Source organism: Rhineura floridana, chromosome 8 (genome assembly GCF_030035675.1).
Source record: "Rhineura floridana isolate rRhiFlo1 chromosome 8, rRhiFlo1.hap2, whole genome shotgun sequence".
Classification (NCBI taxonomy): Eukaryota; Metazoa; Chordata; class Lepidosauria; order Squamata; family Rhineuridae; genus Rhineura; species Rhineura floridana.
Genome location: NC_084487.1, coordinates 55,541,934 through 55,676,401, shown reverse-complemented (window position 1 = coordinate 55,676,401; position 134,468 = coordinate 55,541,934). Strand labels below are relative to the sequence as shown.

The window sequence follows — 134,468 nt, the reverse complement described above, 5'->3', positions numbered from 1 at the left end:
TCCAACAGAGGGAAGGGGAGTTTCCCCTATAGGTAAGGCATGTCTCTTAAAAACACAGGGTATACATATACTCTACATATATATTTGTTACATATGCTTGCCCATTTGGCTATAAAATGGGAGTGGGCTTATCTGATTTATTTAAAGAAGTGTGTTGGGGACGGAAGCAAAACATACTTCCGCCTTAACTCACATGGCCTTACAGAGCAATCCAAAAGCCAGGGAGCCAGTAGAGGGGAAGCGCAGAGGCGGAGGAGTCGGCAGAAAGCTCTGTGGGATCCTCCTCCCACTTGGGAACCACTGTCCAGGCTGAACACCAGCTGTGTCAGGAGCTGTGTTCATGAGCAGGCCAAGAAGTACCGGCTGTGACAAACAGGCCTCCCAAGGAGTAAGCACTCCCAATAGGCTGCAGTGAGGAATAAATAAAATCATTTTACTGACCAGCCTTTTGGCTGGTGGAGTTTGTGGGGGATAAGAACTTGGGAGGGCTCTGAATGTGAGGAGGATCTCGCATAAATCCCCCCTGCAGATCCTCCCACAACATGCCTCCAGAATACCCCATATTCAGGGCTTCTACCAGCCCTGTCTGCCAGGCTAGCCATCCCAGGCAGCCACGGTGGAGGGCTACTGCCAGCGGAGGCTGGCACAGCCTGGGCTCCACAGCATCCAACTCAACCCAGCCCAGCGGAAAGGTGAGTTGGATTGCGTCCTTAAGCTATTTTAGTTCTTCCAGCTCCCTTCTGTTATTGGAGCTAGGTAGGGACAAAATGGCTCCCCCCTGCTTTAGTATTAAACATTTAACACCCCCCCCTGCTTTAGAGTTAAATGAGCAATTACATATTTTGTAAATAGATGCATGTTTCATTTGGCTTTTGGTTAGACTGTTACTGTGTTTTGATATACATTTTTATTTATTTTAACTTGCTATTTATATTTTATATTGGAAGTCTCACTGGGAATCTGTATTGAACAGTGGGATATCAAACAAATAAATAAAATCTCAAGTTGACAGCATTAAAACACAGATACAAAAGAAATGCATATTTGTTGAGATGCAGTTTAGAAATTAATATAATTAGGTTTTCATTTATGAGAAAAATATTTTGTAGACTAACTTCTTTTAATTTTGCCCCACTCCCCATTGGAGTGTGTGTGTCCCAATTGGCAGTGTGTGGTGGAGACTTCCTCCCAGAACTTTGTATCATTATGCCTATCATTTTTATATAGAATGATGTCTAACATGGTTCGCTGTCGTGCAAAGATGGCTAACTTAAGGCTTATTCCAGCCAAGGAGAAAACGGCTGAGTTTTGTAATGCAGGTGTTGTCAGAGCATCATTGTTTTACTGGGTGATCAAAAGGTGAGAGTTTGTAATTGCTGCCTCTAGATTGGTATCTAGAGCTCTATACATTATTTTATCTATCAAGTTCCTAGATCCGTGAGTATCAAGTTAAATTGCTTTGAGATCTGTTTGATAGTAAACAGTGTATGGAAATGGAAATGGACTGCCTTTAAGTAGATCCCGGCTTATGGCTACCCTATGAATAGGGTTTTCATGGTAAGCGGTATTCAGAGGTGCTTTACCATTGCCTCCTTCTGAGGCTGAGAGGCAGTGACTGGCCCAAGGTCACCCAGTAAACTTCATGGCTGTGTGGGGATTCAAACCCTGGTCTCCCAGGTCGTAGTCCAACACCTTAACCCCTAAACCACACTGGCTCTCAAGCAGTGTATAAATGATATAAATAAATAATAAAACAATAACATTTTGACACTTATGGGTATGAGCAGAATTATTACTATGTTGATGATGGAGTTTTATTGCTTTTTCTAGGTTTTAATGCAATTGTATACTTTTAATTTGTTACTTTTTGTTTTTTATTATTATTTATATTTTGTTTTTTAATATAAACCATTTTGGAAAAATTAATTTGAAACAAGGTATGAACAATGGAAGTAAATAAATAATGAGATACAGGCATTTTGATATTCCTGATTTGTATTAGGCCAAGAGTTAGATGTTATGGTAAGATTTTGAACTTTTTAGCTGGTAAACTTGTGTACTGTTATACCCCTCTCCCAAATATATTGACCTAATTCAAGGGATATGCATGAGAATGTTTAGCAGGTGCAGCCAGGCCTTCATTTTTTTCCTTGAAGCAAGAGAATACCCCACTTCTTTTCTATACGCCCCTTTTCCTGCTGTCTTAAAAATGTGCTTCTGAAAACCAGTTGCCGGAAGCCTCAGGAGGGGAGAGTGTTCTTGCACTCGGGTCCTGCTTGCGGGCTTCCCCCAGGCACCTGGTTGGCCACTGTGAGAACAGGATGCTGGACTAGATGGGCCACTGGCCTGATCCAGCAGGCTCTTCTTATGTTTTTATGTTCTTATGCTTTCTAAACTTGTGAGAAATACGCTATAACAAGAACAATACAAGTAGTTGATATGATCAGAGCTATGTAGCAATTTCTTAAGGAATGCAAGATACTTGCCTAGATGAATTGTATTGGCTTCAGTAAGTTTTTTCATAAGCAGTAATAACAAAATACAAACATATAGATTTCTTAAGCTGTCTTTTGAGTATACTGGATTCTTAAGAATAAATTCCCCTACAAGGAAAGGTTGCAATGTTTGGGGCTTTTTTATTTAGGAAAAAAAAAGTGAGGGGGTCATGAAAGAGGTTTATAGAATTATGCATGGTATGGAAAATGTGGATAGGAAGAATTTTTTCTCCCTCATAATACTAGCATGGTAATCCAATGAAACTGAATGGTGGAAGATTCAGGACAAGCAAAAGGAAGTCCTTCACACTAAGCATAGTTAAACTCAGGAATTCACTGTCACAAGCTGTGATGATTGTCAATAATGCCTGATTTTTAAAATGGCTCAGAGGCAAAGAATTGTGGGGAAAACATCTTGTCTGAGATGGGGCCTCAGGGGCAGGGCTGGTGCCATGCATGGCAGAGCTGGTGCCAGGCATGCCAGGGCCCTTGGGCACCAGCCAGCACCCTACACACACATGCATGAACTCCCCACCTACCTACCTACCTTGCCTTGCACTCCCCTTCTGTGGATCGCAGGGAGGTAGCTTCTGAGCTGCCCGCCTGTTCCCTCACTCCCCCTACCTCTCTTTCCTGTCTTTTGCCGTTGCACACGCTGGGCTAGCATTAACGAAGGTTTCCCTAAGCACCATCTTGGTTGATGGCACACATGAGTGCTACATGCGTGCATCTGTGTCATCATCCAAGATGGCAGCAGAGGCATCATCCCTTTAGCGAAACCTCGGCCACCATCTTGGTTAATGGCAGCCCAGCAGGTGCAGCTGCAAAAGACAAGAGACAGAAAAGCAGATGGAGTGAGGGAATGGGTGGGTGGCTCAGAAGCTCCCTCCCTGTGATCCATGGCAGTGATGCTGCCGCGGATCGCAGAAGGGGAGTGCTACTCTCCTACCCTATCGAGGGGCCCCTCAGGGGCCTTGGCCAGTGCCTGACCTGGCTGCCCTTTGGCGCCGGCCCTGTTGAGAGGCATGACTTTGCAGTTTCCACAGCTGAAGCTAGTTAATTAGGAACAAGCAAGAACATCTTATCAGTGGAGGCTGGTATATCAAGGCCACAGGTCTGGAAAGGTTTGGGGAGTACATGACAGGCACAAAAACTCCAGAAAGGTCTCATCATCTGAAAGCCCCCTGATTGGCTAATTAATTCCTGGCTGTGGCTGGGGATTTTCCCATAAGAATAGGATTCAGACCTTAGCCTTTATTCCCCAATGTCCCTCAGGGGATGCTGATGCTACCTGAGTTGGGGTTCTGTCTTACCATCTGCTCTCCAGGCTATACATCTCTGGGGAGATGTGGAACCATGAAGCTTTTTTGCTGTTTACCTCTTTGAAAGTATAGACTAGGTTAGATAGTTTTGTTGTTTTTGTCTGTGACTGTAACTCTCCGTATTTTACCTGGCCCTCAGGGGTGTGGGTTTTAAGGAACCTAATTTGCTACTATATTTGTGCACTTACATTTTATTTAATAAAGCTACTTCTTATTTACCAGTGTGTGTTCATTGAAGGAGTAGTGTGGCCCTGAATCTAGTACCTTGGCTAATTGACCATGGACTACCGTGTAATTGGATATTTTGCCTAAGGCTCCAAGACAAATAGTGCACCTTTGGCTCTTGTCTGTTGAAATCCTTGGCAGGTCTATTTCTGGCACTTTGGGTTTCCCCTTGGCCGAGAGTGTGTGACCAGATTAAGGGGTGGTGACAGTCTACCTACCTTACAGGGTTGTTGTTGGTTTAGTCAGCTCTGGTAAGGGAAGCATGGGTTTGTGCCCTGCCAGGATCAATTGCCCTGGGTTTGGGAATTGAGTCCTGGGGGTGGTTCATGACAGTGATAACTCTCAATTTAGATGGGTTTAAAAGGGAATTAGATCTTGAGCATGGAGAACAAGATGAAACCTGTGGCATCCTCTAAAGGTAATGGCCAGGGCAGATGTATAGCCCTGAGCACTCATTGCACTACCCTCCTGGAGTAGCCAAAACCACTTCAGAATCAGAGGTGTTACAGTTTTATTTGTGGGTACCCTTGATGAGATTTCCATCATAACTTACAATGTCCTTATCATTTTTGGTTATATGTACTGATTGTTTAAGCTGAAATGCCTCAGGATAGACTGTTAAGTTTAGTAAGCCAAAGCCATCTTTTTTGCTGCTCCTATAAGATAGCCCTATTTATTCTAACCTTTTTACCATCATCAGTAAATTTCTGTAACATATATTGCAGTTGTTTAAATACACCCTCCGGAATCATAATTGGAAAGGATTGAAGAAGAAGAAAAATAGGAAGGAGAATTTAAGAAGGATCATCATTGTTATCCAGCTGTGAAAGATTATATTTCTTCCAATGGGCACATGTCTTGAAAGGGAACCAGAATTCCACCTTTGTTACTGAGGTACGTAAAGCTAATAAAATTCATTTAAAATAATGAAAAAATAAAGCCACTCAAATTTTGCAATCACTTTTGCTCTGTTGCTAGGGATGTTAATATATAGGAAGAGTTCTATCTCAAGTCCTATGGAAATTGTTGAGCTTTTTTTAAGCACTGGAATGTCACCAACAGATTATTAAACATCAGCAAGATGTCATTGGTCAACATATTATGTGCTGCCTATTATTAAGTGTAATTCTCTTGATCTCACACCTTGTTTGCTGGCATTTCACTGCAAAAAGAACTGAGGAGTGGGGGCATCTGGATAAGTTTGCCAAGTGTGAGTCATACATGTTGGTTGTGTTGACATCTTGGCATAAAGCCAGTCTGGTCTATCCCAATATATTCTCTAATAAAAAGATTAAACAGGGTTCCTAAGATGGAAGCGAGGAGTTTAGCATCTTGATTTAAGAGGGCAATAGAGTGGTACATTCTCAGGGGAAAGGGATCATTACCTGGTTTTAAGATGACTATTAGATACCAAAAGATAACTTTTCATTTTTTTAAATGTGGTATCAAACCCCACTAAAAGACTTGTAAAATTCTCTTCCAAGCCCATCAATGCTTGGGATCTTGGTATTCTTTAACTTTTTAATAGATGCCAATATTTCCTCAAAGGAAATAGGCTGGGTTTCAGTGGCTTCTGTGCTCCTGAATTAAGGGCTTGATTATTCATAGGGTAGCCATAAGTCATAATCGACTTGAAGGCAGTCCATTTTTGGTCCTTTTTAAAAATTTGCCTATCCTATCAGAGTCTTGTACATCAGAAGTGTACAGTTTTTCATAGTACCATACCAAGGCTTTACTGATTTCTTTAGTCAGCTGGCTAGGTTACCTGCACTATCATTTATGTTTGAGACACAATTTCTTGTGCACTTATTTTTTTAATGGTCTTGCCAATAGTCTTGAATTTTTGTTTCCAGATTGGATTCTGTTCAGATAAGTAATAGAGGTTCAGATTTTGTCAATATCATAAACTTTCAGATAACTGCATTTTTCAGTTAAGGTTTTCATAGAATCATAAAATGATAGAATTGTAGAGTTGGAAGGGGCGTATAAGGCCATCGAGTCAAAAACCACCTGCTCAATGCAGAAATCCAAATCAAAGCATACTCAACAGGTGGCTGTCCAGCTGCCTCTTGAATGCCACCAGCATTGGAGAGCCCACCACCTCCCTAGGTAATTGGTTCCATTGTCATATCGCTCTAACAGTTAGGACGTTTTTCCTGATGTTCATTTGAAATCTGGCTTCCTGCTGCTGGAGCCTATTATTCTGTGTCCTGCACTCTGGGACAATCGAAAAGAGATCCTGGCCCTCCTCTGTGTGGCAACCTTTGAAATAATTGAAGTACTTTCAAGTACTGTTTTATATTACCTGTTTATTTATGTTGCGCTTCTAAACAGGTAATGTCACAGAACAATTACGTGCTGCTCTCTGCTTTTTCAGTGGAGGTTTCTTTAATGTGAAACCTCTAAACATAACCTTCATAGTATCCCACAGCAAGGCAGAGATTATTTACAAGGTAGAGTTTTCTTTTAAAAATTAATTGAGCTCCCTGTGAGCTTGTTTGTCTCTAATTAACCTTTTAGTCAAGGTGCCATGCAGTAGTATAACACTGTGCATTCAGTAGGCTCATTGAAAGCAATACAGGTGCATAATATGACACTGTCACATTCCTAATATTTGTGTCTTGCACCTTTTGTTGCCAGCTCTGTGAGCCCAGTGGATAATCTATTCATTAGCAGAGCTTGGAAAAGTTACTTTTTTGAAATACAACTCCCATCAGCCCAATCCAGTGGCCATGCTGGCTGGGGCTGATGGGAGTTGTAGTTCAAAAAAGTAACTTTTCCAAGCTCTGTTCAGTAGTAGGTTTTCTGTATTGTGGAATAGAACATATAGTTTCTTGCAATGGAGACAGGTTGATTATGGTAAATGGAGCCTTACCGCACAAACCTCAGTCAAGCTCCGCTTGCCTCCCATCTTACTTACAACTGACTGTCATTGACTGTCCACTTCCTTCTCCTTAGTCTCAGTGTTGCCCTTAAAGAACTGCAACAGGGAGGACGATGGGGACAAAACTAGAATTAATGCCCTGCCTATCATTAACTCTGGCACCACTTACTGTTGCTCTTCCTGCCTTCTGCTCTACCAGTCCCAAGGGGCACCAGTCACCACTGGTTCCTTGCATTTAGATATGGTTATCTCCAGATATCAAGGAAAACATGAGAATCTAGAAGATCAGTCACAGGTAAAACTGCTTTCATGGCGTTTGTGGGAAAAGCACTTACGTCTTTTTTCACATGAAGTACCCTGCTTAGATCTCCACCCATTATTATATCATCTAGTTTAAATTGATCTAACTTGTCTAAACCCTCAGTCAGAAAGGTGTATCTCACATGGGGGCTATAAACAGAGCTCACTACGACTGGTACTTCTACACAGCTCCAAGAAAATAGGTAGCGGCCATTTTAATCCGTAGGATATTTGAAACCTGAAAGGGGCAATGCTTTGCAGATATGATCACCATCCCTCAAGACTTGGAGTTACCCGGAGCAGAGATATCCTCCCAGTTGAGTTTGTAGGCTGAGATATTTGGTGTGTCTTCCTTAGAAACATTATTTTTTTCAGTTACCAGCTCTTAATTTTGAGCCTTAACCCCATCATATTAAACTAGTGTTTCTCTAACAGTAGACCAGGACTCAACAGTGGACCTCAGTGTCACAGTCTATCCATCATCTCCTCACTTGCCTGTCTTGTCTTCTAGCCTTTTGATTGGAACAGTGCCAGTATCATCAACCCCTTGCGTGCTGAGTAAAGGTGGCTGGGAGATGGAGGAGGAGGGAAGGAAGCTTCTTCTCCTCTGTTGGAAAAGGGCCAGAAGAGGTTTGATTTTTTCCCCTCTCTTGTTGTTATTAAATAATAAATAAACAAACAAATTGGGAAAAGGAAAATAGAAAGGAAGGGGATAAGAGAGGAAAGCTGATGTAGAAGGAAGACGTGAAATTAAAAGGGTGGCAAAAGAAACTGGTCATTTTGGAGGGGAATAAGGTACAAACTGAGTCTGAAAGAAGAATAGGAGAAGATTTACAGGAGATGGATAAAAATATTTTGAGAGACATGTAAAAGAAAAAATCTTTTCCACTTAGAGTCTCTACATCATAAATTCTGCCTAAAATGGGGAAGTTGAGTTGTAATCAGGTCTCTAGGGGTCCTAGTCCCCTTATTTTGCGTGGAGCCAGGTCCCAGTAGGGTCCCTATGTCTCCAGTGACCTATGAGTCTTCTGAAGTACTATTCAAGCCTGGCCAGATTATTCTGTAATCATAGAAGGTTATATAATTTTAAAAGGAGCCGTGGCTATGACTGTTATGAAGGGACCCTGCATTTCTGAATTTGCATTACACTACTGGTCATAATACCTCCAGAGCAAATGTTTGTACATAGCTTAAGAAAAACTGAGTAATTAAATAAGCAAAACACTGTGGCAAAGAGTTTCAAAAGATGAATTAGATAACAGTAGAAAATGTCAGCAATTGCCAGATGATTCATCCAGACTCTGCCTCCATCTGCCACATTTTTGTGCCTGCCTCTGCCTCTGTACCATCATTTTGTTACTGTGGACCTCACTAATTCTGCTTGTCCCAATGAGCTGTGAGTCCTTTGAGTTAAATTCCAAGAGTGGGATTCCAATGTTCAAATTGTTAAGCTATTTAATCAAATACTCAAGCACGTCTTCCCTTTCCTAGAAATGCCTCTGAGTCTATTCTACTGTTGGTTGCGATCTTGCTGATTCTCCAATTTAATCTGGAGGTTTCTAATAGTGATGGAGACCTTTCTGAATTGGGACTGGTGCTTCAGCCCTAATTCCATGATCTCATTGGCCATATCAGTGGTATCCGGGAGAATTCATTCATCAAATTTTGCAGGCTGCAGTTAAATCTTGCTGTCGTTTAATCTGGTTGGATAATTCCTCCATAACTGACAGCTCTGGAGGCTCCTTCCAGCTCCTTCCCATCTTAGTGACAGGCTGGTCAAGCTGCCAGAGGCATCTGCTTGCTCATAAGTGTGAAAATATGATTTTAGTGTTTTTTTTCTGAGCTGAAATTGTGCTGCATCCTCACACTGTTAAAGCTCAATTAAAGAACCTATTTATTGCTGTCCTAAGGCATAACAGTTAGTGGATTAGCAAGGTGTGGAATAAAACAATCTAATTTTTGGCCAAATTACCCCCTTCCCCCAAGGCTTCACTTTAGAAAGTGCACTGAAGGCTGATTTACCTGCTCTTTTCTCCTTTTTTTTACTGTTGAACTGGGTTATCCCCTCCCACCGTAATCTACTTTTGTTTTGCTTTTATTATGTAGTTACATTTTTTATTTTTGCTGTTCTGTGCTGTTATTTTCATTTTTTATTATTTGTACTTACAATTTTATTGCTTGTAATTTGATTTTATTTCATATTGTTAGTTGCTCTTTTTATTGAAGAGGGGATAGACATTGTTTACAATAAAAAAAGCACAAATTACAAATTTCAAACCATTAAAGAAGGCACTCTGGTTTTCTCCGTTGGAGTAATGGCAGATTTTTCCAGATACTTTCCTTTTTTCCATGAGGATTATGCACCCTTCATCATTTGCCCACATTATGTTGCCTGTTGACGGTAAATCATTGTGTTACCCATTTGGAAATGACTATAGTTCTGTCTTCTGAATTCACATGTATTTGGAACTCTGTTTTATTTATTTATAAAAATATTTATAAGCTACCTCATATAAAATATCAAGGCAGCATACAGCAAATATACAGATACAATAGAACATAAAATGCTGTTAAAATAACACAAAATAGTCATGAAAATGATTGGCTGATATTAAGAAAATATAAGCAACTGAATAGCAAAAAAAAGAACACTGTATTTTACTGTTGGTGTGCTGCTAAAGCTTCCTCTCGCTATTTTTTTTGAGGGGGGAGTGTTTTGTATATTTTTATGAATTGCATGTGTTTTTGTATGAATGTGTCAATTTTCTAGTCGTCCGTTAAACACAGAATACCTTTTTCCCACTCCTGCTGTAAAATATGCAGATTACGGTACATTAAATGTTTCCACAAGAAGACTTTATTCCCTTTTATTCAGCCAGGAGATGGCACTCCAGGATAACAACTCCAGTGTTTTCCTTCCTACAGATAGATCAAGCTGATTAAATATTTGCAGATAGAGCAAGTATTAAACATTACTTCTTTTTAAAATATCTCTTGTTTTAATGCATTGGGACTTTGTTAAAATGATTAAATAGGTCCAGCATGGTAGCTTCAGTTAGAAACAATAAGTATCTTTCTTTCATATACTGGGAGAAAGGATGGATTTCCATAGCTCCTCGACAAATACTTATTTTATTTATTTAAACATTTTCTATCCTGCCTTCAAACAAGAACACCTCCAAGGAGGTCAAAACAATTAAGAAAACAATATACAATAAAATCACAACAATAAAATACAATTAATCATGTAACATAGACTGCACTTCAAAGCTATGTGCATGCTCTGACTTGCACACAATGGTTATTAAATATTGTTTCAGTACTAGTGATTTTCTGAAAATATTAAATTGTATTTTGCATTGTTCTTACCACATTTTTATTCCACACTTATTTTGGGTAATCTCATTACAGCAACTGTGTGAGGTAGGTTAGATTTAGAGGCAATGATTTGCTCCAGCAAAGAGCTTCATGGCTGAACAGGAATTTGAACCCTGATCTTCCCAGTTCTATCCAAACATTCACTCTAGTACCTCACTTTGGCTTTATCATGGCTTCCAAAGGCAATTGTTTTGGCAACAAAATGAATTAGGATTGCTTATACCAAATGAGATGCCTTGTAGAGATGTTTTTATCTTTCTTTTCATTATTGTACTATTTTTCTGGAAATGCATTAAATAATATAAGTTTCGCAGTTTAATTTTATATTTGCACTATATGCTAATTCCACACCATTTACTGTCAGGAAAGGGCTATCTAACCCATAGAGACAATCAGAGGCAAACTACCTAGACTGCCAAAATTCCAAGGGGCACATGATTGAAGGAACTATGTCAGTGTCTGTGAGAGAAAGCTACTAACAGCAAAAAAGAGTTTGTTTGATGAACACAAGGGAATTTAATTATGATCCTATCACCATTCAGCTGGCATAACTCAAGGTCAGGACTGTGCTGCTAAACTGATTTAAGGAATTTCTTCTTCCTGAGAAATGCTGGCAGTTATAGTTTTATTTATTTATTTAATTCGTATCCCGCCCTTCATCCCAGCAGGAGCCCAGGGTGGCAAACAAAGCACTAAAACACTTTAAAACATCATAAAAACAGATCTTAAAATACATTAAAACAAAACAGCATTAAAAACATTTTTAAAAAACAACTTTAAAAAAGGTTTTTTAATAATGTTTTTAATCATCTTAAATAATTCTGACACAGATGCAGACTGGGATAGGTCTCAACTTAAAAGGCTTGTTGAAAAAGGAAAGTCTTCAAAAGGCGCCGAAAAGATAGCAGAGATGGCGCCTGCCTAATATTCAGAGGGAGGGAATTCCACAGGGTAGGTGCCGCCACACTAAAGGTCCGTTTCCTATATTGTGCAGAATGAACCTCCTGATACGATGGTATTTGCAGGAGGTCCTCACCTGCAGAGTGCAGTGATCGACTGGGTATATAAGGAGTAAGACAGTATCCTGGTCCTGAGCTGTATAGGACTTTGTACACCAAAACTAGAACATTGAACTTGGCCCGGTAGCAAATGGGCAGCCAGTGCAATTCTTTCAGCAGCAGGGTGACATGTTGGCGATACCCTGCTCCAGTGAGCAGTCTCGCCGCCGCATTTTGCACCAGCTCCAGCTTCTGGACCAACCTCAAGGGCAGCCCCACATAGAGCGCATTACAGTAATCCAGCCTAGAGGCTACCAGTGTGTGGACAACAGTGGTCAGACTATCCCGGTCCAGAAACGGCCACAGCTGTCTCACCAGCCACAGCTGGTAAAAGGCACTCCTAGCCACTGAGGTCACCTGGGCCTCTAGCAACAAAGATGGATCCAGGAGCACCCACAGGCTACGGACCTGCTCTTTCAGAGGGAGTACGACCCTGTCCAAAGCAGGCAACTGACTAATTATCCGAACTCGGGAACCACCAACCCACAGCACCTCCGTCTTGCTAGGATTCAGACTCAGTTTATTGGCCCTCATCCAGCCCACCACCGAGTCCAGGCAGTGGTCCAGGGCTTGCACGGCTTCTCCCAATTCAGATGTTATGGAGAAATAGAGCTGGGTATCATCAGCATACTGCTGACACCTCGCCCCAAAGCTCCTGATGACTGCTCCCAAGGGCTTCATATAGATGTTAAACAGCATGGGGGACAAGATGGTACCCTGTGGCACCCCACAGCACAACTGCCAGGGGGCTGAAAGACAGTCACCCAATGCTATTCTCTGAGAATGACCCTGGAGATAGGATGGGAACCACTGTAAAACAGTGCCTCCGATACCCATCTCACCAAGTTGGCCCAGAAGGATACCATAGTCAATGGTATCAAAAGCCACTGAGAGATCAAGTAAGAGTAACAGGGTCGCACTCCCCCTGTCCTTCTCCCGATAAAGGTCATCCATCAGGGCGACCAAGGCCGATTCAGTCCCATAACCAGGCCTGAACCCAGACTGGGATGGGTCAAGATAATCTGTTTCATCCAAGAGTACTTGCAGTTGCTGTGCCACAACCCTCTCAATCACCTTCCCTAAGAAAAGGGGGTATTTGCAACCGGTCGGTAGTTGTCACAAACCAATGGGTCCAGGGTGGGCTTTTTCAGGAGCGGTCGAATCACGGTAGGAGTGGTCGAATCTTTCAAGGTGGCTGGAACCACTCCCTCTCGCAATGATGTGTTGACCACACCCTGGATCCACTCAGTCAGACCCCCTCAGCAAGCTTTAATAAGCCAAGAAGGGCAAGGGTCGAGAGGACATGTTGCTGGCTGCATCATCGCAAGCACCATCATCAGGTCGCATCAACTGAAACTGTTCCCAAGAAGTTGCAGCAGATATTGCACTGGACACCTCATTGGGGACTACAGTAGATGTGGATGGGGCATCAAGACTGCTATGGAGGCGAGCAACTTTACCCTCAAAGTGCCTTGTAAACAATTTGCAGTGGGCCTCCAAAGGGTCTAAGACTCCATTTCCTGGAGTTGATGTCAACAGACCCCTGACAATACAGAAAAGCTCCACTGGATGGCTACTTGAGGATGCGATGGAGGCAGAGACATTGGCCTTCTTCACCCTCACCGCCACACAGTAGGCACGGTTATGATGTTTTACTCGTGCCCGATCAGCCTCACAGCACATCTTTCATCACTTGCGCTCTAGCCATCATCCAGACTGTTTCATTGCCCTTAGCTTACTGATGTACCAAGGTGCAAGCTGGGCTCCACAGTGCTGGAGAGCGCGCTCGGGAGCAACCGTGTCGAGAGCCTGACACGCCTCGCTGTTCCACAGCGTGACATGGGCTTCAACAGGGTCACCTGCTCTATCTACTGGGAACTCCCCCAGGGCATTCAGGAATCCAGTGGATTCCATTAGGCTCCAGTGGCGGACCATCTTAATCTGTTCACCACCCCTGCAGGGAAGGATCAGAGCCATAAGTCTAAACTTCACCAGAAAGTGATCTGACCATGACAATGGGGTGACATCCACCCCCGCTATCTCCAGACCACCCCTTCCTCCATCTGGAGCAAAAACCAAGTCGAGGGTGTGCCCTGCCCTATGCATCGGGCCAGTAACAAGTTGAAACAGCCCCATGGTCATCATGGAGGCCATGAAGTCCCGAGCCGGAACACTAGAGGCAGCCTCAGCATGGACATTGAAATCACCCAGCACTATCGTTCTGGGCTCCTCCAACGCCACAGCCGAGATGACCTCCACCAGCTCAGTCAGAGAAGCTGCCGGGCAGCAGGGTGGATGGTACACCAGCAGCAACCCTAGTTTACTGTCTCCTCGGCCCAACATCAGGTGCAGGCCCTCACAACCAGCTCCAAGACAGAGTGGTTTCCTGGTGACAGAGATGGAAGTTCTGTAGACCACAGCAACTCCTCCTCCCCCCCATCCCTGCAGCCTGTGCTGGTGCTGCAGCAAGTATCCAGGTGGGCAAAGTTGGGTCAGATCAACGCCTCCAAGCTCACCCACCCAGGTCTTGGTAATACACACCAAATCGGCACCTTCATCCACAATCAAGTCATGGATGAGAATGGTCTTATTATGTACCGATCTAGTGTTAAACAACAACACACACAGGCCAGTGGGCACAGCAGATGAGCAACGAGGAACCAATCCATGAGAGAAGTGGCAGCAAGGAACAAGGCGCAGATAGCCTTGCCTTCGCCTTTCGGGTAATTCACCACCTCCCCATGGCTATATTTCCCTCTGCCTGTAATCACTGAAATTGGGGTGGCATCACCCATGTCCCTCTGTACTAAGACTCCTCCTAAACACCTAATATGGGCCCAACACAAGCCCACCAACAAAGCCTACCAGAGCGAATTATCCCAGTAGGCCTCTGCGAGGATTGGGAACAGTCACACCCATTCATACTTTTTCACACAGGGCCCATCTGTAGTTTTGTGGCAACAGCTGGGGAAATTTCTAATAGAATGTTCAGAATCTTACCAAACTGAAATTTTCAGGATTCTCTGAGGAAAGCAATGGCAGAAATAAAGTCAGTATATGTTTGCAGTGTAAATAAGGCCTTATTCTTTCCTGCAGGAGCTGAAGTCAATTTGGAACTGATTATCTCTCATAATCTCAGCATATAACAGATCCCATTCACACACACACACTCACACACTTATAACAGGTCCCACTCAGTGGTATGAGAGCCACCTGCATGTGGTATGAATGGAGCCTGAGGTTTTTCAGTCTTAAGTTTCCTGAAAAGAACAGCAGCAAAATGAGACTATCTGCATACACTTTTGACTATTTTTGACTGTTGAACTGAGGTTCTCTCCAGAGTGTGAAGCCAAGGTGTGCCCTGTTCTCAGGATATGAGTCACTCCTTCTACAGGCAGCTGTTGTTGGTAATAGTCTCTTCTGCACTGAAAAAAGTGTGTCGTACTTAACAATGCTGCTATTGTTACCAAAGCCTGATGGCAAATAAGTTGCATTAGTTTTAAGCTCTGTGTGCTTTTGGTATATGACATTTAGGGATTGGTTTAAAGAGCTGGGTCTGGCACCAAATATTGCTAAATGTCTGTGGGGACTTTGGGTTTGGGCCCAGCTCTGATTTCTGCACACCAGGTGCTTTATTTTATTTATTTATTTATTTAATTTGTATCCCACCCTTCCTCACAGCAGGAGCCCAGGGCAGCAAACAAAGAGCTAAAAACACTTTAAAACATCATAAAACAGATCTTAAAATACATTAAAACAAAACAGCATTAAAAACATTTTTTAAAAACAACTTTAAAAAAGGATTAAAAACATTAAAAACATATTAAGCTTATCTTTTGAACATATTAAGCTTTATCTTTTAGGATTACTTAATGATGGGACTGTGGTGATTTAGCAATTTAAAAGTCTAAGACATAATTTTTTTTGACAATTTTCTTCACACAATTAGACAGATTTGTTTAAGTTGTAACATCAGATCAGGTAGTATTTTTCAAAGATGTCAGAAGGTAGATGGGATAACGCATTCAATATGCATCCCATTGAAAGCATGCAAACAAAGTGATGCACTTTCCAGTGTGCTTTTGGATGCATATTTAATTTATATCTGCAGTTCAGGGGTGATTGGGTCATAAGGGCAAAAGGGACAGTAAACTACTAAGAGCAGCCCCTAATCCCCTTGTAATCCTAGACTTTTTGCTTATCCTCACTTACTTCCATGTTATAATAACTCACTCGCTGCTTGTCTTCCTGCTTAGAGTCTACATGCTAGGCAATTTTTCAAGCAATGTCCCATGGAAAAATAGCTTTCAGGCAGAGTGTCAAGACTCACTCATCCTCCAAATAGCTTTCTTGTTTTGAGATTAGAAACACTTACCCAATCAGGACAGTCGTTTGCTGCAATTTGCATAAAATGGTGCATTCCAGACTTATGCCCACAAACAATCCACTGCAAGCGCTTTAAAATATTCCCCCCAATTTTACTCTGATTGGTGTCCCTGGACCAATCAGAATTTATTCAGAATGCTTTCAGTCATTGCTGTGGCTACATTTCTGTAAATTTGGCCAACGCACAATCTTGGAGACTGGGCCAGAAGCAGCAGCAGGCAGTTTGTGTTGCATTGGTTTAAAATGGGCAGGATACCATTTGTTTTCTATGCTGCTAGAAATTAATTTCCTTTCTTGCAGCACAGTACAAAAAAGCTCTCCCCATTTCCCTTATTTTCACTATTCTGCCCCTCCCACCCCTTAGCCTTGCCCTTTCTTTCCCCCTCCACTCCATAATCTTTCTATTTCTCCCTTTCTTAGCCTTACTCTTTCATTCCACTCAACCTCTCTATTTTAGCTCCTTACCAGCCTCTAGTCTTGTCCTTTCCACTCCTCAGGATTGGTCGCTCTCCTTCCCATAACCTCTCACTTAAACTCTGTGTTATGTCTTCCTGTGTCAAGTGTGTCAGCTGTGCTCTTCCTATTGTGACCTCTAGCTCAGCCTATACCTGCTGTTAGCTGCCCTAGTCTACACTGTCCTTCACCCCACCAGCCATAGTGGGCAACAGCCACCACTGCTGCAATTCCTCTTGCAGGAAGTGAGACTCAGAAGCCCACTTAAAACATGGATGTCTTTATTTGGATCATATACCTTATCTTTAAACAATAAAGTGGGGTTTCTTGAAGTTTTTAATATATTTAGCAATATATCCTTATCTGCCCAAACATTCAAGATTAATTTACATAAAACTAGTACACAAATTAAACAAAGCAATAAGAAAAAACAATAATAATTTAATTATTAGGAGGTGGATAAAATCTTTAGTCTCCCAGCCTTGTCTGCTGCACCTGAGAACAGCAGCCTGCTGGAGGAGTCGGAAGGTTTAGCCAGCAATCCCTGCTCATGACGAGAATGAGCTCTCCCACAGCTACAGCTGGTTCCAGGGAGAAGCCTATTTGGAGGCTGGCAGCGGCGGTGGTGGGTTGGCACCTGCAAGTCAACCCCAGTGAAGCAGCCCTAAAGGGAGCAACACCAAAAAGGGGGGAGCCACTTCAGGGGTGGCACAAGAGTAAGGGTCAACAAAGTAACATCTTTTTCAGAGCTTTTCTTCATTTTGTAGTGATTTTTTGTTAAGTTGGAGGTGATTAGTTTTGCTTGGAGTGTATTTTTGGTGGCTGGGAAGGGAAACAGTTTTGTGCTTGGAAGAGAGGATATGAGGCCAGGTTGGAGGAGCCGGATGGCCCAAATTGGGGTGGTCATAGGTACAAGAAGCTGTGGCATTGCAAGGAGGGTGAGCCAGATGAGGGGAATGTAGCTCAGACAGTTGAAATCTGTGCTGTACTGCAGCCCTCCTTCCACCAAAAGGTTTGGTGAGTGCCTTATCAGCCAGTCCTCAGGTCTCTGGATGCTGCTTTTGAATGCCAGGTCAGTTCAAAAAAGATTACCTCATCCATAATTGAATGAATAGTGAGCAACCAGGGAAGAGTCAGTCTCTCTCAAACTTGTCCATCTGGGTCACTGTGGTCTTTAGGAAATGCATCACTTTTTCCATAGAGTGGTTGCATCTTGTGATGGGTCAGCAGGATAGGTTGGGGGTTTGCTGGTGTACCGTCCACTGTGCTGCCCTGTCTATCTGACAGGTGTTCTTAGATGCGGTGTTCAGGACTCCCTGCTGTTGGTAATGGGGGATGTCAACATTCCCTCCAAGGCTGCCTTTCCCAGGGCATCTTAGGACTTCATGGTTGCCATGATAACCATGGGGCTGTCTCAAGATGTCATTGGACCAACATATGTTGCAGGGCACACCCTGGATTTTGTTTCCTTGGCTGAGTAGGGAGATGGTCCTCTGAAGGAATTTGAACTGGTTCCTTTGTCATGATCGGATCATCTCTTGTTGTAATTTCGACTTCCAGTGGCCAAGGGTGGGGACCCCATTAAAATAGTGTGCCCCCAGAGGCTGTTAGATTCCAGTGAGCTTTAGGGTGAGGGTTCCAGCTGATATGGCTGGTGCTTCAAAACCCTGGTTGATCTGCGGAATGGAAAAATGATCCGGGCTGTTGATATAATTGCTCCTAAGATCCCTCTGCCATTTAGTAGAGCTCAAAAACCTTTGGTATACCTTGGAGATGTGAGCAATGAAGCAATAGCTTGAGCACATCAATGGCTTGAGCACAGGTGGAGAAAACTCCAGATGAATGCAGCTAAACACCAGTGTGTTATGTGTCCAGAGTTCTCACGTGCAGGAGGTGGGAAGAGATGGGATTGCTCTTTTCTTGAAGGATGGATAGGGTTGCTCTGGATGGGATTGCTCTTTCCTTGAAAGAGCCGGTTCGCAGCCTGGGCATACTACATTCTACAGAATCTACATTCTGGTAACATCCAGGTTAGATTACTGCAATGTGGTATATGTGGGGCTGCCTTTAAAGATGGTTCAGAAACTGCTGCTAATTCAGAATGCAGTGGCCAGATTAATAATTGTGATCAGATGACTGGATGATGTGATACCTGTTCTGGCCCAGCTGCCTGGCTGTCTATACATTCCAGCCCCACTTTAAAGTGATGGGTTAAAGTTTAACCTATAAAACTTTATACAGCTTGGGACTACAATATCTGACTGTACATTCCCCATAATACAAACCTATCCATGTATTGAGATCTACATCGAAGGCTCTCCACATGCTACCTCTGAGAGAAGTTCAGAAAGTGGCAACAAGGGAGGGAGCCTTTTCACTTGTTGTCTCCTGTCTATAGAATACTCTTCCCAGCAAGCCCTGCCTGATGCCAACATTACATATTTTCAGCATCAGGTTAAAACTTCACTCTGCTATCAGCTGTCTGATGTCATGTGATGAGCTATTTTTCTGATTATTTGTTTTTTATTTTTATTTTGGTTAATTGTATATTCTGCTGGTTTTGATTTTGTTAATTTTTATGGGGTGCCTGTTTTTAGTTTATATAGATTCACTGTTTATTTCTCTTAAATTTTGTATATTTTATGTATTTTATATTTGCTTTATATTCTATTTTTATATAAGTTGCCTTCTGTCATTTTTGACAAAGGTAACTTTAATTCAGAGCTTGGAAAAGTTACTTTTTTGAACTATAACTCCCATCAGCCCCAGCCAGCAATGCCACTGGATTGGACTCATGGGAGTTGTAGTTCAAAAAAGTAACTTTTCCAAGCTCTGCTTTAATTATTATCATTTATTAAATTCTTAAACTTTATCAGAAAAGTAGGTGCTTTGCTGTTGCTTTTTTATATAATTGTAAAAGTATTTGCAATTTTTCTGCTTATCCAGTTATATAGTGCTTCTTATGTGATGTGTGAATCACTGGGGTTTCTGAAATTGTTTTAAATTACCCATGTTTGAAATAATTTATTCTTTGTGAAAGGTCACAATAAAAATATGAATAAAATATGCATAAATAAAAAATGAGAATCCATTTGTTTGATAGGTTAATTGACTAACATCCTTTCTTAACAGAATGTATAACGTATGATTCCAGTGTGTTAGAATTCAAATAATTCACAGCTGCAGAAATAATTCGTTACAATCTTGTCTTAATTTTTGGTGAAACTACTTTTGAGCTTATTTACTATTGTGCAGCCACAAGTAACTTTTCATTAAATAGATGTTCTGCCGCTAAAACAAGCTACTACTTGCAAGTGTATGTGAAATGTAAATAACCTTAAGGCATCATACTTGAAGGAGAAATTCCAGGCAAATGGCATAATACATTAACATTTCTTACATACAATGAAAATATTTGATGCAGTATATGCAGTATGTCTACCCAAGTGGGTTCATCAATTATCAGGTAAAGAGGCACAAGGGAATTCAACAATTGCATTGTTTAAGTATATATTAAATAATGTTAGAATGAGGAATTGTTTTAAAGAAAAAATGTTTATTGATTTAACACTTAAAGATTCTGTACATACGTGACCAATATTTTCTTAAGTTATAGCATTTTTAAGTTTTGAGGGCCAGGCTAGATGACAGTGATCTGTGCATAGATCTCCTCTCTCTTTAAATGTAGGTGATAATACCTGTGGGAGGGATCAATCCATTTATCCCATACCATTCTCCCAGTGAGAATCACCCTCCTGAAGCTGCCTCTTTATGGAAGAGTTGTGTTTACAGATCCTGTACCTATAAATTTCCCCTAGTAGGCAAAATAGAAGCACCAGGAAGGGGGATTTTCATTGTCAAAAAGGCATTGGGAAAGGGATTAACACATGTATACTCTAGCACTATGATTCCTGATTGATATCATGTTGCGTGTGCGTGTGTAGATCATACAAGGATGGAATCCAAGAGTTGCATAGAACAGGAATAAGCCAGGCTAGGCAAGTTTCTTGTAAGAGTCTTTACTAGGCAAAGACATTAGACACAGTTCTCTTCACAGACAGCTTTTCCCCCACACTGAGCTTTTCCAAGCATCCCACCTTATCAGGCTTCCCAGCCAGCTACTGACCTTGGCAAACCTGGCGCTCTGTTCTCACAGATTAACCCTTCTGCTTCAGGTTTCACTCTCTTTGCTAAAAAACCCTGTCTGTGAGTCTCACAGCATGCTTCACTGACCAACAGCCCCCACCTGAGACTCACAGATTACAAAACTTCATTGTTCATTATTACATTTCTACAATATTAACTTTTCATTACAATACATATCAGTACATGGTTTGTTTTCTTACAGTTTCTATTTACATTTTCAGTTCAGTTCTTGTTTCTTTATTTCTTTATTCACACAGGTTTTACAGTCATTTATTTCACTCACGTTAAGCATCTGTACAAGAGATTGATACTTATCTTCACTGAGTGGCTTCGTCAGTATGTCTGCCAACATATGCTTTGTGTCACAGTATTGTAGCCTAATGACTCCCTGTTGTATACAATCGCGAATGTGGAAATATCGCACACTGATATGTTTTGTTCTTTTTGTGTTAGCTTCTGATGTTGCCAATGCGATGCAAGTCTGATTATCCTCAAATACTGTTATGGGATACTTCGTATTCACATGCACTTCTTGAGCAAGTTGCGTAAACCATTGGATTTCATTACAAGCTGCAGACAGACCCACATATTCAGCCTCAGCACTGGATGTTGCTACAATATTCTGCTTTCTGCTGCACCAATCCAGTACTGAGCCATGCAATCTAAGAATAATGCCTGTTGTAGATTTTCGACTGGCTATGTCTCCAGCATGATCTGCATCTACATAACAGTCTATGCCTCCGTGTTTCTGTGCTGACAGCATTAATCCCTTTGTTCTCGTGCCTTTCAGTATCTTAGCACTCTTTTGACCCCAAGCCAATCATGCTCTGATGGTTTTTCGACTTTTCTACATAAAATGCCCACTGCATTGCATATATCTGGTCTAGATACCTTTACAAGGAATTGCAGTTTCCCTATAACATGTCTGTAAAAGTCTGGCTTTTCATATGCTTTGTTGCATTCTTCTTGCTGGAATGAAACTGTCATTGGTGTACTCACAGGGTTGCATTCACTCATGCCACAAGTCTCTAGCAGACTATCTTCCCTGTCTGCAATAGGGCAAAACCACCATCTGTAGTGCGTATTATTTCTGTTCCTAGATATTGTGCAACCGGCCCTAGGCGCTTTGTGTCCACTTGCTGTTGTAAGCTATCAAAGAACTGTCTTTCTTCTGCATCTCCCGGGCAAAAAAAACAGAATATCATCAACATAAATAGCACAATACGTTTTCTTGCCATTCATGCTTTTTACATACACACACATATCAGCAACACATCTGGAAAAACCCATATCCTTTAACACTTCATCCAACCGTGTGTTCCAGCACCTTGCACTTTGACGCAAGCCATATAACGATTTATGTAATTTACATACTAAGCCTGGTGTTTCGGTGAACCCTGCTGGCTGTTCCATGTAAATGTCTTCTGTTAACACTCCATGAAGAAAGGCAGTGCTAATATCATAGTGGAACACTTGCATTTGATTTATGGCAGCAATCTTTAGTAACAGCCTGATTGATTCGAATTTTACTACAGGCGCAAACACATTATCATAGTCAGTGCCATAAATCTGCGTGTAGCCCTTCACTACTAAGCGGGCTCTATATCTTGTGACTATACCTGCACTATTCCTTTTTCTTTTAAATATCCATCTACATCCCACAGCCTTTTTCCCTTCTGGCAATGTACATAGTGACCATGTTTGGTTTTTCTTTATGGCATTTAGTTCTTCTTGCATTGCAGCCTTCCATTTTTCTTGCTCAGCACGAGGTAATTGAGCAATCTCAGCCAAATTAGAGGGATCTTCTGATGTATTGATTGAGGCTGAAATGACCTCCTGGGATGGCTGTTCTACAACACATTTCTTCACAGCAGTTTGTTTAATATCATGTACCTGTTTTCTGAATGCACCATTTTTAACATATTTTGATTCATCAATCTTGCACTCAACCATAAACATTTGGTTCTGTAATTTCCCTTGCATGCATATTTCACCATCCTTTCTCACAAAACATCTATCCCCTTCAAATGTAACTTTACAACCTATTTGAGCCAATTTTCTTACTGATAGAATGTTATATTTTAAACCAGAAACCAATAACACATCTGTTAATATAGTTCCCAAATTACTCAACCTGAGCGTGCCTTTTGCAATTGCGTCCTGAGTCGATCCGTCAGCCAGATAAATCTTCTCCTGCGCCGGCTTTGAAGTGTAAAATAAACTAGAGTCTGTGATTAGGCAATTAGACGCTCCACTGTCGAGAAGCCACTTAGAGTTAATTAGTTTAGTAACAATTAGTAACAAAGTTCACGCTTGTTCTCTGACTTCCAAAGCCCCTGTTATTTCTCTTCTTTAAACAATGTCTCTGTATATGTCCACGGGACCCACAAAAGTAACATATTTTATTCTCTTGCCTGCTTCTTTGATTTTGTTGTTGTTGTACAGCCACAGTCTCTTTTAACTCTGTTTTCTTATTCTCTTGTCTTCTATTCCACTCTTGTTGAAGTTTCTGTTCTACAAAGTCCAAATTCAGATGTCCGTCGGGTAAAGTTTCCAGACTAGAGACCAGGACATCCCATTTTTGATCAAATGAAGATAACAGTATATAGACCATCTGAATGTCACTATGATGCACTCCTCTATCTTGCAGCTCAGCATTTAATCTACGAAATGCAGCCAGATGCTCTGTCATAGTCACTTCATCTGTAAAACGCATCTGATAAAGTTTCCGTGCTAAACACAGCCTGCTCCCAGCAGTTTGCTGCACATGAGCGGCTCTTAGCTTCTCCCACATCTGATTAGCTGTCGGCTCATTACTCACCAGCAACAGTTGAGAATCAGACAGCCCCAGAGTAATAAAAGCCTTCGCTTTCTCGTCTTTCTTCAACCACGCTGCTGAAGGAGCTGCCGGAGGGGGTTTTTCTACAACATCATTCAAATCTTCTTTAATCAGAACTGCTCTCATTCTCCATTTCCAGCTGGAGTAGTTTACAGCATTCAGTCTCTCCATCAGCATCCCGGATAATAGGTTTACAGCCATGTTGCCCACTCTTACTTGCCTCTTTCTTGCACTTTGTTTCTCTCTGCAACAACGTCACGTCAACGCTCTCTCGAACCCGTTACCTTGTATGATAAGCTGGGCCCATAACCCCTGTTGCGTGTGCGTGTATAGATCATACAAGGATGGAATCCAAGAGTTGCATAGAACAGGAATAAGCCAGGCCAGGCAAGTTTCTTGTAAGAGTCTTTACTAGGCAAAGACATTAGACACAGTTCTCTTCACAGACAGCTTTTCCCCCACACTGAGCTTTTCCAAGCATCCCACCTTATCAGGCTTCCCAGCCAGCTACTGACCTTGGCAAACCTGGCGCTCTGTTCTCACAGATTAACCCTTCTGCTTCAGGTTTCACTCTCTTTGCTAAAAAACCCTGTCTGTGAGTCTCACAGCATGCTTCACTGACCAACATATCAGGCCCCCTGTAGCTAGTATTTCCCCAAATTTAAAGACACAGAGTTTGGATAAGAAGAATGAGCAGGAGTGCCAAATGCAGTAGGGCTGGCTTACTCCCTTTTGAAGTCAGTGAAATAATACACATCTAATATCTAATATCATCTAAAGAGCCTCCCTCTCCACAAGATAATTTGAAGTAAGTGAAGTAATGCACCTTACCAAATAAGGAAAGTAAGACCATTTGAAGAAATACATATTACCATCTAAAGGAGGGGCAATAAAACCACTAAGTTCATTCCGAGTTTAAAATTGCCCAAATACACCACGATAATAAGTCCTGTGTCTTGGCTGTATCACAGTAAGTCTTATGTTGCCCCAGGCTGCAGGTCGGGATGCAAAGGACTGGAATGCTGCCTCATGGGGAAAAAAAGCTTCTTAGACTTCTGTTGGTTTTCTCATCTAGGACTTTTCTCCCGTATATCTTGTTTTCTACCTTGGGGGATTTTTTTTGGATGGAGAAGCATTTGATCGTACAAGCCCCACATTCTGTCTAAAACAGAACAGTCCAGACCTGGGGTTTTCACCTCAGTGAGAACTAGGTTGGTCAAAAAGTGTTCACCCCAGCAAATCTGTTCTTAATCAAATATATATATAATAAACTACTAGAGGCATGCACCATTTTTTCCAGAGTAGCATGCCTTTCTACTTCCAAAACTACTGTGCAAAATCTTTGATGGAGCCAGGCACATGAGAATTGGTCTAGAAAAGGTTTCCCCTTAGTATTCCCTTCTGCTGCCTATATATGCCTGTAATCCTTCATCTGTAAAGCTTCCATATTGCTGATGAGAGAATAGAAAGTGCACTGTTTCTTTCTCAATCAATTCCCAAGTTCTTTCTGGAATCAGTTATTTTTGCTGGGAGAAGCACATGGCTTCTCCCAAAGAATCCTGGGAACTAGATTGTTGAGGGTTCTGGGAATTGTAGGTCTGTGAGGGATAAACTATAGTTCCCAGGATTCTTTGGAGGACGCCATGTGCTTTCAATATGTGGTGTGGATGTGGCCATGGTCTGTAAGATCTTTCACTTCAGAAACCACATTTACTTTCAGTCTCTGCTGACCGAGTGAAATAGTTTATGGCTGCAGTAAAGTAATTAGCAGATAACGTCCAGCAGCCAGGACATTAATCTGTCAGGCTTTTGTGGAGGCAAAGAGGCCCACAACTACAGAAAGCATAAATACTGGGTGGGAAGAGCTGAGAGAGTGTAAAACAGATGAGTCCTGGGGGAGTCCAAAGTCAAGATACCGGAGATCTGATTAGGAAGGGCAGGGTCTAAGATACAGGATCACAAGCCAGGATGGCTACAAGAAGACATAAAAGGTTGACGTATCCAGCAAGAGCCCCAAGACACTTGCAGCCTTTTAAGATCAGCTTCTGAGGCCAGGTATTTGTAATCAGCTTTCCTTCTTTTGAGAGCTTGTGGTTCTTAAATGGGCCAACTGCCTCCGTTGTTCTAACACCCATTGGCGTCTCCTGTTTGCTGGTTTCAGCGTATCTTCCTGGTTGCTCTCTGAATCTGACAGGATGGCTCCAGCAGAGTTCTGCTCCTTGTCTGAGGGTGAAGTGGCTTGAGCTGCCTCTCTGCTGGTCCCTTCTCCTGGGTCTGAAGTCTCCCATTCCTTTTCATCTGTTGAGTCTTCTGAGGGAGGCATGACATTTACTACAGAACATTGATGGACGATTTTTTTATATATAAAAAAGAAAGTGACATAAATTTAATATATTCTGTGAATCATATTCAAAATAAAATTCCAATGATATACGTTTGGGGAATTTTAAATACCTCTGTTTCTCACATGTAGGACAGGGTATATTCATAAGGGAGAACAGCAGGAGCTGCATGCTCGCCTTGCCCCTGGTATTGTACCCCACACCAGTGCATCCCCAGCACAGTCTACAAATTGAGGGCATGTCTGCAGCAGGGACAGCTGCCAAAATGTGAAAGCTGTCCCTGTGTACTGATTCCCTCAGGATTCCAGCTCACAGGGACAGCCTATATGCGTTAGGCACACTGTCCCACTGAGGCAGTGTGGACAGCAATGGGACGGGTTGGTAGAAAGAGCAATGTCAGGAACACAAGCAAGCACAAGCTTTCCTTCTCTCATGCAAGTATCACTTGTTTTTGAATGCCTGAATTGCAGTGATGCCAATGTGTAGTACTGGGGAAATAAATTTAAATAACCAACAAGCAAGCGTGTTGAAGCTCTAAAAGCGCAATAAAATGTACATTTCATGAACAATGGGGAAAAACTTTTTAGGATTTTTTTGTACATGTAAATGACTTCTTAGACGTGAACTGTTTTCATATTATCTGGGAGGTCTTTGTCACATATATATAAATGGCAAACAGTGCTATTGGTAACAAGGATTTTTTAGAGATAGTATGCTTACTTGTGACACTAGATGCTGGGGACTGAAAACAGCAGATGTGGAGCCCATACAGACAGCCAAACTATCTGAGGGTGCGCTTTCTCATCCTATAGGTGCTTGGGGCCAACCACATTGCTTGTATTATGCTAGTTTAAAATAAATTACTAAAGGTGGGGGGGTCATTTTTTCTTGAGACCATATCATCCCATGCTCCTGATGAAGATCTTCCGCAACGCTCATATTAACCCTGGGATGGCAGCTTCCACTGCACCAACAGAAGCTTCTCTCCCAGTGATAATAGTAGCTTGGGTAGAAGAGGGAGGATTTTCATCAGGACCATGGCAGGGAAAGAAAAGGTTAAACCTCTCATCCATGCATGCTGCAGCCCTGACCTAAATCAGGGTGAGGGGCCATTCCTGTGTTTGTTTGTTTTTAACTTACATGATTGCATTACATGCAGCATCTCATCTAATTAAGCCCCAAGTAATCTGAATCAACCTGCCAAATAGTAAGGAGGATTTTCCAAACATCAGATGCAAATATGTGGTAAAATGATGGTATGGATTCAGGTATGATCTTTTTTTTCTGCTTGTGAATTTCTTTGTGATATATGGATGGCACTGTTGAAATTAAAAAATCTGATAGAAATCAAGCATTGTCTTCACCCAGCAAATAAATTATATTTGCATATTTTCAATTAAAGTAACATTACTTTTCCAATGTGCTGTAAAAGACAAAGATTGTGTTGTGTGACAGTAAAGATGTTAAGCATATTATTTGTATTTTGGAAAAGCCCTTTAACACTTTTAGCTGGATGGGTATTTCTGTCCAAAAAGGTGAACATTAAGATCATTTTCATTCCTTTTGTTTTTTTAAAAAGATTTTCTATATAGATAGAGATGCTTCATTTGCATAAATTTTACTTCATGAATGTTGTGTTAATGTGAATGAAATACATTTACAATGTGTAAATAGTTGACTCAAAGCACCACCTCAGTGCACATGAATAGGCCTTTCAAGCTTCTTTGCCCTTTCTGCTCTGTGGCTGAACAGATAAATAAAGAAAAGACCCTTGTTATTTGTGGAGTCTTAATTTAAAGATCTGTGCTAAACCAACTAAATTCAGCCTTCACACATTTATCCTATCATTTATTGCTGCTTAAGTTGCTTGACACAAACTCTATAAATAAATTGTTGAAAGAACACTATTTTGTGGGTGCGTTAAAACTAGACTCTCTGTTATGTCCCAACAACAGCAGGGTCTTTCCCAGACATACAACATGAAGTTCTTGCAGCTGAGTGATAAAGCCTCCTGACTGGTATAATTAGATGGATGGAGCTTTTATCCTTTGACTTTTTTCCTTCAGTAGTGTTAAATCCCATAGAAAGAGAGGGTAATCTGTGAAGCATTCCCACAGGAATAAAATGATTTTTCAGAACTTACCAATTTAATATTTTATCTCAATAAATTGTGCTAATTATTCAAAACTAGTCCCTTTTCTGTACAGCGGGATTTATTGGCAAAAACTCAATTGTGTAATTCTGTTTAATGAAAGGCAGAAATGTTCATTAAAACACTAAGTTCTCATCATAAGTGAATGCCTATAGGATAAAATTATACCCTTAGCAACAACCATGTCCTACAAGATCCACATACGACAATCCATAGGTCTGTTGACATAAACAGTTCAGTTTGGGCATCCCCTTGTTTATTTGATGGGAAGAAGTTTCAGAATTTTAAACTGTTGTTTTTGACATTCTTACCTAGAAGATTTGAATTCATGTGGAAATCTGAGACAGTTCTTTCACTTTCTGTAATATTGTTGTAGATGATATCAGCTTGATGAGCACCTTAGTGCTATCGTCCTATAGGAAGTTTCCTTACATTATAGACAGCTGACAATAGACTGCTATTCATTATGAAGGGCATTTTTAAATCTGTTGCTCTTTCATTTAATTTGCACAAAATATCTTGAGTATAACGTTAGGACAGGCTTAAAAGTTTGGATTTGGAAAGAGGGGTGTGGACCATGTGCAATAAAATAACATGACTGGAGGAATAGGAATCAAATTATTTGGTTTTTTTAAAAAACAAAACACCCTTCTAATGTATTTATAATCCAGGGATGAACAACTTCCTTCAGTTAATTCTTCCTTTTCCTCAACTTCTATGGATTTAACTTTGAGGAACAGGATATGAGTATTTGGAACTCTGGCCACTTGCCAGTAGCATGTTCCAGATGCTTCTCAAGTGTGTCGTATTATTAGGGGAACAAAAGAAAATTCCAATGGTGGTTGTGCAAATATTTTAAATAAAATCTCTCTTTAAATGCCCAACACATTTGGAGCCCTTTCAGCCTCCTTCTCAGGAAATTTAAAACTGCTACAAGGGGAAGCCATGTCCCTTCTTTCTGAATGCAAGAGCGCTAAGAGGTTCAGAGAAGAGAAGGAATTATATCTCAATGTAGCACTCTTTAAATAAGTCTAACAGCAGATACATACTGCATCTAACATTACAGAAGGACAAATCCAGTTATGGAAGTAAATTCTTGCCTGCTTATTAACAACTGTTAATTATGATATTGTTTATGAGATCCACTTGCAAAATTCTTTACATAATTTGTTTACCTTGCTGTCTTCTTTCAGCTAATTTTCCCTTATTTATGCTAATATCAGGAATGCTTACTCAATGTTATGCTAATATTTTCTATAAATGCTACATAGATAAAATATAGGGACCCTATAGATTAGGGTGTGGTGAAATTCTTAGCCAAAGGGCTACATACATTGCCTTGTGGGAAACCCTCTGTTTTCTGCATACCAAAAGTGTGCATAGTCAAAGCAAGAGAGCCCCCCACATTCACTCGCACCACACACCATGGCACACACATGCATACATACATACATATACCACACACATACATCATATACACGTAGCCATTCATTCATTCACAATGAGTGAACGATTTTTTTAAAAATAAAGCCTAGATTAGGATCCTTGTGTGTGTGGAGGAGATTTGTAGGGAATTAACCCTTTGCCTCACGATGTTTTCCAAATCTGAATATAGCTCCTTGCACCTGCTATTTGCATTGGAAAGAATGCATTGGAAAGAAAGCTACCATTGGGACAACAACAAGATACCAAGGGTTACATTCCTCCAGCCTCTACTAGGGCCCTAATTTGGATTTGACCTATGCCTGATATTTACGCATTCATGCAATGTGTGAATGGTGTTGCATCTATTTTGGCCCTGAGATGTATGTGAAGTAGTGTTGCTTAAATTAAAAGCTCTGTGCCTTTTTATAAAAGAGCAAAAAGGGACAAAGTAGAGATTGTATAGTTTCTTTTTATACAGCCATGAGAGTGGCTGTATACTATAGCCAGCATGGTTTTTTCGCATTCCGGAATGTTACATTGAAAATAGCCCCATTCCATTTTGATGCTTCTCATAAGGTCATTTCAAAACAAAACCTTACAAAACATATAGTCCTGAACTCAGAAACTCTTGCTTAACAACCCTCTAAATTTTCATGGCGATACACAAAACAGTCAGAGAGAATGGAGAGTTCAAAGTAAAAAGAGAGAGAGAAGACAGACCCCTTCTGGATTTTCTCTCTCTCAAGAATTCTCATAATTTGTTGAAATTAATTAAAAATCAGCCATGTTCACAGAGTACCTGTAATGCTATTACTGACCTTACCCCATACTCTAACCTTCATCTTCTGCAGTTTAAAAGGTAAAAAAAATGCCTGGCTTTTTAATTAATATAAGAAATTTAACATTGGAGTCAATGGCAAGTGAGGGCATGCTCAGTAAGAACCAACTGTCAGTGTTCTAAAAGCCAGACTCACAGCTGTTTGGCTTGGCTAATCAGAGGGCCACACCCACACCAGACCTTTATTTCAATTTAGACAGTCATGGCTTCCCCCAAAGAATCCTGGGAAGTGTAGTTTTTGAAGGGTGCTGCAAGTTATTAGGAGACTTCTAGTCCCCTGACAGAGCTCCAATGGCCAGAGCGGTTTAACAGTCAGCCCTCTTCTGGGGATTGTAGCTTTAGACAGTCATGGCTTCCCCCAAAGAATCCTGGGAAGTGTAGTTTGTGAAGGGTGCTGAGAGGATACTCCTATTCCTCTGGCAGAGCTCCAGTGGCCAGAGGGGTTTAACAATCAGCTGCACTGATTGAAGCTCTGTAAGGGGAACAGGGCATCTCCTAGCAACTCTCAGCACCCTTCACTAACTACACTTCCCAGGATTCTTTGGGAGAAGCCATGACTATCTAAAGGGAAATAAAGGTCTGGTGTTTATGTGGTCAGGGACAGCTTTGGATTAAATTTGGGTGGGAGGCTACATGTGCCTGCTATAGAATAAAGAGGTAGGGAAAACGCTGACAAAGAATGATACTGTTCACAAAGTTTTCCTTTTGAAAAAGAAAGGGGCTTCCCCTCTGCTCACCCACCCAATCTCTTCCCCTGCCCTTCCTGTCCTCCTCCTCCCCTCCTTGCCCCTCCCCTAAGTCAGTTTCACCTATCTTAAGCATGATTGCACAGGGGTAAATCCCATAGAACTCAAAAAGCATGCAAATGATCAAGACTGTCCTCCCCTCCTCCTCCCTCCTATCCTTCCCTCTTGTCCCTCCCTTCCCCCTTCCATTGCCCCTCCCTCCCATCTGCCATTCCCTTCCAATCCCCTTCTTCCTCCTCCTTCCCCTCCCTTCCCCCTCCTCCTCCCTCATGGTCAATTTTACCTATCTGAAGCATGATTGCTGGGAGTAAATCCCATTGAACTCAATAAGCATACAAATGATCAAACCTGCCCTCCCCTCCTTCTCCCTCCCATTACCTACCTTTTGCCCCTTCCTTCCTTTGCTCCCTCCCCTTCCAATCCCCTCCTTCTGCTCCCCTCTCCCCCTTCTTTCCTCTACTCTCCCCTCCCCCTCCTCCCCCATGGTCAGTTTTACCTATCCTAGCCATGATTGCATGGGAATAATCCCATTGAACTCAATAAGCATGCAAATGATCAGACCTGCCTTTCCCCTCTCCCTTCCTCCTCCCTTCTTCCTCCCCTCCCCTCTTCCTTCTTCCTCCTCCCCTGCCCATTCCAGGTTCCCTCCCCATGGTCAGTTTTACCTATCCTAAGCATGATTGCATGGGAGTAAATCCCACTGAACTCAGTAAACATGCAAATGACCAAACCTACCCTCCTCCTCCCCCTTCTGCCTGCTCCCATCCTCCTCCTCCCCTCCCCATCCCCTGTGGTCAGTTTCACCTATCCTAGGCATGATTACAGGGGAGTAAATCCCACTGAACTCAATAAGCATGCAAATGATCAATCCATTCTCAGCAAACTTGCACAGGATCCCATTTCTTACCTCCCAGACTAAAAAGCAGGGAAATTCACTAATAGACAAAAAAAACCTTGCGGTTTAAGAACGTACCTATAGCCCACAGATATTTCTGTCAAACCTGACCTGGTCTCTGAGATATTGTACTGCCCTACAAATTTGTAAAAATGCAAACATAATTTGGGTTCGTCTTTCACAGTCCAATCCACCTGCTGTGTAGCTTGGAAGAATTTGGTAACATGTGCCTCTGAGCATATGGTGAGTGGTGGCAACACCTGCAGTCAGCCCAAATAACAGAAACAAGTCATGTGCAGTGCTGATCTTGTTTTAGCAGGGAGGAAGCAAAAATATTAAAATAGCTGATGTAGATCAGATAGTCACTTTAAATATGTTTAACTTACTTTGCAATTTTAAAGTTTTAAACTTTGAAGTTTCCTATAGTAAATCATTTTCTTTTGCTTCTGTTTCTGTGAATGTGTGAAGTACAGCAACACTTTGCAACACTAAAAAAAGCTCCAAAAACAATTGTGGAATAATGACACTGATTATTCTGCAGAATAGTTTCCAATGGACATGAGGAGTGTCTCAGTTTGCACAAGATAAAACAGTGGGAGGTGAAATATATTCTAGCAAAATTCTAGGTGTGCTCTATGTTTTTAATTCACCATGCCCAACTTTCTTTAAGTGGAGTGATTTAAGCATAGCAGGCTGAAAACATGCATCTTGGGTAGCCCAAGTTTGTTTTTTCCAACAGTCATTGCTTAAGTAGCAACTTGTCTGATTTTACATCAAACTGTAGTTTCAGATTCAACTGTTAATGTGCCCAAAATAGAAATAGAGCATAACCTCCAGTATGAAACACAAAAGACTGTCTTCACCATCATATGACATTGACCAATAAAAAGGCTTTGAAATTGATAAAAATAAATTTGACATCAATTTCTAGGCTGAATAATGAGAGATATATAATTTTCTAGTTTAGATTCTCTGTAGAAACAGTAGTAACACAGAAAAGAAGCAAAGTAAGAAGAACATCAACAAACATACAGAAAATGTAATTCTCCATCTTTGGAGATGGCAGGTGTTGCCACTACTCACCATATGCTCAGAGGCACGTTACCAAATTCTTCCAAGGTACACAGGAAGTGGATTGAACTTTGAAAGACCAACCCAAATTATGTTTGAATTTTCACAAATTTATAGGGCAGTACAATATCTCAGAGACCAGGTCAAGTTTCCTGCTCTCCTGGTGCATTCACTATAGCTGCCCAATTTCCCTGCTTTTTAAAGTTTGATAGAAATATCTGTTGTTGGCTATAGGTACGTTCTTAAACTGCAAGGTTTTTTGCTCATTAGTGATTTATTTATTTTATTTAACATAATTTATTTACTGCTTAATCATCAAAACCTCTAAGCGGTTTGCATAAAATATAAAATATACATTAAATTTACCAATAAGATCAGATGCTAGCTGAAAATTATATTAAATCATGTCATAAGTCCATAGAAGGAAACAGCACCACTATGGTTAATTATACCTCACAACCGCAGTACTATATAAGTATGCGTTTTAAACAGCTTCCAATTAAAACTACACTAAATCTTTTCTGACCTCATTCTTTTCATGCCTCCAAAAATGGAATGTTTCAGAAGCAGTAATGGCTGTAGACAATGTTGAATACATTTTACTTTCTCAGGACATGCTTTTTAAAATGTATGAAGTATTTTACCAATTGTAGGAGACATCTCCACACACTTAAAGAATCTCTAAAATCTTTTATGTTACAGCAGGATAGGTAGTTGGTGGTGCCTTTTTTGTTTTAGATCTAAGGGATGTATAAAAATGTGTAAAATTAGCTGGTTAAACAGTCACATTTGTATTTTGTTTGATATTATCTTGAGGAGTACAAATTAAATTCAATATATTTACTGTGGGCTTAACATAGTCCAGAATTCTGAGTATGCCCTTACAGATGTCATAACAGTCCAGAAAAATAATGAATATGAGATTTGTTTTACATGTCCTTTTTCTGCTTGCTCATTCTCAGCACTCTTGCACAGCTCCACAACCCTAAAGGCTAGAATTTTTTTAAAGCAAATAGAATAGTCCAGATTCCACAAAGAAGATTCAGGTATAGTACAGAAAAGTGCACTGGGATAACATATATGTTTCCTGGACTGTATGATTTCTTTTCTGGTACTACAGTATTGTTTTTTGTTCTCCATTTGTGAGCAGTATGAAATCTCTGCCAGGGCTGGGCCTACCATTGGACAGAGTAGGAACATTGGAGGCTGTCTTATACCAAGCTCAGGATTGTCTGCAACACTGACTGGCAATGTTTCTCACAAGTTTCAGACAGGGTATACACCCAGTCCTACCTGGAGCTGCCAAGACTGAATCAAGGACCTTTTGCATGCAAAGCAGATGGCTTACCACTGACCTACATGAGTCGGGTGCTTCATGTGGTGAATGCTGGGGCTGGTGAAAAACAGGAGGGCAGAGCTGTGCGTGCTTTTCAGAGTTGTATGTACCTTGTGCCCTAGGCTAGTCTCCAACTCTCAGGTATGGTAGGAGACACTGTCCCATTACCAGTGATGAAGCAAGATTCATTTGCCAGTTCAGTTGTCTTCTGTAGTTAGCATTGGGGCAGGAGGACAGCTTGTCCTTTTGCTTAGTCAGTATTTGGGCCAGCCCTGTTCCTGGTAGCTTTGACAGGATCAGTTTCATCAGAAGAGAAAGAACTGGAAACATTCAGTATCCTTATAATGATCTGTTCATTAGGGTAGGGAATACAAAGACCTGTATACAGTGGTAGTAATCACATGGAGGGAGAGGGAGATTGTGCCCTCTGCCTCTGCTATTGCACCCTCCACTACTTTCAGGTGTGAGGAAGGGAATGTCTGTAAATGAGAGTCCACTGTATGCATGTAGGAATTGGGAATCCAGGTCTTTCAAACGTATTCATCCTATGACATGCATGACAGCAGGGCAGAGTTAGTGAGGGTATGTGATAGCATTCACATTCCAATCATGTGGCAGCAAATGCTAAAATGGAGACTCAGTCAAAGTGTAATCTTATAGGAAAAGACAAAGTAGTATGTCCCCTCCATAGCTGTCAAGTACCTTGCCAGGAAATTTTGGGGTGTCGTCGTGGAAAATAACCCTGTATATCGGGTTGCCTTTGATGACAGGTTCACTTGGTGCAGAGCATGGTGGGCTACTTCCTCGGGATGAGCTGCAGAGAGTACATTACACAGTATTCCAGCAGCTGCACTGGCCCTTTTCTACTGTCTTCCAGGGTATGATTTTTTTTGGTCTAAAAACACTTAACAGCTTGGACCCTAAATGCCCCAGAGGCTACCTTTTCTCATCCATTCACAACCAATTAATATTTACTGAGACCACCTTCTTGACTTCCATCCATTCAAATACAAGAGCACCCAGAGAGGCAGTGGTTTCCCAACAGCTGAATCTTTCTACTGAAGAACTTTCTTCCTTGAGCCAGCTTTAAGACAACATTAATTCAACCAGGTATTTTGTTTTTATTAAGTATGTGGTTTTGTTTTATTTTTGTTTTTAAACTGTAGTTATCTACCCCAACATTATGGAAAGGACTGGGAGGGCAATTAAACTAAACAAATAATACACAGTAGTGTTCAGTGTATTGACCTTTTTTAAAAAAGTCATCACTATGTTGACTACTTTTTATCAACTGTTTGCTTAGCATGAAAGGTTCTGCTTTAAATAGCAGTCATTCGCTTGGATGTCCAAGCATTGTTGGGTGTGTGTGTGAATTCTTGACTTGGTTTATTTTGTTTTGTTTTGTTTCACCCTTCTGAAGCTCTGTGGCGGGAATTGCATAATTCTAGGAAACAACGGATACTTGCAAAACAGATTTGTGTTTGGTCAACGGAAGAGAAAACAAACTAGGAGGTGATAAAAATGTCAAGGTCATAATGTTCATGGAAGCTTTTTGACCAGCCAGGAATTTTTATTAATTCTTTAAATGCAAATACCTAGGTACTGTGGACACGTTCCATACCTCCTGCAGCTCACTAAGTGGAAAATTACAGTTAGCCTTCCAGAATGAAAATATAGTCCTTAGCACAAGAAGCCAAATTTTCCTGTACACAATTGCACATTTATCCCTCAGACGTCCCTCAGAACATTCAATGTTAGGATCATTTCAGGCTACAACAGTGTTTTGACCCCAAAGCACAAGTTGTTAGGCTTCAGGGATGCTGTGGAAATGTTTCCAGTTCTTGCATGGCAAATGTGCAGCATAATAGATATGGGCTGCTTGTATCCTGTGGTGGCTTTGTGTTAGTGGCACACTTCTGCTAATTCAAGGCAAGGCACCTATTTTCACCAAACCTCCCTACCAACTGCTGTCCTGTGTGGTCCATGCCATACATCATACTGTTTCAGAGGTTCACCATCCCTTAGGAGAAGCTTTTGTGAGACATAGGAGAGTTGCATTGTGTAGGCATGGGTGAAATCAGGTGCCTTGCCCTGCCCAAGGAGATGCTCTTTGACAAGTGCAAAGCGACCATTGGATACAACCCAATGTGTCTGATTCAATTGTGTCTGATTCAACTGTGTTCCTGTAAGTACCACATCCGTGAGATGCTTTACCACTAGGGTTGCCAGGTCTTCAGTTTTCACCTGGAGACTCTGGCTTTTTGGAGTCCTCTCCAGGTTTTCAGGTGAGTCACCCCAATCTCCGGACTCTCAGCTTTAATTTTTGTAAATACAAATTTCTAGGTGGTCTGGTTCAAAAGATATACACCAAAACGACAGCCACCGCCCCTCATCTTCTTTTAAATGAGCTTGTAGCTGGCTGCTCTAATGCTGCCCTTTCATGTTTGTAGTCAATAAGTGAAGTCAGGGTTGTTATTGACAAGGGATTTGTTGACCTCCAGGCAGTAGCTAGAACCCAGAAAATGGTTTCCTTTTCCTGCTTGTATGAAAATCTCATAAATTGTGTGTAGGTCAGGAAACGTAGAACAAAAAATCACAGCAGGATTTTGGTAGGCAATTGTTTAATGTAAACAATTTCAATTATGATTATAATAAAAGTGTACATGCAGGGTTTTTCAAATTACTTGTAAAAATAGCATATATTTTATCTTTCAGATAATTTTTGAATAGAAATTTAAAAGAAGTGTACATGCAGCTTATGATTACTTGTGATACTTTTCTAATTATGAGGAATCAAACAAGTTTAATTTTTTCTGGGCTGTTAAAGAGGGCACTTTATTTGTCTAATTCATAGCCTGTTTTGAAAACCTTCCCAATATGAAACTTTAATCCTATACTTGCTTTTCTGGGAGCAAACCTGCAATGCTGAATCCCACATACTGGAAGTAAACCCCATTGAATTCAATAGGACTTATTTTTGAGTAGACATGGTTAGGATTGTGCTGTAAATCAATGGGACATTTGAGTGAACATAGCAAAGAATTGACTTTGTGTTGTAAATCTGTCTCTCCCCCTCCAGTCCTATTTTTAAAGCAATTAGGCAGGGCTGACCTAGGTGTCACTGCTTTTATTTGGTAGGAAACTAATACTGATTTTAAAAAAATGTTCTGCAATGACCAACTGGTTTTGACAATAAACTATTATATAGGGTGTATGTATTTTTACATCTCCAATGTGTGTGTGTGTATATAGAATCTTTCCAACAACTCTATGCGGTAGGGTTGGAAACCGTGGCAGCTCACAACAAGAAATAACTCCATTTAAAATCCAGTAACATAAAACAAATATAAAACAGTTGCAGAACAGTTTAAAGTGTCATGATTCTGAATTTTGCATTGGGTAAGTGAAGTTCCTTATCATCTGAGGTTGCAGTCTGGTGTACTCTTCCCTGTTTGAGTATGGCCTGTTGAATACATTGGGACTTGCTTCTGAGTAAACATACATAGGATTGCACTATAAATATCTTTACAGGTTGTGTAAATAATAAACATCTTTGACATTCATGCTTATATAAATGTTTCTTCATACGATGTCCCAATAAGTATCTGATTTTACACTATGGTTGTACATTATTATTTCCTCTACATTTTAAGTATGCCCTTCTTCCTTGAGGTGGTCATGGTCCCCGTCCCCCTCTGTTGTTTTTATTCTGAGAGGCAGATTAGGCTGAGAGATGGTGAGTAGCCCATGGTCACATAGTAAACTTTGTAGCTAATTTCAATTTTAAAAATAAATTAAAATGATTTATATGCAGGCAAAGTTTATGAAGTAATTCAGATGCACATAATACATTTAAAGCACATCCAACTCTCATTTAAAGTGCATGAATTCTCTCAAAGAATCCTGGGAAGTGTAGTTTCCCCCTCACAGTTATTGCTTCCACCACCTTTAACAAACTGCAGCTCCCATGATTCTCTGGTGGGATTGATGTGCTTCAAATGTGTGTTGAAAGTGCTCTAAATGAATGATGTGGATCTGCCCTAGGTATGATGTGCATTCATTAGTGAATTGAAAAGAACTATTTTAAAAGATACTTTTTTTAAACAGAGAAAATGCTGTAGCTCAGTGGTAGAGTATATGCTTTGCATACAAGGTCCAAAATTCAATTCCTGGAAAAGTCTATTGCCTGGAATCCTGGAGAGCCAATGCTACTCTATGTCAACAGTACTGAGCTAGATGGTACCAAATGGCCTGTGTCTGTATAAGGCAGATCCCTTTGTTCCTAAAAGAAGAAAGACACCCAAGGGCAACAGTGACTCCAACATTTATTTACAGAAGGAATTAAAACAATGAAATTATTAGAAAAAACAGTTAAAGACAGGTATTTAAAAACACTCAAAATAATAAAACAAATAATGAGTTAAAAACAGATAAAAACATAATCCCTTCTACATACCTGGATAGGCTTGCCTAAACAAAAATGTTTTCAGCAGGTGCCAAAAAGAGTACAACGAAAGCATCTGCCTATATGTTAATAGGCAGGGAGTTCCAAAGCATAGGTGCTGCCACACTAAAGGATTGATTTCTTACAAGATCAGAACAAGTACTATGTGGTAAACTTAACATGGAAAGCACACCTTGAACTTGGCCTGGCAGCAAATGGACAACCAGTAAAAATTTCAGAGCAGACATATGCTAATACGGTCTCATTCATGTCAGCAATCGTGCCACAGCATCCTGCACTAACTGCAGCCCCCAGGTCAGGTTGTGCTGCATGAGGATTTCTGTGACATTGGCTGACTGGCTGCCAGAAATTTGTTGTTCCCAAGCTACTGCCTGTGAAGACTAAACCATGTGTGTTTTCTCTCTGTCAATTATTACTCATTGGAGTTGGGTTGGCTCAAAGTGAGTTTATAGCAGCCCACAGGGTAGGCAGGAAAGGGTAGAGAATCTTCTTAACTCTTACTCATTTCTCAAACCTCTCTTTGTAGTGAAGGATCAAGTCTGTAAAGAAGTTTGGAGCATCCACATTAAAAGGTAGGCAGGGCATTCCAGGCAGGGGTTTGCCAACCCTCTTTGATATTGATATCTTTGCAGAGCATCCCTTGTCAATCCTTACCATCAGCACAATCCCAACCTTATCTTTTCAGAAGTAAGTCCTGTTGAGTTCTATGGGGCTTAGTCCCTTAGTAAGTGTAACCCTCAGGGGATCCATCTTTACTCCTGAGTGCTCCTATCTAACATCTCCACGACAGTAGGCTCTCTTCCTACAGTGGCCTTCTGGTGACTGGCCTGGCTTGAGGGCACTTAAACTCTTCTTGCCAGAAGCAAGTAGGCTAGATTAAATGTTTCCTACCCAGGCTCCCTAAGCAGGTGAGAGGGAATGATCCTGTCACTTCAGTTAGCTAAGATTTCTATCTTAATTTCCAATCAGAGAAATGTTTTTGTTTGAATTATATGCTCCAAGCAACTGTGCTTAATGACATCACTATGGCTCGGCCCTGAAATCTCAGGGTTTGGGATGCTTCTGACCTGGCAATCCTATTTACCACTGAGATGTCAATCAACAGTGCCAGCAACTTACTTAGACTGCAATCCTGTTACAAAGAAGTTAGTTCCATTGAACTCAGTGGGACGTAGTAGTGTAGTGGCAAATTCAGAAGTGCAGGGTTCCTTCATGATAGTTACAGCCACACACCCTCCCATCCCCCCTTTTTGCTGCTGGGTTGGGAATTAGATTCTTTTTAATACCTTCTCCCACAACAACAAACTTCCCTAGGAGCCAATCAGCATGAAAGGGAAGTGTTAGCTGTGATGTTCCTGCTTATATTGTAAATATGGTAAGTGCTGGTTATATAGAAGACATATGGTAAGTGGAGTGAAAGAGGAGGGGGAGTACATGAGCAGTAGAATGCTGGATGATTGGCTGAGCGTTTGAATGGCTGGGAGTATAAATGGAAGAATGACAGTTGAATCAGGGAGGTGGATGTTGGAGGTTTAAAGAGGTGAAAGAGGTTTTGGTGGTGTTTGGAGGTTGGTGTTGTTGTTGAGAGTGAGTCGGAGTTCTGAGGCAATTAATGAGAAGTAAAGTACATGTCAGAACATATATGAAACCATAAGCTTGTCAACAAAGTAATTAAGTAATCTTGTTATTTTTAGTGTTCAATAAATATTTCTTGGTTAAACAAAAGCCTGATTCCTTCAGCTGGGAAACACATACCAGGGGTAATAGCAAAGTAACCAAGGCTGAACAGTTTGTATCGAATGGTGGCAGCGGCGGATCGGAGGAAAGTGTATCCAGTCCCACAGAGAAACCCAGGGCTGTATGCTTCAGAGTCAAGGGGCTGCAGGGGGGGTTACAAATTACCTATACCCATTGACACAAGGTATCAGAATAGCCAGGCAGAGACTAGGCACAGTCTATTGGCTAAAAGGGTTACAGAGTGTCGGGTGGTGCTGCCTAGCAGTGGGATCTTTTGAGATCGGTGGTAGTACTGTAAAGGATAAGAATAAACCTGACGTTCCTGTCTGCTGGTAGCCACAAAGTGAGAGCTTCACAGGTGGTGCTGGGGGAGGACGTCACATTAGCCACTGAGAAGAGTCTGCTCAGTGGCTAATTCACTTCCTTTCACTCTAATTGGCTCCAATCAGCAGGAAAGGATAACGAAGTATGTTAGAAAACTCTTAGTGGCTAACACACTCCCCTTTCATGATGATTGGCTCATAGGATGCTGGAAACATTGGGACCCTGCTCCCAAGAAAGTAAGGGATCTAAGACACCCCTCCCCCAAGTCCCTGGACAACTACACCTCTGGACTTACTTCTGAGTAGAAATGCCAAGGATTCTGCTATTAAAAAGAGTTTCTAAAGCCTAAATTATGCAACATTTTCTAGCCCCCTTTCTTTCTTTCTTTCTTTCTTTCTTTCTTTCTTTCTTTCTTTCTTTCTTTCTTTCTTTCTTTCTTTCTTTCTTTCTTTCTTTCTTTCTTTCTTTCTTTCTTTCTTTCTTTCTTTCTTTCTTTCCTGATTGGGCTCTAAATGGATATAGTTTCCCAAATGTGTTCACCAGGGAAATTTGGTGTGGCCCCAAAGAACAAAAGCAGATGTGGAGGCAGGAAGAAAAGAGGTAGATAAGGCAGCAGAATACTGAGACTAACAGCATCTGGGGGAGAGTCATAAAAATTAGGCCACCCATTCATTAGTTCTCATAATTGCAGACCCCTTTCCCATGCAACATGAACCTTGCTATTAGGTATGGTAAGACACATACTTCAGATAACTTGAACGTGCTCTCAGCTGAATGTGTAAATCAGCTGAGCTTTTTGCCTGACCTTAGGTACAATTTCTGTTTTGAACACATCACTTTTAAATATCCCACCAAATGTAAATAATACAAAATATTGTTCTTTATTGCTGATGTGCTTCCAGAAACAGTCAGAAATTCAAGAAGTCTCTAATTTTTAAGGCAAAAATTAGGAAAACCACCATTCCATTTGATATATGTATTTAATTGTAAGGCTTAATTTGATCAGTAATTTTTAGTACAAGTGGCTCTGTATTTTTTGTATGCCTCTTCCACTCTGAAGAAGTAAAGTTTACTTCCCAGTCTTAGAAAACAATAGGCTGTTGGTCTACGTTTGAAAATTGATTATTTTACCAAGCTAACATAATGGAAAATGGGTGTTAATTAATACCAGGTCTGTCATTATGTGTATTTTTTCCTCATCAATGAAGAAAATCCACAATTATGATCAGCAGAAAGAATCTCTCACATGTAGTTCTAACGAAAAAACATAACTGCAGGAATGCCCGCCGACAAAAGGCATACACAAATGTGTTTTTTCTAGATATTCATTTTTGACAATTGTTTCTTAGTTTACAGGAGGAAAAATTATTTCCCTGGTGTTAATGTTCTTCTAATTATCTAGTTCATTTCCCAAACTAGAAAAAAAGTGAATTATCCTCAGCATACCTTCATTGGTAGTTATTACATGTTTACACAAGAGACATTCTTGTGACAAGTCAGCTTCAGGTCAGTGTTTAGCAGTGAGGTGGTTACTGGAGTTAAAACAAATCACAGCTAGTGCTGAAATCTGTTGTCTGTAAGTGGGTGGCAAACTGTACAAGCAAAATGTATTCACATATTTGTTGACTTGATCACCATGAAAAACATCAAGTAGAACATGGGAAATAGGTAAACAAGTCCAATAAATTGAGACCCACTGTGTTGCTGTGGATGATGAGTCATTTTTTCATTCATTGGCGATCACTCATGGCCGAGTAAGATCCAGGGTAAGGTCTTTAACAGTGGGTCCGTAAGTGACTGTGGAGGCCAATTCTGGATCCACACAGCCTCCCACAGTGAGGACATAGGTTTCCAGATGGAAGATGGTCACAATGAGGATTTGCTTGACGTGTCTTCCGCTTAGCTCGTTTGTCCCTTTCGCCCTGTACTCGTGCTTCTTCAAAGTCCATAGTACCTTTGATAATGGCCGACCTCCAATTGGGACGTGCATGGGCCAAGGCTTCCTGGGTCTCAATGCTCATGTTACCTTTTTTAAGATTAGCTTTGAGAACATCTTTAAACCTCTATTGCTGTCCACTGATATTCCGTTTTCCATCCTTAAGTTGGGAGTAAAGTAGCTGCTTTGGAAGACAGTGATCAGGCATTTGAACAACATGGCCGGTCCAGCGAAGTTGATGTTGAAGGATCATTGTTTCAACACTAGTGGTTTTTGCTTCTTCCAATACACTAACATCAGTCCGCCTATCTTCCCAATTAATTTGCAGAATTTTCCAGAAGCAGCATTGGTGGAATCTTTCAAGAAGTTGGGAATTGTGTTTATAGATGGTCCATGTTTCACAGGCGTACAGTAAGGTTGGTAGTACAATGGCTTTGCAAATAAGCATTTTGGTCTCCCTGTGAATATCCCCTTCCTCGAACACTCTACGCTTCATTCAGGAGAATGCGGCACTTGCAGAGCTTAGACGATGTTGAATTTCAGCATCCATGTCAGCTTTTACAGAGAGATGGCTGCCATGATAAGAAAAGTGATCAACATTCTCCAGTGTCTCACCATTAAGCTGGATTGATGGTGCTACAGAGGAATTGCTTTGCACTTGCTGATGAAGCACTTTGGTTTTTTTGATGTTAAGCGAAAGCCCAAGCTTTTCACATGCTTCTGCAAAGACATTTAGGATAGTTTAAAGATCTTCCTCTGAATGTGCGGAGACTACATTATCATCGGCATATTGAAGTTCTATGACAGAGGTTGTAATTACCTTACTTTTTGCTTTCAGCCTACAGAGATTGAAAAGCTTTCCATCTGTTCGATATGTGATTTCCACGCCAGTGGGAAGTTTCCCCTCAACAAGGTGTAGAATCATGGCAGTGAAAATAGCAAATAAGGTCAGAGCAATGATGCATCCCTGTTTGACGTCTGATCCCACTTTGAATGGATCACTTTGAGAGCCATTGTTATCCAAAATTGTTGCCGTCATGGAGGAGTCGCAAAATATTCACAAATTTATCAGGGCATCCAATTTTCAGAAGGATGGTCCAGAGAGCAGTTCGATTTACAGTATCAAAGGCCTTAGTCAGATCAATAAACACCATATATAGAGGTTGGTTTTGCTCCTTGCATTTTTCTTGAAGCTGTCGTGCAGTGAAGATCATGTCCACTGTCCCCCTGGAAGGGTGGAAACCACTTTGGGATTCAGGGAGGATGTCTTCTGAGATAGGTAGAAGGCGATTTGCGAGGATCCTTGCAAGGATTTTACCTGTGGTAGCTAGAAGAAAGATGCCTCAGTAGTTCCCACAATCTGTTCTATCACCCTTCTTGAAAAGAGTGATAATTATGGCATCCCTAAAGTCTCCTGGGATCTCCTCCTCATCCAGATTTTTTTGATGAGCTTATGAAGTTGTTGTGTAAGTTCAGGCCTACCTTCTTTAAAGACTTCAGCAGAAATCCCATCAGGTCCACTAGCTTTGTTATTCTTCATTTGATTAATGGCTTTACTGACTTCATCCAAATAAGGGGATACTGCAAGCTCATCTCTAATTTGTTGTTGTGGGATTTGTGAGAAGACCTCACCAGCCACATAAGAGTTACGATTAAGGAGGTCGTGGTAATGCTTTTTCCAACGCAGTTCAATAGACTCTTTGTCCTTTGGAAGCTTGGTACCATCTATTGAACGTAAGGGATTTGTACCATAATTTGTTGGTCCGTAGATGGCCTTTGTGGCATTAAAAAAGCCCCATGCATCATGAGCATCTGCAAAATGCTGGATTTCTTGAGCTTAATTTATCCACCAGGCATTCTTAAGTTCTCTAGTTCTTCTTTGGACCTCAGCCTTTGCCCTGGCATAGATTTTTTTTTTGCAGCACAATTAATGTCTTTTTGCTTTCCTTTTCTTGTCAATGATATGTTCAATCTCACTATCATTCTCATCAAACCAGTCCTGATGTTTCTTAGTTTGGTATCCAATAGTTTGTTCACATGCTGCAATAATGGAAGTCTTCAGTTTAGTCCAGTGTTCCTCAACATTTTCAGGGAGTTCCATAGGTAGATGTTTCTTGAGAGTTGTTTGAAAGCAAGCTCTCTTAATAGGATCTTGAAGGGTGTGGATGTTCATTTTATGCTTTGGTTTTCTTCCTTGGAGCCTGCGTTGAGGAACAATATTAATGGCCATAGTGGATTGAATTAATCAGTGATCTGTCCAGCAGTCATCGGCACTCATCATGGCCCTAGTGAGGAGTACATCACGACGATCTCTGGCACAGACAATTACGTAATCCAGGAGATGCTAGTGCTTCGACTGAAGGTGCTTCCATGATGTTTTAAATTTATTTTTCTGATAAAAGAGTGTGCTTGTAATAACAAGATTATGCTCTGCACATTTACTCAGAAGTAGAATTCCATTCAGGTTGCTATTGCTAACTCCTTCTTTCCCAATGGTTTCTGGCCATAAATCAAAATCACGCCCAACTCTTGCATTGAAATCACCCAGGAGGATAATTTTATCTTCCTTAGGTATCTCTGATAAGATGGTATCCAGCTGGGTGTAAAAATTTTCCTTGATGTCTTCATCAGCATCTAATGTTGGTGCATAAGCACTTACAATAGTTGCCTGCTGGTTTTTGGCGAATTTTAATTGGAGAGTTGAGAATCGGTTCATTAATGCCAGTAGGAACTTCTGACAAGAGCTTCACAAGATCATTTTTAATAGCAAAGCCTACTCCATGTATTCGTCGTTCTTGATCAGGCAGTCCTTTCCAGAAGAAGGTGTAACCTCCTTTTTCTTCCTTCAGTTGTCCCTCTCCTGCTCTTTGAGTTTCTTGGAGTGCTGCTATGTCAATATTAAAACGTCTCAACTCCCTCGCGATCATGGCAGTCCTGCGTTCAGGACACTCACTATCTGTATTGTCCAGCAATGTCCGTATATTCCATGTTCCAAAGTTCATTTGTCTTTTGCGACCATTAAGTGGTGACCCCACTGGACGTGGTGATCCAGTCAGGGAGAGAGATGAGGCAGACTATGTTTAGGGCACCTTTTCTAGCCCCCTCCACATATGGGGTGAGCAAAGAGGGTCCTGAATAGGACTGCTCAGTCGTGGATATAGCTGCCAAACTACTCAACTGCCTCGGTCCTTGAGCCGGGATGACTGAGTCTGTATCCACCGTCCATGTACTGGTTCATGACTAGGGGCTTCCGGATTTCACAGTCCTGCCCCCATTGCCATTCGCCGATCACCATGGAGCTTTTGTTTTGTTTTGGTTGGAAGACACCTGTGTGTGAATTTGTTTTATGTGGGGAGATTGGTGCACGATGATCAACACACAATCTTGACAGAAAAAAGCTTTGATCCAATGGCATGGATACCACGACAATTGGAAGTCTTTTATCTGCTGCAGCCTTCATCCGCCTTCACAGCCGTTGTAACATACACATTGTTATCTTCCGCCTGTTCTGCCGTTGAGGACATTCTTGGATCGTTCTTTGTCTGGTTCCTCTCCCTTGACCTTACCGCCATGGGTGATCCTGCTGGGAGTACAGTCTGTCTCTGTGTCAGATTTGTTTAATATGTTTTTAATAATGTTTTTAACCTTTTAAAAAAGTTTTTTAAATGTTTTTAACGCTGTTTTGTCTTAATGTATTTTAAGATTTGTTTTTATGATGTTTTAAAGTGTTTTTACTGCCTTGTTTGCCGCCCTGGGCTCCTGCTGGGAGGAAGGGCGGGATACAAATTAATTAAATAAATAAATAATGACTCCTGATGGCATCGTTCATAGGGTTCATTGAAACACACAAGCCCACTCACCACTACAAGGTGATGATCCAGCGAGGAGTGGATGATGAGTAAAAGACCCTCAACCATAATCTTACTTATTCAGGGTAGTCTATAATATAAAGAGCACATGTAAGTAATACTAATATGATGCCATTTAATACCTTTTTGATTAAAGGATTAAAAGTTTAATAAAATGCTTGCCCCTCTTAGGTCCATTCTTGCTTCCCTACCTCTCACAAAGGACCCCATTCAATGTAGCCCCCTCTGTCTCTCACAGGGATAGTAGCTAAATTCACATCCATCCTTTTCACTCCCATCCCCTTTACCCTCATGTTTATGGTTCCATTTGAAAACCCAAATCTCATTGCCCCATCACCCTCTATTTCCTTTCACGGTAATAAAGATTTGCTTCCACACTTGGTTCTTACTAGCCACAATGAGCTGAAAGTGGAATTTAATTGGGGAATCCATATGACACTTAACTCAAAACTATATTGTATGGCATGCTCATTCCCATGGCTAAGATCCTTCTGTAACATTTTTTGGAAGTCCGTATAGTCAAGGTTGTAAGTCAGATAAATTGTGGAAAATGTCCCATTCTGAATTCTGAATTATTACCAGTGTAACATCATTCTAACTGTTCTGTAAATCAGTCCTCAATCTGGTAACCACTGGAAACTGGTAAGCTTACTGGTGAAAGTGCTGAACAGATTTCATTTTATGGCAAGGCACCAGAGGTCAAAGAAGGAGTAAGTCATGCATAGAAAAATATTCAGGAAATGGTCTTAAAGTGAAGAGATAAAGTACTGGATTCTGGGCTTAGACATTAAAGTAGACCCATTGAAATTAATCAGACTTAAATTAGTCATTGCTCTCTGAAGTCCCACTGATTTCAATGGGTCTACGTGAAGCATGACTAAGTCTGGATCCTACCCTATGATTTTTTTCTGGTTGATTAGAAAGTGTATCTCTTCCCCTCCCCCAGTAAACAGGTTAAGGTAAAATCAGACACTCAAACATTGGAGCCAACTTGACATTAGTTGTCTTCTTGTTTACAATATGTCTGCATATTTAGCATGTGTTTTTAAATTGTTTTTAAATTTTTTAAAATTGTGTTTTTAAATTGTTTTGTGTGTTTTAAAATTTGTATATTTGTTTTTAATGTTTTTAATTGCTGTAATCTGCCCAAAGAGCTTTGGCTATGGGACAGTTTATAAATGTAACAATAAATAAATAAATAAATATGTAATACCCATTAGCAAATGGAATGGTGGGGCTGCGCCCCTCATTTGACCTCCCTGGAACTCAGTTGCTGCTGTGTACCAAGAGGGGGAGGGACAAGTCGGTGATGAGGGCAGTATAGTGCAAATGTTTTGGCCGAGTCAATCTGGTATTCCTGCTGGTGCATTTGCACTGCGCTGACCTTGCCACTGCCTTGTCCCTCTCTGTCTCTTTATGCAGCACTGACTCAGATGGAGGAAAGTCAGGTGAGTTGTGCAGTCCCACCACACCATCTGCTACTGCTAAGCCCAACACAGTATGTCTGATTGTTTTTGTGTGTACATGTCTGTGTGCAGACAGATACAGATATATCCTAAGTTCTTACAAATCCTGTACTTCAAAAATGCATTCCTGATTGTTTTTCTTGAATACCAGTGGGTATACTGAGATGAGAAATTTGCTTCCATAAAAGAGGATGATGGGATTCCCATTACTTTTATTACATGTCTGTAATAAAATATGAAAAAGTATGATGTTGGCCACTTTTATTTAAAAGAGGATGATGGGATTCCCATAACTTTTATTGCATAGCTTTTATTACATGTCTGCATAAAATATGCACTTCTTACAAGATTTCTTTCTCACATTACCTGGAAGCAGGATACTAAAAGGGCCTTCCCCCGAATATCTTAAAGTTTGGTCAGGATGACATAGGCAGAGATACTCCTTCAAGTATCTAGGTCCAAAGTCATTTAGGAGTTTGTTAAGTCATTACTAACTCCATGAATTTGGCCTGGAAATATATCAGCAACCAGTGGAAATTCTTCAGCAAATGAAACAATAAGAAAAATTATCCACCAATAAAAATTCAATTAACTAGTAAGGGAGAAATAACAATGTATCTAATAAACATAATAAAAATTTATAAGCAGTATTTTCCTACCAAGGGTAGGAAATCAGGGGTAGCAAACCTGCTGACCACCAGATGTTGTTGGACTAGAACTTCTATCATCCTTGATCATTGGCCATGCTGACTGGGACTGATGGGAGTTGGAGTCCAACAACATCTGGAGGATAACACATTGGCTGCTCCTGGTTTGTATAAATCACAAGAGGATAATAAAACACATGATACGTACCTTAGTCAAAAATGCATGCTATGATGCTTCCACTCCATTACCAAATATACCAAAATATTGAAATAGACCATCACACATCACATATTATGGTTTTCATATGTAGATCTTAAAGCATTGTAACAGCAGCTAATGGTGTAGTGGAGAAGGAACATTGGAGCACAGCTCTTGTACTTGTTTCACAGGAAGAGTGATTATTGCTGGAACAGTTTTTGTCAATATTGTAACCTTATGGGGTTGGAGGTAGAAATGGCTAAATCTGTAAATTTTGGTTTCTGTTAGTTTCTCATTTTAAGATCATAAGAGCTGGCTGCTGTATCAGTCCAATGGGCCAACTGCTCCAGTATGCTGTTCTCACAGTGGCCAACCAGATGCCTATGGGAAGCCCAAAAGCAGGACCTCAGCATACGAGCACTCTCCTCTCTTGTGATTCCCAGCAGCTAGCATTCAGAGGCATACAGCCTCTGACAGAGAGGTAGAATGTAGCCATTTTGGCTAGTAGAATCAGAATACTAGACTAGTAGAATCCTTGGTCTGATCCAGCAGGGTTGTTTTTGTGTTCTTAATAAGCTAGGAATTAGAAGTAGCATGTCCTGGAGTCCCAAGAAATAGCATATTTGCATATGGGAGAGTCGCTTGCTTTTCTGAAGTTGGCAGTGGAGAAGGGCAAAAGGTGCCACAGAGGCCTTGGAGCATTACGTTATTTAGGCTGAATGTGGAAAGTTTTTGCCTGATCTGCAGGAAGACCTACATTTAAGGCCTCAACCACTTGGTGAACATAACACGTTGCATCAGAGTGAGAGGTGGGACCCCTCCATTGACCCAACTTGGACCAACTGCTATTTAGCATTTCCTCTCTCAGATCTGTCTCCATTGGTAACTGTTTCACCCTGCTGTATCAGAGTGAGAGATGAGCGTGAGTCGCCACCATCAGCTCTGCTGGTACCAGCTGTCATTTGGCTCATGCCCTTCTGACTTACGCAGTGGCCCTGGTACCTGAATTTATTTATGTTCTTACTTCCTTGTCCCTTTTTTATTTTGTTTCAGATCTATTAAATTGTAAGGTATTAATTTAAGCAATGAACTGCCTTTAGTTTGTGGGCAGAACAGCACTATATAAATAAATTAAATAAGACAGTGAGTTAATGGTTGCTGTCAATACTCAGAATTCTCCTTGTCTACCCTTGCCAGCTCAGCTGTGCAGAAGCTGAAATTCTTTGTCACAGGAAACAAGTCCTGCAGCGCAGCTCACAGAAGGGAAACAACAAAAGATAATATTCACTAATAGGCAAAAAAAACCTTGCAGTATAGTCAACAGATATTTCTGTCAAACTTTAAACTTTCTCTCACAGAGCTACAATCCCCAGAAGAGGGGCTGACTATTAAACCATTCTGGCCATTGGAGCTCTGTCAGGGGACTAGAAGTCTCCTAACAACTTGCAGCACCCTTCAAAAACTACACTTCCCAGGATTCTTTGGGGGAAGCCATGACTGTCTAAATTGAAATAAAGGTCTGGTGTGGGTGTGGCCCTCTGATTAGCCAAGCCAAACAGCTGTGAGTCTGGCTTTTAGAACACTGACAGTTGGTTCTTACTGAGCATGCCCACACTTATCATTGACTCCAATGTTAAATTTCTTAAATTAATTAAAAATCAGCCAGGCATTTTTTAAAACTTTTAAACTGCAGAAGATGAAGGTCAGAGTATGGGGCAAGGTCAGTAACAGGAGTACAGGTACTCTGTGAACATGGCTGATTTTAATTAATTACAACAAATTAAGAAACCAGTGACAGGAAAAAATCCAACAGGTCTGGGTTTTTCCTCGTTTTACATTTTGAACTCTCAATTCTCTGAGTTTTTTGTGTATCACCATGAAAACTTAAAGAGTTGTTCAGCAAGCATTTCTGAGTTCAGGGCTATAAGTTTTGTAAGGTTTTCTTTTGAAACAAGCTTATGGGAAGCAGCAGAATCACATGGGGAGGTATTTTCAATTTAACATTGCGGAATGTGAAAAATCCATAGTGGCTATAGTATACAGCCACTCTTGTGGCTATATAATTTCAGGAAAAGCATTAGGTAAGGAGGGATGGGTGAGCATCCAAATCTCCTGTAAGGGCCTGAGGCTGTTACAACTGGTGGCTCATTAGGAAGCAGAAACATGGCTGGAAAAAATGCCAACAGGATACAGTGCACTTGAATTACAGAAGTCCCTTGAAGAACTGACCCCATGTTTTAGGATCAACTTGGGATAGAGAAGATAAAATTGCCAGGTTCACGATGGTACTAGGTGGAGAGTTAATACCAGCATACTTAACTCCAAAATTAGGGCCTGCTAAGAGGTATTTTTATGCCTAAGCGTTTGGTCTAAGCACTTGATAATGCTAATAATTCAACATGCCTTGAAGTTTTTCCATATATAGAATATTTCCAGAAATACTTTTCCCTGCTTGTTTTTCTCCCTGTGATCCTGCTGTCCCTCAGATTAGTGAGGGACATGTGTAAATATTTTTCTTACTGAACTGTGGGAAAGGAGCTGTGAGCTGCTTTGACCTCTGTGCAAGGTTAGATTTCGGAACTCACTGTCACTGAAAAAAAATCAACAAGAAAGTACAGAAACCTTGGGGACCAGCAACTCTGGTGACTTATCAGTAAGCTATCTCTTCAGTGTGTTAGGAACTAACTAAAGAAAGGTGAGGGTTGCTGTTTTTTTTGTTTTTGAACACTTCACTATTGATGTGGAACCAAGTAATCATATCTAAAAATATAGAGTGCATATTTGTTCCAAAATTGCTGTTTATTTATGCCAAGGCTAGCTCCCTATTTAGATACTTTTGTAGTACCAGATGTTCTTAGAATTTTCTGCAACATAGACATATCCCTGAAGATTTAGCCCGTGGAAGTAATTGTATTAAAATACAACCTTCTTTGTGTAATTTTCCATTGCACACAGGCAACTGCTCTTCTACACTGTCCATAAATGACATACTTTAATGTGGAAACAGTTCCCTACTGGAGATATTTAATTCCACCCCAGTCCTATTCCAGTGACAAAAAGAGTTCACAGCCAGCTAAAAGATTCATTTGCTGGATTTTTAAGTGTAGAAAAGCTTCTTGGGTGTTGGAGTATTTTCCCCCCCTTTCTTCCTGGTCCCTGTAATTGCACTCATGTTGTATCATAGTACATAATTTTACATGCTCTGGAAATCTCCAGCTAACGTGATGTCTAGAGATTGTTGAAGCAATCCTAGAACTTTTTGTGCAGCTGTTCCCTGAAGAACATGCTTAAGTGCTGGGAAAATCAATATATTTCCATATTGTTTTATCTTTTGGTATTGAACAGGATTTTGTAAAATAAGAATCTACAGTACAAATTCTTTGAAATCATTGTATATTTATTATATACATAAAATATAAATATTCAGAACAGTATCATTTTTGTGAATCCATGGGACCAATACAAAATACACATATCAGAGTAGTGTTGTTATTTAAATGGTATTGTAGATCTTTCTTTGTTTTTAAGGTATACAAACAGGGTATATTTTATGCTGGTTTTAAAATATGTTTACCAGAGAAGTATAGAATCTAGTGATGAAAGTAGCATAGATTATGCAGGGCTGGCGCCATGCATGACTGGGCCCTTGGGCACCATCCTGCCTCAGGCCCAGGGCATCTGCCCACATGCCCCACCTACCTCTCCTGTCACATTCATTGCCATGAATGAAGGAACACTGTTCTATTTGTCCTAATAGTCTTGGAGTGCTTCTGTTCCAATATACATTTTCATGTGCCATTTCTGTTCCCCAACAATATTAGTGTTTTCATGCTGAATGGGGGCAGGCAATAAAGTGCTTTATACAGTCAAATACTTACATGTGACATGTGAGAATGCCATGTGAGCTGAGTGCTCATGTCTACTATCAACCAAGATGGTGGCAGGGGCTTCCCTAAGGGGCTGATGTCTCTGCTGCCATGTTGGTTGATGGCATGCATGCCCCTTAGGGAAGCCTTGGCTGCCATCTTAGTTGATGGCAGGTGCACAGCATTCACCGCAATGGGAGAGGTAGGTGGGGCATGTGGGCGGGCATAGTGGTTCTGCGTGGTTTGTATGGGGGGTACCTGGGAGCTCTCTCTCTCTGTGATCCGTGGCAGGGTCGGGAGCTGACACTGCTGCTAATCATGGAATGGGAGCACTACCTCCCACCCTCTGGGCTGCAGGGGTCCTCAGCCAGGGCCTGACCTGGCTGCTGTCTGCCGCCAACCCTGAGATCACGATATATTCCACAAATGTACTGTACACTATTTTGGAAATGTATGCATTGCATGTAGAAACAGAAGGAAACAAACTGTTCAAGTTTAAATATTATAAAACAAAGGCCAATGTCAGCATGAATTATGAACAAGTCCATCACATTTCAACAAGGATAACTTTTATCATTCTTGTTTTAATATTTCTTTTGGTAGTTTATACAATCTCATCATAACTGATATTTATAGGTTTAAACTATTAATCTGAAATTGGAACTTCAGTGCAAGTATATTAGTTGTTCAAAATTTATCCTTAACTTTACTGAATAGTCATTGCCATGAATGAAGGAACACTGTTCTATTTGTCCTAATAGTCTTGGAGTGCTTCTGTTCCAATATACATTTTCATGTGCCATTTCTGTTCCCCAACAATATTAGTGTTTTCATGCTGAATGGGGGCAGGCAATAAAGTGCTTTATACAGTCAAATACTTACATGTGTTTAATACTTCACAAATGGGAAACGTTCCCATTTATACTTTATGAAATCAGTTTTTTCTTAAAACCAAATTTCTTATAAAAGGATAGATTCTATTTTTAGTTGTGAGGCTCAAACAAACAAACCAGAGCCTAACTCTTGTGTTGCAACAAATGCCCATTAGTTTAACGGACTAGAAAACTGAACCAGTATCTTTAAGGGCCCCAAATGAAAATCCTATTAATTGCTTTTTAAGGATGTCCCACTTATCTCTGTTGATTAAAGGTATGCCTTAATTAGGTATTAGATATTTCAGACTTTGTGTGTTTTCTCGTGGAGTTTTTCCACTGATATATATGTTGTTTCCATACATGTATACCTCTGAAGACTCATGGTGGATATTTCATCAAAATTTTCCACTTAGTTTTAATATACCAATGTAAAACAAAAGTATTCCACTGACTTCAATCATTCTCTCTTAAGATTTACACTGAATTAGCTGATGGTAGTCCTTTAGTTCATTACCAGTATATATGCATCATCCCAAAGAATAACATAATGAGATTCCAATTTTCAAATTACTCGGCACTTAACATACTTAAGTGGGGGCAGACAAAGCACTTGTAGAGTGGGACCCTAAATCAGTATCATCTATGAGATTTAATTTAAATTATTAATAACCCATGTTCTGGTGAATCAATGAATCTTATTCCCAAGCAGGTTGGTCCAATCCAGAAAGGATCTGTGAATGCAGTTCTGCCCAAAGAGACCCCTTTCTTCCACCAAATAGATGACTGGTGGAAAGGTGGAATGGATAGAGGAACTCTAGCTGTGAATGAACAGTCTCTTGTTGGACTCGCTGATTATTATATCTGTACTCCCATTGTACACTCAACTGAAGCTGCTGGGGAGGAGGCTCCACTTCTGGTGTCGGAGTTTTACTCACAAACACTGTTAATGCATAAGTGTTGGAACTGGGATCAAAGGGTTGAGAATTAGGATGAAATATTCCATTTCTGCACACACTTGGCACTATTCCTTTACATTCCAGTTTTCATTATAGAAGTCTTGACATAAAGTTTGTATGCCCTATTTGGCACTTTCAGCTACAATCTTTTAAAATCTCCAAGACCTTTTTCCCCAGAGCTGGTTTCCATTGCTGGATAAAACTTTTCATATTGACTATCAGTCTGCCTGTGTGAACATCTTCATATCCAGCCACAAAATATTTCAAACCTGTTAAAAAAAGGCAGATATTTATTGAACTGGTACTTAAGAATATAAGAAGAGCTTGTTAGATCAGGCCAGTGACTCATCTAGTTCAGCATCCTGTTCTCACAGTGGTCAACCAGATGCCTATGGGACAGCCATAAGCAGGACCTGGGCGCAAATATCTGTCCAGATATGTAATCCTAATCAGAAACTAATTTGTGTGTGTTCTTGTGTTCGCGTGTAAGTATTAAAGATATAATATATATACTTTTAATCCAGCAAAGGTAATCTCTTAATGTAAGAATGGGAAACAATTTTGTCCAGATTATCCCTTCCCAATGCAACCCCCTGAAAATCTGTCCCAGACAGTTGGAGGATCCTCCATAATAGGGTAGAAGTTGGCACAGGGGAAGGGATTGCAGGGAGAATAGGGAAAAATCACATCTTTTTCTCTCATGCTATCATATTATTTATTTATTAGATTTATATCCCACCCTTCCTCCCTGTAGGAGCTCATGTGCCTCCATTCCATCTAAAGCCTTTCTATAAGTGGAACAACATTGGATTTCTCTCTCTCTCTCTCTCTCTCTCTCTCTCTCACACACACACACACACACACACACACACGAATGGGAGAGAGAGGAAGAGAGAAAATTGTTAAGGACAATAAGGATAAAAATATAACACATTTCGAGATACAGTTTTACATCATTTTCATTGGTACAAATGAAATCCTTGTTCTTGTGATGGTGAATATATTTTTACAGTAATGCTGTTTGCAGAATATTCCCATGAATGTGTCAACATTCTCATTGTAAAAGTAACTTTCAAGGGATTATATTTGTAACATCTCCCTAGAAACAAAATGTTCCACAAAAATTGCCACATGGGAACATTTTTTTATTACCTCTTTCATTTCTCTCTCTAAATAGGCATGGCTGTTATAGCTGAAGGTATAAAAATAGACGTTGTTTTATCCTATTCTCCAAGGTTGAAATGTTTTCCAGAATTCCTGAAAACAGTGTTTTTATATTTGTGAGTCAATTTCCTTGTCAGATGTACTTCAATTATTTATTTATTGTATTTGTATCTTGCCCTTTCTCCAAGAAACTCTGGGATGTGGTGGCTAGTTCCCACTGAGGCTGATGAGGCACTTAAAGGTTGGTGGGATTAGAGGTACCTAAGTATGGGTGGAGCACTGGAAGGCTACAGGCTTGCGCACACTCACATGACAGTAAGTCCCATTGAACACAGTGGGATTTATTTCTGAATAAAATTGATAGGATTCTGTTAGCAATCACAGTGTAATTACTCATTGCATATAGTGACAATACATCATTTTTATAGAGAAGCCAGCAAATGTTACCTTCAGTAGCAGAGTTATTTTATCAGATGCATGTTAATCCTGTGCAGGTGCTTGGAACTGAGTCCTGCTGAATGAGAAGAACCTGTTCCCTAGAAAATGTATATTGGATTCCATTCTTAGGAACTTTCACTTTTACTGCTGATCATGCTTATGTGTTTTTAACAGCAGTCTGACATGGAGCATTGAACTAAAAGGTGGAGCTCTTCATGGCCTGTCTATATCATTGGTGGGGTAAGCAGCTTCCAGTCTGAGCTTCTGCAGGTATTTGAAAGTGGACTTCTAAATGCATGTAAGTGTAGTCTTCATTGACTTCTTTTTTTACATATCATGCTACTGATAATTGAAATCAGGAGCAGAGTCAGAAAAAAACCCCAAAACAAATCCGGCAATCCTTCTGCCACTATTTTGTCTAGTAAGATGTCTGAAGTTGTAAATTTCAACAGTCACAAAGCAATTGCCTGCCCCACTTCATGGCAGGAGAAAGTTTTTAGACAAGAAACTAGCAATGTAGGACCACAGAGTGTGCAAGCCATCCAAGTCAAAACAAAAAACAAACAAAGAGACCAATAACAAAGACTTCCCCTCACTCCCAAATTGGGGCTGCTGAGAGGAAGGAGAAGGAAGTCAAAACTACCTTGCTGTTGTTGGACTGGTTCTGAGAGCAATCCACAGTGGTAAGGTCATTGCTGCTTTCGGTGGACTGCATTCTGATAGTGACTCATGGGAGTCCTCAGTCCCAGTGCTTGAAGTTTGTTGGTTGTGGTCACCAGTCACAAATGTCTCTCGTTATGCAAATAACTTTCTTTTTATCCCCACACCAGCTCTCTGAAGAGTTATACCAAGGGACAGTGACTAGCTACAAGTTACCTAATGCATTTATGGTTAAGCAGGAACTTGAATACAGATTTCCCCCAGTTTTAAGAGCGACACTCTATATAGTACACCAGTCTGGCCCTGTTTTGTGCTTAATATCATCTAATTGCATTTGATTTGTGGAACTTTACAACTTTTTGGGAGATGACACAGTTGCAGTGTCACAAGCTCTGAAATTATCTCATCTGAGAAAAAAATGCAAACAAGTTTTGTCTTGTCTGGTAATTTTGAGATTTTTCATGGAGGGACCAATTCATAGAGACACTTCACTATCCAAATATTACATGGTAAATCTACCATATGATTTTACCACCAAAAGGAAGATAAGTGCTTAGGACTCCACAGTCTCTATTTTCAAAACTATTGCCCAGAGAAGGGAATCTGATCCCAGAGGCAGGTATAACTGAACACAATTTACTGAATCAGAAACTGGGTCTAAATCAGGTGTACATCCAAAGGCCCATTCAAACGCAGAATGTCTATTTTCAATGGGATGTGCATTTAGATATACATCGAGATGTGCCAGAATGTGGATAGGGAAGCAAAACTAGTCATATATAAAACACATTTTTATGCATGACTAGAGCTGGATCAAGAAATAGAAGTTTAACTTTTCCAGATTTCTTACGGTGATTGCATACATTGCTTTACTAGCACAGTCAAAGCAGATGTGATGGGAACTTCTTACATTCCTCAGGGGTGGGAGAGGGAATTGCCTGCTTTATTTTGCAAACTGTTGGTGAAGGAATTCTGCATGTATGCAGCTTTGAGAGACAATTAAAATTGACAAACTGTGGCAGGGCTTTGATGATGATTAGTGCATGATATAACAGGTCCAAAGTGAAGCTACAATTGAATGGATTGTCTAGCATCACATTAAATTGCGTTAATCAGTAAGAACAGTGATTGGCATTTTAGTTTTCTAAAGTACCTTTGCAATTTTTTTCTACTCCCAGAATGTGGAACAAATTTGTACGTAAAAGGGATGTTTTTCAGCTGGAGTGATATGATGAGATGAAATATTGTATGAACTACAAGAGTAGTTCTGATGGAGATGGAGACAGTAAAAGGTAAAGGTAAAGGTGTCCCCGAGCTTATAGTGCGAGTTGTTTCCGACTCTTAGGGTGACGTTTTGCGACATTTACTAGGCAGACCATATATATGGGGTGGGATTGCCAGTTCCTTCCCCGGCCTTTCTTTACCCCGTACTCATTTTACCGACCACGGATGGATGGAAGGCTGAGTGGACCTCGACTCCTTTTACTGGAGATTCGACGTCCTCCTTCCGTTGGAATCGAACTCCGGCCATGAGCAGAGCTTCGGCTGCATTACCGCCGCTTACCACTCTGCGCCACGGAGGGTCTTTGGAGACAGTAGTGAAGAATAAAAAAAACAACAGTAGTGAAGTAGTGACAGTAGTGAAGAATAAAAAGTAACTAATAGATTTTTTAATAATAGAGATTTGCTTTTCATAATAAATAGCCAATAGGGATGTGCTTTTCATAATAAATACCTACCAGGATTAAGTACTGGGCAAGTGCAGCCTCTATTAGTCCATGATTCTGGGTAGAGAATCCGCTTCCCTCGGAAAATCTTGAGCTTTGTAGCTTTCAGTACTTTTTGGATCTTCACGTTGACCTCTGCATGGGAGCCTTTATCATGAGCAGATAAAATCTTTGCCTTCAGCACTACAGAAATAACATAACTTCTGTTTTCATTCCAGTGCAGTGGTCCACAGATTAATGTTAAGTAATGTGTGCACTACAAACTGAGCCTCTCTGTATTTATAGAGCATGTATAAATGTCTTTACTGCTAGTGCATAATAGAGATGTTTCCATGTATTTAATTTGATGCAAAGAAAACAGAGCTTGATTTAGTTGAAAAGGAACTGTGCTAGATCCTCTTCTTGATGAGCCTGTTCAGCCTTTGCCAAATACAGATGCTCAGTAACCTGATTTTTAGAAAATACTGAACATATACACAGCTGCTTCTCCCCACTGAAGTTATTTGGAACTGCTGCCTAGTCCTCATTTTAGATGTTTGCACAAAACTACAAAATACAGCAGTGGTTTCCTGTAGCCTGGCTACCCCTTCCCATTATAGGTTTAAAATACATATATTTTGACAAAGAGAAGTAATTGATTTAAAATTCAATAAAATTCAATAAAATGCTGCCCTGGGCTCCTGCTGGGAGGAAGGGTGGGATATAAATCTAATAAATAAAAAATAATCTCTCCATTCAGAGCTAGCTTGGTTCTTAGAAATGTACAGATTTAAAAAGTGTCTGGGGGTTTCTCCCTCCCCCCAATAAGCCATGCATGGATGGATTTCAACTGATACAGTCTTCCTTTGAGAACTAGTGATAGACCTCTAACTGCCATCACAATGCAAACAGTACAATAAGTACTTTATATTGGTGGCATATAGAAAAAAGGTTTGTCAACATATCAAATGCTCCTTATTTCTCAGAACGCAAAACAGACAAAATGTGCATGCAGCTGTGTAGGACCGTTAGAAATAAATTTGTAAGGCAAAGCGAGTTATACTACTAAGCAGTTGGAATACATGTTTTTCCCATAGGCAAAGTTCCCACTTTATTTCTTTATTCTTTATTTCTTTATTAAATTTATATCCCACCCTTCCTCCCAGTAGGAGTCTAGGGCTGCAAACAAAAACACTAAACACTAAAACATCATAAAAAGCGACTTTAAAATATATTAACACAAAACATCTTTAAAAATATCTTTTTAAAAACACTTTTAAAACATTGTAAAAAGTAGTTCCAATACAGATGCAGACTGGGACAAGGTCTATACTTAAAAGGCTTGTTGAAGGAGGAAGGTCTTCAGTAGGCGCTGAAAATAGAGATGGCTCCTGTCTAATATTTAAGGGGAGGGAAGGGACCTTTGGTCTGACCATGAAACAGACTTCTAGGTGCATGTAAAGATGATCTTAGGTGGATATTGGACTTCACCTAGTGATTGAAGGCAGAATGATGCTGATCGATTTTTCCTTTAGGAGTCTTCTAGTCTCCCCTTGACTCTATTGCTCAGTTATCCAAAGACAAGCCAAAAATCCTCCTATACTAAATCAAGGTCCTTTAAAAGAAATTCTGCACATGTACTCTCTGCTATGAACATAAATACACATAAAGAGACAAATACCCTCATCAGACAGCATTAGGGAGAGGCCCTGAGATCATGTTTACATGCACGTAGAAGGGCATTTCATGGTAAGACCAAAGGTCCCATCTGTTGTACACGTAAAGCTGATCTCAGGTGGAACATACCAAAAGCTGATCTATGTAGGGTGGGAATGAAAAGCTGGAGTGCCTATCATTACGGAAGAACATGTTGTAACACTCTTCTTCCAAATGCTGCCTCAGCTGAGACATACAAATCAATCTTGTAATGTTTAATGAAAGTGCTCGGATTAGCCCACGTAGCCACTCTGCATACCTCAGTTAGAGAAGCGTTACGTGTAAAAGCAGCTATGGTTGCAGCAGCCCTAGTGGAGTAGGTCACAATCTGTGCTGGTGGAGATAGGTTCAAAGAAGTGTATGCCAACGCTATGCATGCTTTAAGCCATCATGCTAGCGTGGAAGAAGAAACTCTTTTTCCCAGAGAAGCTGGATGGAAAGATTCAAATACAGTAGGGCCCCACTCATACAGCAGGTTCTGTTTCAGGCCCCCGCCAAAAAGCAAAACTGCCAGAAAGTGGGGCCCTACTCAGCTGTAGCGTGTGAGCTCCCTGCGCTACAGCTGATTGTGCACTACAGCTGATCAGCTGTACCATGGGGAGCTCGCGTGCTCTGGCTGATCCCTGTCAACTGTAGTGCGTGATCAGCTGGAGCGCGGGCAGCTCTTGCGCTATAGCTGATAGCTGTCAGCTGGAGCATGGTGGCTGGAGCTCCCTGCTCTACAGCTGATCGCCCCACTGGTGCTGCTGTATTAGCGGAATGCCGACAAGCGGGGCGCCGACAAGCAGGTCCCTACTGTAGTGAGTCCATTTTACAGAAGGCCTGGAAATATATACTTTTGGAGCCCTCCACACATCCAGGGGGTGCCATGCTTTTTTAGTACGATGAACTGGGGACAGACAAAAGGAGGGTAAAACAATTTCTGCTGACAGTGAAAGGAAGATAGCACTTGAGGTCAAAAGGAAGGAACAGTACGCAGGGTCACTCTGTCCTTATGAAAGGTACAGCAGTGTCTATCAACAGAAAGAGCACTGAGCTCCGATACCCTGCGAGTTGAAGTAATAGCCACCAGAAACAAAACTTTGAAAGATAGTAAATGAAAGGAAACAGATTTCAGGGGCTTGAAGGGGGGCTTCTGAAGAGCCTTTAGAACTTGTAAGTCCCAGGTAGGAAATCAGTGTTGAACCAGAGGTGCTGTAATTGTGGCACCTCTTAAAAAGCACTTCAAAAATGAATGTGAACCTAGTGGTCTTTCCAGAAAAGAAGAAAGCACTGATGCCAAAGCCGAGGCCTGTTGTCGAAGTGCATTAGGCCTCAGACCCATGGATAAGATATCTTGTAAAAATGCTAAATGTCCTGTATGTCTACCCTCTTGGGCTGAATGCCCTTTGTACACCAGGTCACAAAAATCTTCCAGGTACCCTCATACAGCCGGATAGTAGATGCACGTCTAGATGCCACCATGGTATCCACTACTGCCTCAGACAGACCTGACTTAATTAAACATGTGCATTCAATATCCACATGTGAAGGTTTAGCCACTCTGGATCTGAATAGTACAGAAGGCCCTGGGACAAGAAGTCCTTTCTGGGCAGGAGATGCCAAGGTGGAGACATTGCTAGAGTGCAGATCTCAGAGAACCATGGTCTATGAGGCCAGAAAGGTGCTACCAACAGCAGTCTTATTCTTTCCTCTTGGACCTTTCAGAGCACTCTGGGTAGAAGCAAAAATGGCTGGAAGGCATATAGTGGACCTCATGGCCATTGAGAAACAAGTGCATCTGTGGCCTTTGCTGTGGACACTACGTATCTGGAGAAGAGTCTTTCTACTTGATGATTGCAGTGAGTCACGAACAGATCTACAGCGACCTTTCCGAAGTGAGAGACCAGGTACTTGAATATCTTTGTATGCAACTTCCATTCTCTGTTGAGCACTGGCTCCCGACTTGGCCAATCTCCCTGTATGTTTTCCACCCCTCATAACTGTTCTGCCACCAGGGGCTCCAGATGATCTTCTGCCCATATGAATAGACATGCACCCCCTGAAGTCTGAGGTAAGCCACCAGAGATGCCAGTATTTTGGTGAAAGTTCTGGGGGCTGATGACAGACCGAAGGGCATGGCTCTTTACTGAAAGCAATGTTCTTGATTGCAAATCTCAGGAAGCACCTTTGGGGCTTGAATATAGGAATATGAAAATAAGCCTCCCTGAGATCTATCAAGGTGAGATAATCCTCTTGGTGGACTGCCTCCTTGATGGACATGAAAGTCTCCATCCAAATCTTAAGGTATGCAATGAACTCATTCAAGAATTTCAAATCCAGATCCCCCCAGGCCAACCCATCTTTCTTGGGCACTGTTAAGAAAATTGAATAGATGCCCTGAAACCTCTCCTCGGGAGAAACAGGCTTTATTGCTGAAATGAGCAGAAGATGTACAGCCTCCTGAACTCTGAGCCTTTTGTCTGGAAGAGACGACAGGGGAGAAGGTATAAAGTGTGGAGGAGGGGGAGAAAAGAACTCCAGCCAGAGTTCTATCAGCACATTGTCCAGTGCTGTGTCTCCAAAGAATTTGCCTCCACGTATGGCTCTATCTGTCCTGCCTGAACTCGAAGAAGTCAGATTCAGAGACAGTTGTAGTTTTTTCTTTTATTGAAGTAAGAGAAAGTTTCAGTCCAGTGCGCGTCATGAATCTACATACGACTTACTCAGAACTCAGCATCTCTCTCTAGCTAACTAAGCACAACTTGGCAGCAATAAGATGTTGACTCAACAACTAACCCTTCTCCCGCATTCAGCTTAAATAGGGCTGGGCGGGCTCCCTGCTTGCATATACCCTGAGTCACTGCTGGATGTGCGCGCGTAAGCACATACTCCTCCTGAGATGGGATTGTTGACTCTCCTGCTGCATTTGCCTCCTGGACTGGGGCAAAGGTGGGGCCTCAGTCTCTGTCCCATCCTCTCCCTCTACAGGGGGAGGCCTGTCCAGCAGTAGTGTGGGTGCCGGGAGAGGTGCCTCATCAGGTGGAAGAGTGACAGGTGGGTCTGGTCATCTCTCCAGGGGGTGTCTGGGACTGCTGGAGGTGACCCATCAACATCTGGAGTGGGGGCTGCTTTGTCATCCCTCCCTTCGCTGGGTCCTTCCCTGACTGGAGTGTCCAAGTCCTCCTCGCCCACCTCCTGCTCGCTGGTCCACCCCCTGCTAGCATGGCACAATACTGAAGACAGGTTATTCCAGGCTGTTCCCACCCCAGTGCCTAAGCCATAGAGAATGTCTAGTAAAGACTCCTGTTGTCAGTGCTCTGGTGATGAACTGCATGGCATCCATGGATGCATCTGCCATAAAGGCTACCACCCATGATACCTTTAGAAGAGACTTTCTGCTTGAAGTTTGATCCTGTTGAGGAGTGTCTAGCGATTCCTCCAACCACAATAAGGAGGCTCTAGCGAAAATGGATGTAGTCACTGCCACCCTGACTGAGAAGGCACTGGCCTCATGGACTAAGCCCAATGTCCATCTTCTGCTCTAGGAGGTCTTTCAAGTGGGCATCCACATCTTTTGGATTCAGAGACGAGTTCAGGAAACCTCCTATGGGGGCACCCACCAGGGGGAGCCGAAGGTGATCTATCTTTTGTTGTTCGAGAACATAGTGCTTGTTAACTATAGTCACAGACTTTTTATTTTGCAAAGGAGTGTCGAATTCAGATTTGAGAATATTAGTTAACAGGTAGTTTCACTGCTCGTGGCTTAGGCTGATGATCTGGGCACACAGTGGCAACCCTTGATAATAGAGCAGGTTGGGAAGCCTTATCCCTCAGGTCCAGAGTCTCCAGAGTCTTACAAAGAAGAGTAAGGAAGTGGGAGTCTTAAAACAGGCGGTTGGAAGCTACCTCTTCTGATTCAAAAGTGCCACTCCATTCTTCTTTGTCCAAGACCAGTAAGTCTTTTACTTGGTTGGCATGCCCATCCTGCTCCATCTCCCTAGGTTGGACATTGAGTAACATTGTTGCCAATGCCCGCTGAGCATCATGAGGGTCCAGGGAGGGAGGCATATTTTCAGAAGCTTCCCTTCCTACTGTTCCATGAGGCTAAGCCAATAAAAGTCCATGCTGATGTAGCCTCTGTGAGGTTAGTAAAACTCCTTGCTGACATGGAGACTGGGATTGTACAATTAAGGGCGGGAACTGGTGAGGTGTTGATGGAAACTGCTGTGGTACTGCTAGCTACGGATGTAGTTGCTGAGGTACTGCTAGGTTTGTTCTAGAAGCCAGTTCTCTAGAAAAATCTGCCAATAGCACCTCCCTTTGTTGTTGGAGCAGCTGTGTAGACATTGGAAGGAGGGGCATAGGCTGAAAGGAAGTAGAAGGAATAGCCTAAGCCCCTGTGGTCATCACTTTTAAGTGCTGAGACCTCATGCCACTAAGCTGATCAGTGACCTGCACTGCTGACAGGTGTTATCCATGAAACCCATAAATTTCTCAGGGGAGGACTGAGAAGAAAATACTGCTTGAAGTGCAGTGGTCTGTGGATGCTCCCCCTCATCTCCTGACAGTTGTTCTTGTGCATGCAAAGACCTGCGCAGCGCTCTCTGGGAAGTGCCATTGGCACTATAAGTAGCACCTGCTGGGCTCCCTCTCCCCCACCTCCTTCACACTGCTCCCATGTACTGGTGAGGGAAAAGTTTAAAGGTCCGTGTGAACCCGCTCCCCTATCCCACAGGGCAGATGTGGAGAATGACCTTAGCTGTGGTTCCATGGTCACTCTGCCCGCGTTACTGTGATGGAGAGTGATTGTGCCAACACAAAATTTTGCCCAACTGAAGGCATAACTGATCCCTGCTGTGCTGGGTTTTGCTGTATTAAATGTATAACTGACCTCTGCTGTGCGCTGAGCTCTGCTGTGGCAAAAGCTCAAGGGGTTCTGAAGTGGGTCCTGGAACTGGTGGTAATGGCTTGTGATGTTTAGTAGGGTCCGCTGATTTAACCTTAGCCTTCCCTGTGGCCCAGAGCCCAACAAGTGTTGCCTGAGAAGAGCACTGTTGTTGGGATTTATAGGGACAGCAGGAAAACAGAACTTATGCATGGTGGGGTTCTGACAAGTGACAGACTCTTAAAGGAAAAGCCGATCACCATCTTTCTGCCTTCAACCACTAGGTGGAGTCCAATACCCACCTGAGATCAGTTTTACATGCATGAGAGAATTCCAAAGGGTCGGTGCCACTACACTAAAGGGCCATGTTGTGCGGAATGGACCTCATGATAAGATGGTATCTGCAGGAGGCCCTCACCTGCAGAGTGTAGTGATCAACCGGGTAAATGAGGATAAGACAATTTTTCAGGTATCCTGGTCCCAAGCTGTACAGGGCTTTGTACATCAAAACCAGAGCTTGAACTTAGCCTGGTACTAATGGGCAGTCAGCACAATTTTTTTAGCAGCAGGGTGACATGTTGACAATACCCTACCCCAGGGAGCAGCTGTGCCGCTGCATTTTGCACCACCTACAGCTTCTGGACCAAACTCTAGAACCTTCTTTTGAGTCTGTACCTTAGGGATCAGAACCTGTGGCACTCTAGATACTGTTGGTTTACAGTGTCCATTGGCCATGCTAGCTGGGGCTGATGGAAGTTGGAATCCATCAAAATCTGATAGGTAACAGATTTCCGATCACTGCAATAACTAGATCACTGCATTATTTGAATGAATCTCCGGTTTTGCTACTATAAAGACCCTATCATAACCCTGTGCACATATTATATGATCATATGGAAGCCTATGCACAAGTATTCCACTACTGCCCCTCAAGCCTTCTCTGTCCTGCCCTATAAATTTTTGCTAGAGCAAATATATAACCGGTCGTGTGTATTGGCCCACTACCAATGGCTTTTATAATCCTCTGTCTGGGACTATAAGCAGCCTTATCTAACTCTCCATGCTTCTAGTCAGAGCAGAAAATTATCATTTTCAATTGAAAGTTTTGACAGTACTAGGTCAATTGAATAATATCTTTAAATTTTAGCTCACCATATGTATACTTCATGCCACAGAAGATCTTGGAATTTCTTAAAACTTGGTCTTTACATTCACATTTTCCTATGGAAATACAAAAAATACCTCTCTCTTTAAATAACCATTTGATGAAATCTTTCAGTTACAATTATCTCTTATTGGACTCATGAGACAAATTACATGGTTGTCTAGATCCACCTACTAAACAGGGAGGGAATAGAATGACCTGTAATCAGATTTGGAGGATAAAATCTTTCATAGAAAACAATTTCCCCTTTTTCATGATATAGTGTGAATGGATGGTGGGAATAGCATGTTGCTAAACATTATGAGTACTGAATGGATCAGAATATTTGAAGTTGCTCACTGAAGCCTGGACATATATAAAGTCTGGTTTATTTTTGGAATGCTGACAAATATCAGCTGCTATTGAAACAATGAACTGGACCAATTAAAAGAAATAATTTCACTTATGCTATAGTCCCTTTCAGATATTATATTCACTAATAGTCACTCTCGTGGCTGTATAATGAACACATTGTGTCATGAGTCCTGTGGTATGGTCTTGGAGTGATGAGAACGAAGAGGAGGAGATGGAATGAGAATTGGGGGAGGATCCCAGTGACTGGCATTCAGAGGGTTGGAGACTGATGACTTCAGTGCCGCTGACAGTGACAGCTCTGCCCCTGTAGCTCCCATTACAACTGATGAGGCACTGCCCAATCAGGAGGCTGTCTCTTCACCTTCCCTACTCCCACCTTGCTCGCTCACCCCACCATTGCCACTGTGCACCCCTCCTTCTGAGGTGGAGGACCTTGCCAAAATGTGTCCTCTGCCCTCACCTCAGACACATAGGCTACTGTTTTGGCAGGCTCAATGGGTTCCCACAGGCCCCCTGAGGAGGAGCACTTGAGTGTGTGCACGCTTCCGACCATGACACTTTTCTCATGCAAGTAAAAGGAGCCTGCCCACAGTTATTTAGAGGTTGTAAGGAGGCGTGTCTAATTGCTGGGACGATGTCTTAGTGCTATGTAGTCGTGTCTAGTTATGTCTGGTAGAGATGCTGAATCCTGTGTAACCTGTAAGCTGATTCATAAATCGCTCTGAACTGAAATTTCCAATTAAACCTATTAAAGAAAAGCACTCTTCCGCGTCTGCATCTGACTTCAACTGGTTTGGGCAGAACAGATGGGGGAATGAGATCATATATCTGACTTCCACATGTTCATTATAAAATCTGAAATAGCCCCCCCCCAAAAAAAACTGTATGTACAAAGGGTTACCTCCATTTAATCTGGAACTCAGGGGTTCTAACAGCATGGACAAAGTCATCTCTACAGTAATTATATATGCAGGGACTCTTTCAGACCCATTTATATAACATCTGAAAAAGGCTTCTATCAATTAAAAATCCAAAAATATTTTTAATTTCCAATAATCTTATATTTGTAGATTGATCACAGTTCCTTTCATTATTTTTTAGCTTTCTTTTGTTGTCTTTTAAACCCAAAGCAATTTTTCACTACTTACTCATAATTTACTATAAATAAGAGTATCTTACTAGGGAAGGTGGCAATCAGGCCAGAGTTTATCTTGTTACCTGAATATCGAAGGGCAGAGTATCCTTGTTCATCCTCCCACCCCCATGCTGGTTCACTTTCATTATATGTGGAATAAAAGGCAGGGATGTCATGGTACCAGTCTATGTTTGTACTGCTGAAATTAAAAGAACACTTTGAGATTTTCTTGTTAAATCATTTCAGGTTTATTTATTAACAACAATGCCGCTCTTGGAAAATTGACAAAGCTTAAGAAATCAGAAGCAAATATTTAAAAATCATGCATTATGTTAATTATCCATATGTCAAACATTTGTTTCTGTTTTCAGAAAAGAGACCCAGCAATTCTTTCAAAGGTCTCACACAATTTCAGAGCTTGGAAGAAAGCAGTGGCTAATAGAGTCTTAAGGATTACAATATAGTCATCCAGAGCTAATTTCTTGCGGGCAGGGAAGTTCTCTTTTACCTTCTGGACTAGACATGTTGAGGGGAACATGAAAGCCTTTCCAAACTTTTCATGTTCAAGTTGTTTTGTGGAAAGTGCTGCGAGTGCACTCTCCTTCACTCACACTTAGCTTTTAATGTACATCCAGGTTTTTGGTTGTATTCCATTCCTGCCCCTCACTCTGATGAGCAACATCTTTCAGTCTCAGCTAGGCTCTTCAGCAGGACTAGTTCTCTTAAATAATGCTTTATTTGTTCTGCCTGTGTGTGTGTGTGTGCTGTGCTGTGCATATATGTGATGTGTGTATACATGATGTGCATGAATGTGTTGTGTGTGTATGTACATGACAACGTGCAGTGGCCATGCACATCACTAGAATGTGGCCCCTGATGGGTTGGCAAAGAGGCAATGCAGCCCTTGGGCCAGAAAAGATTAGCCACCCTTTCCCTAAGGGATGGCCTTCCATGGGTTTCATGGAGCTACTACCCCCAGATCTTAGTTCAGAGTTTTTTGTTGGAAGAATAACCACCCATATATTTTAAAATATTTCAAAGTGAGAAAATGGTTCATGAAGAACCATAGTTTAATACTTCATGATGGATATTTGTGGACAACACTTGATGAAGAATGTTTATTACTCCTAGGAGATTATTATATTCAGAAACAGTACCAAGAAATAATCTATGATACATAAATGTCTGTAGTTTATGGTTCGAGGAATAAATTGTACTGTGGAAACATTTTAACATACATAAGTCTATGAGGTATGGAATGCACATGATCTCTAAAAGAGTCTCTGTATAGTTTCAGCTAGGCACTTTGGCTTTCTAGATCTTCCCTTTTATGGCCTGTTCTTTGGCATCTCAGAGATTACAGCTTGACCTAACTTCCAAATTAGTCAGTGGGAGTTTTGCCATTGAGCCTTTAGATCTTTCATCTTCATTGTCTTTGGAGTTAGACCATGTTTTTGGATCACCTGTAACTGACTAAACACTTCAGTTTGGAATTGTGAGAACCTCCCTTCAGACTATATTGTCTAAGTGACAATGTCTGAACAGAAATGTCCTAGATCAGTGGTTCCCAACCTTTATGAGCACAGGACCCCCTTTATAAGCTGAAAAAAAATTGTGACCCCCTCCCCCCAGGGAGGCAGACTGGCTGCCAGGAAGGAAGGGGGAAAGCAGCCTTTCTTTGCAGCCTTGCTTCTTTTTGCTTCACAAAAAGCCCTCTCCTCTCATTCTAAGTAAGGGTGTTGCCAGTAGCAGCAGTGCAAAGAGACGGGAATCAGTGATAGTAATCCCCTCTTCTTCCTGGTAGCTCCACCCTCAGCCTCCTTTGGCATCTGCCATGTATTTTATAGGCAGATGCCTGCCCTTAGTGTGCCTGAAAGACGCCCTGGCGCTTCAGCAAAAGGCCTCCCCTCTTGTTTGGAGCAAGGGGGAGGTGTCATCTGCAGCGGCAGTGGAAAGCAGACAGTGTAGAGGGAGTGAAGACTTTTTTTAAAAAAATTAATAAATAATTCATTTCTTTACTGTTCGCGGCCCCCTCTGGATTACTTCACGGCCCCCCTGGGGGTTCCGGCCCCCAGGTTGGGAACCACTGTCCTAGAGAGTTCTTTACTGCAAAATATTTCTATTCATACATGAAACTGATGAGATCTCTCAAATCAATATTTAGTAGATTTGGAAAAAGTTGTTAGAATATCACTGTAGATCTGAAGAAAGTGCAAAAAGAGAACTGAAATGATCAAAGGGCTGGTGCAACTTCCCTATGAGAAAAGTTTACAATATTTGGGGCTTTTTTGTTTAGAACAGGCAAGTAAGGAAGGGCATGATAGAAGTGTATAAAATTCTGCATGGAGAAAGTGGATAGATATTGTTTTCCTCCCTTTCTCATAACACTAGAAGTGTGTGTGGGGGTGTCATACAATGAAGCTGAATGTTGGAAGATTCAGGATAGACAAAAAAAAGTACTTCACACAAGGCATAGTTAAACTGTGGAATTTAGTGTTTGGAAGTGATGGCTACCAACTTACATAGCTTTAAAATGGAACTGGTTACTAGTCATGATGGCTGTGTACTGTCTCCACTGTCAGTGGCAGTATGCCCCAGAATACCAGTTGCTGGGGAGCACATGGAGTTGTTTTCATGTCCTACTTGCGGGCTTTCCATCAATATCTGGTTGGCCACTATGAGAACAGGATGCTGGACCGATGGGTCTTTTCTCTGATTCAGCAGGGCTCTTGCTATGTTTTTATACACATGTGACTTGCACATCTTTTCCCCATGGTTCTGATTATGTTCGAAGTAGCAGCTCTTGCATCTCCCATGCTAAAAGAATATAGATAAAAGAACACCAAACTCATATACCTCCCTCATGGGAGATACTTTGGAAAATAACCCTCATCCGACTAATTTTCATGTCTTAGCATTTTCAAGGTGAAAGGCAGGTAAAAAAGTTATTGTTCCCTATTTTTGATGTGTATTTTTCCCTAGTCAGATTAGTTCAGCACTTAATCCTTCCACTGACAATAAATGTGTAGGGCATGTGAGTTGTTAAAACAGCAGCAGCTGATTCCAGAGCAGGGATGGGGAACCTATGATCCTCCAGATGTTGTTGGACTTACTGCCATCAGCTCCAGCTAGCAGGGTCAATAGTGAGGAATGATAGGAGCTGTAGTTTAACAACATTTGGACAGCCACAGGTTCTCCATCCCTGCTCTTACAAGTTTTACTACATCTAGTAAAACCTCTTTTTATTACCTCTATTTCAAACGTGTTTATTGTAGATAAATTTCCTTTCCTTATGATACCTGGCCATCTATAGTAACATGTTTGTTCACTCACCTACTGATGCAGTCACCATTGAGTTGGTCACAGCTCCCTGCACAATCACATGGTCGGCAGCCATAATCACCAAAGCCCCAGTACCCTACCATGCACCTATCACACTGAGGCCCAGCCACTCCAGGCTTGCAGGGACAATCACCGTTGTTAGGATCACAGAAGGTGCTATTGCTAAAGGGAAGCACTGCTGATCCAACAGGGTGGCAGGAACACACTGCAATATCAAAGCATACATATGAGATTAATGTATTTGGGAAGACAGTATATACTAATGGCAGTTATACAGCTTTGTCATTACTGAATTTAGTATTCTTGTTTTACATTTCTGGACTCAGGGGTCTAAGAAAAGATAGGAATGGGGAATAAAATTAATTAAATAAATAAGACTGTCTGTTTGTTTGATTTATATCCCACCCTTCTTCCCTGTAGGAGCCCAGGGCATCAATCACATGCAAAAAACTTCCTTGACTACAGGATGAATTGTTCAACACTTCATCACTTGTAATACTCCCAGAACACAGGAAGCTACATCATTAGAAAGGTTTCCTCAGCAAGTGCATGATTTTAGTGCCATGTCCGTGCACAACACTAAAAGTGGCTTTGAGCCTCCCTTGTGCAATTTGTTCACAGGTGATTCTTGTCACTGTGGGATAAAAAGTGGAAGCCAGCCATTTTTCAAGCAAATACACATTTTTGCCACTAGATTTTACAGAGAAATTACAGACTTATTTAAGCCTGACATATGAAAACACCTTATGACATTTTTCATGCTAATCACCATGCCATTCCTTAAAAGCATTGAGTAGAAAAAATCACATTTTAGCTATTTTGACAGTGTGATTCCTAGGTGCCTTTGCTCACCTCCTTATTTAAATGTGTATGAATGCTTTTTTGCTTATTGAATAAAATGGGGTTGTCATTTTGGCACCCCAACTAAATGTTGCTAAAAGGGAAGGAGCAAATACAACAAATAAATAACAAAGAGATAAAAGGAAAATTGCTGTTTGGTTATTTAATCCACTAAGATGACAAGAAAACCAAGAAAATATCTGAAATTCAATATAACTGTGTCCCTAGAGTGTTAAAAACCATTCTGAATATTAGTAGTGCGATAAGAATACCTCTCATTTGGTCCTCTTTGCATGGGGAGAGAGATAAATTGATAGTTTTCATAGCTGGCAAGGCTGCCACTGACCTGTACTAATCTTTTCTGTCTGTCTGCCTTCCGTGTAAACTGATATGACTCAGGGAACTATACACACCTCTGACTCACCTTCCTGTTTCTCTGTCCTCTGCTGACCACTGGAGAAGAAAGAGCCATGTTCACTTTGTCTCCTCTTCTCTCCCATGAGGGGCAATGCCCAGGCATGGTCATTACAATCCAACTTAGTTAGCTAGATAAAGTAGCACCTTTCCTATCCAGAATGTATTGCTATTAATGAAGTAGTCTTTTCTTATTTTGAAACCAAGTCTAAGTCTGAGTGATTTAAAGCAAGGTAAAAGCTCACTTTCTCTCAGGTAAAATCACACCCATGCAGCACATCACTGAGCAAGCTACACTAAGCTCAACTCTGCCAATTTATTAAAACCCTAATTAATCTACCAGCCATTGGAGAACCCGACACTGAACTCCTAGTCAATTTTAGCTGTTTTGGTACCAGAGCCTCAGAACTTAGAATGCTGATAACTGATTATAGTAGGGCCCCGCTTACCGGTGCTTCGCATTCCGGCATTCCGCTAATGCAGCGATGGGAAATTCCCCCTTTTAAAGCCGATTTTGCATCATTTTGCATCATTTTTGCATCATTTTCGCGGGACGGCCCCATTATAGTCTATGGGTTCTGCTTTACAGCGATTTCCGCTTTACGGCGGGGGCCTGGTCCCTAACCCGCCGTACAAGCGGGGCCCTACTGTACTAGAACTCTCAGTTCAGTTTTGGATACCAGGACTCAAATGTTACAAACGTGCATTCATGCAACGTACGTGTTTTACATGTCACCCCCAGTGACATTGTAACAAAGTCTTTAAAACTCATAAAGATTGTTAAAAATAGGAGAGGTGGAAGAATCTATGTAACCTTCAAGCAGATTGCAACAGTTTACCATATTAAGAGTAGGCCCTGTTTTATCTAGTACATACTCACTCCTGAGCAAATATTACACATTGTTCACTTTAGAGTATGCTTCGTGTAACCTAAGAATTGTGGCTTAACAGCTCCTTCATTTGCTTTGACCTTGGAGCTTTTCTATTTTCATTGCTCCTCAGGGGTTGAACGGTAATGTTGACTTGAGCTGGTACTATATACAGAATTCCATTGTCTACTATATATGAATAAGAGGTTATCAGACATGTTGTTATCAACACAAACTAAGCAAGACATAAGGGCTTTTTTCTGCTGAGATTGTAATCTCTGCTTGATCCCCTCAAAACACAAACTTTCTGTTCAGCTAGAGCGATCTAAAATGCTCCTCAAACTTACACAGCAAGTGAAAATCTGTGACTGAACAATTTCACATAGGAAATATCTGTCTCCTCTGTTGGCTCTATCATATGTTACTCTTACTCCATTGTTGCGGACTTTGCAAAAATGATAGCAGCTGAAGATGAAACTGGGATTGCTGCCCAGGAATGAAACTCATTATGGCTTGGAGGCAACAGCTGACAGGAATTTGCTTTGTATCAATAGATCTTGCAGAAAAAGTAAGCTGATCAGGAAAAAGAAGTCAGATAAGAAACTTTGAAGAATTGTTGTGGGGAATGCTTTTACCATTTCTATAAATTATATGTAAAGTGTTTTACAATACTTAGTCAGCCTCCCAAAAACTCTGTGTGGCACAATATTATTTCCTATATGTTTAGAGATGAAGCTGAGACTGAAAGGCAGTTCACCAGTACGTTGTTTAAAGAAACACAAGTAGTCCCAACATTCCTTGGCAACTTCCATTATCACATTCATAGCAACATTTGTCACAGCTGCTGCAATCAAAGAAAATTGCTGCCATCTGGTATACTCAATGTATTCTCCCAGAAAGTTCTTGCCTAGACATGATTGGGAAGATTTGTCTTCTTGAAAAAGTATCAGGTGAACTAGCCCTGAAACAGACATTTTTTCAAGGTGATTCAGTGAGTCTAGCTAACCTGGGATTTGAATGTAATCAGTCCAAATAAAACATTCTTCTGTGGGCAACACTGAGATTGGGATGTTGGTAGATCTAGTGGGTGAAGATTTCCACTCATGTTTTCAAATTCAGGTGTCCAAATTCTGTTTGTTCTAAATTTACATCTAAAGCCATTGTTTAAAGAAACCACAATTCCACAAGCTAGGACATCATGGAGAACAGTGGTTAATTGGAATCTGGAAGTGGATGCTTCTAATCTTCTCACCTGGCACACAGCATAGGAGAGGTAGTACATGAGCCCGAGGCTCACCACAGGTTGCTCACATAGCAGAAAACCATAGTTTTCCATAACATCTAAACTAGTCCACGGTCTTCGGTAGGATGAACATTTATCTAATCAAGTAGGAGTGTTTTTATATAATAAACTTGCAGGAACCGCTGTATAATATAAAATTTTACATGTTTTACGGAGCACTTTATTTACTAGATTATATTTCTCTGCTGAACATGTGTTAGAGGCTGAGCAGGAACTGTAGTATTCTATTTTGAAATAATTTTTATGGCATAGACTTTTTCTTGTGATTGCGGGTTGTTTTAAATGGTTTTTAAGGATATACTTTAAATTGTCGTAACAATACACTGAAGAACTCTATAAAAGAGATGCAAAGATAACATATTCATTTGTGGAGGAGCCGTATGATGAAGAACCAGAAATTTTAGAATGTGAGGTGACAGCTGCTCTTAAAATACTTGGAAGAAACAAATCACCAGGAACAGTTGGCATACCAATAGAGTTGCTACAAGCTACTGAGACTGAATCTGTCCAAATTTTGACAAAAATTTGTCAAGAAATATGGAAAACTAAACAATGGCCCACAGACTGGAAGCGTTCAATATACATCCCAATTCCAAAGAAAGGGATCCCAGGGAATGCAGTAATTATCCAACTATTGCCTTAATATCCCATGCAAGTAAAGTAATGCTCAAGATTCTACAACAAAGGCTCTTGCCATATATGAAGCGAGAAATGCCAGACGTCCAAGCTGGATTTAGAAAGGGAAGAGGCACTAGAGATCATATTGCCAACATACGTTGGATGATGGAATGGACCAAGGAATTTCAGAAGGAAATCACCCTGTGCTTTATAGATTACAGCAAAGCCTTTGACTGTGTAGATCATGAAAAATGATGGAATGCTTTAAAATAAATGGGGGTGCCACAGCATCTGTTTGTCCTGATGCACAACCTATACAAGGTTACAAGCCTATTATAAGAGGATACTGTAAGGACAGAATATGGAGAAACCAATTGGTTCCCCATCGGAAAGGGTGTGAGACGGAGTGTATTTTATCACCCTTCTTGTTTAATCTATACGCTGAACATACACAGAAAGCGATGTTGGACCAAGATGAAGGAGGTGTGAAAACTGGAGGGAGAAATATCAATAATTTAAGATATGCAGACGATACCATACTCTTAGCAGAAACCAGTAATGATTTGAAATGAATGCTGATGAAAGTTAAAGAGGAAAGCACAAAAGCAGGACTACAGCTGAACATCAAGAAGACCAACGTAATGACAACAGAAGATTTATGTAACTTTGAAGTTGACAACAAGGACATTGAACTTGTCAAAGATTATCAATACCTTGGCACAGTTGTTAACCAAAATGGAGATAATAGTAAAAAAATCAGAAGAAGGCTAGGACTGGGGAGGGCAGCTGTGAGAGAACTAGAAAAGGTCCTCAAATGCAAAGATGTATCACTGAACACTAAAGTCAGGATCATTCAGACCATGGTATTCCCGATCTCTATGTATGGATGTGAAAGTTGGACAGTTAAAAAAGCAGGTAAGAGAAAAATCAACTCATTTGAAATGTGGTGTTGGAGGAGAGCTTTGCGCATACCATGGACTGTGAAAAAGACAAATTGGGTGTTAGAACAAATTAAACCAGAACTATTATTAGAAGGTAAAATGATGAAACTGAGGTTATCATACTTGGGACACATTATGAGAAGACATGATTCACTAGAAAAGACAATGCTGGGAAAAACAGAAGGAAGTAGAAAAAGAGGAAGGCCAAACAAGAGATGGATTGATTCCATAAAGGAAACCACAGACCTGAACTTACAAGATCTGAACAGGGTGGTTCATGATAGATGCTATTGGAGGTCGCTGATTCATATAGTCGCCATAAGTCGTAATCGAATTGAAGGCACATAACAACAACAACCTGTCCTGGGACCTCAGGGTGAAGGGCAGGTAATAAATAAAATAATCATTAAAAAATATAAATATATGTACATTGTAAGAACCGGAAACTTTCTTAGCCTGCTGTCCTTTACCATTTACATAATAAGCCCCATTAAATTCAACAGAACTTACTTTTGTGTAGTAGTAGTATTGTGCTATAAACGTAGGAATCTCCAGGAGCTACTTGGCTATTAAAGAAGACATTGTTTGGAGTTGAAATCCTTACATTTATTGAAGCAGATAGCATGTTCCATTTTTCAAAACAAACAAATTCAAATAGGTCATCGCTTTTTTAAAAAAAAAAACTGAATGTGGAAAAATTATGTGGATGAACCAGTGTTTACTGCAATCATTATGTCACTAAAAATCCATTAATCATTCCATCTGCATATGTTCACATATTGCCAGTTTTTTAGCTTTTCAGTCTGGTTCTCAACGGTCTGTTAATGACTGTGAAGATAATATGTACAGCTGGAGTGGCCAATAATGTTAATGCAAGGAAATTATCACCATGATTGGTGTTGCACCTTTCTTTCAAGAAGTTAATGATGTCATACATGGTTCTTTGTCCAATAAGTAGGAGATGGTAGCTGGCCAAGATCATCCAATGAGCTTCATGGCTGAGCAGGAACAAGACTGAGTGGAACCCAGAACTCCTCACTTCTAGTCTGACACTCTTAACTGCTACACAGCATTTGTCGTAGCAGTAAATACTTTTTTTGGGGGGGGGGGAGGGAGGACTGTTTCCTTTTCAGCTTTTCTTAACTGCAATCTTTTTGTGTTTAGCAATTTGTTACAGAGGTCTGCTGAAAGAAAAATGGGCTGAAAAGCCCACGTGTGCATGCGTAAAACAAACAAACACAAACCACAGCTACTTTTATGTCCATCATTATTTTCTTGAAATATATATAATAATAAATGATAACCAGTAAATCTCCACTATCAGCTCCTTGACTGGTAAACTGGTTTTGGTCAAAGCTGCTGCTTAATGAAATACTGGACAAGTTACAAATGTGATGATGATAAACTTGGTATTTTCTACCTCAGCGTAAGAATGGGTGACAGAAGGATAAAGACTATATTCACATACATAAAGTATTCACATACAGAAATTGATATTAGCTTACATTTACAGGCATCTGGGGCAGAAAAAGGTCTTCTGAGGTCCCGGTAGTAGCCTGGCTTGCAACGCTGGCAGTGCTGCCCTTCTGTATTGTGTTGACAATTGTCACAGACCCCACCACTTCGGTTTCCTGATGCCAGCCAAGTGTCCATGTCAAAGTGACAAGTGTCAGAATGTCCATTGCACTTACAGGCTGAAACACAGCCAAGATAAGCAAAAAGACAAATTAAAGATGCTCTTATATAAAGAAAATAACACAGAAAAAAATCCTACACACGATGGGAGATGATAAATAGTGAAATAAAATGCATATGCCAGCCTGTAGATGTTTCTAACAGCTGCACATTATGAACATCTAGCTACTCTAATGTACCTAATTTAAAGAATGAAATTGCTACAAGTTACCACAGGTCTTCGAAGAACATTACATAATGATTTTTTGGAAGAATTAGAAAATATTCAACCAAATATTTTGAAAACCAGGTCAGACTATTAAAGACTCCAATTCCATTACCTACTTTCGTGACATGTAATTAGAGCCAGTTGTTTATATATTTTCTTTAAATGAAAACTTAAAAATATAAGTACAATTTATTTAGACGCCCTGAGAAAAATTGAATAGCTGGTCCTGGATTCCACAAGAAAGACAAACGAATAGCACCTTTGTAAACTAAGGTGTTACCAATGTTTAAACATATTGTGGATAGTGACATTGGTTTTGGCTTTCTATTTTATTTACAAAGGAACCTTTGGCCCACTGGATATTGCTGAACTACAATTCCCATCATCCCTGACTATTGGCCATGCTTGCTAGGGTGGATGGGAAATGTAGCTTAACAACATCTGAAGGTGCAGAGATTCCCCCCTCCTGATTTACACAGAGTCATTTCTGAATATCCTGATAGCTTAGAAGTACTTCCATGAATTTGATACTTACATCTGCATTCATTTGGAGCTCCTGTTTTGCCATTTGCAGCTTGCCAGGGCTGGTCATTGTAAAGAGAAGCACAATATTGACAATGAGTTCCTGCAGTATTGTGTTTGCACATGCACCTTCCATGGACCTAATAATGGGAAACAAACTGTGATGACTATGACTGTAGTGGCATATCCAGAGATAACATGCCAATGCACCTACTACATAAACCTTTCAGATGGCATGTGCAACTAAGCAACAGACTGCAGCCCCAAAGCCTATTGAAACTGAAATCCTTACTAGTGAAGTTGATATCTGAGGGGTTATCTAAATGGTAACAAACACATGCCCCCACTTCATCTTACCATTGGCATAATGATACCGCAGCTCTTCCTAGCGTGATACGTAGGTTTAAATTAAGGGATTAGAAAAGTATTGATTCTGTTTTCTGTTCTTTCAAATGACCTTATATGTTTTAAAAGCTTACCATAGTGGCAAAAGTGGGAAGAGGTAGCAGTGTGTTGCTGGACATTATTTACACTATGGGAGCCATCAAATAGGCACTTTTTGCCATTGGGAAATCATCTTCTCCATGGTAGCTGCATAGCAATGACCATGCTAGATGGAGGGAAATGTGCCTTCCCAGCAATATAGTGTTCAAGTGTTGAGAAAATGTTTCTGCATCAGAAACTCTATCTAAAAAGAAGATAGTCTGGACCCTGACAACAAACAAGTAACAGCTGTGCATTTGTTCCTCAAAAGAACACTTATGGTATGACCTTCAGTGTTATGCTATTGTATATATTCCTTATGTATAATTGTTTTAGCTCTTTTCTGAATCATATTGAAAGGCAGGGTATAAATGCATGTATACATACATAAAGAAGTATATTCTTTATACCTGCCCTCATCCATCACATTGCATCCTTGTTCCCTTCTTTATTAATATTCTTAGGATATACCCTGCTTGACTGTTCTATTTTGGTACCAAAGTAAAGGTACCAAACTAAAGTGACCTGCTGCTTAACAAATGCTGCTCTGGGAATCTTATGTGCTCAGGGTCAGAATAAGAAGTAAAGATGCTGTCTGAGGAGTAGCCAACCGTTACTGGAACAACATATTTCAGCAGCTGGTCAGAAAACACGTACACCATAATTTTTCCATATTTTGATTAAATCTCTGCTTTTGTATCCCTCTATTGAAGGGTATCCCTTCAAGATGTCCTTAGGGAGTAAATGTTCCAGGCAAGATAAAGGCACTGCTAGTGTTTTTTAATGAAAGCATTTATGAAGGCCATCCAAAAGTGTGTATTTTTATAAAATGGTCTTGTAAAGCTATTATGCAAAATTATTTTAATTTGCTTGGCTACTAAGTGGTCAAATATAGAGGGCAGACAGCAAATTAAATTTATGTTCCTCTGATATCACTAGTAATTTGGAAACAATCCCACATGCTAACTACTGTATGGGAAATTCAAATAGAAAATTGTCCAAAATTGAATTAAATGCTTACTCTCGTGGAGTGATTCCAGCTCTGGATCAATAACACAACATCTACGCTAAACAGAAGTCCTATTTAGACTTCTACACTGAATACATGGGGGTGGCATGGCATGGCATGGCGTGGCGAGGGAATCACTGAGGTATGCTCTGTACCCAGCTCCACAAAAATGTCATCCATGTACAGAGAACCTGAGGGTCCCAGTTTTCATAGCTGTATGCATGTAAGTTTATGCAACAAATTCAGGAATTCATGTACATGAAGGACACTTGAAGATCTGTAGATGATGTTTTAGAAGTAAAAAAAATACTAAGGAATTATTAGGAAGATGAGACCTTTAACCACAATACCAGGTTTGTGGAAAAGCTAAGTGGCTGCAGTCTTCTCTTCAGGAGCCAGCACATTCCAACTATCTCTCAGCCTTAGCTCACTATCTTCCGTATGAGGATACTTGTCTGCCCTCCAGGGCTGTTGCAAGTTTTATGGAGATAATGCATATGAAGCACTCTGAATACTTGTAATAGTAACAGCAGTATCCATCTATTATTTTTTACCTAGTTAGTGGATAATCTGTACTTCTACCTGCAAGCATTTGTTTTATAAATTATACTGCAACTCTTGCTACATTCATTTTGTGCTTTATGGAAGCTTTATAATTCTCCACAAAATATCCAAGCCTTATACTCAGCTTTTTCCTATTATATAGTAATAAAATGCCATTCTTTAATTGTCCTCTTCATAAGACTCTGGTGAACATCTTCATTTTGGGGTCAGAGGATTTACATTTTGAATAAATATTAGAGTACTTTTTCTCCATCTGTATACTGAATTTTATTTAGTATCAGTTATTTCAGTGTGGCAGATTAATACATTATGTTTTCCTATCAGAATATAAGTAAGCCAGGGAGAGTAAACAGTGTAGGCAAGCTAGCCTATTATTTGTCCATTAGTATGGCACACATAACAAGCGTATAAACTGAATAGCACTGCACTGAACATCTAATCTGTACTTCAAGTCCAGAAAAAAAGCTCTTATTAATGAAGTGTTGACACCTATAAAGTAAAGATAGATCATAATAAAAACAAAGCCTCTTGTCAAAGTTACAAATTGGCTACTGCTCAGGCTAACTTTCACAGTCTTTGCTGAATGTATTATTTCCTCCCTTTATATTTACAGTGGGTTTTAAAGAAACTGCAACCTTGTTTGTCCAGACAAAATTGCTGGTGAGATACCATGTGAAGTTTTTTATAATGTGGAATCTTTTGGGTCTGACTGCACACCATATTTAGCATTCAGAAGAAATTTCCCTAGGTCAAATTGGACAGTAATCCTAGTGATTTTTTACTTCCCCTGCAGCATCTGAATTGGCTTGGTTCCTTTAAGCTATTGGTTCTGTCAACACCCTCTCTTGCTTGGGATTTATTATATAAAAGGATCCTTGGGGAACTGGCAGATAGATGGTTGTTTGATCCCTCCTAGTTGTATGATTCTATGATCACAGTTGGGTTGTTGCGACTCCTATTAAATAAAAAATTGTTTAAAAAGGAAACAAGTCTCTGGCATGGATTGAGTCACTCTCACTAGCACTGTAGAAAAGCAAGTGATGAGTGGGAGAACAACAACAGGGAAACCCAGTAGGGTGGTCAGATGCCAAAGAGTACCTTGCACCTTTCATAGTTGTATAGAAGAGTGAATTTCAGCAGGTGTAGCTTTTAATCTTACCCAGAGTATAAGTCTCTGATTGAGAGCGTTGCTGAAGGATAGCATTATATTGGTGTTTTAGCTCTAGAAACATGCCTAAATATTAAAACAGAATCTTTATATTATTTTTACATTAAACAGAATAATCCAATTCTGGCAATGGAAGAGTGGGGAAAGCTCTTTCTTCAACTGCATAGCAGGCAAAAAAACAAAAACAAAAAAACCAGAAAGATCTAATGGGCGAGTCAGAGGACCTAAGACTGTGGAGCATGCTTAAAGGAGGCCCTAAAGTTTGCTTACAGCACCACAAGAACATACCTTCCACACCTGGTATAAGTCTGCTGGTTAGTAACAAACCAGCAAACCAGCTCATTGGAACAGCTACATGTAAATCTACAAGCAATTTGGAAAAGTGACCAGTATCATATAGTTTTATCATAGAAATCCAAAATTCCAGGTCTGTAAAAGTAACAAATTACATTGACAAATCTTTCCCTGGCCAGAGATTGCCAAATGGTAATTAAAACCTAATAGCAAGTTGTAGGAATTATTTGAATGGGTTGCCAGTGTAATACAAAGTATGAACAAGTGAGGCAATGATCCTGGAATCATCATTGCAGGTCCAGGGAGAGTGGTGAAACAAACACTTATGAGATGTTTGTAGCTAATTTGTAATTAAAACACCACAGATCTTATATGCATAAAAATGCAATTTTACAAAGCGTTTAAGAGATTCCATAAAAAAATGAGTTGGGTAAGCAGCTTGTGGCTCACATGGGATTGGCTGTGATATGTCATCAAGCCATTTCTCAAAAAATAATAATCAGGGAATGGCTCACCCTTTCTGTTCTGACCCCCACACCTCCAAATTTGATAATCAAGGATCACTTAGAAGCCCCCTAGATTCCTGGCTGTCAAGTTACAGCTTTTTGTTGCCAAAAGAGATCTCTCCTGGTTGTGTGACATATTTGAGGTAAACACACTGCACCTCTGAAACCACTGCAGGGAAAGTGCACTTCTTGCAGAGGATGCTTGAGGTAAGGGTTCCCCCACCAGCTGTTTTCATGAGTACAGCCTGATTCCCCTTTTCAATCTGTTGAGGCTGATTGCTCCATCAGCGTGAATAGTAGCTCCTCCTGGGAGGAAGGGCAGGACATACATTTAATTAATTAATAACTAAATAAATAATAAAGAGGCTGTACCCACAAAAAACAGATGATGGGGGGAAATATGCCCCTTCCTGAAGAATCCGGGCACTGTTACACATGACTTAGAGTGCAATCCTAGCCATGTCTACTGATAAGTAATCCTGTTGAATTCAGTGGGGTTTACTCTCAGGTAAATGGGATTAGGATTGCTGCCTAAATCATATCCTGATTAGACTACTGTGATGCATTCTATGTGGAATTGTCCTTGACGTCTGGAAACTACAGCTGGTGGGAAATGGCAGAGCCAGAATAATTTCTAGTATGGGCTTTTCTGACCATATTTATATCCATCTTATTGAAATTGCATTGGCCCCCGCTTCATTCAGGGCTCAGTTCAAGGTACTTGTTATTATTACTATATTATTTTATAAGGTACTATAAAGTTCTAAACAGTCTGGGAATAGGATATTGAAGGACGATCTGCCTCCTTTGAAATGAACATGGCTATCAACTGTGGCATCTGCAGAAGCCCTGCTTTGCATTCTGGTGCCAAGAAAAGTGCTACTGGCAGGGATGTGAGACACGTCCTTTTCAGTGGTGGCATCCCAATTCTGGAATTCCCTCCCAAAGGAAATTAGATTTTCTCCTTGTTTGCCTATTAGATGGGTGTCCAAGATATTTTTATTCCATCAAGTTGTTCATTTATTTTAATTTTGTCTGAACTTTTTTTATTTTTTTATTTTGTCTTGTTTCAGTGCTCTCTAGTTTCAACTTCAGTGAGATTTTAATTGTTGTAAACTGTCTTAAGGGGTCCTTTTTAGGGCTGAAAGGCTATAAATACATATTGTGATTTTTATGTATTAAAAGTGTTTATAAATATCTTAAATTAAAAAAGCTAGCTGCCTTTAACAACTTTATGTAGTCAGGAGAGAAAATTCATGGGAATTTTACTGGCCGCACTGTGAAATGGTTATTTTGATGGTTTAGAGCAGGGGTGGGCAACTTTTATGGCCTACCAGGTCAGATGGTTGACGAGGGGGGGGGTCTCACCCACCTGTCAAAGTACCTTGCACAGCACTTCTCAAGCATCCAACAGCCAGGTGGGAAAGCAGCTTTGGAGGCTAAAGAAGAACAGAAGAGCTGGAGAAGTTGCATTAATAAGAAATAGCTGCTGCTGTAATAGAGTATAATTCTGCACTTTGAATGATTGTATGCATGGATCTGGTTTGACTTGCAGCCACAATGCATTTCTGAGGAGTGAACTAGAGTATAAAACATTTTCCAGCAATTTCCATTTACCCTCATACTACTTAAGCATTGCCATTTTGAATCTTTATGAAGCATTGCTAAATGAACACATTTCCCAGGATGTTTTACTGTTTTGTGAATTGACACAAGTGAGTTAATTTAACCAGAGTCGTTTTTTCTCACTATTTTTCATTCTGTCATTAGCCCTTTCCATTCTACTCCACTTCCAGACTGCTTTCCTTCTTAGCTTGACAGCTCTCTGGTAATGTCACTCATTATGCTATACAAGGCAAACAGTGTTACAAAAGTTGATTTGTGTAAGATAAATTAGTGACTGATTTTCACACATGAAGACAGTTGCTAGGGCATGTTTCCTTCCATTGCCTTTTTGTACCTCAATTAATATATTCAATTACTTCTTTTCACATTGTCTGGGTTTTTAGAAAATACTCCTTGACTTATGTTCCGGCATGTACTATACTGAGAGAGAAATAACTAGCAGCTTATGCGCTAGGATGCGTGTCCCATTTACACTTCCCTTTTGATTACTATAGTTTATATTGCAGAATTTTTTGACTTCTATATTACAGTTGCAGCTTTATTATACTAGATGTTATAGTAATTTATACTGATACAGTATAAATCTTTACAAACTAAATAAGGAAAGATATCAAAATGATAGAAGGTTATCAGACTTTAGCAAATGGTTTTAAAATTGTAACTCTTATCCTAACTCTTCAACAGAATGAATTACAAAATGCTACTGCACTGCAGGTAAACATTTACCAAAGCAAGATTATATAAAGGGGGTTTGGGATTTTAGTAATATACTGAACCTACTCTACTCTACAAATTATATCTATTTGGGGGAAGATTTTGAATTTTGTTTGTTTAGTTAAGATACTTATTATCAGAATCAAACAGCTAAAATGATCAGTGAGTGTGCCTATAAGGAAATATGTTATCACTTTTTCCTCTTTTTTCTGGACAAGAAGTCGTAACAATTTCTCCTGTTTCATCTATTCCGTTATTTGTAATGCTTTGGTTCTTCTCACAAATTACTGTACGTGAAAATACTTTGGGGAAGGAATGCCCCTTTGTTATAAAGCCTCTAGATGACACAGAACTGCCATTATATAAATGATGAAGCTTCTTCTCCATGTGCCCTATCAGTATTACTTGATCAGTACCCAATCTGTGCTCATTACGCTACCATAATTCTAAAACTTTGGTTTTGGCTTGATTTGCTAGACTTTTATGACTTGTTACACTATGTTTTTGTCTATCCTTCTCATTGTGTGACAAGTCTTGCAGAAGTACGGATGGGAAACATAAATGACAATTTATTTTACATGCACAGTGGTTCAGGGCACCAGATCTCTTCTATGCAACTAGTTTGAAAGAATTTCAACCAAGGAAGCATTTATGAAAGCTACAGGTTTTGCTATTTGTTTGTCAAATCTTAGCAAGCTTTCATATTTGTGCATTTTCACACATCCTGTAAGGTTAATTTCATTAGAGAAAAAGTGTGCTTTTTCACAATGAGTTATAATTTGGCAGATTTATTTATTTTATTTTATTTATTGAATTTCTTAGTCACCCATCTGGCTGGCTATCCAGCCACTCTGGCGATGTACAAAATAGGCATAGCGACGTACAAAATAGGCATAATTAGATGCCGTGCAACACAGAGCAGGCTTTATACCAGATACTCTTACCAACAGAACTTTATTTTATTTTATATAAAATAACCCTAGTCCTTGAAAGCAGCTTATCTATCAGTCTCTCCCTCGCCTCTGCTAAATCCTGCAACCCTCTTCAAAGGGCCAAAGTCAAGAAAAACTGGATGAGAGCTAACAAACTGAAGCTCAATCCAGACAAGACTGAGATGCTGCTGGTGAACGGCTTCCCTGATCGGATGGTGGATATACACCCTGTCCTGGATGGGGTACTACCCCTAAAGGACCGGGTTCGTAGTCTGGGAGTCTTTTTAGATCCTTCCCTGTCACTTGAGGCCCAAGTGGCATCGGTGGCACGGAATGCTTTCTACCAGCTTCGGCTGGTGGCCCAGCTACGTCCCTATCTGAGCAGGGAGGACCTAACATCAGTCGTACATGCTCTGGTAACCTCACGACTGGATTACTGCAATGCGCTCTACGTAGGGCTGCCTTTGAAGTCAGTTCGGAAGCTACAGCTTGTCCAAAATGCGGCGGCCAGATTAATAACGGGGACCAGGCGGTCGGAACACATAACACCTGTTCTGGCTCGCTTGCACTGGCTGCCAATATGCTTCTGGGCTAGATTCAAAGTGTTGGTTCTAACCTATAAAGCCCTATACGGCGCGGGACCACAATACTTGTTGGAACGCCTCTCCCGATATGAACCTGCCCGTATACTACGCTCTACATCGAAGGCCCTCCTCCGAGTTCCGTCTCATAGGGAGGCTTGGAGGGTGGTGACAAGATCTAGGGCCTTCTCAGTGGTGGCCCCCGAATTGTGGAACAGTCTCCCCGAAGAGGTGCGTATGGCGCCGACATTGTTGTCCTTTCGGCGCCAGGTTAAGACCTTCCTCTTTGCTATGGCGTTTTAATATGTAACTTGTTTTAGTTTTAAATTTTGTTGTAATTGTTTCTGATTTCTTGTTTTTACATATGTTTATGCTGTATTTTATTATGAGATTTTGAGATGTTTTTGTATTTTTATATTTTGTTGTACACCGCCCAGAAAGCTAATGCTAGTCGGGTGGTATAAAAATCTAATAAAATAAATAAATAAAATAAATAAAAAATAGTCATCCAGGGTCTCGGGGGTTTAGATCCCATACTTTTTTGTGAGCAGATCCCAATGTCTCCAGCATCCTTTGAGCCAATCATCATGAATGGGGAGTGTGTTAGCCACTGAGAAGTGGCTTCTAACATGCTTCCTTGTCATTTCCTGCTGATTGGAGCCAATCAGAGTGAAAGGAGGTGAGTCAACCTCTAAGAAGACTCTTCTCAGTAGCTAATACTCTCCCCTACCATGGTTATTGACTCCTAGGGATGTCGTTGTGGGAGAAGGCATTAATAAGGATCTCATTCTCAACCCAGCAGGAAAGAAAAAGATGGGAGGGGGCATGGCTGTGACTATTATGAAGGGACCCTTCACTCCTGGATTTGCCACTACACTACTGATCCAAATTCTATGTTCCTATGAAAGCAGACTTGTGAGAGGGGTGGTATGCTGCACATGTACTGATCAGAATATATAAAGACAATGCATAGAAACCAGTTTGTATCAGAATCAGGAGCTAAAATGGATTGCCAAAATCTCCATATTTTTAGCTTGTTTTGACATTGTGAATTAACATTATAATTTGGATGATGTAGATATTCACAGATTAATTCAAAATTAAAACAGTCCAGACCTTTGTCTAATTTAGATGAGTTTGGTAAATGCTTCCTAGGTATGAGAAATTACTTAGATTGACTGCCCCCTATTTTGGATTATCTCTTACTTTCAGCAGACAAATCCTGAAGGCATTTCTTGCAGGAAACTAATGCTCCATGGAATTGGAACCATGCTCAACAATTCACCTTAGTTTTGAAGGGTTGATCTGCCTACCTGAGATATTGTGCAAGACCTATCTAACATAAACTTACCACATGGAAGACTCCTGCTGCTTTAACAGGCCTAAATCCTTTGATGGGCACACAGTGATCTGCATGACCATTACAAAAGCAGCTCCCTTTTACAATAAAATCATAGACTGCGTAGTAGGTTAATTGTGGAGGTTTTGCATTCAGGTCATTGCTATGGCAAGGGCAGGATTGTTGCTTAAGCAGCTGCACTCGAAGGTTAGTGATCTTCAACTGCGCCTGAGCCTCAGGGCTGTAAGGGTCATCAGCAGAATTAGGTGGTGACAGAACTCGGTATATAACCTGGAAATAATATACAAGGCAGAGTAAGAGATTAAGAAAGTGAGATGCCAACAGGAGTCTTAAGAAATGTTCACAGAAATCTATTGGCATAATTATCAAACACAACTACAGCAAGCTCTGGATAGTTTCCTGGAGTTTAATTTACTGAAAAGCCTATGACTTCTGGAATTCGCTTGGCAAGGTGAAGATTTTAGAACCTGATTGCCCCTGAGGAAAGGCTGCTAGTGCTGTTGTAAAAACACCTATGAATAAACAAGTAGTAAGCTGTGTAATAAGACTCCAACTGTGTGCTGTTCTATCTTTGAGGCTGTGGAGGAGTATAATTCTATCACAAAGTGAACATTTCATTAGTTATGACTTTACTGTACAATATTGACAGGTTGCCTTTTATTATTATTTTTTTCTTTGGGTGGATCATGAAACCATAGGGCTGTAGATCAGTAAAAAGATAAAACAGTTATTCATTTTACTGTTCTACTAAACAGGACGATGTAGATAAGTCTCAAGGTAAAAAATGCGGTGTTTAATTATTTAAAACATGTTCAACTATACTCGGGCTGCATATACACCATACATTCAAAGCTCATTATTCCCCCCCCCAAAGCATCCCAAGAACTGTAGTTTGTTAAGGGTGCTGGGAATGGTTGCTCTCTGAGGGATGAACTACAGTTCCTAGGATTCGTAGGAGAAAATAATATGCTTCAAATGTATGGTATGTACACAGGCCTAGTTCATTTGACATCAGGTAACTGATACCCCAGTGAAGGTGGAGCCAGTGAAGTTCCACCGATATGTCACATGAAACTGGATATGCATGTGCTCTGTATTAACTTAAACAAATCTTACTTTTGAAGCCTGGAAATATTTAATTGTGGGGCCAGAGCCAGATCATTTTGCTATATTTGTTACCAATTGCATTTTGGGGTTTTCACCTGTCTCTTCAACCTTGGCACACATCAGGGGGATGTTGTTGTCAGGAACATACATATTCTACAATTGTGGCATCATCTCTGATGATATTGTTAATATGCTGTGGCAATATCATTTCTCCCCTTTGTGGGACAACCAAAGCGTTTGGTTTTGTGTATATATAATAGTAGTTGCTGACAAGACCAGTTTGAACCACAGTGGGCTGTGACATCATCCCACCTTCAAAAGAACTATGGCTTACAAAAGTGATGGCTTTATGGATCCTCTGCTCATGATATCCTGCAAGCCTGATGCAGTGCTGAGTTTTCCTTTCTACCGTATGGACTAGGTAGCTATATCTTCACACTTTTAAAAGGGCAGAGTTCTAATTTCAGTTTGTCATCTACAAGAAATTAGAGTATTAACTTCATAGATTGTAATTGTATGTATGCTTTTTATATGTTTAAAAACGCTGTGTTTTCCTAAACAAATCTTGCTTTTGTTTAACAGCTGTTTTGCTAACTCATACATTATTCTCAGGCACCAGAGCCTTCGCTGATTGCTAGGATACATAACCCCTCCTATAATGCAGAGGACAGATAGCAAGTTTGAAAGCTGCCTAAGTGTAACAACAAAAGTGCACAGACTTGTGTCATCTAATTCTTGAGCGCTTGAGTTTACCCATGGGGATGGGTGGGTACATGCTAAAAATAATAGTGGCAGCTACTAGAAATGGGTCTAAGGTGAAATCTGGCTGGCATAATATCACTCATGAATATTAAAATGTCATTCCAAAGCAATTCTGAAATTGACAAACACAGAGGTAATGCAGGAAAGAGAAAAGGATTTCTTCCTTAGATAAGCATGGCTCCAGGCAAGCTTGAGTCTAACATCTTTATTTTGGCAAAAGTACTAAGCAAGTACTTTAATAAAGAGTACTTTAAGCAAGGATTAAATAAGGATTTTCTTATTTTCATTATGCATAGCCAACATATTTGGGGCAGGAGAGCCCTGATATATCATTTATATCCTCTTTTAAAAGTAAGAGATGTGAAAATGTCAAAAACCCTTCCTCTTATTAAGGATGATGAATTGTTTACTTGGGTGTTTGATTCCACCACCTCACTTTTGTATCTTCTGGCTGTCACTGATTTGTGGTATTGATTCCAGGATCATCATGTCTAATCCACTGTACTTTTTAGCAGGCTTCTGTCCTGGCAAAGATCTGGCTCCCTTCCAGAACTGCCAGACTTCACTTAGAGATTGGGGCCAGTCAGGGTGGGGAGGAGTTATAAGAGAGCAGGAAAGGATTTAGAGCATTTACATTTCTGAACTGAATGGAAGCAGTGTGCTTTGTGAACCTTGTCAGCATTCCAAATGTGGCAGCAGCCAATGTGGTAGAGACAACCACAATTGGATGTCTCAGTGCCTCTGAGCAGAGCATTAGAAAATGTCTATGGCTTTTACAAGTGCAGAATAAAACATTGTCTTTGCATATGTAAGAGTGTGGTACTTGGTCCACCAAGCATTCATCTGTAGGTATATGAAGTTAGAAACCTATTCATTGTCAGTATCATAACCTCCTTTTAAAGAGCCATTAAAATTAGAGCCGGGGGAAAGTTAGGTTGGGAAAGGCAATGAGAGGACAAAGCTCATGAGTTGTGTTTACCATGAGTAAAAGTATTGAGCCTTTGATGGAAGATCTAAATAATTAGTAAAACTTCAAATGGATTTAGTTTCCCTTTCTATAACACACCAAACCTTTTATACTTGTACAGGAAAAAGGCTGTGTCAGGCAGGTATGAACACAAACTCAAGGAAATCCCAGCGCCACAACTTGTGTACATCCGTACGCTTTCTATTTATTCAGATATGTGCTGTATAGTCCTGACTACAATGACTTTTTAGCAGTTTGTGAACATGAGATACCTTCAGATATGAAAGAAAAAAGTTTGAATGGCATCCAAATTCTAGACATTCATTTCCTTTTTGTGGGGGTGATGGAAAATGCAGGCTGAAAACTTTTCAATAAAAACTAGCACATTAACTTCCTTTGATTAAAGATAAACTAGAATAGTATCCTAGATTTCTTTGATCAAAATTTCAAGGAAGACAATGTTCAGAAATGAAATAATGCATACTGAATATGCCAATAACTTTTTAAATGTTGTAGACTGTCTGAAGATTCTAAATGAAGCTCATGAGTTAATGCTTAACACAAACACTGTGAAATGGCATTTACTACCTTGTGTTGTGCTGCTTAGTTTTTAAAAGATTAAAATAATTTGCAGTATTTGTTTGGTGGAACTGTTGACAAGTAATGAACTGAGATTTTGAAACTGTTGGGTTTTAAATAATATTTAAGAGAAAAACCTTATTTATAATTATTTTATGTGTTTAGTCTTTTAGGTCTTGTCACCCACCCAGAGTATGGGTGGGATAGGATAAGTTATACAGAGTAAATCACTGTATATTTATTTATAACTAAAGGCCTAGGGCCATCAGTGATTCTCCTGAGCATTTGAACAGCACTAAACATCTGTATTTGTTGGTTTATTTTGTATGTTAATTATACAGACACAAGAGTGGCTGTATACCGTAGCCAGTGTGGATTTTTCGCATTCTGCAATTTTAAATTGAAAATACCCCCCATGCCATTCTGATGCTTCCCATAAGCTCATTTCAAAACAAAACCTTACAAAACCTATAGTCCTGAACTCAGAAACACTTGCTTAACAACCCTCTAAATTTTCATGGCCATACACAAAACAGTCAGAGAGAATCGAGAGTTCAAAGTGTAAACAGAGAGAGAAAAAATTCAGATCCCTTTTGGACTGTTTTCTGTCAGACTTCTCATAATTTGTTGAAATTAATTAAAACTCAGCTGTGTTCACTGAAATCCTATTACTTTGCCACAAACTCTGACCTTCATCTTCTGCAGTTTAAAAGTTAAAAAAATACCTGGCTAATTTTTAATTAATTTAAGAAATTTTGCATTGAACTGAATGATAACGTCGAGCATGCTCAGTAAGAACCAACTGTCAGTGTTCTCAAAACCAGACTCACAGCTGCTTGGCTTGACTAATCAGGGGGCCACACCCACACCAGACCTTTATATCACTTGAGACAGTCATGGATTCCCCCAAAGAATCCTGAGAAGTGTAGTTTGTGAAGGGTGCTGAGAGGAGACTCCTGTTCCCAGGGCCGGCCCCAGGCATGCTGGGGCCCTTGGGCATCAGCCTGCCCTGGGCCCCTCCGCTCCCTTCCGCGATCCATGGAAGCAGCCGCAGGAAGGATCGCAGGACAGCAGCTTTTGAGCCACCCACCATCCCCCCACTTAATCTACTTTTCTCTCTGTTTTTTGCAGCTGCAAGCACAGGTTTGCTATCAATCAAGATGGCGGCCAAGGTTCCCTAAGGGACTGAAGCCTCTGCCACCATCTCGGTTGATGGCAGCAATGCACACATGTAATACGCATGCGTGCCATCAACCAAGATGGCGGCAGAGGCTTCAGCCCCTTAGGGAAACCTCGGCTGCCATCTTGATTGATGGCAAACTGCAAAAAACAGCAGAGAGAAAGGTAGGTGAACTGGGGGAATGGCGGGCAGCTCGGAAGCTCCTGTCCTGCTTCCGCAGATCACTGAAAGGGAGCAGAGGGGCCCCTGTAGCTCCAGGGGCCCTCGGGCCAGTGCCCCACCTGGCGCCCTTTAGAACCAGCCCTGCCTATTCCACTGACAAAGCTCCAGTGGCCAGCATGGTTTAACAGTCAGCCACTCTAACTAAAGTTCTGTGAGGGGAACAGGACATCTCCTAGCAACTCTCAGCACCCTTCACTAACTACACTTCCCAGGATTCTTTGAGAGAAGCCATGACTGTCTAAAGTGAAATAAAGGCCTGGTGTGGATGTGGCCAGGGACAGCTTTGGTTTAAATTTGGGTGGCAGGCTTCACAATGTTTTCCTTTTGGAAAGAAAAGGGGCTTCCCCTCTCTCTCCTCCTCCCTGCCCCTCCCCCAGGTCAGTTTAACCTCTCCTAAACATGATTGCACAGAAATAAATCCCATTGAACTCAAAAAATATGCAAATGGTCAGACCCACCCTCCCTTCTCCCTCCTATAATAAAAATGTATTAAAAAGTAATTCTAACAGATTCAGACTGGGATAAGGTCTCTACTTAAAAGGCTTGTTGAAAGAGGAAGGTCTTCAATAGGTGCCAAAAAAATAACAGAGATAGTGTTAAGTAGAGGGAATTCCAAAGGGTAGGTGCTACTACACTAAAGATCTGCTTCCTATGTTGTGCGGAACGGATGTCCTGGTAAGATAGTATCTGCAGGAGGCCCTCACCTGCACAGTGCAGTGATCGACTGGGTATATAAGGGGTAAGATGGTCTTTCAGGTATCCTGGTCCCAAGCTGTATAGGGCTGTTTACACCAAAACCAGAACCTTGAACTTAGCCTGGTAGCTAATAGGTAGCCAGTGAAATTCATTCAGCAGTGGGGTGACATGTTGGCAATACCTTGCCCCAGTGAGCAGTCTCGTTGTCACATTTTGCACCAGCTGCAGCTTCCGGACCAATGTTAAGGGCAGCCCCACATACAGCACATTACAGTAATCCACCCTGGAGGTTACCAATGCATGGACAACAGTGGTCAGGCTATTATGGACCGGAAACGGTCACAGCTGTCTTACCAGCCGAAGCTGGTAAAAGGCACTCCTAGCCACTGAGGTCATCTGGGCCTCTAGTGACAAAGATGGATCTGGTAGCACTCCCAGACTATGGACCTGTTCTTTCAGAGGGAGTATGACCCCATCCAAAGTAGGCAACTGACCAATTATCTAAACTCAGGAACCACCATCCCGCAGCGCCTCCGTCTTGCTAGGATTCAGACTCAGTTTACTGCCTCTCATCCAGCCCACCACTGAGTCCAGGCACTGGTCCAGGACTTGCACAGCCTCTCCACATTCAGATGTTACAGAGAAATAGGGCTGGGTATCATTAGTGTACTGCTGACACCTCGCCCCAAATCTCCTGATGACCACTCCCAAGGGTTTCATATAGATGTTAAACAGCATTGGGAACAAGACAGTACCCTGCGGCATCCCATGGCACAACTTCCAGGGAGCTGAAAGACAAATGCTATTCTCTGAAAATGACCCTGGAGGTAGGACCAGAACTACTGTAAAACAGTGCCTCCGATACCCATCTTGCCAAGTTGGTTCAGAAGGATACCATGGTCAATAGTATCAAAAGCTGCCAAGAGATCAAGTAAGAATGACAGGGTCGCACTTTCCCTGTCCTCCCAATAAAGGTCATCCATCAGGGCGACCAAGGGCGACTCAGTCCCATAAACAGGCCTGAACCCAGATTGGAATGGGTCAGGATAATCTGTTTCATCCACAGAGCTTCAATCAGAGTGGCTGACTGTTAAATCACTCTGGCCATTGGAGCTCTGTCAGGAGAATATGAATCTCCTAACAACTCTCAGCCCCCTTCACAAACTACATCTCCCAGGATTCTTTGGGGAAAGCCATGTCTGTCTCAAGTAAAATCAAAGTCTGGTGTGGGTGTGGCCCCCTGATTAGCTAAGTCAAGCAGCTGTGAGTCTGGCTTTTAGAACACTGACAGTTGGTTCTTACTGAGCATGCCTGGGCTTATCAAGTTTTCTAAGGTTTTGATTTGAAATGAGTTTATGGGAAGCAGCAGTATGGCATGGAGGATATTTTCAATTTAACATTGCTGAATGTGAAAAATCCATGGTGGCTATCGTATGCAGCCACTCTCGTGGCTGTATAATTTAGTTTTATTTTGACAATTTATGTTACCCTCCATGGGGATTGATCTGGGCATGGGGCCTCTCTTTTCAGTGTTTATGGTACTGAACCTTATAGGCAGTGGGGAAGAATTAGGAGCTTGTCCCATAATACAGAAAATAGTTATGGCAATGTTTTTCCCAGTAAGATGAGTATGAGAGCTTGACCTTTTTAAATCTAGAAAATTCAGAATGAAGTAAACAAGCAAAACAAAGCAGCTGGTATCTTATATTTTATACATAGTCCATGGACTCTAAAATGTCTACAGTTATGTTCATATACCTCTTAACTGTTCTTGCAATGGTTTTTGAGGACAGTACGGTACAACTGATTAATGAGTTAGGAATGTCCTGGTCAGGAAGTGGGAACAAAACAAAGACCCACAACAAAAACAAAGTCCTTTTGGTTCAAGGTTTGGAAACCAATTATCTAGCATAGCAACACATTTTTGTTTGCATTCCCACTAGGGCATCCATCTCTTCTAAATCTGACTATTGCTCTTGTGCATACGTCCATTTATTTTTACTTCATATTAAAACTGACCATGGTCTAGTATGCTGCTCTATTCTTATTTCCCTTCTGGTTTCCTGGGCTTTGTTTCAATGTTCTACATGTATAGGGAACATAGTTTACTTCTGACCTCAGCTGTAACTTTGAATAGTCCAGCAGAAATTGGCAAAAAAGTTTTCAGTGTACACACTTTAAAGACCACCTACAAAGCCATAAACATGCCTCTTTTTTAGCACCCAACCCTACCCATTAATTGCACAATTTTCCTATAGAAAGTACCCACAGTAGTGACAAGCTTTTAACCTTTATTATTCTTAAATGAAAAGGTCAAGAAGGAGATTTTATTGGGCCAGCCTTGTTTATAGTGGGATCTAAAAGTTAAAAGCAATCACTCCCCCAGTAACTGTTATGGAAATCTGCAGCTGACGATTGCATTGATTTGTAGAAATTGTAATTGGGGAGGGGGTAAAACATGTGTGCCCAAGGGGAGAATTTCCATAATGTAAAAGCTCCAGTAGTGGCTGCTGCTTTCAACTTTTATCCAAGAAACTGAACTGGGAACAATTAAAATATATTATATGTATTAAGAACCAGCCTGGTGAAATGCTTTAAAATGAAATATACATCTTATTTTAAGGGGTAAATGTGGAACCTGTCCAAACCATACAGTTCTGCTTCAGAGTTGTTCTGCCCCTATACCTCTGTGCATAAACAACAGTCCTAGAATCATATATATCTACTCACACTTTGTTATGTCTTGATGCAGTGAATTATTCAAATTTTCTCTGTGCCCTCGTGTCTACAGTGGCAGAAACGTGCTTCTCCCCCACCACCCAGTAACCTAGGAAATCCTACAACATTCTGTTCATCAAGCCAGCAGCCTTTTGCCAAGGCGCTTGTAGTCAAGACATCTTTTCAACTTGGCAAGCAATTATGGTGAGTGAGCACATGTAGAGTGCCATTCTCACAACATTGAGCAAAATGGAACCAACTCTTACACTTCTGGCATAGCAGAAATGCTTCCAGGATAGACAGCATGACTTCTGGGCTTGTTGAAGCAGAAACGCATCTTATTCTAGAAAATCAGCAATGCCAGCATAATATGGGCTCTTCTTCGAGATCTGTTTGCCATCCAGCTAGATGAAGTTGACAACGTTGTACCATATAAATTTCCTAGACAGGGGAACCACCCTACATTAGAAATTCCAGCTAGATCTGTAATCTGCCTTGACTTTTATCAGGCTTAAACAGAACTAGTCTCAGCCCTGGAACTTTGGTTCAGTGCTAGGTCTCAACTCTCAACAGAGCACATGCAGAACATATTTTCGTTACCACTAAATTGCCACAATGAGTTTGCAGTTTCTAAGGAGAAATGAGGTGGTTTCCTCATTGATATTGTGCTTTTCTGTACCTACTTTTAATTCTTGACTCCCCTTATCAGTGTTCCTATATATTAGTGGTTCTTAACCTTTTCTGGGTTCCTTTAAGAATCTGATAAAAGCAGGACTTCCCGGAAGGAATGCTGGCTGGTCGTTGTCTCTGAGGGAGCTCTGCCTCAGAGGAAGCTGTTTTCAGTTAAAAACCAGTCAAGAGGAATCTTTGACTGCCGTAAATGTTCTCTAAGATAAAAGAGAACCGAAGAGATTATCCATGAAACTTCGTTGAGCTGTAGATGGCTGGATTTGATCAGGAATCCCCTGAGATAAGAAGGCTTATCTTGCAGCAGAAGACGGAGTCCGGATTTCCAACAAGCTGTGCTGAAAATAAGCGAGACTTTTTTTGTTTCTCTTTCAAAAAACGTTTTTAACGAGCGAGCCTCCTTCTGTCTAAATCTTATCATTTGACTTAAATTACTACCGTAAAAGAGACTTGTTTACGATCCAGCAATTCAGAAATCTGGGTGAGTCACACTTTTTTTCTTTTATATAAAGTTAAGGAAGAAGGGAGCAATTCAAAGAACTTGTTTTATTTTTTTATGACAAAAAGCTGGCTTAAATTTGGAATTACAAAGATTACAACGGATAAGAGGCAACTTATTAGATAAGATGATTTGATTATTTGAAGGAAATATATCTGAGACTTTTTTTTGGATTTTTTTTTTTTGAACGAATCTGCTGTTCATGTATGTTACTAATTGCTGGATGCTGAGAACTGGATTTGTTTTACATTCCTGAACGTGCTGGAGATAAGAACCGTGCTGGTTAGATCATATTAACAGGCCTGGAATATTAACTCTTTTGTTGTTGGGGGAAAAAAAGAAACAGTTTGCCTCTAAGTTTGGGAACATTGACTAATAATAGAAAAAATTTTTTTTTAAGAATGACATCCAGGAAAGCAGCCAAAGTTTTAGAGCGAAGAAGTTCAACTGATACACAGGAAGGGATAGACATGTTCCAGAAAATTATGGAGGGGATTAATGATCTTAAACAAGAGATGAAACAAGAGATGAAACAGGACAGACAAGAATTTAAAAATGAATTTCGCAATATGAAAAAGGATTTTAAAGATTTACAACACATCAAAACAGAAGTGGATCAGATTAAAGATACAATTGGGCAACTAACACAGGATGCAAAAAATGCTAAAGACAAGGTGCAAACCTTAGAGAATAGAACAGACATTTTAAGTGTGGAATTGGAAAAAAATTTGGACTACATTGCTGTCATGGAACTTAGAGATAAAGAACATTGCTTGAGATTCCGTGCAATTCCTGAGGAAACAGGTGAAGATATCAGAGAGAAAATTGTTAATGCCTTGGTAAAATCCTTGGACTGGGATGAAGATCGGATGGAATTTGAAATAGATAAAGTTTATAGAATTAATTCCAGATACGCAACAATGAAAAAAATCCCAAGAGATGTGCTTGTTTATTTTCTAAAAAAGAGGACCAGAGATATGGTTTTACAACATCATTTTAACAATGTCTTCAAAATTGACGGTAAAGAAATATTGGTGATGAAGGAAATTCCTATTAGACTTCTACGTAAGAGAAAAGAATACGCTTTCTTCACAGAAAAACTCAAACAATGTAAAATTCGATTTAGATGGGATGTTCCAGAGGGAGTGATTTTTACATTTAGACAACAGAAGTATCGATTGAATACTGTTCAAAAAGCAAGGGATTTCTTGAGAAAAGCTTCAAAAGACATGGAAGAAGACAAACTCAAAGACATGGATTTAATTCCTGGGAAACAAAGTCAACAGAAACAGGTAGAGGAAGAAAAGGATGATGATGAATTAAAGGGAGCAACAGGTACAGACTTTTCCAAAATACATGCTTAAAAATGGATTACAAATATCTAACTTGGAATATAAATGGAGCTAATACGTCACAAAAGAGAAAGAAAGTATTTCATTATTTGAAAAAACTGAAATTGGATATAATTTGTCTACAAGAAACTCATATTAAGAAGAAAGATTCGAAATATTTGATCTGTAAAAATTTGGGTGAAGAATTTATCTCGGCAGGATCCAAAAAAAAAATGGTGTTGTTCTTTATATTAACTCACAATTGTCTCCTAAATTGATATTATTGGATGATAGTGGTAGATTTGTGGGAGTTGAAATCACTATACAGGGTACAAAAATTTTGATAGTGGGCATTTATGCCCCCAATGAAGATAAAACAAGGTTTTATACAGGACTTATGGAAAAATTATCAGAGTTTGCATATGATCATTGGTGTGTCATGGGTGATTGGAATGGGGTAATTTCACCAAAAATGGATAGACTTTCTGAGAAAAATATTAAAGAGACACAGGGCAAATTGCCAAAGATCTGTTTCGAATTGATGGAAAATTTAGAATTGGTGGATGCTTGGAGATATATAAATGACAATGCAAAGGAATTTACTTACTTTTCAGAAAGACATAAAACATTTTCGAGGATTGACATGATTTGGATGTCTAAAAATTTAGTGAAAGACATTTCCAAGATGGATGTATTACCAAAAACTTTTTCGGATCATAACCCTGTGATATTGACTTTAAAAAAAAAAAAATCTTGGATTTAGATGGAGACTAAATGAATCTTTATTACAGAATGATAAAGTAGTGCAAGAATGTAAGAAGAAATTAAAAGAGTTTTTTGAATATAATTTATACAAAGGAACAGATGAAAATATTGTTTGGGATACAAGTAAAGCATTTATGAGGGGATATTTTATTAAATGTAATTCTGAATTAAAAAAGAAGAAACAACAGAAAATGCAATTAATTTTGGAAGAAATAAAACAGAAAGAGGAAGAATTGAAAAAGAATCCAACTAAAGTTTTCATTATAAATCAAATTAAAATGTTACAGAAACAAGTGTCAATGTTGACAGTTAGAGAAATTGAAAGGAAATTAAATTTTGCTAAACAAAGGACTTTTGAATTTGCAAATAAACCGGGGAAATGGTTAGCATATAAATTAAGAAAAGAACGACAAAAAAACTCATTTTAAAGATACAAGAAGGAGACGAGATGTTGACAGACAATGTAAAAATCCAAAAAGTTTTTCATCAATATTATTCAATGTTGTATAAATGTCAGGAAATTCCTTCTGAAAAAATAGAAGAGTATATATCTAAACAGAATTTGCCTAAAATCACAGATTTTCAGGGACAAGCTATTAATGGTCCTATTACGTTAAGAGAAATATCTGATGCAATAAGTAAAATTAAACTAGGAAAGGCACCAGGACCGGATGGATTATCGGCAGCGTATTACAAATGTTTGGAGGAGGAACCCTTGTTACCTTTACAATGTACAATGAATTTAATTTTGCAAGAGGGGAAGATACTGGATAGTTGGAAAAATGCTAATATAACATTAATACCGAAAGAGGAGCAGGACCTAACTAAAACAAAAAATTATCGGCCAATATCTTTATTGAATAATGACTATAAAATTTTTACAATGATTTTGGCAGAAAGAATGAAAATAATATTGCAACAATTTATTCAGGAAGATCAAGCGGGGTTTCTACCTAAAAGACAACTACGTGATAACGTCAGGAATGTTTTGAATGTGTTGGAATATCTAGAACAACAAAATGATATACAAGCAGCTTTGATTTTCTTGGATGCTGAGAAAGCATTTGATCATTTGAATTGGAAATTTATGTTTAAGGTCCTAGAGCAAATGGATTTTGGAGATAATTTTATAAAATGGATCAGATCGATTTATACATCACAGAAGGCACAGATAATTGTTAATGGGGACTTAACGGACTCATGTGAAATACAAAAGGGTACAAGACAGGGATGTCCACTGTCCCCTCTTTTATTTATTTTGGTTCTAGAAGTGCTGCTTAGAGACATAAGGCAAGACAAAAGGATTTCGGGAATAAAGATAAAAAAAGAGGAATATAAACTGAGAGCATTTGCTGATGACTTGATAATTGTATTAGAAAATCCCTTGGAAGGAATTAAAGTATTGATGGATAAACTAAAAGAATTTGGACCATTAGCAGGATTTAAGATCAATAACCAAAAAACAAAGATGTTGGTGAAAAATTTATCGTTAAGGGATCAAAAAGAGTTAATGGAGAAAACAGATTTTAAAATAGAAGAAAAGGTGAAATATTTAGGTATTATTATGACAAATAAAAATTCAAAGTTATTTCATAATAATTATGAAAAATTATGGATAGAGATTAAGAAAGATTTGTTAAAATGGGATAAATTACAGTTGTCATTAATGGGTAGAATATCTGTAATAAAAATGAATGTATTGCCGAGAATGATGTTTCTATTTCAAACAATACCTGTAATATCCTCTGATTTACCTTTTAAACAATGGCAAAAAGATATTTCTAAATTTGTTTGGCAGGGGAAAAAACCAAGAGTTAAATTTAACTTATTACAAGATGCCAAAGAAAGAGGAGGACTGGGATTACCAAATTTGAGACTTTATTTTGCTGCTTGTTGCTTAGTCTGGATAAAGGAATGGATTGTATTGAGGAACAAAAGATTATTGGATTTGGAGGGTCACAACCTGAAGTGGGGATGGCATGGATATCTATGGTATGATAAAGTAAAAGTTAATGTGGATTTTAATAATCATTTTATAAGACGTCCTTTGTTGAAAATATGGAACAAATACAAAACAAGGTTTTTTCCGAAAATACCACTATGTGTTTCAAGTCAAGAAGCTTTTTATAGAAGAGAAATGGTTGGAAAAGAGAAATGGTTAACTTACCAAGAACTATTAGAAAATATACATGGAGAATATATAATGAAAGAGAGAGAACAATTAATAAAGGAAGGATATAGTTCTCAATGGTTTGCCTATTTACAATTGTTAGAAAGATACAAAATGGATAAGAAAATGTATGGATTTGAAATAAATAAATCTGATTTTGAAATAGGTTTGTGTACAAATGATGAATGTATAATTGCAAAAATGTATAATTTTTTATTGAAAATGGACATGGAAGAAGAACAAGTAAAAGAGTGTATGGTTAAGTGGGCAAAAAAATTTGGTTATAATATACAAATGGATCAATGGGAAAATATGTGGAAAAAAGGTTTGAAATTTACATTATGCTATAATCTTAAAGAAAATTTTTATAAAATGATGTACCGTTGGTATATGACTCCAGAAAAGTTGTCAAAAATGTATAGTAATGTTTCTAATGTATGTTGGAAATGTAAACAACAAGAGGGATCTTTTTATCATATGTGGTGGTCATGTAAACAGGCAAAATTATTTTGGGCACAGATAGGTAGGATGATGCAAAAAATCTTAAAGATAAATATTCAGTCAAAGCCAGAATTTTTTTTATTGGGTTTTATGGATAAACAAAAGGAAAAGAAATATGGAAGAATAATATTATATATGATTACGGCAGCAAGATTATTATATGCACAAAAGTGGAAAATGGAATCAATACCAACAACGGAAGAATGGCTATTGAGATTAATGGACTTAGTAGAGATGGACAAATTGACATGCCTTCTCAGAGAAAAAACGACAGATACATTTCTTAAGGAATGGAAGCCTCTTTTGGACTTTTTGTTGAAAGAAAAAAATGAAATGATGATAATGGGATTTCACGATTAATTAAGATAGACTATGGAAAAAAGTGTATTTCGTATGTTTTAGGGGACAGATTTGATATATATTATATACTTATAGCTGATCTGTGACAAATCGGAAGTCAAGTTTTTTTTTCTTTTCTTTTTTTTCTTTTTATTTTTGTTGTATTGTTTTTGTTGTTTGTTTTTGTTGTTTGTTTTATGAAAATTTGAATAATAAAAAAATTATTTTTTTAAAAAAAGAATCTGATAAAAGCTTTGGACCCCAAACAAACAAACAAACAAATTGTATTGCCTTGAAAATTGATTTTTTTGTGCCTGGTTCACAGATCCCCCAAAGCCCATCCACAGATTAAGAACCCCTGCTACATATGCTATGGAACTTTTCTTACCACTAAAGCAATAACTCATTCCTTGCCTTGTGATCACAAAAAAGACCTCCCTATGCTGACCTTGTTCCTCATCTTGAAAATTTTGTGCCCACTGCAACTAACACTAACACATTAATTTTACCCATTAGTTTCAATTGCTCCTGCAATTGTTATGCTTTATAAAATGTAGACCAAATAAAATGTTCATAATTGTTTTTGAATCAGGATAATCAGCTGGTCTGAAGCCTGGGTCAGCCCAAGATGTTTTGCTGCTTGAGACAAAGCACAAAATAGTGCTTCCACATACAGAAACCCACCAGAGTAGCAGCTGACTCTTACTACAATACTGGTAATGGGACTGCATCCTTTACCACACCTGAGGACAGCAAGCTAACATAGGAGGCACAAGGCAGGCTGCCTAGCTTTGTCCTCCAACACCTCACCTCGAGCACCACCCAGCATCTGTCATCTGAGGCAGCTGACTCCTTCTTCTTAATAGTAGGACCGGCCTTGTCTAAAACTATGGTCACTAAACCACTGCATCAAGGATGGTGACATCTAACCGTTTGTCTGTGATCACCCACAATGGTGTGCATGAAGCCACATTGGAAGCATGCAGCCACATTGGTGGAATTTACCTAGCTGCTGCTTATCCAGATTTTTACTTGGATCTGGCTTTGTGGAAAAACAAAAATATAAAAAACAGCTTCCCATGTTTGGTTATATGCATCATGATAAGTGATCACAAGGTAAATAACATCTGCTCACCATAAGAGAGGTGAACTACCTTATTTCATTTTTAATAAAAGCAAAGTTTCACAGAATATTAATTTGCTAAATAATATTCTAGACTTCCACACTGAACTCACAAACACATCAAAGAACACAGTCATGGCTATGATTTATAGCTAGAAAGAGTTTGTTTACACCCACCTCAAGTATCCCATAGAAACATACACACACATGCCATTCATGCGTGACACAACAGATTCCATGCTATATTTACACAGTATGAAAGACAGAGAAGTTCAAAGTATTGACTAAAGACACAAATCACAGTAACTATAAAAGAAGAAAAGCAAGCCCAGGTATTTGACTGCCAGTTTGTCAGATGTACAGAATGTTATATGTTTTCTATACCAATGTTGAACCCTCCATCATAAAAAGTGGCAATAAAGAACAGAGTGTCTTTGAGCATGTGTAATGTGGATTTCCTATATCACTAAGAAATTCTTTCACATCTTGGAGTAGAATCAGGTTCCCAAGTTAGGGAGCTTAGCTTTCACACAAGGTTGATGTCCAGTACCTCTAATTTGAGAATGTTAGCACTTGATACTTTCATATTATTACTGCTGTTATTGTTTATTTGCATGGCACCATCAATATGCATGGTACTTTCCAAATTACAGGAGGACAGGCCCCTGCCATGTGGTGCCATATAGCTTTGAGCTGGCCTAGAACGAATTTGGATTAAGAATTTGATATGCTTAAGGAGGGAGCATTGTACTCCAGACTATTTATATGATTAATACCCCACCTTTCAAACAGGAACTTAATTAACTTATAAAAAGCTTCAATATTTAAACTCATATTTCAACAGCATAAAATACAGTTAAACAAAAATTAGCATAAATCATTAAATCTTTTGTCAAGACACTATGCCAGAGCCTCCCACGTGCATTTGGCACTTTCATTGTATAGCCTTTGTCATATGCTGAAAAAGTACCTCTTTACCCTGTCCTTTGACATCTGATATATATATATATTAGGACTCACCCAATTTTTCTTATTGTAAATAGCTTAAATTGATTTTAATATTGCATTTTTATTTTATTTTTAAATAAAATAAATATTGTAACCTGCCCTGGGACTTTATGGTGAAGAGCAGATAAGAAATCCAATAAATAATAATAATAATAGAAGAAGAAGAAGAAAATACTTCCTCCAAGCAAAACTGGCAGTGCCTCAAACAAGGAGAATACAGAAAAGAACCCAACCAACTGTGTATGTGTGTGTGAGAGAACAATTTACATTTACATGGACTTCAATTAAAATTATATTTTTCTTTAGCTTTGCAGATTTGACACGTATTGCCTTGCGACAAATCTACCCTCAGCATTTCTACTAACATAAGTAAAACAATTAGTAATAAAACACCTTGAAATCCTTTCCACGCCATAATTAACCTGGTGGGTGTTTTTTTTTTGCTGCAACTATCAAATATTTATGACTTACTCAGCACATTTTCTCTTAAATCTTAAATGAAGTGAAAATATAAACTTACATCCAGTATGCCTTTTGTAAAAAGAGACTTCTTGGCAGAAATTGCAAATGATTAACAAGACACAGGAAGTATATAAAGCTTTAAGTGGACCACAATTGCTTAGAGACCTCTTCCGCGATACATTATCTTTGTCTGGCTACCAGATCAAGTGGCTTCTGTGTGACAGATGCCTCTTTGTAGTGAAAAGTGTTAATGGTATGCCATCTGCATTTATATATATTGTTCCCTTCCCTCTCACTTTTTGTGAGCTTAAAAACTACAGAATTAAACCATGTGAACTACAGAACATTTACAGAGAAATAATCACTTTCTAGTTTGTGGCATCAATAAATGAATTATTTGTTGCAAATCTGAAAATGCATTTAGAAAAATATCTGAAATTGCACATTTTATATTCATTGTGGCAGAACTCTGCTAAGCACAATATGACAAAAAGGCTATTCAGACAGCTGCCACTTGTGTCCTGCCTATACTGCCTTTCCCTTTTTGGTAATGTTTATAAAGCAAATAACATGAGAGGTAAATGGATTTTTTATTCAGAAGACCTGTCTTTGTTTTGGACCAACCATTTGTTCCCATCCCCAGACCTCAAAATTCCTAACTCATTAGTTTTACATATTGTGCTGAGTTTATAGAAACATGGTCTATAGATGTGGATGAACTGTTCTTTCTTTGCTTACACCCTCATCTCAGAGATGTGTACCAATCTGTCTGGTGATACATGTGACTACAGCAGTATGGTATCCAACGCAAACACTGCAAATCCATCATCTTATGTGTGCCAATTACAATCACAGTATTACTGCGTTTTGCAGTATGTAAGTCAGGCACATAAGCTCATTTCTATATAAGTGGCTCTATGGATTGTGTATTAGTTTTTAACTACCAAAAAAACTACCAAAAAATAGAGGGTTCCACAAAACAAACACAAAAAAGGAGTCACTACCCAAAAATGACTCCTTTTTTGTGTTGGTTTTAATGAGTCACAATGTTTCTTACCCTTGCGACATTCACACAATTCTGTGCCACATAACAGCTAGTGCTCTGTCACAATGCTGGAAAAGTAGCATCGATTCATGCTGTGCTTACACAACATCCTGGACTGTGACTGAAAATTAGGTACTTTGTTTTGCTTCCTAACTGAGGAATCACCTAAGAAGATGCAAGCTTCACTTCTTTCAAATCCAAGTTAACTTTTAAATATTCCACTGCAAGTGAGTTCCACCCCAACTAGTCACATCCGTATAGTGGCTGCTGGATAAACACGAGATTCCTGCCTGGTTGGATGTGAGCATTACAGTCCTGAATTCCAGAGCAAACTCAGACTCTTCCAAATATTTCCGCTTTTTATGTGACCATGCTTGCTGATACAATTATCTCAGTGTTGACCCAACTATTCATCTGAAAAAGCACCAGAGCAGCTTACAGATCAAAAACTCGATTGGGCTACTGAAACTAAACAGGGGTAGCTGACCACAAGGTTAAAAAGGGCAGCAACATACTTGTCACAAGCCCCACAGAGCTGTCCTGGAGTGAAGAAGACAAAGATACAGAATGGGACCTTGGGCAGGGTCCTAGTAGCTTGCAACCAGGAAGTGCTGAGACAGGTGGCTTCAGTACTTTTGACAGTGACAGCTCCTCCCCCTTAACTCCAGTTACATCAGAAGGAATGCCAGCCAATCTGCGAGCCCGTCACTTCTCCTCCCTATTGCTGTTGCTGTGCACACCTCCTCTAGAGGAGGAGGATCTCAATGAGGTGCCACTGCCCTGGTTGCCTCAGATATGCAGACAATTGTGCTGCCAGGCTCTGCTGGCCCCCACTTTCCCACCTAGGAAGAGTACTCATTCAGTAGAAAGGGCCCACCCACACCTATTTAAGGGTCGTAGGGGTGTGTGTCTAATTGCTGCAACAATGGCTTAGCTCTGAGGAGGAATCCCTGAATATGCTGTGTAGAGATACAGAATCGTTTGTAACCTGTAAGCTGACCCATTAAGTGTTCTAGACTGAAGTTTCTCATTAAACATATTGGAGAAAAACATACCAGCAAGTCTGAGTCTTCCAACAGGCTTGGCCAGGACAACAACAACAGCAGCCACTTCACCCAGCAACCCCAAGTCTTACCCTTAACTTGAGCCCACTCTCACTTCTTCCCTCTTCCCACATTATAATCAATCACTCTCAGTTTTTACCTGTTGTCTTGGGTGGAATCTGCATTGGTATGGCCTGGCCCCAACCCATAGTTCTCCAGAAGGAGGGAGACCCCACAGTTTACCATAGCAAAATAGTGTTTAGACAGGGTGACACGACCACCAATCTTCCAAATAAAACAGTTAGGTATTTAAAAACATTCAGAATAATAAAACCAACAATGAGTTAAAAACAGATAAAAAACAATAGCTTCTACATGCCTCGGCAGACTTACTTAAACAAAAACGTTTTTAGGTGCTGAAAAGAGTACAATGAAGGTGTCTACCTAATGTTAATAGGCAGGGAGTTCCAAAGCGTAGGTGCTGCCACAGTAAAGGACTGATTTCTTATAAGAGCACAAGAAGTACTGTGTGGCACCCATAACATGGAAAGAACACCTTGAACTTGGCCTGGTAGCAAATTGGCAACCAGTGCTGATTTCAGAGCAGAGGTATTATGCGCTGATAGGGTCTCACTCATGTCAGCAATCGTGCCACAGCATTCTGCACTAACTGCAGCCCCCTGCTGTATGGGGATTTGTGACCGTGGCAGACTGGCTGCCCAGATTTTTTAGTTTTGGTTTTTGGTTAGGAATCCTGACTGGTTGTGGGATGCTGAGTGTTCTGCCTTACTCATAGGAATTTTGTTGTGGTTGGTATGTTATTGCATTTAGGAATCATCACTATCTTTTCTTTTTCTTTTTCTAATTGCATTTCATTTACCTTTAACCTCACTTTCTTACATCCATAGAAGCAACAACAGTGGTTCCTTGCGCTCAGCTCAACCCCCTTAAACTCACTAATGATGCACCTTGTGTGTTGCATGACGGTTTGTTTCTTGCCCAATAATGGTAAAAGAGAATTCACGTTCTGGGAAGTGTGGCTGCAATTGTTGTTCCCAGGCTGTTGCCTATGAAGATAGACCCAACCACGTGTGTTTTCTCTCTGTCAGTTATTACTCACTGGAATTGGGTTGGCTGTCAAAGTGAGTTTATAGCAGCCCACAGAATAGGCAGGAAAGGGTAGAGAATCTTCTTACTCTAGAGAATCTTCTTACTCTTACTCATTTCTCAAAACTCTGAAGTGAAGTGTCAAATCTGTAAAGAAGTTTGGAACAGCCATGTTACAAGGTAGGGGCAGGGCATTCCAGGCAGGGGGTTGCCAACCCTCCTTGGATATGGATATCTTTGCAGAGGATCCCTAGTCAAGCTTTACCAACAGCATAATCCAAACCATATCTACTCAGAAGTAAGTCCTATTGAGTTCTATGGGGCTTAGTAAGTGTGTTTAGAATTGTAACCTTCAGGGGCATCCATCTTTACTCCTGAGTGCTCCCATCTAACACCTCCACGACACTAGGCTCCTTTCTTCTTACAATAGCCTTCTGGTGACTGGTCTGGCCTGAGGGCACTTAAACCGTTCTTGCCAGAAGCAAGTAGGCTAGATTAAATGTTCCTTACCCAGGCTCCATCTTTTAGCTAAGATTTCTTAATTTTCAATTAAGAAAAATGTTTTTGTTTGAATTTGTTTGCTCCAAGCAACTGTGGTTGATGCTTAATGTATCATGCTTAATGACATCACTAGGGCCCACCCCTGAAATCTCATCTTGGGATGCTTCTGACCTGGCAACCCTAAACAGGTTGTGTTGTTTTGGTTTAAAGCAGGGGCTGGGAATCATGACCAGATTGGTTTCTGTGCTGTGCAGGGAGAAAAGGATTTCCTTTTCTGCAGCATAAAAAGCTCCCCATCCTCTCTTTTTCTACCCTCCCAGGCCTTGCCTTGCTTTTTTTCTCTTCCCACCCTTCAGTGTTGCTCTTTCTGTCCCCTTCACCACTTACTATCTCTTTGTGCCTCCTTTTAGCCTTATTCTCTCTCTCTCTCCCTACTCAACCCTCACCATTTCTCACTCTATACCTTTTGTCTTCTTTCTTCCCACCCCCTCTCTCTCCTAACCTGTAGTCTTGTGTCTTCTCCTCCCAAACCCTTAATCTCTGTCTTCCTCCTTCCAGGCCTTGGTCTCACTATTTCTTTCCTCTCCATCCCTTCACTTCCTGCCCTGTTTCAGCCCTCTCTTAGCCCCCTCCCTTGTTCTCCCCCCCATCCCTTAACATTGCTATTTCTGCCCCTTTCCAGTTCCTTGCAGTGCTTTTTCTTTCCTCTCAGCCTAGTTCTCCATCTTCTCAGGCCCTAGCCTACCACTTAAACTGTCTGTGTCTCTCAGTCAGGTGTGATCTGTCTATTGTGACTTCTAGCTCTGCCTACCCCTAGCTCCACCTACTGTTAGCTGCTCTGACCCGTCCTTCACTCTACCAGCCACAGTGGGTGGCCACTACCACTGAATCCATAGAAGTATAGGAATAAGGAAAGGATTTTAGTTTGTTTTGAATTGGCTGTATGTCTTCTTCCCCTTCCCCTAGGATGCTTCCTGATAAAATAACCAGAAGCTACAGTTGCCATCAGGGTCATCTAGTCTGACTCTCATGTCAATGGGTGTGTACCTAGGGCTAAAAACAGCTGCAGAGCAAGATTTTCATCGGAACCATGGTGACCCCCTCACCTGGCAGTTTCACACAATTAATTTAATGTGTAATTTGACTTAGATGCTAATGAGATAGATCACATTTTCCATACAGAAGCAAGGGTTTTAATGCATGTAGTGTTGCTAGATTTTACTAAGAGAGGCTTTATGCCTTTTAACAGCTGGGTGACAGGTAGCAATTCACAATAATAGCCTTTCCTGGCATGAAGCCATGGTAATAGAGAATCTGCACCTGTTGAATTTTGCTCCCCTGAGGGCTTAAGTAGATAATCCATATTTTAATTTTGATAAAAAGAATTTTAAAATGTCTCCATGTGCTTAATTAATTCTTCATTAAGAATTTATTTGTTAAAAAATCTTTTAACTATCTTGGGAGTTCAAGATCAGGCATATACTAATGCAGTTAGTTCTTTTTTTGCCATAAGACAAGATAGAGACAAGATACCCACATTTAAAAGCAAAATCTTCATTTCAATTAGCTCTTTAATCATATGCCTTTCTTTTCAAATAAATTGTACTGTACTCCATGGGAATAGCAATAAACCTGCTCTACACTGAATTATAGAGAAACCTTTTGGACCATCAGCAGGAAATATGATATTTAAATACTCTTCCCTCAGGCAGGTTTCCCCCTTCCCCAAAGATTTATGTCCTTGGATTTGGCATGCCTTCACTACTTCTTGATATATGTCAGACCAACAAAGCTTGAACTTCGTCCCAAAACTAAGCCAAAAAGTGAGTGAGCAGGAGAGCAAGTGAGCTGCTTTGCTTTCTTGTTCGAGGCAAAGTAATTTGAAAAACTGGCTGACTCCCCGGAACATCCCCCATTCCTCTGAGCATCACACTACAGCAGATGCTGGCAAAACAGATATTTAGCTAGCAAACACAGCAGCAAAAATGGCACCTTAAAAGCTGACTTTTTCAGCAGAAGCTTTCATGAGCTATAGCTATTTGTTAAAAAATCTTTTAACTATCTTGGGAGTTCCAGCTATTGGGAGTTTGCCAGCTATAGTTAGCTATAGTTATTTATGTTTTTGAAGTGCTGTTATTTCATGTATTCCAGTTAGGGTCAGTAACTATTTTCTTATATCTGTCCCTTGTAAAACACTGCCCCTTTATTGTTCCAATTTTGCACGTGGTTATATCATTTTATCAGTGTGCGCAGTTGTGTACTAGAATTCTTCAGTTTTTATTCTTTCCTTTGATATTTGATGATTGTCTGAATTGAGAATGGATAAATCTTGACTCTAGACATGCACTTGGATTCCAAATAATCACTACTTCTCTTTTACACACCCTATATCACCCATAACCTCTTGTCCAGCTAGTAATTATTCCTAAATGTGTTTTATTTGCAGCTATTCTGTAAGAAGTACAATTGGATCTATTGTGGTATTAAGCATTCTGTGAAGAAAAAACTGTAGCGGTTGATTTAACAACACACCCTGCTTTAGAAACCAGGGCAAGATAGGCTTTGGAGAGTAAATGAACAGAATGTACAAGATGCGGAAATGGGGAAAGAGTTTCTCATGTGTAAAAGTAGGGTGTATGTGCTCAAGGAGTAATTTTTGGTATGAGAATGTGAATGTTACAAATGCACAAATCTTTCCATTTTCATGTGTGAATTGTCAGCCATGCATCCAAGGGTCATACCCATATATTCCAGTACTAGAGGGGCCCTCTATGAAACCATAAGATAGTCGAACAGCATATAAGAAGCCTCAGGCTTGAGGCCAAGTGAAAGGGCTTGGAGAAGACACATACACCTGAGACATGCAGTACTATAGTTAGCAGAGGACTGGTCCATGGACTAATGGCTTAATACAGGTAACTGGCCAAACAATCTCCTTTACTCAGCAAGTTGTAGCAATATCTCCCATACAATACAAATATGCATTTTGCAGTCTTGACTAAAAATTGTCATCACTCCTGCCATGCACTGGGGACAGATGCGGGTCCTTTACTACCTCACTATACCAGTCTGAAAGCCTGCATCTGATCTATGACCTCGCCACTGAAAATTCATCAAGGGAGAGGGCTGAGATCCTAACAGTTCAATGCCCTTGGGCAAAACAGCAGTTTGGGCTATTTAGATCTTGATTAGATCTTGAAGCCTGTACAAGATCAGGATAACCCCAACCTCCCATGGAACTAGATCAGGTGTTGCAGGTCAATAGCATAGCATATTATTGTTGTTGTTGTTGTTGTTGTCTTTATTTATACCCCGCCATTTTTCCAAAACTGGAACTCATGGCGGCTTCCAGATAAAAAATACATATAAATACATATAGCATATTTTTGTTGACAATTGAAAGTTCCCAAGTAACAAGTGTGTGATGAGATGTTGAACCAAGACTCTAAAATATTGTGGCAATTAAATTTTCCAGGGCACTTTCCATCTATTATTTCAGATAATTGATCAGTTGCCTGCTTTGGATGGGGTCATACTCCCTCTGAAAGAGCAGGTCTGTAGTCTGGGGGTGCTCCAGCATCCAACTTTGTTGCTAGAGGCCCAGGTGACCTCAGTGGCTAGGAGTGCCTTTTACCAGCTTTGGCTGGTAAGATAGTTGTGGCCGTTTCTGAACCAGGATAGCCTGACCACTGTTGTCCACGCACTGGCAACCTCCAGGCTGCAATGCGCTCTATGTGGGGCTGCCCTTGAGGTCGGTCCGGAAGCTACAGCTGGTGCAAAATGCAGCAGCAAGACTGCTCACTGGGGCAGGGTATCGTCAACATGTCACCCCGCTGCTGAAAGAACTGCACCAGCTGCCCATTTGCTTCAGGGCCAAGTTCAAGGTTCTAGTTTTGGTGTACAAAGCCCTATACAGTAGGGCCCCACTCATATGGTAGGTTACATTCTGGACTCCCGCTGTAAAGTGAAAACCACTGTAAAGCAGAACTCATTGAATAGAATGGTGTGCGATGCCCAAAAACCGCTGTAAAAGCGGAACAAGCACCATATGAGTGGGGCTTTAGTCTAATTGCGTCTAATTGAGAACGCTGTATTAGCGAATCACTGTAAAGCGAAGCGCTGTAAAGTGGGGCCCTACTATACAGCTTGGGACCAGGATACCTGAAAGACCATCTTATCCCTTATACACCCAGTCGATCACTGCGCTCTGCAGGTGAGGGCCTCCTGCAGCTACCATCTTATCAGGAGGTCCGTTCTGCACAACACAGGAAACGGACCTTTAGTGTGGCGGCACCTACCCTGTGGAATTCCCTCACCTTAAATATTAGACAGGTGCCATCTCTTGTTATTTTTTTGGCACCTATTGAAGAACTTCCTCGTTCAACAAGCCTTTTAAGTTGGGACCTTATCCCAGTCTGCATCTGTGTTGGAATTGCTTTTTAATATGTTTTTAAACTTTTATTTAAAACAATACGTTTTTAACTTTTTTTAAAAGATGTCTTATTTTTATTTATTTTATTTATTTATTAAATTTCTATCCCGCCCCATAGCCGAAGCTCTCTGGGCGGTTTACAACATAAAAAAGCAATTACAATATAAAATATACAATTCAGCTTTGATACAGTTAAAAGGAAAAACAATACCACATTTTAAGTAAACATAAGCAAACAATAAATCTCATAACATAATAACATAATAAATGAAACAAAACCAACAGAGCAGTTATAACAATATCTACAACATTCTCCAATGTCTCATATAAAATATTACAAAAACAACAACACATTTTACAAAACTAAACAATGAAATAAGAGCTAGCTAGCATTACAAATAACATAATAAAAACCTAACAGAGAAAGCTTTTAAAAAATATATTTTTAAAGATGTTTTGTTTTAATGTATTTTAAAGTCTGTTTTATGATATTTTCAAGTGTTTTTAGTGCTTTTGTTTGCCACCCTGGGCTCCTGCTGGGAGGAAGGGTGGGATAGAAAACAAATAAATAAATAAATAAACAAAACATTTCTAGTATCTTGGCTGAAATCCCAGACTGCCTATTTTAATTCTGCCTACCTGCGTTTCCCTTGTTTGATGGGATGTAGCATTATTCTTTTACTGTTGTAAACTATGTGGCATATACGTATGTTGCTATCACAGTCTGAAATGGGCTGCCTTTCAGTAACATGGGACTCTATAATTTATTTGATAAAATAAAGGACTGTGATCTGTTCTCTACAAAGTTAAATACATGCCTGACAATCGACAGACATGCAGCAGCAACGTCTTCAGCACATACCTGCCAACCTGGCAGGGGAGGCCCTGTTGGTGGGACTGCCAGTGGGTATGGCCTGTGGAGCAGTGATTCATGACAGGGTCTTCTCCATGGTGGTGCCCCATTTGTGGAACTCCCTCCCAGGGTGGGTGTGTCTATCCCATAAACAAGGCTTTTGGATAATAATTGAAGACTTGTCTGTTTGCCTGGGTTTTTCAGACATGAATGTCAACAGGACTTTCAGCAGCTGGTGCTGTCTATGTATGCTTGGTTTTAGAGATGTTTAAATCATAATAATTTCAATTATAATTATTATTTTAATTTATTACCTGCCTTTCACTCTGAGGTTCCAGGGCAAGTTACAACACTTTAAAATATATCCCTATTTTTTAAAAAAAAAAAACTTGAAATCACAAACATCACAAAAATAGGGTGGATCCTACAAATATGCATCTCAGGTGTCAAAAGCTAGGCTAAAGAGGTACATCTTCAGTATTCACCAACAACTGTATAGTGAAGTTGCCAGACACACCTCTGTGGGGAGGGAGTTCCACAACTTAGGGGATGCCACAGAGAATACCCTCTCCTGGGCCACCACCACCTGGGTTTCTGGGGTGGTGGAACTACCAAGAGGGCCCCCTCTATTTTTCAAAATTATGATATTTTCTATTGTTCATCATCCTGGGCTTCACTGGGAGGTAAAGCAGTATAGAAGCAACAACTGCAACAACAACTGGAGAGATCTCATGTGGTATAATGGCTAAGGATGTTTCAACTCTTTGAGCCATCTGTGGCATTATATATGTTAGCATCTGATCATTGAACATTGTTGTTGTTATGTGCCTTCAATTCAATCACGTCTTACGGCAACACTATGAATCATTGACCTCCAATAGCATCTGTCATGTAACACCCTGTGCAGATCTTGTAAGTTCACGTCTGTGGCTTCCTTTATGGAATCAATCCATCTCTTGTTTGGCCTTCCTCTTTTTCTTCTTCCTTCTGTTTTCCCCAGTATTGTCCTTTATAGTGAGTCATGTCTTCTCGTTATGTGTCCAAAGTAGTATGATAACCTCAGTTTCATCATTTTAGCTTCTAGTGATAGTTCTGGTTTAATTTGTTAACACCCAATTATTTGTCTTTTCGCAGTCCATGGTGTGCACAAAGCTCTCCTCCAACACCACATTTCAAATAAGATGATTTTTCTCTTATCCGCTATCATTGTACATATGACAGATAAAACAAGGAATTTGTTTGTAATATGAATGAATATTCTGACTAATGCAGATGTTATGCTTGCATTACCAACCAGACTAAAGCAAGAGTTACTTTGAACTGCATGTGTGAAACTGACCTAAGAAGGTTTGCTGAGAAGCGAGGTATCCAGAGCACAGCCTTCTCCCAATTTCTTGGATGAGTTTCAGTTGGTACAGCTTGAGGACGTTGACAAGGTGCTTGGACAGGTTCATGCAACCACTTCTGTGCTGGATCCTTGCCCTGCTTGGCTAATAAAAGCTAGCAGGGACGGGACAGCCTGCCAGGGAAGTGATTAATGACTCTGCGAGAGGGCGTGGTCCCTGGCTGCCTGAAACAGGCGGTAGTGAGACCTCTCCTGAAGAGACCCTCCCTGGACCCAGAAAATCTTAATAACTATAGCCTGGTAGCAAATGTTCCATTCCTGGGCAAGGTCCTTGAATGAGTGGTTGCGGTCCAACTCCAGACTCCCTTGGATGAGACCGATTATCTGGATCCATTTCAGTCGGGTTTCAGGCCTGGTTTTGGCACAGAAAGAGCCTTGGTCACCCTGTATGATGACCTTTGTCGGGAGAGAGACAGGGGTAGTGTGACTCTGTTGATTCTCCTTGATCTCTCAGCGGCTTTCGATACCATCGACCATGGTATCCTTCTGGGGAGACTGGCTGAGTTGGGAGTGGGAGGGACTGCATTGCAGTGGTTCCGCTCCTACTTGGCAGGTCACCTCCAGAAGGTGATGCTTGGGGAACATTGCTCGGCACCCTGGACTCTCCAGTATGGGGTTCTGCAGGGGTCAGTTCTGTCCCCCATGCTGTTCAACATCTACATGAAACCATTGGGTTCGGTCATCTGGAGCTTTGGAGTGCATTGCCATCAGTATGCTGATTACACGCAGCTCTATTTCACCTTTTCATCTTCTTCAGGTGAGGCTGTCAATGTGCTGAACCGGTGCCTGGCTGTGACAATGGACTGGATGAGGGCTAATAAACTGAAGCTCAATCCAGACAAGACTGAGATGCTGCTAGTGGGTGGTTCTTCTGACCAGATGGTGGATGTCCAACCTGTCCTGGATGGGGTTGCACTCCCCCAGAAAGAGCAGGTTCATAGCTTGGGGGTTCTCCTAGAACCATCTGTGTCACTTGAGGCTCAGGTAGCCTCGGTGGCACGGAGTGCCTTCTGCCAGCTTCGGTTGCTGGCCCAACTACGTCCCTATCTGGACAGGGATAACCTGGCTTCAGTTGTCCATGCTCTGGTAACCTCCAAATTAGATTACTGCAATGCACTCTACGTGGGGCTGCCTTTGAAGATGGTTCGGAAACTGCAGCTTCTGCAAAATGCAGCAGCCAGATTGGTAACAGGGACCAGACGGTCCAAACATATAAAACCAATTCTGGCCCTCTCGTACTGGCTGCCTGTATGTTTCAGAGCTCGATTCAAGGTGCTGGTTTTGACCTATAAAGCCTTACACGGCTTGGAACCACAATACCTGATGGAACGCCTCTCCCGATATGAACCCACCCATACACCACGTTCAAAATCAAAGGCCCTCCTCCGGGTGCCTACTCCAAGGGAAGCTTGGAGGATGGCAACAAGGGAGACGGCCTTCTCAGTGGTGGCCCCCAAATTATGGAATGATCTGTGCGACAAGGTGCGCCTGGCGCCAACACTGTTATCTTTTTGGCGCCAGGTCAAGACTTTCCTCTTCTCCCAGGCATTTTAGCATGTGTTTTTTAAATTGTTTTAAGTTTTTTAAATTGTGTTTTAAATTGTTTTTAGAAGATGTGTTTTGAATGTGTGTGTTTGTTTTTAATGTTTTTAGTTACTGTAAACCTCCCAGAGAGCTTCGGCTATGGGGCGGTATACAAGTATAATAAAATAAAATAAATAAATAAATAGTGGCCAACCAGATGCTAGTGGGAAACCACATGCAGGGCATGAGTGCAATAGCACTTTCCTGTTCATGTTCCCCAGCAAGTGATATTCAGAGACATGCTGCCTGAAAGTAGTACATAGCCACCATGGCTAGCAGCCATTGATAACCTTATCTTCAATGAATTGTCTAATCCCCTTTTAAAGCCATCTCTGGCCATCACTACATCTCAAGGTAGTTTAACTATGCACTGCGTGAAGAAATACTTCTCCTCCCACCATTTGTTTTCATTGGATGACCTCTGGTCCTAGTATTATGAGACAGGGAGAAAAACTTTTTCCTATCTTCTTTCTCTACATAGTGCATACATTTAACAGGGATGTGATAGAATTCTGCCCAATTCAGATTTGGTACCAAATTTTCCATTGATTTACTTATTCTCAATAGCTGAGGATTGGATTTTAATGCACCGAATTTCCACAGCTGTTTTTGAAAATGGACTTTTTTTTAAAAAAATCCTCCTCTAAAACATCAATTTTAAGAATGATTTTTTTTATATTATTGATATTTTATTTCCTTCAAAATATCAGTATTTTAAAGGAAATATCAACATTTCCTTCAAAATATCATTATTTCCTTCAAAATATCAATATTAATAGCGATATTTTTTCAAGCAAAAACCAAACAAACACAGATTGGTAAAAGCAGCAGCTAGTGGATAAAGAATTAACTCAAATTAATGCCAGCCTGCTAAGTTGACGGAATGCTTTTGAGCTGGCATTGGCCAATGGACCCCATCCCTAACACTTATACACTTCTATCATGTTCCTCCTTACTTTAAACTAAAAAGCCTCAAACATTGTAACCTTTCTTCACAGGGGAGTTGCTGCAGGCCACAATAATGTTGGTTGCCCTTTTCCATACCTTTTGCCTCTTTGCAATAAACTTTTTGAGATGCAGGGACTAGAACTGTACACAGTATTCCAAATCTATAGATTTGTATAAAGGCAATTCCAATGCAGTGCCCTACAATGGCTGAGCGTTATCTTGATGACAGCATTGTTTCTAACATCAGAGCTCTATATTAACATTACCAGTGGGGACTGGACTGGACACAAAGAATGGCAGAGCAGCGTTCTGTGGTTTAAGGACTCTTCCAAGCAAAAAGGTTGTCAGCTACTGTTAGGTTGGCTAAGGGGGTGGTCTGATTTTTGGGGTTTTATTGTGAACAGTATTTTATTATGTATCTGTTGATCTATATTTTGATATGTCGTTTGTATTTCTATTCCTTTGTACGTCGCCTAGAGTGACAGGGTGTCCTGCCAGATAGGCGTCAAATAAATTTTAGATAATAATAATAATAATAACTCCATTCTTGTGTTGTTTTCAGAATTCACTGATACTGTTCAATAAATGTAACTGTTTCAGCTGTCTTTCTGTCCTCGTGATAGTTTGCAAACAGGGACCCTCCCCATTGTCATTCACGTCAGATGTCTTTATAGTGGGGGACTGACAATGAAAGGAAAGAGTTGAATTTATATCCAAGCCTACATTTTGTCTACAGCCTTGTCTCTGGAGTATCAACAAAGCTCAAGAGAGAGGTCCTAGCAGCTCAGCACCCTCCTAACTCCTCCCTACTTACTGCTGGTGGAATAAACCAAGTGGTCTGACTACAGTGCTGTTACCATGCAGACTGAGCACTACAGATGCTCAAAACAATACTATAAAAATAAACATTGTAATACAAGAAACATTGAATTATGCAGTGTGGATAATTTATGATTACTTGTATACACATTTGCCAACTTTGCATAATATATTCTACTTCTACTTGTCATGGGAAAGGACAAAAAGCAATGCAGAATACTCTGACCCTTTGAAATTTCCTCCTGAAAAACTTCAGGAAAAATGTCCTAACTGTTAGAGCAGTATGACAATGGAACCAATTTCCTAGGGAGATGGTGGACTCTCCAACACTGAAGGCATAGGCATGAAATACAGAAATTGATAGCTGTGTCTGACTTGCCAGTCTTAGGATGGTTGTCTTTTACATCATAGCAGGCAAAAGAATCTCCTTGTCTGTAGATAACTTCCCACCACTCAGTAGTATAAAAATAAATGGGCATCCCTGGTAATTAAAATACAAAGCTAACTATACTTTCTTAAGCACATATACTCAAAGAAAAAGCAAATGACATAATGCCGAAGCTTCCAAACAAAAGAGTATTGAACCTCAAAATGTAACAGGTAAAGATTACATTATCCAATAACTCTCCATGAGTTATAAGAGCAGAAAAGAGCTACAACAAAACATAGGGAAATAGAATAATAAAACAATAAAATGTAAGTTATCAGTGTAATCGTGTCTGACATTCCTTTAAACAAATTTCTAAAACCTTTCAAAAAAAATTTAAATATAGCATTGTATTTGCTGACCACGTTTGCATGTTCACTAAACCATGGTTTAGCACACAGGCCGGGAACCTTTTTCAAACCAAACGCCACATTGCCTCATGGGCAATCTTCAGGGGCCAGGGGCAAAAAGTGGGTGGAGCTGCAAATGTGACTCCTCCCTTTGTATGGTAGGCCACATTCTAGCCACGCAAAAGTCAAAGGTTTCTACATACAGATCTCTCCATTCAGGTAAGCAAGAAGCTAAATCACAGTGTTAGGACACATTCTAGCCAGTCAGAAGCCATCAAGGAGGGATGGAGTATGGTCATTGTGGGCCTTGGGAAAAGGGATGTGGTCTGGAGGGAAGTTGTTGCCTGAGGAGAGTCTTGCAGGCTGAACAGAGAGACCCGGAGGGCTGCCTTCGGCCCCTGGTTCCCCACCCCTGATTTAGTATGATGTGAGTTGCAGTTTGCCTCTGACACAGGAGGAGTCTGAAAGTTTTTGCTTTCTCTTAACTGTAGTTTGTCCTGTTGTGTGGTACAACAAACGTTTATTAACACTAACAACAGTTAATTTTTAAAAAGCTAACTTCAAACTGCGGTTTCTGAAACTGGCTTGGAAATAAACCATAGTTAGTGTTAACCACAGTTCCTGTCTGGGATGACACAGAATGCTGTGGATAACTAAAAGCAGGGGCGAAAGCTTCCAAACTCCTCAGCTGCACAAGAGGGAGGAGTGTACAAGACCAACACTCAGTGCGGCTTCTGCATATAATCCTAAAGCTAAATCATGGATTAGTGCAGGGATGAGGAACCTGTGGCCCTCCAAATATTGTTGGACCAGCTCCCACCAGCCTCAGCCAGCATAGCCAATGATAACAGATTATAATAATTGTGTCCAACTACATGTGGAGGACTAAAGGTTTCCCATCCCTGGTTTAGAGTGACATGTTAATGCAGATATTGTAAAAAAAAACAAACACTAAGGTTAGGTGCCAAGATAAATCTAGAGTCAGCTTTAGTTGTTTGTAGGTCTTGATATATTAATTAACTCACCTCTCCGCCAGTGCAGGGGAAATGACTGGAGTATCTAGAAGTGCAAATTGCCGCTTTCTTGGTTATATCATCATCCAGCCCAAAGACTGCTGAGCAGTTAGTGGAAAAATATTTGTAAGGCTTCCATGTTTTCCCAAAATCCTGAGATCGCTCCAAGACCATGGCTGCTGGTCTTGGTGACTTGAACACCATGATTAAGTGAGTAAAATAGAACTCGGTTTCCAAATTCAGTTGGATCTTCTCCCTGTGCACCCCCTGTGCTGATTGCCACCACGTGTATGGCAGCCAGAAGGATGAGTCAACCATGGCAGAGGGAGGGTGAGCCAGATGGGCATGCAGAGAATTGCATTTACCACACTTAGGCCTCTTGCATGTGAAGTCTGCATTCTCACTGTATGAACAATAAAATTCTGTGGAGTTGCTCCCACACTTTGTATCTGTCCACAACTTACGTCCATATCCTAAGTTTCCCATTCGAGGATTGCACGCCTTGTCACAGTGGGACCCAGCTTCAATAACACTGCTTAGTCCTAAGTAGGAAAAAGGTTGCTAATTAAAAACTAAGCATAAATTATTATCCGCCAAGAGTGCCTATTACATAGTAACAAATTATGACTTTGTAGTCTTTCATAAAACAAGCACACCTAAATTTTGACTTGACCTACAAAGAATATAAGACCTTAGGCAAGCAAGCCTTTATACTTTGAGCTTCAGCACAACACAGAGACACACCACTGAATCTGTACTATGTGAATAATGATACTGGCCTATGACAGCACTGAGGGTTACTGGGATATTTTATGTGAAACACTTTAAACATTTGAAATGTGCTATATAATGTGCTGTTCTTAAGGACCTTGAACCAAACTATTCAGTGTAAATCTTAATAGGCTCTTTGCAAGAAGTACTGAAGAACGCCACATACAACTAACTACCACTCTTCCCCAACTCTCCAGTGCTAGGACCTTAATACTCCATGACTTATGCCGCTGTTTGTCTTCAAAGGAGGTGTTACCTACTGCAACGTGAACAGGTATGGAACATTTTGGAGTGAACACCTTCAAGTGAGTAAATATCCTAGGGACAAGACAGTACCCTACACCAAACACTCTTGATTCGCAAAAGTTTTTAAAACATATTGTTGAGGGAGGGGGTCAGAGAAGGACTTATTCCTAAGGGGATGACCACCACCATCCCCAACAGTATCTTCACAGGGGGCTCCTACTCAGAGGCAGAATAGTATTTTATAAAGGAGCTGGTAGCAGCAGAATAAAAGTCTAAGGCGTGTTTTGGTAGAACATATAAGATCCAAGGCAAAAGTGGGTGGGATAAACCTAAGGCGAACCATTATTAGGCATTTACTAAATGTTAAATCTCAGGGTTTTTTCTATGCTTCTTTAGAGTTCTGTTGTTTTTGATGCTATGTATTAGTCCCTTTTTTATTTATGTGATCTAAGTTTCATGCTAATGTGCTGCCTTGGTTGTATTCTCATCTCTCAGGAGATTCTTTTTCAATTTCTCTTCTGGTTCTCCTTTTTTCTCATTTGATCTTGGTTCAATTCTAGATACTTATCATTTAGCCTTTCTCTTTCAATTTGGCTTCTAAACTCTTTTCAAGTTAGCTATAATTTTAATTCATATTTTCCTGCTCCATTTTTTTTTCATTTTTCAAACTGTTTTTTCTTGGCTGAAGTTTACTTCCTTGAATTAAGCTTCTTCCATGTCCTCCTGCTATTCCTCTTTTTCTTTGTTGCTAGGTTGTGAGGTAATCCAACCTTCTTAAGTGTCCAGATTATAGATCAGAGGTTAATTTTTTTTGCCCAAAGGCCACATTTATCCTTGGTCAGTACTCTGGAATCACTTGTCAGGGTGGGTGTGGCCAAAAGTGGACACACATGGAACACTCACAAGCACACATACACATACACCGGCTGATCTGTGCAGATCAACTGAGGAGGGGGTCTTCGCTCATCAAATGATCAATCTCATGACCAGAAAAGGTGCAATTTTTATCACCAGCAGGCCTCTGGGCTCCACCTACTGCAGTACTCTATCTAGTTTTTAAAATAATCTTTTTGCTATTGCTGTCAAAATGGCCGAGATCTTTGAGAGCCAGAAACAATTGCTTGGGTGGACAGATCAGCCACCTGAATGGAGAGGAATTATACAAATTCCTGTCATTTCATCTTCTTAATCTCTAGGCTATACTATGGTTATTTCCTTAATTTGTCTTCTCTTGCGTATTGTAATGTCCTCCTTTCCTGTTTCCACCTTCATATCTGCTTGTTCTTTACTCTGCTGCTTAGCTTCTTTATCCTGCTTTTCATTTTGATTATATCACTCCCATTCTCCCTCCAATGTCTTCCTATTCTTCAATATGTATTTTCAACTTATTTTTTTCGTTTACAAATGTTTACATTCTATTGTTCTATCTTTCTACTTTTCTTTATATGTTCCCTTATTTGCTTCATCCCACTGGTTCTTCAGATATTCCTTTACAGGTTCTTCTTTTGTTCTACAAACCTAAGCTTCCTTCTTTTATTTTCTCTCTTCTTCCCTTCTCTCTCTGTTCCTTTTCTTTGGAATTCTCTTCCTTATGACATACGGACCAACTATTTCCTGTATGATCTTTCTCCTCTAGCCCCTTCCTTGTGTGTCTCTCCTTTTGACTCTTGTCCTAAGCAGTATGCAGTAAGTTCATTTGAAATAAATGGGACCTACTTCTAAGTAAACACATTTAGGATCAGGGTAATGAATCAGAATATTTTAGGCTGAAGATTAAAATGGGCCCATCCCAGCTTGAATTTATAGAGCACACTTCTGCTAACAAAAATAAATACAACTGTAAAAGTCACATACTAACATCCAGCCCTTTTCAAAATGCTGTACAAACATTAACTAATCTGCACAGCTCTCCGGATATATATATATATAACTCATGAATATTCTGTGACTCTGAACAGGTACTACACACTGTGTACCAGGATACAATTTCACTTTCTGAAAAAAATCATCTTTGGCTTGTTGAGCCAATTATCTGTCTCCTATAGTGGCAAACTAAAGTTTGAAAATTTGCAGGATCATTCTGACACTCAACTCTACTTTTATAATACTGAAATCTTCCAACAAATCCTGAACTGTCTTCTTTTAGCATCAGGAAAATATAGTATTTTTCAATTCTAAACATTCCTCATTTATTTCAGGTCACATTAGAATCTTCTGTTTAGTTTCCTAATTGGTGGTGGGTTTCACTGCCATGGAGTCAAAGAGAAATCTGCATGTGGTGACAATTTTAAACTAACATAATACAGTTGTTTTTCTGTGAAATTTGACAACATACAGCAATATACAATATGTTTTTTAAATGTAGTCCAAGTAAGAAAAATTGAGTGAAGAATACTGATAACTCCAGTCTATGTTATGTGACATTTTTCTGGCATTGTACTATCAGTCACTAGAACTTTGCAAAATGAATAGAAAATTAGTATTTTTTTACACCATCAACCATAAGATTGTGAAGGCATTTTTCTCTTTCCAGAGAGATACCTTTCCTTTCTCTTTCTCTTAATATTTATGGTTAACTGCACACTACCTTCCAGCCTATGTAGTATATATGCCATTGAAAAAAAATCTGTAGTATTTATTTATTTATTTATTTAATTACATTAATTTTATTTATTTATAAGATTTATATCCCACCCTTTCTTCCAGTAGGAGTCCAGGAGCCTAGTAATGCACAAGGTACAGCAGGACTCACCTGTTAAACATTCAGAGCTAAATCATATGCTTCCTATTGATGCATTTTTCAGCCAAAATATATTTCCCTCCCTAATTTTCCATTAACCATTTTACAAAGTTGACTATATGACATCCATTTGAAAGGCTAATGAGTTTACAAATAAAAATTTTTGAAGGACACACTGTAAATGTTACTTTAATATATATTTCAAGTCTAAAGATCTGCAAAGTTTTTTTTTTAATCACTCTGAAATAGGCTCATTTTCTCATCACTAGCTTCTGGTAATGTTTTATTAAATAAAAATATAATTTACGAATACTCATTGTCCCATCACTGAAGATGAAGCTCCCTCTCTACATTGATAGTAGCTAAAAGTAGAATATTTATTGGTTAATGGATCTAAGCCAAAAAAACAAAGTTTAAATAATGGAAAAAAGCAATTCCAGTGTACACCAGGTTAGGCTATCCTAAGGCCAATAGCCATCTATTCCTGGAATAAGAGTGTGAATGAATGTTATCTTTCTGCTTTATATCTCATCTTCTCCTTGCTTTAGGCCCATTCACATTAGGGAATATGTCCTTTTGTCAGAAGGACAATGATGCAGACACCATAGGATGGCAATTGCAAGGGTCAGTCCAATACAGGTGTTTATCTCATTGTAGATCTTTGAGCTCGTTTTCTTGTGCATAAACAATAGTAGCAATCAATTTGGAAAGATGTAAGTGCTCAGCTTTCCCCTCAGAGTAAGATGTGAATAAAAGATAGTGGTGCATAGTTCTTCTGTGCAGTATGTTATCCGGTCCTTGTCCTGTCTAGCCCTGATAGGGGGAAAAAACATTTCAAAGAATGTGGCTGCATGAAAGTTGCTTTCTTCATTTTGTTTCAATCATAAAACTATTAAGAAACAATTCACATAATTTCTATGGGCAAACCACCAGCATGTAACTTGTGGCTGGATATGGGTGCAAATGCACAAGTTGTTCATAGATGCTGTGAATTCAGGACAATTGCTCTTCACAAGACCACCAGGGAACAGGTTCACAGGAATACACATTCTGACACAAGTCATACTACCTAAATTAGCCTAGAATTAGCCTCTGTTTCTCCTTAAACAATTAGGTTATTTTTAGTACATTCTCTTTGAGAAGAGTAAATCCTCCTGCTATGTTTTTAAAATAGTATCTATGTTCAACTTTTTTAAAAGTCCATATAATTTAGGTGCTTACCTTAAGCAGCTGATTCTACCAAACAAAATGTGAAATAGTTCATAATAGATACTAATGATGATAATGATTATTGCTTGTACCGTTTCACTCTTATGTTAAATGTGTAAGATGAATGCCCATTGCTCCAGAGTTTATCATTTTTTTTCTAGTGTGGAAAGGAAAAAATGAAAGGCCATCATCTATTTTTTATGATACCCTTATACTCGCTGTTTTTAAATTTCCATTTCCCCAGATTTTGTTTTCTGAGTCACGTGATGAAAATGTTTGGGGTTTAGGTGTATATATGTATAGTACAAATAGGTGTATAGTACAAATAGGTGTATATTTGTATAGTACAAATTACTATTATCCCATTATTCGTGGGAAGACCTTGTTTGTCTTTCTGTCTCTCTTGCACTGCACTTGACTTTTAACACTTTCTTCTGAAGTCACTGAAGAGCCAGCAACTATTTGAAAAGCCAGTGTTATCTCATTTACCTCGGAGGCATTTAAAAGGGGAGGTGAGGAGAGAAGTGTTCCTGATCTCAGTTAAGACTAGGAGCTCTTTTTTTGCAGGCAATAAGAGGCGCTTCTTAGGTTTACTGACAGGCGTCCAAATCCTGCAGCTTTGTTCGAGGTGGAGTTGGTAGGTGGCTGAAAGCAACTCCAGGGTTTAACTGCTCGTTAACTTTTGTCGTCAGGAACAGGTCCGCAAAGCAAATCTTCTTCGATTACCAGCAGACCCTCAAATAACTTAAAGGGAGCCCAAAAGAGAGAGAGAATGCGAAAGAACAGGACTCACATGCGCGCTCACGCACACGCACATGCACACGCAACATACCAGTTCTGAGAGACCAACCTGCAGCCACGGCAGAGCAGCCTAGGAATACAAGGTGCCAGAACGGGCTCCCCATGGTGGAGCTCGTGGGCAAGGAATAGCATGGAGTCCAGGGTCGAAGGCTGCCCGGTATGCCTTGCATCTCCTGGCCGCTAAGGGCAACGACGAGGCTTCATCGCCACAAGCCCCCGCGGTGCTCCAACCCGAGGACCTTTTGAGCCTAGCCGAGCTGCGAGCCCTATTTGGGGCATCTCTTTCACTCCTTGCCGTTGCCGATAAGTCCCTTTCACTGCCCTCCTCCTGCTCCGCCTCCACCCCCGGGAGCTCCGGCCAGGTGCATTCAGAAAAGGCGCCGACTCTACTCTCCCCCCGCTCCCGGCTTCTCTCCTGGTCCCCGATGACAGCCCTAGGAGGGGAGTGGCGGCGGCGGCGGGTCATAGTACTGCAGCGGCAGAAGGAAGGGCTGGGCTGCTCTGCACCTCACCCCCCCCCCAAGGGGAGACGGCGGTGGTAGGGAACAGAGCCCGCCATTCACACACCCCTTTTAACCTCCCTTGCTATCTGGCAGCAACCACACAGCCACCCCCGGCTTCCTCAGCATGAACCGCCTGTCTGGACATTGGAGGGAAGAGGAGGATGTAACCAGCAGTCTGTCTCGCTCTCTCCCCGCTCCCCTATCTCGTAGCATTCCTCAGAACCATTGACTCCCCCCCCCCCCCGTCACATCGCGGCAGGCGAAGGTGCCTTGGGCTCATCCAGACGACTGCAAAATGTGTGACACGCCCACTATCTGTGTTCATTATTTTTCGGTCGTCCAAATGCACTGTTATGCATTTTCGCGGGTTAAATCCTCTCCTTGCAATACCGGCAAAAATGCGATTTGCTCTTTAAAATCGGGAATCATTCACTGTGCCTTCAGGAGTTAGGATGCAATACCACGGACTTTACAGGTGATGGGCAGTTCTTGGGCGTTTCCCCTTGCCCCTTCTCCTCATTCCAGCCAATCACGTATCTGCACTTTTGCGCATGTGTGAGAATAAGCCTGGGAAAATTTTATTTATTTATTTATTTATTTTTAAAACTTATATACCGCCCGACTAGCAATAGCTCTCTGGGCGGTGAACATAGATACAATAAAATACAATATAATACAAAAACATCAGTCTAAAATCAAATTTCACAATCTAAAAACAGCAAAGGCTAAAATCAAATTACAAACATTACAATCATTAACAAAAAATTAAAATGCCTCACAGTAGAGAAAGGTTTTAACCTGGCGCCGAAAGGATGATAGTGTCGGCGCCAGGCGAACCTCCTCGGGGAGACTATTCCACAGTTCGGGGGCCACCACTGAGAAGGCCCTTGATCTTGTCACTGCCCTCCGGGCCTCCCTATGAGTCGGGACCCAGAGGAGGGCCTTCGTAGCAGACCGTAGTGTACGAGCCGGTTCATAGCGGGAGAGGCGTTCCGACAGATATTGAGGTCCCGCGCCGTATAAGGCTTTATAGGTTAATACCAACACTTTGAATTTGGCCCGGAAGCCTATTGGAAGCCAGTGCAAGCGGGCCAACACAGGTGTTATATGGTCAGACCGCTTCGTTCTTGTTAGCAGTCTGGCCGCCGCATTTTGCACCAGCTGTAGCTTCCGAACCGTCTGCAGAGGTAGCCCTACGTAGAGCGCATTACAGTAATCCAAACGTGAGGTTACCAGAGCATATACTACTGATGTAAGATCCTCCTTACTCAGGTAGGGACGTAGCTGGGCTACCAATCGAAGTTGGAAGAACGCATTCCATGCCACCGAGGCTACATGAGGCTTCATAAAATTGAATCAATCATCGCAATGGTGGGGTGTTGGGGGGGGTTTGCAACTACTGCGCAGATGCATTTTATTTTTTGCCAGCCTGCAAACTGGGCGGCTGCTCTGGGTGAGATCTGCAATGCACAGCAAGCCGGGTGTGGTTGGTTTCAGCCTGCCTCTGGAAAGCTTTGTCAATTTCATTGTACTTGCTGGGGTTTTTGCTTCAAATCAGAAAAGCATGCATTGGTTTAAGTGTAATATGGCAAATAGAAACTTAGAAAAGGGCTTCTGGTTGGTTTCAAGCCTGCTCCAGAAAGCTTTGTCAATTTCATTCTCCCTGGGAAGGAAAGGGAGAAGGCGGGGGGTGATACATTTCTTGCTTTTTTGGAGAAATAAGTGCAATTGCCAGCGTGTGTATCTCCTTAAATATCAATAAAGGTAGAAAAGCATACATTCATTTAAGCATAATATTGCAAATACAAACAAGGCAGGCATGAAACCAACCAGCGGCCTTTCCTTCCCAGGCGAGAACTCCTTTACAGCCATATTGTGCTTCATTGCAAAGGGGGAGAGGAGCATACGTAATTGTTTTGCTGACCAATTGGTTGATGGGGGAGATTTTAGAGGCGGAGCTTGGAAAAAGCGAAAAGAATGTAGGGGTCTTACCGCTGCGTGTGCGGGTGCAAAAAAGCGGTTTTTTTAATTGGGAAGAGTGAACTAAAAGGAAAAGTGAGGACTATCAGATGACAAAGCAAATATGGAAACCGTGGATTATCCCGCTCCGTTTGGATAAGCCCTTAGTCTGACACAGAGAGCCCTCATAAAGGAAGAAGGACCCGCCACCCCTTTACTAGGCAGCATTCTCTTCCCACCAAAGCTTTGCCCAGGGGGTGATTGACCTTCCAGTCCCCTAATCAAGTGGGACCGCGGCCATCTTCCCTGCAGGCACTCTTGCCCCAAGCACCTCACAAAAATAAGTCATCTTTCACCTCTCTCCACTCGCCTTAAAATAACCACACCTCAGTGAAGGCTCTCCATGTTCCAGACAGTCCACCTGCCAATCTTCTCTAATCTAGTATTCCCCAATCTAGATATGACACCAGGGGTGTAGTCCTCCAGGGTTTTGAGGGGTCTTAGACCCTATTCCTTTTTGGGAGCAGGGTCCCAGTGTCTTCAGCATCCTGTGAGTCAATCAGCATGAAAGGGGAGTGCCTTAGCCACTGCTTCCTTGACCTTTTCTGCTGATTGGAGCTAATGAGAGTGAAAGGAGGTGAATCAGCCACTGAGAAGAGTCTTCTCAGTAGTTAACTCTCTCCCCTTTCATGCTTATTGGCTCCTATGGATGTCTGTTATGAGAGAAGGCATTAACAAGGATCTAATTCTCAATCCCGCAGCCAAAAAAGGGGGAGGGGGCATGGCTGACTAACATGAAGGGCCCCTGCACTTCTGAATTTGCCACTATGCTACACCACAGATTTTAAAGGTACAGTACACATAATAATAGACAGAATACATATTTATTTCACCTGCTGAGATCCAGAGTAACAGGGGCCCCTATCAGGAGTGCATGAAATGAAATTAATACATGTGCCACTGCCCTCATGTGTTATTTTGGACACTCATCCTATCACCAAACAAATACTACTATATATTAGTTTCATAATACCAAAGTTCTGCTAGGCCATAATCTACCTCTTTCCCATCACCTAGCTCATTTTTCTCTCTACATAATATCTCATTTTTAGAAATATATAAGCCACTCTGATGTACAGAAGCATCCTGTGTGTCTGTGTCTCTCTGTGTGTATCAAATTGCTGCTGCATGAAGATAATGGCATACAAAATTATTGACACATGGTAGCTTCTTTAAATTATTCCCTGTGGTAGCTATGAATGGCCAACAATTTACCACATGGATCAGAAAAATTTCTACACATCAATTAAAACCTACCAACCAAAGTTTGCAATAGGGTGGGGGGAAATCTTCAATTCACGCTGTGAACTTCCATACAGTTTGCCATGCAGAGACAGCTGCTGTGAGAAGCAATTATTTAAAGCATCTTCTACATGTTGGTAAATTTATGTGTTTAATCCCTTATCATCCCATTATTTGCAAAGTGAATCACATAATATTTCCTTTCTTCAGGTACTTTGCTGGAAAAATATATGGCCTTTTCTTAATGAAAGGACTAGCTGATCTTTTGGAAAAGAACTACAATGAAGGCCAAATAATAGTTTATTCCACAGATAGTCATGTTTCAAATCTACTGATGTATACAATACATACACAGCTAAAATGAAAAATCACAATTATGTTTGATAATTTATTGCATTGACAAACATGAAAGTCAAAGTTCAACAACTTTTGTACATTGTGCAATTTGCATTTATGCTTCCATTATCTTCTTTTGTATTTGTTTCTGTTCTAGTGTGACTGGGTCACTAAATAAAAACTAAAATGTATCTGTGAGTGACTGCCATTCTCCTTGACATGTTGAAATGAACGTTATTAGGAGTACCAGTTTGCTGAATTTGTGTGATAGAGCCAGACTTCTTGGGGATGTGATAGTCAGCAAACCTGGGACTGTCAAAAACAGTAGCTAGCAACAAGGTGGAGATTAGATATGTAGTTCTAGGCAGAAAGTTCCTGTCTAGACATAGACACATACTTACATGCCTGAGTGTTTAGAGAAAATGCTAGCAGTAAAGAAAAAATGCTCTTGTTATGAATATTTGCAGTGAAAATCGGATATGCAGAAGCTATCATCTTAGCTTGTTTTTCTAGTTAAATGGATATAATCAAACCAGTTAGAGCAAATGCTAAATGATTATAATAATACGGATTATAAATTTACAAGAGGGTAACTTTCATAGCACTCATAGGAATGATAGGCACAGGATTATGATAACGGTTTATAATCATAGTGATTAGGTCTGGTACCTGTTTTAACAGTGACAAAATATAGAAAGTGTCCCATGCTAATGAAGGCAGCTCTAAACACACACAGAGGACAAGGATATATGCCTAAAATCATACAACACTTGTTAATATTGCTTAAATTTGGCGTGCTTGAAAAATATTTTTTCATAAAATATTCTTTTTCATTGCAGTAGTGTATATGTTGAAAATGGGCATGGCAAGATTTAAATTATATTAAATGATACATTTTATAAAACTTTCATTCCACAATGAAGATTTTTTTTTCTAGTCCATGTATTCAGACTCATTCAGAAGATGGGGAAAGCAAGCAAGATGTATTTGGCTTTTGTGGCTTGTCACTGAGAGGACAGCATTACATGTTAACCCAAAAACATGTGATAATGAAATGAGAGCCAGTGTGATATAGTGGTTAAGGTGTTGGACTATGACCTGGGAGACCAGGGTTTGAATCCCCACATAGCCATGAAGCTCACTGGGTGACCTTGGGCCAGTCACTGTCTCTCAGCCTCATGAAAACCCTATTAATAGGGTCGGCATAAGTCGAAATTGACTCGAAGGCAGTACATTTACATTTTTTATGTAGGGGAGAATTTGTAGATTAGAGGAGGGCTTCCCCTGCCCACAATTTTCCCCTTCAAATCCCTTCTAAGCCATTTTCCTCATAGCCAAAGTTGTTTTCCCCATAGCCAATGTCAGAGGTCACATTTGGGGATTGTTTTTTACATGACCTGGAGAGAATTACAGGGGAGATTAGGCAGACGGGGTGGATTTAAGGATCACCCCCAGCCTACCGATTATCTTGGAAATACCATCAATATCTAAATCAGTATTATGGGGGGAAATAGGGTGGAGAACCCTATGTTTCCCTGGTAAAACAGTTCTGACCTATTTAAGTGAGTAAGGCCTCTGATTTAACTGGCCTATTTGGCATTCCTTTGGAATATAACTCCATTGAACATTGGAATTTAAGTTTTCTACACATGTTCAGAACGTATTCTAAGTTCAAATATCACATCAATCCACACCTGTTTTCACAAGAGGAAGCCAAGATATAGAACATAACAACAATGTGAAATCTCAGGTGAAGACTCAGCAGAATGAAAATTGGTGTGCATGTTCATGGTTCAAGGTTGAATCTGGCCTCTAAACCTGTTTACAAGTGTCTTGGGGAAGATGTAAAACATGGCTAAATGTGATCTCTAGCTTGAACAGCCCCAGGTGGCGCTTTTCCCGGGAAGAAGAACGGTTGAGAGCTGCGTTGGTGCGCATGGAGCATGGGACTGTGGTTGTTGTGTAGACCTGAATGGAATGAGTGGATGTTTGTATGACTGTATGTTGTGAGTGTGTGTGTATTTTTATTTTATTTTATTTTATTTTTATTTTATTATGTGCCTGGGCGGGAGGATAGGGTATTGGGAGGGGGGACCAGAGGGGGCCCCTGTTAGCGTAGTGACGGGTAATGGGAGGTATGGCATTGTGAGGAGGACATGCCGGTTGAGGGGAACTCGGCACAGACAATTGGTGGCTGTACCGTGTTCCGGTCCTCCCCACATCCACAGGATTGCTGGTAGTTCTATCAGCCAACTCTCGGATCTCCAGTTGCTGCTGCTTAATGCCAGATCGGTAAATAATAAAGCTTCCCTCATCCATGATTTAATTGTGGATGAGGCGGCCGATCTGGCGTTTATTACTGAGACATGGGTGAGCGATCTGGGAGGCATTAATCTCTCCCAGCTGTGCCCACCTGGGTACTCGGTTCAGCATCTGGGTAGATCCGAGGGTCGGGGAGGGGGAATCGCTGTGGTCTATAGAAGTTCCATCCCTCTCATTAGGCACCCTATCCAGGTAGCTAATGGTCTGGAGTGTCTCCATATTACGTTGGGCCAGCGAGACAGACTGGGAATACTGTTGGTGTACCGTCCACCCTGCTGCCCAACAGCCTCCCTAACTGAGCTGACGGAGGTGGTCTCAGGTTTGGTGTTGCGATCCCCCAAATTTATGGTATTGGGGGATCTCAACATTCATGCCGAGACCGCTTTGTCTGGGGCGGCTCAGGACTTCATGGCCTCCATGACAGCCATGGGGCTGTCTCAATTTGTTACTGGCCCTACGCATATTTCGGGGCACACTCTAGACTTAATTTTTGCTACTGGAGCAGGGGATGGTGATCTGGGAGTGAGGGATTTTACATCTATTCCTCTGTCATGGACAGATCATTGCCTATTGAGGTGTAGGCTCACAATGTTTTCTCCCCTCTGCAAGGGTGGAGGACCTATTAAGATGGTCCGCCCCCGGAGACTAATGAATCCTGAAGGTTTTCAGAAGGCTCTGGGGAGTTTTCCGGCTGATAAAACTGACGCTCCTGTTGAAACCCTGGTCAATCTGTGGAATACGGAAATGACCCGGGCAGTTGACACGATCGCCCCGGTGCGCCCTCTCCTCTGCAGAGCTCAATTGGCTCCGTGGTTTACCCCGGAGCTAAGAGTGATGAAGCAAGAAAGGAGACGGCTTGAGTGCAAATGGAGACGAACTCCCGACGGCTGTGGTCTTGCACTTGTGAAGATCTCTACCAAGCTCTATGTGAAGGCGGTGAGGGCAGCGAAGAAGCAGTACTTTGCTGCCTCCATTCAGTCATCTTCTAACCGCCCAGCGGAACTTTATAAGGTTGTTCGGGGACTTTTACACTCTGGTCCTCAGAACGCAATAATACCATCAATAGCCCGCTGTAATGAGTTTGCGAGACACTTCCAAGATAAGATCGCAAACATCCGCCGGGACCTTGACTCCAATATTGTAGCAGTTGAGCCTAATGAGGTGTCCGGAGCACAGTCCTGTCCTGTTTTATTGGATGAATTTCAGTTGGTTCAGCTCGAGGACGTGGACAAGGTGCTTGGACAGGTGCGGGCGACCACTTCTGCTCTGGATCCTTGCCCCTCATGGCTAATAAAAGCTAGCAGGAACGGAACAGCCGGATGGGCCAAGGAGGTGATCAATGCCTCTTTACGAGAGGGAGTGGTACCACCCTGCCTGAAACAGGCAGTGGTGAGACCGCTCCTAAAGAAAACCTCCTTGGACCCTGAAAATCTTGACAACTATAGACCGGTAGCAAATGTTCCGTTCCTGGGCAAGGTTTTAGAGCGTGTGGTCGCTCACCAGCTCCAGGCTCTCTTGGATGAAACTGATTATCTGGATCCATGTCAATCGGGCTTTCGGCCGGGGTTTGGTACAGAAACAGCCTTGGTCGCCCTGTATGATGACCTCTGTCGGGAGAAAGACAGAGGGAGTGTAACTCTGTTGGTTCTCCTTGATCTCTCAGCGGCTTTTGATACCATCGACCATGGTATCCTTCTGGGACGTCTTGCGGACTTAGGAGTTGGAGGCACTGCTTGGCGGTGGCTGTGCTCCTACCTCAAGAATCGTCTCCAGAAGCTGGTGCTTGGGGAGCATTACTCGAGTCCCTGGAT

The 134,468-nt window shown here is 40.6% G+C and overlaps 1 protein-coding gene across 4 annotated transcripts; it reads right to left on the bottom strand.

Moving 5' to 3' along the window:
- Positions 1-52,369: 52,369 nt before the first annotated feature.
- Positions 52,370-126,720, bottom strand: NTN4 (netrin 4). Of its 4 annotated transcripts, none has more exons than XM_061639532.1 (10): positions 126,267-126,720; positions 120,481-121,010; positions 87,817-88,095; positions 78,602-78,728; positions 77,669-77,857; positions 71,170-71,383; positions 67,920-68,035; positions 66,335-66,403; positions 58,633-58,803; positions 52,370-54,900 (listed from the first exon to the last, which is right to left on the bottom strand). In XM_061639532.1, the coding sequence occupies exons 1-10, from the start codon at positions 126,403-126,405 to the stop codon at positions 54,767-54,769; spliced, it is 1,968 nt and encodes a 655-aa protein (XP_061495516.1). In that variant the 5' UTR covers positions 126,406-126,720; the 3' UTR covers positions 52,370-54,766. The 4 variants fall into 4 exon arrangements, with proteins under 4 accessions (XP_061495516.1, XP_061495517.1, XP_061495519.1 ...); XM_061639533.1 differs by having other exon boundaries at positions 67,920-68,032; XM_061639535.1 differs by having other exon boundaries at positions 78,602-78,650.
- Between the last annotated feature and the right edge of the window lie 7,748 nt (positions 126,721-134,468).

Coding starts and splice junctions, on each gene's coding strand:
- NTN4 (XM_061639532.1), bottom strand. CDS start 126,405: ATGCAAGGCATACCGGGCAGCCTTCGACCCTGGACTCCATGCTATTCC. Junction 88,096..120,480: donor TCCCCTGCACTGGCGGAGAG/GTGAGTTAATTA, acceptor TATTATTTCCAG/GTTATATACCGAGTTCTGTC. Junction 54,901..58,632: donor TTGCCCAGTACTTAATCCTG/GTAGGTATTTAT, acceptor TTTTTTTAACAG/GTTTGAAATATTTTGTGGCT.